The sequence below is a fragment of the Oncorhynchus masou genome, chromosome 3 (genome assembly GCF_036934945.1).
Source record: "Oncorhynchus masou masou isolate Uvic2021 chromosome 3, UVic_Omas_1.1, whole genome shotgun sequence".
NCBI classification, from domain to species: Eukaryota; Metazoa; Chordata; class Actinopteri; order Salmoniformes; family Salmonidae; genus Oncorhynchus; species Oncorhynchus masou.
The window spans coordinates 22629610-22750924 of NC_088214.1; the positions used below are offsets into that span (position 1 = coordinate 22629610).

Genomic DNA, 121315 nt, shown 5'->3' on the forward strand with positions numbered 1-121315 from the left:
ATTATCATGGAAATATCCAAGTAAATGCCAGTAAACTAGTCAAATTTAGCCAGTTAGCTTGGGTACTTGACTGCCATTGAGGTCAGAACGCTCGGATCAACCCAGTGGGCGCTCTGAACGCTCAGAGAGCGAAAATCTGACCACGCTCTGAATTGACGAACAACCCAGAGTGCACTCTCAGACACTGGAGGCAATTTAGGAACACACCCCATATCTTCTGATGGAAAAATGAAATTGTATGAATTGATTTAGAAAAATATGTAAAATGTTGGTAAGTTTTATAAAAGCAATAAGGCACACCAGGCAGTGCTGTATCATGAATACAGACACAGGTAAATGGGACTGTACTCATGATACAGCACTGCCTGGCGTGCTTTATTGCTTAAGTTTCCTCAATATCTCAATCCAACAGTGTTTGTATTCTGAAACTCAATTTGATTGTGCTACAGTTCCAGGGCATCACCATTCAAACACCTGGTCTTGATATGTTGGCCATCTGCTGTAGGCAGTGGTTGCTGAGCCAATAATATGTTCACATGGCAGTTCAGTTGACTACAGCATATTCATGAGGCCTATATAGCCCTAACCCATACCAGAACACACAGCAGTTCAATTTCCAACTTTCACAGCACTGCCAAGCAGATAGGACCACAGCTACCCACTGAGCTAGGCCACAACTCCGGATGGCCCCTAACTACATGGTTCGCTGTTGATGAAACATCCATCCACTCCCCATTTACACATTCATGTAGAAATGAAGATTAATGGAAAGAATAGAGGGAAGTCCACCAGCATCCTTCCATCTACTGATCACACGATCAATAAAAAGAGTGAACTGAACACACAATCAATGGCGATATAGAGGGAATGAGTGAGGCCTGGCTGAGTTAGCCTCCACACTGCAAAACTGACCGCTTGCAATTAGAGAAGACGTTATTAATATACATGAGCTGGAATCTTAAATGGCCAGATATTGACTCCAAGGCTGGCAGATAACATAGTAGCTGTAAAATATTTTCTCTGAAAATGAGGGCACTGTTTTGATATTGAACTTTAAAGCAGCCCAAGCACACAGTGTAGCTTGGAGTCAATGCAGGGTGTTCAGCAGTCACTTCTCTATAGGTATTACCTAAATAACAATATCTATCAGATGCTGTGGGCTGAATGTCTAACAGTTAGCATTCCCTTACTGGTGAATAATAAATGGGAGTAAAACAAAATAAACATTGCCAGAAAATTTCAGTTTCACTTTCTGAACAGAGGAGCCTTTTTCTAAACTGTGATCATTCATAAAAGTCCCTCTAATTGTAAACACACACAATCATAATGGAGAGCATACAGTACATTAAAGAGATCCCTTTGAAGTTTTGAAATGACTTGAACATTTTCCAAAGATACGTTGCGCAGAAAATAACATTAAGGCGTTGTTCCAAGCCTTGTAGATCTGAATAAGTGTTCAAAGCCAATGAGTCTTGTGAGTGAATGATGTTTGAAGCTGTTAACATTTAGGTAATTTCCAACCTTCCTCATGTCGACAGTGAAAGTGAAAACTAACTTTTCAGGGGATTTGCCGTGTTTATACTTGTCAATTCATTTTCAATCATTAGTTGCGATTCACTAAGCAGATTGTACAGGTGGTAAGTGGAATTTTTTTATATAAATATGGATTTAATGTTGAGGGGAAAAGACAATGTACTGCTTAAAATAATGCTTGCTTGTTTCTGTGAATGCGAGAGAGATAAGAGAGCCTTAGACTGGCATCACCATTTTAAAAGGTCTTTGTTATCTAAAATGTTTAAAGGTATATGCATGTGTGGTTTAGATGAAGTGCACTAGTACATTGTCATGCATAGCAATCTAGCAGTTTAGGTCTTCCTGACCCATAATTGTTTGCTATCAAGTTGGTTGGGCAGGTTTAAGCCAGGTGTGGTAAGTTAGCAAATTAATGTGTTGTTCACCCATACTTTGTCTCCCTATATAGTAGTTCTATTTGATGTAGCTCTGTCTTTTAAAGTAAAATGTACATGACTAAATATGAACAGTTGACAATGTGCTCAGTAGCAGTTTGTAGTGTACAGGCAGTTGATTTAGGCTGTTCTGGTAGACTCTCTTTAGTCCCAGTAAGGGGAGAGTTGGGCTCTGCTTAGAACTGGAAAAGCGGTAATCTGTATTTATATTTTGCATTTAGGCCCAGTCTTAGCTACAGTAGGGACACTATTGAGTGGCTGAGCTTTACACTCGCTGTCATTTTAGAGTTTTTCATATCCTGAACGTTGCTGCTATGAACAACTGTTTTCTAGACAAGCCATGTATCCTGAAATACTGCTTCTGTAATAAATTCAAGGATGGTTTTGTACAATCATGGGTCCTCCTCATTCTCACCTGTCACCTCCCTTGGCTTCTCTGGGTCAGCTATTCTATAAAGAGAGAGTGAACATTTTGCGGTCACATTCTAATGCATTATTACTTCAATGCTTCATGACACTACCATTATAATGCCTGGCACGTTTTGTATAAATACAGTACCAGTCAAAAGTTTGGATACCTACTCATTCAAGGGTTTTTCTTTATTTCCTACATTGTAGAATAATAGTGAAGACATCAAAACTATGAAAAAACACATATGGAATCATGTAGTAACCAAAAGTGTTAGACAAATCCAAATATATTTTATATTCTTCAAAGTTGCCAGCCTTTGCCTCTCAACCAGCTTAACCTGGAATGCTTTTCCAACAGTCTTGAAGGAGTTCCCACATATGCTGAGCACCTGTTGGCTGCTTTTCCTTCATTCTGCACTCCAACTCATCCCAAACCATCTCAATTGGGTTAAGGTCGGGTGATTGTGGTGGCCGGGTCATCTGATGCAGCACTCCATCACTCATCTTCTTGGTCAAATAGCCCTTACACAGCCTGGAGGTGTGTTGGGTCATTGTCCTGTTGAAAAAACAAATGATAGTGGGACTAAGGGCAAACCAGATGTGATGGCGTATCATTGCAGAATGCTGTGGTAGCTGTGCTGGTTAAGTGTGCCTTGAATTCTAAATAAATCACTGACAGTGTAACCAGCAAAGCACCATCACACCTCCTCCTATATGCTTCATGGTGGGAACCACACATGCAGAGATCATCCGTTCACCTACTCTGTGTCTCACAAAGACATGGCGGTTGGAACCAAATATCTCAAATTTGGACTCATCAGACCAAAGGACAGATTTCCACAGGTCTAATGTCCATTGCTTGTGTTTCTTGGCCCAAGCAAGTCTCTTCTTATTGGTGTCCTTTAGTAGTGGTTTCTTTGCAGCAATTTGACCATGAAGGCCTGATATGCAGTCTCCTCTGAACAGTTGATGTTGAGATGTCTCAGCATTTATTTGGGCTGCAATTTCTGAGGCTGGTAACTCTAATGAACTTATCCTCTGCAGAGAGAACTCTGGGTCTTTCTTTCCTGTGGCTGTCCTCATGAGAGCCAGTTTCACCATAGTGCTTGATGGTTTTTGCAACTGCACTTGAAGAAACTTTCAAAGGTCTTGACATTTTCTGGATTGACTGACTTTCATGTCTTAAAATGAATGATGGACTGTTGTTGAACTTTTAACAATGCACTCCTGTTAATTGAAATGCATTCCAGATTACTACCTCATGAAGCTTGGTTGAGAGAATGCCAAGAGTGTGCAAAGCTGTCATCCAGGCAAAGGGTGGCTACTTTGAGGAATCTCAAATATAAAATATATTTTGATTTGTTCAACACTGTTTGGTTACTACCTGATTCCATATGTGTTATTTCATAGCTGTGATATCTTCACTATTATTCTACAATGTAGAAAATAGTAAATTAAAGAAGAACCCTGGAATGAGTAGGTGTGCAAACTTTTGAGTGGTATTGTAGGTCTGACTGTCAGAGAAAGCATAATGACTAGGTACAGTGGGCCCAAAAAAGTATTTAGTCAGCCACCAATTGTGCAAATTCTCCCACTTAAAAAGATGAGGCCTGTAATTTTTATCATAGGTACACTTCAACTATGACAGACAAAAAGAGAAGGAAAAAAATCCAGAAAATCACATTGTAGGATTTTTTTATGAATGTATTTGCAAATTATGGTGGAAAATAAGCATTTGGTCAATAACAAAAGTTTCTCAATGCCATCCTGGTTGAGGACTTCCAGTAAAGTCTAATAGCATTCTGGTTGGGGTCATCCAGTAAACAGGTGGTGGTTTCCTCTTCATTCTCCTCACTCCAGGTTGGCAGAGTTGGGATGAATGGGAAGTGTGTGTTCTTCATCACTGGAGCCTGTGGGAGCTATGAATAATATCTGGGATGCTGCAGAGGGATCGTTGGACAGCTGCTCAGAGGAGGACTATGACTGTCCCATATGTCAGGATGTCCTGAAAACCCCCATCAGGACCAGGAACTGCAGACATGTGTAAATATACAAAACCATAGTCAGGCCAAGGCATAGCCAGAGTCAAATAACCAAATATTTGAGATCAAATAATCCACAAAATGGCTGGCTCATCTAGCTCAGTACTTTAGTTGCCAGATGTCTGTGATATTACCACAAAAAAAAAACTCATTAGGATATCCTATAGCCTACAATAAAATGCAACCTTTATTAAACAATAACCATCTCTGTCCTCCCAGGTTCTGTAAAAACTGCTTCCGCCTGGCTCTGAGGGCCCAGGGGCCACACTGTCCCCTGTGCAGGGGCCCCGTATCGGAGACTGAAAAGAGAGCAATAGATGTCCAGCAGCAGATGAGGGAGAGGAAAGGACAGTGCAGGGCCTGTGGTACTACGGTAGCAGACACTATTTATTACACTTTGTTTATAATGAGCTTAAATGTTTACACTTAAATGTTTTACCTGTGTGGAGTACAGAACATATACTCAGTATTTTGCAGTGTTACCTAAATACTGAGGAGGGCGTTGTTTTTCATTTTCTTCCAATGTTTCCCCTCCATTTACAGTCAAGCTAGGGGAATCCCATAGCTAGTACATGTAGTTCTTCCCCAAACCAACACTACAATCAGGTCACTGATCAAAGGGACAACACACAGGAGGAAAACTCTGGAGTCTACACAGTATGATAAATACACTCCCAAGTGTGCTTATGATTTTCACCCCCTTAAGTCTTCCCACTATATATGAAGTATACTTTTCACCCATAGGAATACCTTGAGGGGTTGAAATGTTAATAAACACACTTGGGACTATATTATCAGTGTGTGTGTTCCTTTTTTGATGATGAACATTTACTTTAATATCTAACACCTGCTCAAAGCCTTTGGATGTGTGTACAAGGTTATATTCCCTGATTATAGACTAATTGGATTTATTTATTTTATTTAACTAGGCAAGTCAGTTAAGAACAATTTCTCATTTACAATGACGGCCCGGACGACGCTGGGCCAGTTGTGCGCCATACTATGGGACTCCCAATCAAGAGCGGATGTGATACAGCCTGGATTTGAACCAGAGACTGTAGTGACGCCTCTTGCACTGAGATGCAGTGCCTTAGACCGCTGCGTCCATGTGTGTTAACTATTTAACTGTACTTGATTGCTTAAAAGGCCGCTAAAATTGTAAATATTGGTTATTGGTATCTTTTTTGGGGGGGGCATGGAAAATATTGGATATCGGTATCTGCCAAAAAATGTAATCGGTGCATCACTAAACACAACGCTACATAAAGAGAGACTGAAGACAACAACATAGCATGGCAGCAACGCATGACAACACAGCATGGTAACATGACAACAAAATGGTAGTAACACAAAACATGGAACAAACATTATTAGGCACAGACAGCACAAAGGGCAAGAAGGTAGAGACTACAATACATCACGCAAAGCAGCCTCAACTATCAGTAAGAGTCATGATTGAGTCTTTGAATTAAGAAATTGAGAGACCTGTCCAGTTTGAGTGTTTGTTGCAGCCCGTTCCAGTTGCTAGCTGCAGCAATCTGAAAAGACGAGCGACCCAGGGATGTGTGCTTTGGGGACCTTTAACAAAATGTGACTGGCAGAATGGGTGTTGTATGTGGAGTATGAGGGCTGCAGTAGATATCTCAGATAGGGGGGAGTGAGACCTAAGAGGGTTTATAAATAAGCATCAACCAGTGGGTCTTGCAACAGGTGTACAGAGATCACCAGTTTACAGAGGAGTATAGAGTGCAGTGATGTGTCCTATAAGGAGCATTGGTGGCAAATCTGATGGCCGAATGGTAAAGAACATCTAGCCGATCGAGAGCACCCTTACCTGCCGATCTATAAATTATGTCTCTGTAATCTAGCATGGGTAGGAAGGTCATCTGAATCAGGGTTCATTGGGCAGCTGGGGTGAAAAAGGAGTGATTACTATAGAGAATACCAAGTCTAGATTTAATTTTAGCCTGCAGCTATGATATGTGCTGAGAGAAGGACAGTGTACTGTCTAGCCATAATCCCAAGTAATTGTATGAGGTGACTACCTCAAGCTCTAAACCCTCAGAGGTAGTAATCGCACCTGTGGGGAGAGGGACATTCTTCTTACCAAACCACATGACCTTTGTTTGGAGATGTTCAGAACAAGGTTAAGGGTAGAGAAAGATGGTTGGACACTAAGAAAGCTTTGTTGTAGAGCATTTAACACAAAATCCAGGGAGGGGCCAGCTGAGTATAAGACTTTTATCTGCATATAAATGGATGAGAGCGCATACTACTGCCGGAGTTATGTTTATGTAAATTGAGAAGAGCGTGGGGCCTAGGATCATGCCTTGGTGACAGGCAGTGTCTTAGACAGCAGATGTTCTGACTTTATACACTGCACTCTTTGAGAGAGGACCCCTCGAGACACCAATACTCCTTAACTGGCCCACGAGAATGGAATGGTCTACCATATCAAAAGCTTTGGCCAAGTCAATAAAAATAGCAGTACAACATTGCTTAGAATCAAGGGAAATGGTGACATCATTGAGGACCTTTAAGATTGCAGTGACACATCCATAACCTGAGCGAAAACCAAGTTTTTCCAACACTTTTGATAAACAGGGCAAAATAGAAATAGGGCTATAACAGCATATCTCGTGGAGGTAGATTACACAACTCTTACTTTTAGATTCATGTCATCTATCTATATTAACATTTTGGAGAGCCCTGGGATAAAGTCCTGTAAATTCAAGCCAGTAGCATATACAGTGCCTTGCGAAAGTATTCGGCCCCCTTGAACTTTGCGACCTTTTGCCACATTTCAGGCTTCAAACATAAAGATATAAAACTGTATTTTTTTGTGAAGAATCAACAACAAGTGGGACACAATCATGAAGTGGAACGACATTTATTGGATATTTCAAACTTTTTTAACAAATCAAAAACTGAAAAATTGGGCGTGCAAAATTATTCAGCCCTCTTAAGTTAATACTTTGTAGCGCCACCTTTTGCTGCGATTACAGCTGTAAGTCACTTGGGGTGTGTCTCTATCAGTTTTGCACATCGAGAGACTAAATTGTTTTCCCATTCCTCCTTGCAAAACAGCTCGAGCTCAGTGAGGTTGGATGGAGAGCATTTGTGAACAGCAGTTTTCAGTTTTTTCCACAGATTCTCGATTGGATTCAGGTCTGGACTTTGACTTGGCCATTCCAACACCTGGATATGTTTATTTTTGAACCATTCCATTGTAGATTTTGCTTTATGTTTTGGATCATTGTCTTGTTGGAAGACAAATCTCTGTCCCAGTCTCAGGTCTTTTGCAGACTCCATCAGGTTTTCTTCCAGAATGGTCCTGTATTTGGCTCCATCCATCTTCCCATCAATTTTAACCATCTTCCCTGTCCCTGCTGAAGAAAAGCAGGCCCAAACCATGATGCTGCCACCACCATGTTTGACAGTGGGGATGGTGTGGTCAGGGTGATGAGCTGTGTTGCTTTTACGCCAAACATAACGTTTTGCATTGTTGCCAAAAAATTCAATTTTGGTTTCATTTGACCAGAGCACCTTCTTCCACATGTTTGGTGTGTCTCCCAGGTGGCTTGTGGCAAACTTTAAACGACACTTTTTCTGGATATCTTTAAGAAATGGCTTTCTTCTTGCCACTCTTCCATAAAGGCCAGATTTGTGCAATATACGACTGATTGTTGTCCTATGGACAGAGTCTCCCACCTCAGCTGTAGATCTCTGCAGTTCATCCAGAGTGATCATGGGCCTCTTGGCTGCATCTCTGATCAGTCTTCTACCCGTATGAGCTGAAAGTTTAGAGGGACGGCCAGGTCTTGGTAGATTTGCAGTGGTCTGATACTCCTTCCATTTCAATATTATCGCTTGCACAGTGCTCCTTGGGATGTTTAAAGCTTGGGAAATCTTTTTGTATCCAAATCCGGCTTTAAACTTCTTCACAACAGTATCTCGGACCTGCCTGGTGTGTTCCTTGTTCTTCATGATGCTCTCTGCGCTTTTAACGGACCTCTGAGACTATCACAGTGCAGGTGCATTTATACGGAGACTTGATTACACACAGGTGGATTGTATTTATCATCATTAGTCATTTAGGTCAACATTGGATCATTCAGAGATCCTCACTGAACTTCTGGAGAGAGTTTGCTGCACTGAAAGTAAAGGGGCTGAATAATTTTGCACGCCCAATTTTTCAGTTTTTGATTTGTTAAAAAAGTTTGAAATATCCAATAAATGTCGTTCCACTTCATGATTGTGTCCCACTTGTTGTTGATTCTTCACAAAAAAATACAGTTTTATATCTTTATGTTTGAAGCCTGAAATGTGGCAAAAGGTCGCAAAGTTCAAGGGGGCCGAATACTTTCGCAAGGCACTGTATGTGTAGCATAGCTCTGTCATTGAATCTGTTCCCGTGTTGCTGTTCTGTGTTGCCATGTTCGCGGTTATCCAGCCAAATTGGGCCACTTTGAAAATTATGTTGCGTGTGAAAATGTATTGGGCTATTTCTAAAGTACACTGCGGCCACCATGGCGTTTCTCTTTAAAAATATATATATTTCACTATGACCTGCTGCTGACTGTCAGGGAGTGAGGCAGGCTGTTGCTGAGTGAGTGGTTGGGAGGACTGGAGAAGTGTGTGTTGAGAGAGCACTATAGATATTGGCTGAGTCAGGGAGCGTGAGAAGAGCAGCAAGTGGGCACGTTGTGACAACTTTTTTTTACCAGTTGTAGGTAGGCTATTTAGATTGTCATTATGGAGACACAGATTTCCAAACCTTTTTCCATAAGACATTAATACGCTAGAACTGATGCACATCAAGAAATAATGCAGACAAAGTACTGGAAAATGACTTTTGGGCACACTAGAGAGCATTACATAAATCCGCTCAGAGGTGGTTTAAACTGCATTCTAATGTTGACTGCTTAAAGACAACGGTACCAAGCGAAGTGTTTTATGCATACTCCGTTCTTGGGTCTCTGGGGCTGCCAGAGTAGACATTTGAAATATAAGTTATGGAACTCCCTCACGTGGTTCTTTTTAATAGGGGAAAAGTCCTCAATGCAACTGACATTAGGCTAAATATGGAGAATTATACATTTGCCTCTGTTGGCCATCAAGTAGCCTATTCATGTATATGCCATTGCAGTATACCATTTGATACAATACAATAATGTTGAAATTATGATGTCACTGGAGACATTGCAAATCAATTCATGCCACTTGTGTAGCCTACCTGGAGCTGGCAAACCAATTGAATAAATAGCTTAACTTCAGTTTATTGCTGTTGTAGCCTTGTGTAATTAGGAACGCATTAGATTGACGGTAACAGTAGTCAGATTAGGCTGCAGGTAAAAATAAAAAATAAACACTGGCTGTCGTTGACAAGCATATCCAGTTCATAAACATATTATCAATATTTAATTCAGTAATTGAAATGACAAGATCCACAGTAACCTATTCCAGCAGACTTAGTGCGAAATCGCCTTGCTAATCATGTTGACTAAATTAAACTAAGCAAACTGCTAAATCGTTCAGTTTACATCTTGCCAACATCTTTGAGGCCCCTGTATATTATATTGAATTAGATGTAGGCCTATCAGGGGCCATCATCTGCCATTATCTAAGCAAACTTTGGCAATTTTTATTAGAATCATAAACCCAGAATTTAATCTGTAGCCTATGTCTATTGAAATGACAAGTCAATCTCGCAAATAGGCCATTTATAACAATTTGTAGTCTTAACATCTGGCACATAACAGCAGAATTGCAAGAAAATATTCTGACATAAGTTTTTTTTTATGTTCATCCAAGTGTTTTTTAGATCCTTTGTCATCACTCAAACACTCCTGTCGGATTTATCTATAGTTATGCACATGCACAAAGGGGATTTATTTTTAAACCTGGTTCGAGCCCTGAATGCTGATTGGCTGAAAGCTGTGGTATATTAGAACATATACCAGGGGTATGACAAAACGTGACTTTTTACTGTTCTAATTATATTGGTAACCATTTTATAATAGCAATAAGGCACCCCTGGGGTTTTTGGAATATGGCCAATATACCACGGCTTAGGTCTGTATCCAGGCACTCTGCGTTGTCACGCTTAAGAACAGACCTTTTTTTATTTGATTTTTATTTAACCTTTATTTAACTAGGCAAGTCAGTTAACCTTTTTCTTTAAACTTTCTCACCCCGGACATTTTATATGGACAAATTACAGACTCCTCTTTTAATCTGCGTATTTCTCCAAGACTCAGTTATCCTGAGTCTGCACAAATCAATGGAGACACTCAAGATTATCTCTTGACACATAGTCATGGCCTCTCAAATAGTCATGGCCTCTATAAACCTTCAAGCTGCGTACTGGACCCTATTCCAACTAAACTACTAAAAGAGCTATTTCCTGTGCTTGACCCTCCTATGTTGAAAATAATAAACGGCTCCCTATCCTCAGGATGTGTACCAAACTCCCTAAAAGTGACAGTAATAAAGCCAAACCATGACCCAGACAATGTAAAAAAAACTGTGCCTATATCAAATCTCCCATTCCTCAGATTTTATTTTGAAAAATCTGTTACGCAGCAACTCACTGCCTTCCTGAAGACAAATAATGTACACGAAATGCTTCAGTCTGGTTTTAGGTCCCATCATTGCATTGAGACTGTACTCGTGAAGGTGGTAAATTACCTTTTAATGGCGGCAGACCAAGGCTTTCCATCTGTCTTTGTGCTCCTAGACAACGTCTTGCCTGGTTTAGATCTTATCTGTTGGAAAGATACAGTATCAGTTAGTCTCTGTGGATGGTTTGTCCTTTTGAGTTTCAGTGTTCCTCAAGGTTCCGTTTTAGGATCACTATTGTTTTCAATATATATTCTACCTCTTGGCGATGTCATTCGGACACACAATGTCAACTTTCACTGCTATGTGGACAACACACAGCTGTACATTTCATTTAAATATGGTGAAGCCCAAAAATTCCCTACCTTGGAAGCTTGTGTTTCAGACAAAGAAGTGGATGGCGACAAAACAGAGATGTTAGTTCTAGGTCCCACGAAACAATTTTGACAATCTTTATGGTTGTACAGTTATCTCAAATAAAACTGAAGGACCTCAGGGTTGCTCTGGACCCTGCTCTCTATTTTGACGAACATATCAAGAATATTTCAAGGACAGATTTTTGTCAAAAAATGCAGAAAAGCTAATCAATGCTTTTGTCACTGTTAAATTAGACTACTGCAATGCTCTACTCTCCGGCTACCTGGATAAAGTACTAAATAAATTTCAGTTAGTGCTAACCACAGCTGCTAGAATTTTGACTAGAACCCAAAAGATGTGATCATATTACCCCAGTGCTCACCTCTCTCTACACTGGTTTCCTGTTAAGGCTAAGGCTAGGGCTGCTAACCTAAGAAATAATTACATGGGCTTCTTCCTACCTATCTATCTGATTTGGTCCTGCCGTACATACCTATACGTACACTACGGACACAAGACACAATTCTCCTTATTGTCCCTAGAATTTCTAAGCAAACCGCTGGAGGCTTTCTCCTATAGAGCTCAATTTTGATGGAATGGTGTGCCTACCCATGTGAGAGACACAGACTTGGTGTCAACCTTTAAGTCTTTACTAAAGACTCATCTCTTCAGTATGTCCTATGGTTAAATGTGTGGGGTGTGAAGGTGAACGACAAGGCACTGGTTTCACTGGCTCTCTCTAGGAACCAGTTGTACCCTCTTCAACCACTGTGGTTATTATTTGACCCTGCTGGTCATTATGAACATCTTGAATAACAATCTGGCCTTAATTGCCATGAACTCTTATAATCTCCACCCGGCACAGCCAGAAGAGGACTGGCCATCCCTCATAGCCTGGTTCCTCTCTAGATGTCTCTCTAGGTTCCTGCCTTTCCCAGAGAGTTTTTCCTAGCCACCATGCTTCTACATCTGCATTGCTTGCTGTTTGTGGTTTTAGGCTGGGTTTCTGTATAGCACTTTGACATCTGCTGATGTAAAAAGGGCTTTATAAATACATTTGATTAATTTATCAACACCACCGGTGGATTAGATAACTTTGTCAATTTAGCTAATTATGGTTGCTAATTGGTTGAAAACAAAAATGTTACTTCCACATCACCCATTTTATGTATAGACCTATGTGATTTCACTTTTCAGAAGTTTCTCAGCAAGATGAGAGTTCACTACAAAAGCTGCAGGAAGTACCTTGATGAGTATGGCACCCCTCTTGACGCACCACCCCCACCAGTCACTCCAACGACTCAGGAAGTCAGCCGTGTATCTGTGGATACGATCCACATGACTGGGCAAGTATACAGAAACTGAATCCACCGAATCATAGGTGACCAACCGTCTTGATTTGGTCTTATGTAGCAACATTTGAAATAGTTTTGGTATATATATATATATATCACACACTGCATTTAAGAAACAATGGGAAAGTAATTCTGCTTTGAAAGTTGATAGACTTGTAACCTCACTTGAGAAAATGGCCTTTGAATGTTTTGGTACCTACTAGAGAGCTCTTCTTTGTCTACACCCGTTCGGCATTGTTCACACCCTCAAACTTTAGCCCCACTCATCTTTTTAAGGGTTGATCCAACAGCAGTCAAGCACCCAAGCTAACTTGCTGACTATTTCCAGACACAAATGAGAGAACAGCTCACTGACCATTGCTTGCCCTATCAGAGATGGTTAGGCTGTTTTTATATTATCCAGACCGTTGCTGCTGGCAACAATTTACGTATATTCAACGGGTGTTGAGCATTTGTAAATTTGACAGTTATCCTGCGCTCTGTTTCACTCAGACGAAAGTGCTCTGAAATTGGAGTAGATAGCCAGAGCGAATTTACCAGCTACGTCTATCAACAGTTGTCGCAGTGACATTCTATTGAAGGGTGTGTTCGTAAATTCAATCCGGAGTGCCAGAGTACGCTTTGGGTGTTCATAAATTCAGAGTATTTCGCACTCGGAGCGCAAATTGGACGCTCTGGCAGATGAGTAGGGTTGATCCAAGCATTCTGACCACAATGGCAGTCAAGCACCCAAGCTAACTGGCAAACATTGGCTTGCTAGCTTCTTCCAGACACAAATGGGAGAACACCCGACTCTGACCATTTTACTCACCCTAGCAGAGCTGGTTAGGCTGTTTTTATGTTATCCAGAGCGTTAGTTACTGTAACTGTGCTGCTTGCAACAATTTAATCACGCTTTTTCCCCGATGTTTACTGACACCGGCCATATTCAACTGGTGTTGAGCGTTCGTAAAATAATCAATTATTCTGTACACTTGCACACTCAGACGAGAGTTCACCTGAAATCAGAGTAGCTGGCCAGACTGAATTTACGAACACACTGGTTACGTGCGTAGTGATGTATTTTGTTAAGACATGTAGCTAGCTAGGTAAACAATGAACCATAATCCCAACTCATGACGCTACTACCCTGCATGAATCTGCAGGTAGCTAACTAACCAGGTTCAATGTTAGATAGCTAACATTAGGCTATAACTAGCAAAGCAAATGGCTCTGAGATACAAATAATAAGATCATACACATAACGTTAGCTAGTGAGCCAGCCAGCTAACGTTTTAACTTGAAATGAAACCACTTTACATCAAAATTAGAAAAGTGTAATATCTGAAAATATAGCTAGCTAGACTATCTTACCCATGTGCATCATGGATCGACATGTCTACCTATCACAGATGCCATGGTTGCCCTTAGTTTGAAGATGTAATCCAGAGACCGGTGTCTTCTCCATCTCCATAGCTATCATACTCGAATTCAAATGATTTCAAAACTCAGTCCTCCAGAAAGTGGAGACCAACACTTATGCAGTTTTACTACACGAAGCATTTAAAAAAAGCCACGTTAGACAGGAATACCTACACATACTGACTGGCTCAAATAGACAGAAGCGTGCTATATGGCAGACCAACCCAAACTCATGGCTACGGGAAGGTTGCTGACTTTCTGTGGCTAAACCAACTGGGCTCTTCATTTAACAATTGTATTTGTATTTTTAGATGGCATACAAGTTTGTTATTAAGGCACATGAGTTCACATGTTCCAGAAGGCATTTGTCAAAAAACACATTTTGATTTAAAAAAAAAAGTTTACATTCAAACAGCTTTCATGTGAAGTAGTTACCTGCGACATACACCTAGTTTCCTGAAACGAGTCACAAGGATTAGTACTACTAGTAGTACTTTTAATAATGCTGTAGTAGCAGAAGTAGCCTACTAGAACTGTAAATACTAGTATTAGTACTGTAGTGTGGTACTACTAATAGTAGCAGAAGGAGTAGTAGTGCTTCTGGTTAGTACCTGACTATGGTGGAAGTGTTCTAGAGTCCATAGTGCTGTCACTATCCAGAACTTTTCATGGTCAGTGAAGGTGAATACATGGCCAGAGCTGAGACCAAATCAGTTCTCCATCATTAGGCATTACTTAAGATCCAAGCTTTTAAGTAAAATAAGGTAGCATCCTAGGAATATCAATAACCAGTCACATTGGACCGTAGCATCAGCAAGAGGACAAAAACGTTCTCATCTTAATGTCCTCTTGTAACGGCATTCCTCCTCCTCCTCTTCTGAAGAGGAGAAGCAAGAAGGATCGGAGGACCAAGATGCAGCGTGGATAGTGTTCATGACGATTTATTAAAAACAAACTGAACACTGAAATACAAAACAATAAACGATGTGATGAAAACCAAAACCGTACCGTGTGGCGACAAACACTCATACAGAAACAAACACCCACCAACCAACAGTGAAACCCAAGCTACCTAAGTATGATTCTCAATCAGATACAAAAAAACTAAACAGACTGCCCACCCCAACTCACGCCCTGACCATACTAAATAAAGACAAAGTAAATAAAGGTCTGAACGTGACACCTCTTTGATGATATATTGGCTATAGTGTATACATTTGTGAATAACTTGTGTGTTAAATAGGCACATATACTATATGTCACAGCCTATAAGCCACAGACTTCATTCTGATTTACAGTTATGGATGCATGACTTTAAATCAGCTCTCTTCCTCTTTCATTAGAGGTCATGGAGATTAATAAAACATTTGTTTGAGAGTTTCTTCTGATAGTTGAGATGAGATATTTTGATCATTGATCAAATAATTATACTCTCAAAGTGGTGTATATTTGACTATTCATTATGTTTTCATCTAGTATTCTACCAGGACAGCCCACACAAACACAGATATCTGAATTGGTTAGGTATGTATGATCTTACTGTCAAAATGGATCCATGTTGTGAAATTATTGTATTTTTGTGCATGTGTTAACAATAGTGACTTGTTTCTCAGGCCCAGAGTGTTGACGTTGGGCTTCCTGGGAGGAAGGGTGTATTCCTGCCCATACTGCCCCCTGCAGGGGCTCACAGACATGAGACTGGTCCAGCACTGTGTCGGCAGCCACACAGGAGAGAATGCTCCAGCTGTGAGTGAGCCTATTCTAACTTTCACCTAACTTTCAAACATGAACCTCAATAGCAAGAGCTGCAACATGTCTTGAATAGTAATTAATGCTAGATATTATATCTATACTGAACAAAAATATAAATGCAACATGTAAATTGTTAGTCTCATGTTTCATGAGCTGAAATAAAAGATCCCAGACATTTTTCATACTCACAAAAAGCGTATTTCTCTCAAATTCTGTGCACAAATTTGTTTACATCCCTGTTAGTGAGTATTTCTCCTTTGCCAAGATAATCCATCTACCTGACAGGTGTGGCATAACAATAAGTTGACTAAACAGCCGGATCGATACACAGGTGCACCTTGTGCTGGGAACAATAAAAGGCCACTCTAAAATGTGCAGTTTTGTCACAACATAATGTCACAGATGTCTCAAGTTGAGGGAGTGTGCAATTGGCATGCTGAGTGCAGGAATGTCCACCATAGCTGCTGCTAGAGAATTGAATGCTAATTTCTCTACTATGAGCCTTATCCAACATAATTTGAAAATTTGGCAGTATGTCCAACCGGCTTCACAACTGCAGACCATGTGTAACCACACCAGCTCAGGACCTGCACTTAGGCTTCTGCACCTGTAGGATCGTCTTAGACCAGACAGCTGAAGAAACTGTTTGCACAACCAAATAATTTCTGCACAAACTGTCAGGGAATCTCATCTGCATGGTCGTTGCCCCACCAGGGTCTTGACCTGACTGCCCTTCGGGGTAGTGACTGACTTCAGTGGGCAAATGCTCACTTTTAATGTCCACTGGTATACTGGAGAAGTATGCCCTTTACAGATGAATCCCTGTTTCAACTGTACCGAGGAGATGGCAGACAGCGTGTATGTCGTCGTGTGGGCAAGCGGAATGCTGATGTCAACGTTGTGAACAGAGAGCCCCATGGTGGCGGTGGGGTTATGGTATGGGCAGGCATAAGCTATGAATAACGAACACGATCACATTTTATCAATGGCAATTTGAATGCACAGAGATACCATGACGAGCTCCTTAGGACCATTGTCATGCCATACATCCACCGCTATCACCTCATGTTTCATCATGATAATGCATGGTCCCATGTCGCAAGGATCTGTACACATTTCCTCGAAGCTGAAAATGTCCCAGTTCTTCCATGGCCTGCATACTCACCAGACATGTCACCCATTGAGCATGTTTCAGTTCCTACGACAGCGTGTTTCAGTTCCTGACAATATCCAGCAACTTCTCACAGCCATTAAAGAGAAGTGGGACCACATTCCACAGGCCACAATCAACAGCCTGATCAACTCTATGCGAAGGAGATGTGTTGCACTGCATAAAGGCAAATGGTGGCCACACCAGATACTGACTGGTTTTCTGATCCACGCCTTACCTTTTTCTTTTAAGGTACCTGTTCTCTCAATTCTCTCATGATTGTAGACCAAGGTGAACCCAATTGACGCCTACAAGAGGAAGTTGACCTCCACAGCATATCTGTATTCCCAGTCATGTGAAATCCATATTTTAGGGCCTGTTAGTTTTTTACTCTGTCAGAGAACTAGTTAAAGCTCAAACCAAGTTTATTCACCAAATGGGTCAAACAGCTGAAAAGACAGACATGTTTCCACCAGCCCAAGTATTTATACCCTCCTTTAGGCGAAGTCTCCTCCTTGTACCTCTAAACGCTTACATCTTTGTTGCTAGACAGGAAGTTAAGTGATGTGTGTAATAAAACTGTTCCTTCTCCGTTCATCTAACCTGACCTGACCCCGGCCCACCTTCGCTGTTGCGCCTTCTTCCTCTTTGTCTGTGTGGGTGGACAATTTCAGTTTGTCAGTGGTGTACGCCAAGGAACTTAAACTTCCCACCTTCTCCACTGCTGTCCTGTCAATGTGTAATCACGAGCATTCTTACATACAGTGGCTTGCGAATGTATTCACCCCCTGGCATTTTTCCTATTTTGTTGCCTTACATCCTGGAATGAAAATATATATTTTTTTTATTTTTTTTATTGTGAAACAAGACAAAAAAAACAACTTGAGCGTGCATAACTATTCACCCCCCCCCCCCCCCCCAAAAAAAAGTCAATACTGTCATGACGTTGGCCTGGTGGTAGGTTTATGACAGTCATAAATACCTCTTTCCCCCTTTTTCCTCTCTACCCTACTGATGTTACATTTGCAAACCTCTTTGGTTAACATAGAGAGTCTGGGAACATCAGAAGGTGGGGGGAAATGAACTATATTCTGGTAATCCGACCAATTGAACATATGCGGTGGTACTTAATGAATATAATGTCAGTTCGGCTGTCATCTGAGACATTCTCATCAATGATAAGATGACAAACTCTACAGGTGAAAGTCTACACAGAGTTATCGGATTCCCATGGAATTGTTGTTCAATTTAAATGTCTGAATATGAAATTATTAGTGATGGGATGAAATGTGATTTTAAGCTTCTAAAATGTGAGATTTGGGTTTTCATAAGGTTAGGGCTCTGCTCAATCAGTGGCCCGCCCCTGTGAAGGCACATGGGCTATAAAACCTTTCAAACGCGCCTCCTCACCCTTCATATATAAAGCCTTGATGACAATGTAACCTCCTGTTCCGAGGATGTGAGGACGATGGTCCGATGTCAGAATGGTTCAGATAATAACTACAGAACGAAGCCAACATCAGCGTGAGCTTTGGTTGCGAATGGTATGAACTTTGAACTCTTATTCACTACAGAAGTGATACCTCCTAGCCGTTGAGTTAGCAACAGCCGCTGCAAATGAGGGTTAAGACGGAACAGACAGAGTATCCCGTCTACCACACAATGACATAACTACAACGTATCCAATTTACCAGCAGAGACATTCTTCAAAGGACTCTGTTGGGCAACACGGACTTCCATCTACCACCAACCTACTGAAGCGCAGCTCAGAGTAAATATTTATTGCATTTTCCTTTTCCAAATGCGCGGTAATCTAGAATGCATAAGAGACTGTATTTACGATAGCACAGCTTCGCCCTTTGTTCCTCAGTCTTCTCGCTCTTTCACTCTAACCCAGCCACTTTTCTTTTGTGTAACCAGCTGTCATCTGTTCCGCCCGCTAGGGACCTTTTCCTTTGACGTAATTTGCAATCAAGTCATGATTTAAATATGTGTATGTGTAATTAGTTAGGTATTTAGTAAATAAATAATTAAACCCAATTTTGTATTGCTGATTCAACTTGTTAGCCAGGGTTTGTGCAGATAACCAAGAATTTACAACTTTCAGATGAGACTGAATTAAGATGACGATTAATATTGACTGCTATTGATGTAAAATATTACTAGGTCTTTAAGAGTTTATTAGAAAGATAACAGCTCTATAAATATTATTTCGTGGTGCCCGACTCTCTAGTTAATTACATTTACATGATTAGCTCAGTCAGGTAATATTAATTACGGAGAAATTATTTTATAGAATAGCATGTCATATCACTTAATCCGGCATAGCCAAAGACACGACAATACTTTGTAGAGCAACCTTTTGCAGCAATTACAGCAGCAAGACTCTTGGGGTATGTCTCTATCAGCTTGGCACATCAAGCCACTTGGATTTTTGCCCATTCTTCAAGGCAAAACTGCTCCAGCTCCTTCAAGTTGGATGGGTTCTGCTGGTCTACAGCAATCTTTAAGTCATACCACAGATTCTCAATTGGATTGGGGTCTGGGCTTCGACTAGACCATTCCAAGTGATTTTTTTCCCCTTCAACCACCAACCAAGTGTTTCTTTAGCAGTATGCTTAGGGTCTCAGTCTCAAATCTCTGGGAGACTGAAACAGATTTCCCTCAATTTCCCTGTAGTCAGCGCCATCCACCATTCCTTCAATTCTGACCAGTTTCCCAGTCAGTTTTCTGCTCACTCTTCTGTAAAGCCCAGCTCTGTGGAGTGTACGGCTTAAAGTGGTCCTATGGACAGATACTCCAATCTCCGCTGTGGAGCTTTGCAGCTCCTTCAGGGTTATCTTTGGTCTCTTTGTTGCCTCTCTGATTAATGCCCTCCTTGCCTGGTCTGTGAGTTTTGGTGGGCGACCCTCTCTTGGCAGGTTTGTTGTGGTGCCATAATCGTTAAAACATTTTATAATGGATTTAATGGTGCTCTGTGGGATGTTCAAAGTTTCTGATTTTTTTTTAAACCCAACCCTGATCTGTACTTCTCCAGAACTTTGTTTCTGACCTTTTTGGAGAGCTCCTTGGTCTTGATGGTGCCGCTTGCTTGGTGGTGCCCCTTGCTTAGTGGTGTTTCAGACTTTGAGGCCTTTCAGAACAGGTGTGTATATATACTGAGATCATGTGACACCTAGATTGAACACAGGTGGAATTCACTTAACTAATTATGTGACTTCTGAAGGTAATTGGTTGCACCAGATCTTACTTAGTGGCTTCATAGCAAAGGGGGTGATACATATGCACGCACCACTTTAACTTTTTTTTTTTTTTTTTTCATTTCACCAATTTGGTCTATTTTGTGTATGGGGAAAAAGCAAAAACTCCAAAGGGGATGAATAATTTTGCAAGGCACTGTAGGCATTCCTCTTGTGCAGATGGGATAGGGCAGTGTGATGGCGATTGCATCGTCTGTGGACCTATTGGGGCAGTTAGCAAATTGAAGTGGGTATAGGGTGACAGGTAAGGATATGATCCTTGACTAGTTTCACGGATCCCTCTGGAACTTTCAATACGCACACCTGTTCCCTATTCCCACTGATTAGTACCTGTATAAGTGTGCCTTTTGGTTTCCATCGGGCTGTCCATTATTGTTACAATGTCCGTTGCTGCGTTTGAGTACCTGTGCTGTGTATTTTGGCTTTCGTGCCATTGTGGATTGCGCAGATGATTACGGGTCTCGTCCCGTGTGTTAATCAATGTGCGCGTGTGTTATTTATTCGAGGTACCCCTTGCTCTTTTGTTTTGGATTCCTACCCTGTGTGTTATGTGTTTGTTTGGTCTTCGTCCCCATGCCTTTTACATGGCCTTAATTTGGGCTTAATAAAAAACTTTAGGCGCAGGAATGTCCTTAGCAAGGGCGCTTCCTGTTTTAGTTTCTGCCTATAGGAAGGGAGGAGCAAAATGGAGTCTTGGTCAGATTTAACAAAAGGAGGGCAGGGGAGGGCCTTGTATGCATCCCGGAAATTATAAGAATAAAAATAAGAATGGTCCAGTGTTTTTCCAGCACCAGTGCTACAGTCAATATGCTGAAAGAATTTAGGTAGCCTTTTCCTCAATTTGCTTTGTTAAAATCCCCAGCTACAATAAATGCAGCCTCAAGATAAATGGTTTTCAGTTTGCATAAAGTCCAGTGAAGTTCCTTGAGGGATGTTGTGGTATCAGCTTGAGGGGGGATATACACGGCTGTGACAATAACCGAAGAGAATTCTCTTGGGAGATAATACATTCGGCATATGATTGCCAGGAATTCTAAGTCAGCTGAACAAAAGGACTTGAGTTCTTGTATGTTCTTACAATTACATAATGAGTCATTAACCATGAAGCATACACTCCCTGCCCTTCTTCTTCCCAGAGAGATATTTATTCCTGTCAGCGCGAAGCACTGAGAATGTAGGTGGCTGTACAGACTGACAGTATATCCCGAGAGAGCCATGTTTCCGTGAAACAGATTATTTTACAATCCCTGATGTCTCTCTGGAAAGCAGCCCTTGCCCCGATCTCATCAACTTTGTTATCTAGGTACTGGACATTAGCGAGTAATATAAGCGGTGGGTGGTGTGTGCACATCCTAAGTCTGACTAGAAGACCGCTTCGACTCCCTCTTCTCCGGCGATGTTGTTTTGGGTCGGCCTCTGGAATCAGTTCAAATGCCCTAGGTGGTGCAGACAAAGGATCCACTTCGGGAAAGTTGTATCCATGGTTGTAGTGTTGGTAAGTTGATGCCGCTCTGATATCCTATAATTCTTCCTGTCTGTGTGTAATAACACATAAGATTGGGTTGAGGTCAGCTAATCACTCTCCTTCTTGGTCAAATAGCCCATACACAGCTTGGAGGTGTTTTGGGTCATTGTCCTGTTGAAAAACAAATGATAGTCCCACTAAGCGCAAACCAAATGGGATAGCATAGCGCTGCAGAATGCTGTGGTAGCCATGCTGGTTAAGTGTAACTTGAATTCTAAATAAATCACTGACAGTGTCACCAGCAAAGCACCCCCACAGCATCACACCTCCTCTTCCATGCTTCATGGTGGGAACCACACATGCAGAGAACATCCGTTCACCTACTCTACGTCTCACAAAGACACGGTGGTTCGAACCAAAAATCTCAAATTTGGTCTCATCAGACCAAAAGACAGATTTCCACTGGTCTTAATGTTCATTGCTTGTGTTTCTCGGCCCAAGCATGTCTCTTCTTATTATTGGTGTCCTTTAGTAGTGATTTCTTTGCATCAGTTCGACCATGAAGGCCTGAACAGTTGATGTTGAGATGTGTCTGTTACTTGAACTCTGAAGCACTTATTTTGGCTGCAAGTTGAGGTGCAGTTAAATGTTGATTTCTGAGGCTGGTAACTCTAATGAACTTATCCTCTGCAGTAGTAGTAGATGTAACTCTGGATCTTCCTTTCCTGTGGTGGTCCTTATGAGACCCAGTTTCATCATAGCGCTTGATGATTTTTGCGACTGCGTTTAATCTTGCGACTAGCAAACCCATATCCGGGAGCATAATCATAGCCTCAAGCGCATTACCATTACCTATACATGAAAATCACAAATGAAATGAAATAAATATTCAAACACATGCTTAGCCTTTTGTTAACAACACTGTCATCTCAGATTTTCAAAATATGCGTTACAGCCAACGCTAGACAAGCATTTGTGTAAGTTTATCATGGCATAATGCTATGCTAGGCTCTGCTGGCAGCAGGCAACATTTTCACGAAAATAAGAAAAGCAACCAAATTAAATCATTTACCTTTGAAGAACTTCAGATGCTTTCACTCTGGAGACTCCCAGTTAGATAGCAAATGTTCCTTTTTTCCAAAAATAATATTTCTGTAGGCGAAAAAGCTTCCGTTTGTTCATCATGCTTGGCTGAGAAATCGACTTAAACTATAACGGCAAACTGTTTTCAAAATTTGAAATATCAACAGAAACACGGCAAACGTTGTTTAGGAACCATCCTCAAAGGTGTTTTTAACATATGTATTCAATAATTTATCCGTCGAGGCAATTGGTTTCTCATAAGAAAAGATTGGAAAAATGGCTACCTCAGTATTTTACGCAATATTTTCTCCGGGAGACACCATGTGACCACTCGCTATATATGGTCCCTTACAGCCATTCTCCAATGGAAATGCCTAAAAAGACGTTACAATGCTGTAGACACCTTGGGGAATGCGTGGAAAACGTAAGCTCATTCGTAGCTCATTCACAACCATATAAGGAGTCATTGGCATGAGGCGGTTTCAAAAAATGCAGCACTTCCTGATTGGATTTTTATCTGGGTTTCAGTTCTGTGGCACTCACAGACAATATCTTTGCAGTTTTGTAAACGTCAGAGTGTTTTCTTTCCAAAGCTGTCAATTATATGCATAGTCGAGCATCTTTGAGACAAAATATCTTGTTTAAAACGGGAACGTTTTCATCCAAAAATTTAAATAGCGCCCCCTATATCCAAGAGGTTAAAAGAAACTTTAAATTTTCCACATCGACTGAACTTCATGTCTTAAATGAATTATCAACTGTCGTTTCTCTTTGCTTATTTGAGCTGTTCTTGCCATAATATGGAGAAATACGGCTATTTTCTGTATAACACCCCTTCCTTGTCACAACACAGATGATTGGCTCACATGCATTGAAAAGGGAAGAGATTCCACAAATTAACTTTTTTTTAGTCATACCTGTTAATTTAAATGCATTTCAGGTGACTACCTCAAAGCTGGTTGAGAGAATACTCATATAAAATACACTGCTCAAAAAAACTAAGGGAACACTAAAATAACACATCCTAGATCTGAATGAATGAAATATTCTTATTAAATACGTTTTTCTTTACATAGTTGAATGTGCTGACAACAAAATCACACAAAAAATGATCAATAGAAATCAAATTTATCAACCCATGGAGGTCTGGATTTGGAGTCACACTCAAAATTAAAGTGGAAAACCACACTACAGGCTGATCCAACTTTGATGTAATGTCCTTAAAACAAGTCAAAATGAGGCTCAGTAGTGTGTGTGGCCTCCACGTGCCTGTATGACCTCGCTACATCGCCTGGGCATGCTCCTGGTGAGGTGGCGGATGGTCTCCTGAGGGATCTCCTCCCAGACCTGGACTAAAGCATCCGCCAACTCCTGGACAGTCTGTGGTGCAACGTGGCGTTGGTGGATGGAGCGAGACATGATGTCCCAGATGTGCTCAATTGGATTCAGGTCTGGGGAACGGGCGGGCCAGTCCATAGCATCAATGCCTTCCTCTTGCAGGAACTGCTGACACATTCCAGCCACATGAGGTCTAGCATTGTCTTGCATTAGGAGGAACCCATTGCCAACCGCACCAGCATATGGTCTCACAAGGGGTCTGAGGATCTCATCTCGGTACCTAATGGCAGTCAGGCTACCTCTGGCGAGCACATGGAGGGCTGGGCGGCACACCATGACTGACCCACTGCCAAACCGGTCATGCTGGAGGATGTTTCAGGCAGTAGAACGTTCTCCACAGCATCTCCAGACTGTCACATGTGCTCAGTGTGAACCTGCTTTCATCTGTGAAGAGCACAGGGCGCCAGTGGCGAATTTGCTAATCTTGGTGTTCTCTGGCAAATGCCAAACGTCCTACACGGTGTTGGGCTGTAAGCACAACCCCCACCTGTGGACGTCGGGCCCTCATTCCACCCTCATGAAGTCTGTCTGAACATGAAGTCTGTTTCTGACCATTTGAGCAGACACATGCACATTTGTGGTCTGCTGGAGGTCATTTTGCAGGGCTCTGCCAGTGCTCCTCCTGCTCCTCCTTGCACAAAGGCAGAGGTAGCGGTCCTGCTGCTGGGTTGTTGGCCTCCTCCACGTCTCCTGATGTACTGGCCTGTCTCCTGGTAGCGCCTCCATGCTCTGGACACTACGCTGACCGACACAGCAAACCTTCTTGCCACAGCTCGCATTGATGTGCCATACTGGATGACCTGAGCGACTTGTGTGGGTTGTAGACTCGGTCTCATGCTACCACTAGAGTGAAAGCACCGCCAGCATTCAAAGTGACCAAAACATCAGCCAGGAAGCATAGGCACTGAGAAGTGGTCTGTGGTCCCCACCTGCAGAACCACTCCTTTATTGGGGATGTCTTGCTAAATGCCTATAATTTCCACCTGTTGTCTATTCCATTTGCACAACAGCATGTGAAATTTGTCAATCAGTGTTGCTTCCTAAGTGGACAGTTTGATTTCACAGAAGTGTGATTGACTTGGAGTTACATTGTGTTGTTTAAGTGTTCCCTAGCAAGTGTTCCCTAGCAAGTATTTCAAACTAGAACCCAACAGGCCTCATTATGTATTTAAACTTTTATTCAACTAGGCAAGTCACCCTCCCCTAACCCGGGTGGCGCAGGGCCAAATGTGCTCCGCCCTATGGGACTCCTGATGATGGCCAGCTGTGATACAGGCTGGGATCGCACCAGGATCTGTAGTGACATCTCGAGCACTGAGATGCAGTGCCTTAGACTGCTGCGCCACTCGGGAGTCAATTGACTGATTTCCTTATATGAACTATACAGTAACTCGTGAAAATCTGAAATTGTCTGATGTTGCGTTTTATATTTTTGTTCAGTGTAAAAATAATTGGGATGTGCATTAGGATGTGCTGTTTGTTCTGTTTGGGAAGTCACCCCCTCTCTCCTCTAGGTGTGTCCCATCTGTGCTGCCACTGTTTGGGGCAATGCTAGTTACTGCAGCCGAAACCTCATCGGTCACCTGGCTATCAGGCATTATTTCAGCTGTGACACCTACATGGTGAGTGTCTCATAATCTCTCTGAAGTTATGCCAAGGAGTTCCATAGAAAAAAAATGTTTTACGATTTCCAAGAAATTATTCCTAGAAATACTTCAGAGGAAAACATTGTCCTGTTCTTGACAGCATTGTAAATCAATGCATTTTAAATTGCAACAGGCTGACTTTGCATTATTCTAACATACAGTACATACCATCATGTCTACTCTAGATGGTAGCCTAGAACACAATAGCTAATTTCCTTTCTAATTGTTGTGTCGTGTATTTTGTACATACCATAAACAAAGATGGTTCATGTTTGTTGATGTCCTACTTTTTACGGAATCCTCCTGTATGTTCCCAGAATATAGGGGAGGACGATTACACCCAACTCTGCCTTGCCATTCAGCAGTCACTGCGACAAGGCACCGGCATCAGAGTGACAACAAGACCCTAAGAGAGCTACACATTATGTTCCAACACAATACATACCTCTTCAACCGTTCCTTGCCACATCAATGATGTCTATGATGTTACTTATTGTGTGTGTATCCTGTTTCTTTTCTCTCCTTCTCCCCTCACAGGTGGCAATCATCATCATTCCCCAATCAGAAGACACACCTCCTCCTGTTTCCATTACCCAATCACATCCCCTTTCCCTTGGTTTAAAAACCCATTCAGTTGTTTCCTCTGTCTCTCTGTGTGTCTCTCTCTGGGTCTCTCTCTCTGGGTCTCTCTCTCTGGATTGAGCTCTCTTTTGTTTTTGCAACTACATGTCACTTTGTCCCCACCTGTGAGTTTTGTTATGGTGTTTGACTGTTTGTTTGATGGTGAGAAAAGGGGGTACCAAGACAAGTTGCCTTTGGGCCTACATTACCCGTAGGAATACTTTGTCTAAATACCCTAGTTCAAACTGGGCGGACCACCCGCTGTATTTTTGGTTAGTTAGTTAGCTGTATTGAAGTAGGCTAGTCTAGCTTAGGGGTGTTTTGGATATTTCTTTCTTTCTTTGGGTCCAGCTCAGCCCCTTTTCCTGCCCCCCTTTGCTGTGTGTTTAAAAATAAACCCTGAGTGTTTGACGGTAATTTAGTTGTCTGTGGTTTTTCGTTCTCACTGTTACTTTGTCACTATTATACTTTGCATGAGTTATGTTACGGGTCTCGTTACACCACCCCCCCCTCCCCAGACTGCCGGGCCAAAGGGATTCGTAACAGTGTCGTATGTTCCTGGAAAGCAATTGCATATCCCTTCTGCGAGTTATTTCTCTGTATTCCATTTTCATTCCACTTTCACACAATGTGTCCATTACAGTAGGTCTCGTCCTTGGTGGGTTCTTCGAGTTAAAGTGTACAATAGAGTATGTGATTATTTAGTTAGTCAGGCAGATCTATGTAAAGGTTCTACTCATGAAATCATGTTCACAGACAAGTTTTGCTGTGGGGCATCCAATGCTCATAGAACATGGATCTGTACCGAGTGGACAAAACATTAGGGACACTTCTTTCCATGACCTGGACTGACCAGGTGAGTACAGGTGAAAGCTATGATCCCTTATTTCACCTGTTATATCCACTTCAATCCATGTAGATGATTTGATTAGGATCTCTTGTAGTTATAATTTGGACTAATCTTCCAAGAGTCCTTAAACATTAAAATACAATTTATAATATGATCTCATTTTCACATATAAAACACTGTTACAAACAACAGACAAAATACACTGACATACTGACCAGATAAATACTCTAATAGAATGATTCCTTCATCTACCATAGTATTACACAACCTTGCGGTTTATTGTAATTAAATGGTTTTAAAGTATTGAGAGGAGGAAGGGGAGTGCTTACCAAGGTACACAATAGTACATTTTGGTAGACGGAAGGTGCTATTTGGTAAAAGGGGTGAATTGGTCATCAAAAAGAAAGGACCAAGGACTCTTCATATAATTAATTAAAATGCCTTTATTTGTATGGCATGTTCAATAGAAACAACGTTTTACAAATCTGACGTGTTTTGGCTGCATGGCCTTCGTCAGGGAGTACAACGAAATAATACAATGTCCTCTTTTTTGAACAGCTTTTCCAATTAGCCCTAATTTGAAGAGGGACTGGTTACAAAATTGATTGGACACACCTAGTAAGCAATACTATACACATAAAGTGAAATACTGTATCTATGTTATCAAAAAATTCAACTCCAAGCTGGAAGTATCAGAATGCCTAGAAAGGTAGTTTTAAATTTATATGACTGGGAGAAGTGTCAAGAACAAGAGAGCAATATATTCCATAGTACACTAGAACACATCAAACACAAACAACAACAGTCTAAACATAGCTGAGGGAAATTGAGCAAAATGTCCACTAGATGACAGCAAATGGACCTATCACTACCCTCCAGGAAGGGTGAGTAATCCCTATCTTCATTTAAACCAGGGTACTTAGTGGCCTGTAGGTTGTAAATCCATATCTTCATTTAAACCAGGGTACTTAGTGGCCTGTAGTTTGTAAATCCCTATCTTCATTTAAACCAGGGTATTTAGTGGCCTGTAGTTTGTAAATCCATATCTCCATTTAAACCAGGGTACTTAGTGGCCTGTAGTTGGTAAATCCATATCTTCATTTAAACCAGGGTATTTAGTGGCCTGTAGTTTGTAAATCCATGTCTTCATTTAAACCAGGGTATTTAGTGGCCTGTAGTTTGTAAATCCATATCTTCATTTAAACCAGGGTACTTAGTGGCCTGTAGTTGGTAAATCCATATCTTCATTTAAACCAGGGTATTTAGTGGCCTGTAGTTTGTAAATCCATGTCTTCATTTAAACCAGGGTACTTAGTGGCCTGTAGTTGGTAAATCTAAAAACTTTCCTTTTTGGTTTAACTGTTTAAGACGGTCCCCTTTTCTAATAGAGTCCGGAACATGATCAATACCCATAGCTTGTAGGGGGCAGGGTTGCCATGGTGTAGGGACTTGTAGTGCCTTGCCATGGGGTAGTCTTCATTGCCTACCCGTATGGCGTACTTGTGTTCTGCTAAGCGGTCTTGAAGGCGTCTCTTTGTCCGTCCAATGTAGAAAACCTTGCACTGTGGACATTCCAATCTATAGATGACATGGGTGGTTTTGCAGTTAATGAGATGCTTGACGTAATACACCATTTTATAAGTTGTGTCAACAGAATACTTTTTCTGTGAAATATTTCTGCAATGGTTACATTTAAAAGAGCCCTTGGGTTTGTGGTCAAGCCAAGTTTTGTTTGAGTCACCAGGAAGATAACTGTGGACTAATTTGTCATTTAGTGTAGGACATCTCTTAAAGCTTATGACTGGTGGCTCTGGGAAGACTTGGCGTAGAAGCATATCACTTTGGATGATTCCCCAATTATTTGTAATTATTATTATGTTCTCTGCTTCAGTGCTGTATTTTGTAACAAAATACACTCTCTCTGATGTATCACAAGGCACTCTCCTTGGCAACAAGTTCTCTCTGTCAGGTATTCCAACTCTTATACCTGCATCTTTCAGGACCTAAACATGCCATACAAATTTAATTTATTACATGAAGAGTGCCTTGGTCCTCCTTTCTTTTTGCGTTTTAAAGTATTGTTTGAATTTATATATTGAACGTTTTATTGGTTTGTTCAGACAAATTATTAAATTCATTATTGCTCTGAATCAAAATGTTATTCTGCCAATTTATCTTTTCTGCTGTGATAACACATGGGTGGTGGACAATCTATTCTTAGTATTGACTTAATGTCTGTCTCTTACCAACTGAATACTGTTGTGAATGGAGTTTGGTTGTTTTAAAATATGTACATTGTGAAATAAAATAAGCATGTTTTTTTCAATTATCTTATAGATTAATGACCAAGCAAAAGCACTGTGCATGACAACAACAGAATAATAATTTCTCCACCTTAAAACAATCCTTGCTGCTTTGTTCTGTTCAATCTGCAGCCTCCTAATTTCACCTGCTGATGCATTTCCAGAGACAATAGAACAGTAGTTCATCTGACTCCCAATTAATGCTTGGGATGTTTGCTTAAGAATATTTCCCAGTAAATATTTAGGTATCCTTCTGATCATGCATACAGTTAATAAAAAAAATAAAAAAAAGTTTAGTTATTTGAGACGACCGTGATAAGCAGTTGTCTAGCTGCACCCCTAGTAGTTTGGTTTCTGACACTTCCTGAATTTGTACTCCCCAATTTGCGATAAGCATGCTGATTGGCTGTGATCAGATCATTCTTTTTCCATAATTCCACCCATATTTGGGATGGCAGGTAGCCTAGTGGTCAGTGTTGGGCAAGTAACAAAAGGTTGCTAGATCAAATCCCAGAGCTGATAAGGTACAAATCTGTCATTCTGCCCCTGAACGTTCTGCCCCACTGTTCCTAGGCTGTCATTGTAAATAAGAATTTGTTCTTAACTGACTTGCCTAGTTAAATGAAGGTTAAATAACCCTACATTTTCATATCGTCTTGTCACAGTCAGTATAAGTATTGTTAATTGCAATGTAGGTTGTGACTGTTCATAACGATCTGACACTTTTTAATGACAAGACATGATTAAACACAACTAAATGTTTCCCTGTTTGAGCTTTGTGAACAATAATGCAGCAGTGTGATTTCAATTGTGATTGTTCAAGTGTATTTTGATAATTTTGCATTAAACACTTACTTCCCTCAAACTGTTTTCTTAAATAGTCTCAAGTGTCTTCACCGATATCATCTGCATATATAGTAAGGTCAAAAATTATTGTCCCTCTTAATAAAGATGAGCAAGAAAGACTGTATAAAATAAATAATACAAATATTGAGCTATATTGTGTGCTGGAACAAATGTGTAAATTATATTTCATACTAATAAAAAAAGCAAAGCAAAAAAAAAAAAAATGTCCAAATAACTTCACAGATCAAGTGAAAAGGTTTTAAACACTGTTTCCCATGCTTGTTCAATTAACCATAAACAATTAATGAACATGCACCTGTGGAATGGTCATTAAGACACTAACAGCTTACAGACGGTAGGCAATTAAGGTCACAGTTACAAAAACTTAGGACACTAAAGAGGCCTTTCTACTGACTCTGGAAAAACACCAAAAGAAAGATGCCCAGGGTCCCTGCTCATCTGCGTGAATGTGCCTTAGGCATGCTGCAAGGAGGCATGAGTACTGTAGATGTGGCCAGGGAAATAAATTGCAATGTCCGTACTGTGTGACGCCTAAGACAGCGCTACAGGATGGACAGCTGAACGTCCTCACAAAGGCAGACCACGTGTAACAACACCTGCACAGAATCGGTACACCCGAACATCACAACTGCGGGACAGGTACAGGATGGCAACAACAACTGCCCGAGTTACACCAGGAACACACAATTCCTCCATCAGTGCTCAGACTGGCTAGGCTGAGAGAGGCTGGACTGAGGGCTTGTAGGCCTGTTGTAAGGCAGGTCCTCACCAGACATCACCGGCAGCAACGTCGCCTGTGGGCACAAACCCATCGTCGCTGGACCAGACAGGCCTGGTAAAAAGTGTTCTTCACTGATGAGTCGCGGTTTTGTCTCACCAGGATTGATGGTCGGATTCATGTTTATCGTCGAAGGAATGAGCATTACAGTGAGGCCTGTAATCTGGAGCGGGATCGTTTTGGAGGTGGAGGGTCCGTCATGGTCTGGGGCGGTGTGTCACAGCATCATCGGACTGAGCTTGTTGTCATTGAAGGCAATCTCAATGCTGTGTGTAACAGGGAAGCCATCCCTCTCCCTCATGTTGTACCCTTCCTGCAGGCTCATCCTGACATGACCCACCAGCATGACAATGCCACCAGCCATACTGCTCGTTCTGTGTGTGATTTCCTGCAAGACAGGAATGTCAGTGTTCTGCCATGGCCAGCGAAGAGCCCGGATTTCAAACCCATTGAGTACGACTGGGACCTGTTGGATCGGAGGGTGAGGGCTAGGGCCATTCCCCCCAGAAATGCCACACCAGATACTGACTGTTACTTTTGATTTTGACCCCCCCCCTTTGTTCAGCGACATATTATTCCATTTCTTTTAGTCACATGTCTGTGGAGACATAAAATGTATGTCTCAGTTGATGAATCTTGTTATGTTCATACAAATATTTACACGTGAAGTTTGCTGAAAATAAATGTTGACAGTGAGAGGATGTTTATTTTTTGCTGAGTATACAAGTTTAAAAAAAGATAGGGCTCAATTATTTTCAATAGCTTTCAATACCTCAACTTACGAGGACAACGGCACTGAGCCTTTTCATCAAATATTTTATGAGAATAGAGGTTTTGGCATCGAAAAATGAGAACAAATGCATAAAAGTACTTCATACCTACTGGATCTTTGATGTTATGGAGCTATTTTGCTTCCACTGACCCTGGGGCCTTTAAGGTCAACGGCATCATGAACTATACTCAGTACCAGGACATTTTAACTAAAAACCTGGTTGTCTCTGCCAGGAGTGGATCTCCCAGTGAGACAATAACCCAAAACATACAGTACCTGTCAAAAGTTTGGACACACCTACTCATTCAAGGGTCTTCTTTATTTTGACTATTTTCTACATTGTATAATAATAGTGAAGACATCAAAACTATGAAGTAACACATATGGAATCATGTAGTAGCCAAACAAGTGTTAAACAAATCAAAAATATATTTAATTTCTGAGATTCTTCCAAGTAGCCACCCTTTGCCTTGATAACAGCTTTGCACACTCTTGGCATTCTCTAAACCAGCTTTATGAGGTAGTCACCTGGAATGCAATTCAAATAGCAGGTGTGCCTTGTTAAAATTTAATTTGTGGAATATATTTCCTTCTTAATGCGTTTGAGCTAATCAGTTGTTGTGACAAGGTATTTTTTTTTTAAATGTAACAAGTTCTTAATTCCAAACCCTAACTCGGACGACTCTGGCACAATTGTGTGCCACCCTATGGATCTCCCAATCACGGCCGGTTGCAATACAGCCTGGAATCTCCACCCAGCACAGCCAGAAGAGGACTGCCCACCCATCAGAGCCTGGTTCCTCTCTAGGTTTCTTCCTGGGTTCCTGACTTTCTAGAGAGTTTTTCCAAGCCACTGTGCTTCTACCATCTGCATTGCTTGCTGTTTGGGGTTTTAGGCTGGGTTTCTGTACTAGGGCCTGTAATTACGCCTAGCACTAATATGCAGTGCCGTAGACTGCTACGCCACTCGGGAGCCACAGGTAGGGGTGGTATACAGAAGATACAGCAAAAACCATCAAGCGCTATGATGAAACTGGCTCTCATGAGGACAGCCACAGGAAAGGAAGACCCAGTGTTACCTCTGCTGCAGAGGATAAGTTCATTAGACTTACCGGCCTCAGAAATCGGCATTTAACTGCAGCCAAAATAAATTCTTCACAGAGTTCAAGTAACAGACACATCTCAACATCAACTTTTCAGAGGAGACTGCGTGAATCAGGCCTTCATGGTCGAATTGATGCAAAGAAACCACTACTAAATGGCATCAATAAGAAGAAGAAGACTTGCTTGGGCCGAGAAACACGAGCGATGGAAATTAGACTGGTGGAAATCTGTCCTTTGGTCCGATTAATCAAAATTTGAGTTTTTTGGTTCCAACCGCCTTGTCTTTGGGATCTTTGCATGTGTGGTTCCCACCATGAAGCATGGAGGAGGAAGGGTGATGGTGTGCAGGTGCCCTGCTGGTAAGGAACACATAACCAGCATGGCTACCACAGCATTCTGCAGGGATACGCCATCCCATCTGGTTTGCCCTTAGTGGGACTATAATTAGTTTTTCAACATGGTAATGACCCAAACCACACCTCCAGGCTGTGTAAGGGCTATTTGACCAAGAAGGAGAGTGATGGAATGCTGCATCAGATGACCTGGCCTCCACAATCACTCGACCTCAACCCAATTGAAATGGTTTGGGATGAGTTGGTGCGCAGAGTGAAGGAAAAGCAGCCAACAAGTGCTCAGCAGATGTGGAAACTCCTTCAAGACTGTTGGAAAAGCATTCCAGGTTAAGTGACTACCTCATGAAGCTGGTTGAGAGAATGCCAAGAGTGTGCAAAGCTGTAAATGTTTTATTTTACCTTTATTTAACAAGGTAGGCCATTTGAGAAGTTCTCATTTACAAGTGCGACCTGGCCCAGATAAAGCAAAGCAGTGCAACAAAATCAACAACACACAGTTCCACATGGGATAAACAAACGTACAGTCAATAAAACAATAGAAAATCTGTATACAGTGTGTGCAAGTGAAGTAAGGAGTTAAGGCAATAAATAGGCCATAGTGGTGAAATAATTACAATTTTGCAATTAACACTGGAGTAATAGATGTGCAGGTGAAGATGTGCAAGTAGAAATACTGGTGTGTAAAAGAGAAGAAAAAACTTAAACAAATATGGGGATGAGGTAGGGAGTTGGATGGTCCATTTACAGATGGGCTGTGAACAGCTGCTCTGTAAGCTGCTCTGACAGCCGATGCTTGAAGTTAGTGAGGGAGATATAAGTCTCCAACTTCAGTGATTTTTGCAATTCGTTCCAGTCATTGGCAGCAGAGAACTAGAAGGAAAGGCGGCCAAGGAGGTGTTGGCTTTGGGGAAGACCAGTGAAATATACCTGCTGGAGCGTGTGCTACAGGTGGGTGTTGCTATGGTGACCAGTGAGCTGAGATAAGGCAGAGATTTACCTAGCAAAGACTTATAGATGACCTGGAGCCAGTGGGTTTGGCGAGAGCATACAGGTCGCAATGGTGGGTAGTATATGGGGCTTTGGTGACAGAACATATGGCACTGTGATAGACTGCATCCAATTTGCTGAGTAGAGTGTTGGAGGCTAATTTGTAAATGACATCGCCGAAGTGAAGGATCGGCAGGAGATTCAGTTGTACAAGGGTATGTTTGGCAGCATGAGTGAAGGATGCTTTGTTGCGAAATAGGAAGCCGATTCTAGATTTTTTTTAAATGATTGGAGATGCTTAATATGAGTCTGGAAGGAGAGTTTACAGTCTAGCCAGACACCTAGGGTATTTGTAGTTGTCCACATATTCTAAGTCAGAACCGTCCAGAGTAGTGATGCTAGTTGGGCGGGCGGGTGAGGGCAGCGATTGGTTGAAGAGCATGCATTTAGTTTTACTAGCATTTAAGAGCAGTTGGAGGCCACGGAAGGAGTGTTGTATGGCATTGAAGCTTGTTTGGAGGTTTATTAACACAGTGTCCAAAAAAGGGCCAGATGTATACAGAATGGTGTCGTCTGCATAGAGGTGGATCAAGGAATCACCCGCAAGAAGAGCGACATCATTGATATATACAGAGAAAAGAGTCGGCCCGAGATTTGAACCCTGTGGAGACTGACAGAGGTCCGGACAACAGGCCCTCCGATTTGACACACTGAACTCTATCTGAGAAGTAGTTAGTGAACCAGGTGAGGCAGTCATTAGAGAAACCAAGGCTATTGAGTCTGCCGATAAGAATACGGTGATTGACAGAGTCGAAAGCCTTGGCCAGGTCGATGAAGAAGGCTGCACAGTACTGTCTTTTATCGATGGCGGTTATGCTATCGTTCATCAAGGCAAAGGGTGGCTACTTTGAAGAATCTCAAATATAAAATGTTTTTTTTATTCATTTTTTGCTAACTACATGATTCCGTAGGTGTTATTTCATAGTTTTGATGTCTTCACTATTTTCAACAATGTAGAAAATAGTACAAACAAAGAAAAACCCTTGAATGAGTAGGTGTGTCTAAACTTTTGACTGATACTGTACATCAAAATCCACAAATAAATGGTTAATTGACTACAAAATCAACATTTTGCAATGGCCATCCCAGTCTCTGGACGTAAATCCCATTGAAAATTTGTGGTTTGAATTGAAGAGTACCATAAGCGCAGACAATGGAAAGATCCAGAAAGATTCTGTATGGAGGAATGGTATAAGATCCCTCCCAATGTGTTCTCCAATCTAATAAACCATTTTATAAAAACGGTCAGTGCCATTATCCTTGCAAGGTGAGGTATTGAAAACAGGGGTGGCAATACTTTTTACCCATATCTTTTGAGAAGAAAAATACTATTTGTTAAACAAATATATACAGTGGGGCAAAAAAGTATTTAGTCAGCCACCAATTGTGAAGGTTATCCCACTTAAAAAGATGAGAGAGGCCTGTAATTTTCATCATAGGTACACTTCAACTATGACAGACAAAATGAGAAAACAAAATCCAGAAAATCACATTGTAGGATTTTTAATTAATTTATTTGCAAATTATGGTGGAAAATAAGTATTTGGTTAACAACAAAAGTTTATCTCAATACTTTGTTATATACACTTTGTTGGCAATGACAGAGGTCAAACGTTTTCTGTAAGTCTTCACAAGATTTTCACACACTGTTGCTGGTATTTTGGCCTATTCCTCCATGCAGATCTCCTCTAGAGCAGTGATGTTTTGGGGCTGTTGCTGGGCAACAGGGACTTTCAACTCCCTCCAAATATTTTCTATGGGGTTGAGATCTGGAGACTGGCTAGGCCACTCCAGGACCTTGAAATGCTTTTTACGAAGCCATTCTGCGTTGCCCGGGCGGTGTGTTTGGGATCATTGTCATGCTGAAAGACCCAGCCACGTTTCATCTTCAATGCCCTTGCTGATGGAAGGATACATGGCCCTATTCATTCTTTCCTTTAAATGGATCAGTCGTCCTGGTCCCTTTGCAGAAAAACAGCCCCAAAGCATGCTGTTTCCACCCCCATGCTTCACAGTAGGTATGGTGTTCATTTGGATGCAACTCAGCATTCTTTGTCCTCCAAACACGACGAGTTGAGTTTTTACCAAAAAGTTATATTTTGGTTTGATCTGACCATATGACATTCTCCCAATCTTCTTCTGGATCATCCAAATGCTCTCTAGCAAACTTCAGACGGGCCTGGACATGTACTGGCTTAAGCAGGGGGACACGTCTGGCACTGCAGGATTTGAGTCCCTGGTGGCGTAGTGTGTTACTGATGGTAGGCTTTGTTACTTTGGTCCCAGCTCTCTGCAGGTCATTCACTAGGTCCCCCTGTGTGGTTCTGGGATTTTTACTCACCGTTCTTGTGATCATTTTGACCCCACGGGGTGAGATCTTGCGTGGAGCCCCAGATCGAGGGAGATTATTAGTGGTCTTCTATGTCTTCCATTTCCTAATAATTGCTCCCACAGTTGATTTCTTCAAACCAAGCTGCTTATCTATTGCAGATTCAGTCTTCCCAGCCTGGTGCAGGTCTACAATTTTGTTTCTGGTGTCCTTTGACAGCTCTTTGGTCTTGGCCATAGTGGAGTTTGGAGTGTGACTGTTTGAGGTTGTGGACAGGTGTATTTAATACTGATAACAAGTTCTGACTAGTGGCTGACTAAATACGTTTTTGCCCCACTATATGTATATATATAAGTATACCATTTTCATTTGTATTTGAGCGTACAATATAGCTCCGTATTTGTATGAAGTATTATATACTATTTTTTTGATAATCTTTATCAAGGGGGACAATCATTCTGGACCTGACTGTACATGTGTGTATGTAGAGGTGTGTGTTTATGTGTGTGTGTGAAAAGGTGTGTGGACAAGTCATCTGTCGACTGTAGGTGAATTATGACACTTTGTTTCTTGCTCTGTCAATTATTGATCTTGCCATCACATGTACTTTTATCTGGTCCATCGGACGAGCTTAGCACCTTTTACAAGTCTGTCTGAGAGGCCAAGGCTACTAATTCTTAGTGTTCCATACTAAGGGATTCTTTGACTAGGGAGTAAACATGGGGAGGAGAACTACATATTTAGTCATCCTTCATATTTCATGGATCTTATGTGAAAATGTCTTATCTCTGGTAAGGTTATGTTGCATTTATCTGTTTATTTATATATTGGTGAAAATGAGATACATGTCTCAAAGAAACATCAATATAGATTTAGTACTGGTATTGAATGGTTTTCTTTGTTATTAAGATACTGTAATATGATTTATGTTGACCTAATTTGCATTTTCATTTTAAATTAGTATAATGCCTCATTTGCATTGTTACAATGGTCACTTACTTTCTCTAAACAATGGTACGTTTTCCCTCTGTTGCTTGTCAGCCTACACCAAGAGTTTTAGGTAAGTGGATTTTCTTATTTTCTTTTCAATATTTCAAATAGAATGTCACCTATTCAAAGCTGTCATTTACTGTATGTCCTTTACATTTATTCTACAGAATATGATGTGGATGGTGGAAGGGACATGGACATCTTTGATATCAATGAAGGTTTGTCAGTTAGGATGTTACTTAATCTTGTTTCTAATAACTTAATGGGAGTTTCATAGCAATGTGCTGTGTGTGTGTGTGTGTGTGTGTGTGTGTGTGTGTGTGTGTGTGTGTGTGTGTGTGTGTGTGTGTGTGTGTGTGTGTGTGTGTGTGTGTGTGTGTGTGTGTGTGTGTGTGTGTGTGTGTGTGTGTGTGTGTGTGTGTGTGTGTGTGTGTGTGTGTGTGTGTGTGTGTGTGTGTGTGTGTGTGTGTGTGTGTGCTTGGTCCTAACAGAGGCTGGGTTAAACCTGGTGGAGGGGGATATTGAGCTTGATGAGGTGAGTTAATAAGTACTTCTGCTGGTCTTCACTTTAACAATGACATGTTATATCAAGCATAGAAATAGAAAGACAATAATGGGGAAGTTCCATTGATTGCAGACCACAGCAATTTAATTGGGCAATTATATTTCTATGATATCAGCTCACTGCCCAGGCTTAACAGAACTAAATGATTTATTATTTCTTTTTTTGTCAAATGTAATCTACGGCTGACTCAGAAACAAGGCCGGAATTCTATAATAGGGGATCAATACAGATGGCCAAAGACTGTTCCCTACTACTTTGAGGATGACTTGGGTAAGACCATATATGTAGATACAATATAATACATACAGTGCATTCGGAAAGTATTCAGACCCCTTGACGTTACAACCTTATTCTAAAATTAATTAATAGATTGAATTACTTATTTTCCTCATCAATCTACACACAATAACCCATGATGACAAAACATGTTCTTAAATTTTTTTGCAAATGTATAAAAACTTACAAAACAGAAATACCTTATTTACATAAGTATTCAGACCCTTTGCTACGAGACACAATATTGAGCACAGGTACATCCTGTTTCCATTGATCATCCTTGAGATGTTTCTACAGCTTTATTGGAGTCCACCTGTGGTAAATTCAAATGATTGGACATGATTTGGATAGACACACACTTGTCTATATAAGGTCCCACAGTTGACAGTGAAAGTCAGAGCAAAAACCAAGCCATGAGGTCAAAGGAATTATCCGTAGAGTGCAGAGACAGGATTGTTTCGAGGCACAGGGGTACCAACATTTTTTCGCAGCATTGAAGTTCCCCAAGAGCACAGTGGCATCCATCATTCTTAAATGATAGAAGTTTGGAACCACCAAGAACTCTTCCTAGAGCTGGCTGCCCAGCCAAACTGAGCAATCAGGAGAGAAGGGCCTTGGTCAGGGAGGTGACCAAGAACCCGATGGTCACTCTGACAGAGCTCCAGAGTTCCTCTGTGGAGTTAGGAGAACCTTCCAGATGGACAACAAACTCTGCAGCACTCCACTCCAGGCCTTTATGGTAGAGTGGCCAGACGGAAGCCTCTCCTCAATAAAAGGTACATGACAGCCTGCTTGGAGTTTGCCAAAAGGCACCTAAAGGACTCTCAGACCATGAAAAACAAGATTCTCTGGTCTGATGAAACCAAGATTGAACTCTTTGCCCTGAATGCCAAGCGTCACGTTTGGAGGAAATCTGGCACCATCCCTACGGTGCAGCATGGTGGTGGCAGCATTATGCTGTGGGGATGTTTGTCAGCGGCAGGGACTGGGAGACTAGTCAGGATCAAGCAAAAGATGAAATAAGCAAAGTACAGAGAGAGATCCTTGATGAAAACCTTCTCCAGAGTACTCAGGACTTCAGACTGGGGCAAAGGTTCACCTTCCAACAGGACAACAACCCTAAGCACACAGTCAAGACAATGCAGGAATGGCTTCGGAACAAGTCTCTGAATGTCCTTGAGTGGCCCAGCCAGAGCCTGGACTTGAACCCGATCTAACATCTCTGGAGAGACCTGAAAATAGCTGTGTAGTGATGCTCCCCTTCCAAGCTGACAGAGCTTGAGAGGATCTGCAAAGAAGAATGGGAGAAACTCCCCAAATACAGGTGTGCCAAGCTTGTAGTATCATACCCAAGGAGACTCAAGGCTGTAATCACTGCTAAAGGTGTTTTAATCAAGTACTGAGTAAAAGGTCTGCATACTTATGTAAATGTGACATTTCAGATTTACATTTGTAATATATTTGCAATTTAAAAAAAAATAAAGAACTGTTTTTGCTTTGTCATTATGGGGTATTGTGTGTAGCTTGATAAGGCGGAAAAAGCGATTTAAACAATTTTAGAATAAGGCTGTAACGTAGGGGTCTGAATACTTTCTGAATGCAGTGTACATCTACACTGAACAGAAATATAAACACATAATTTAAAGTGTTGCTTCCATATTTCATGAGCTGAAATAAAAGATCCCAGAAATGTTGCATACGCATAAAAAGCTTATTTCTCTCAAGTTTTGTGCACAAATTTGTTTAAATCAAATCAAATGTATTTATATAGCCCTTCGTACATCAGCTGATATCTCAAAGTGCTGTACAGAAACCCAGCCTAAAACCCCAAACAGCAAGCAATGCAGGTGTAGAAGCACGGTGGCTAGGACAAACTCCCAAGAAAGGCCAAAACCTAGGAAGAAACCTAGAGAGGAACCAGGCTATGAGGGGTGGCCAGTACTCTTCTGGCTGTGCCGGGTGGAGATTATACAGAACATGGCCAAGATGTTCAAATGTTCATAAATGACCAGCATGGTCAAATAATAATAATCACAGTAGTTGTCGAGGGTGCAGCAAGTCAGCACCTCAGGAGTAAATGTCAGTTGGCTTTTCATAGCCGATCATTAAGAGCATCTCTACCACTCCTACTGTCTCTAGAGAGTTGAAAACAGCAGGTCTGGGACAGGTAGCACGTTCGGTGAGCACATCCCTGTTAGTGAGCATTTCTCCTTTGCCAAGATAATCTATACACCTGACAGGTGTGGCATATCAAGAAGCTGATTAAACAGCCTGATCATCACACAAGTGCACCTCGTGCTGGAGTCAACAAAAGGTCACTCTAAAATGTGCTGTTTTATCCTACATGGCAATGCCACAGATTACTCAAATTTTGAGGGAGCGTGCAATTGGCATGCTGACTGTAGGAATGTCCACCAGAGCTGTTGCCAGAGAATTCAATTTTAATTTCTTTACCATAAGCCGCCTCCAACGTTGTTTTGGAGAACTTGGCAGTACGCCCAACCAGCCTCACAACCACAGACCACTTGTATGGCGTTGTGTGGGCGAGCGGTTTGCTGATATCAAATGTTGTGAACAGAGTGTCCCATGGTGGTGGGGTTAAGATATAGGCATTTATTAGCTACAGACAACAAACACAATTGCATTTTATCAATGGCAATACGTATGCACAGGGATACCGTGATGAGATCCTGAGGGGCAATTGTTATGCCATTCATCCGCCGCTATCATGTTTCAGCATGATAATGCACGGCTCCATGTGGCAAGGATCTGTACACAATTCCTGGAAACTGAAAATATCTTCTCAGTCATGTGAAATCCATAGATTAATAAATGTTTTCAATTGACTGATTTCTTTATATGAACTGTAACTCAGTAAAGTCTTTGAGATTGCTGCGTTTATATTTTTGCTTAGTATAATACACATTCACTTTGAGACATGTTTTTGGTTCTAAAGGTTGACTATTTAAGAGGGGCAATACATGAATTTACGCAATGATACTATTTTATGGTCCATTGCTCGAAATAGGTCATGTGGCATAGTCTTCAATTGAATGTGTAATTTCATGGTTACAAGACATATCTTCTATTCACAACACAGAGATAAATGCAAAAGGTGTTATCCTGAAGGCCTTTGAACAGTACCGACTGAAGACCTGTATCGACTTCAACCCTTGGGAGGGAGAGCAGAACTACATTTCCATTTTCAAAGGAAGCGGGTACTGTACGCTGTTATGGACTGCTCTGTTTTTATGTTGATTTATAATGTTTCTACATTGTGCTTTCAAGATACTGAACATACATGACTGCATAAAATGTATATACAGTACTAGTCAAAAGCATTACAAGTGAAGCAAAGCTGTCATCAAGGCAAAGGGTGGCTACTTTGAAGAATCTCAAATATAAAATATATTTTGAATTGTTTAACACATTTTTGGTTACTACATGATTCCATATGTGTTATTTCATAGTTTTGATGTCTTCACTGTTATTCTACAATGTAGAAAATATTTAAAATAAAGAAGACCCTTGAATGAGTAGGTGTGTCCAAACTTTTGACAGGTACTGTATGTTTGGGGTTATTGTCTCACTAGGAGATCCACTCCTGGCAGTACACTACCGTTCAAAAGTTTGGGGTCACTTAGAAATGTCCTTGTTTTTCAAAGAAATACATTTTTTGTCCATTGAAATAACATAAATTTGATCAGAAATACAGTGTAGACATTGTTAATGTTGTAAATGACTATGACTGAGAAACAGACGCCTCACAAGTCCTCAACTGGCAGCTTCATTAAATAGTACCTGCAAAACACCAGTCTCAACGTCAACAGTGAAGACGCGACTCCGGGATGCTGGCCTTCTACTCCGGGATGCTGTCTGTGTTCTTTTGCCCATTAATCTTTTATTTTTATTGGCCAGTCTGAGAGATGGCTTTTTCTTTGAAACTCTGCCTAGAATGCCAGCATCCCGGAGTTGCCTCTTCACTGTTGACGTTGAGACTGGTGTTTTGCGGGAACTATTTAAAGAAGCTGCCAGTTGAGGACTTGTGAGGCGTCTGTTTCTCAAACTAGACGCACTAATGTACTTGTCCTCTTGCTCTGTTGTGCACCGGGGCTTCCCACTCCTCGTTCCATTATGGTTAGAGCCAGTGCTGTTCTGTGAAGTGAGTAGTACACAGCGTTGTACAAGATTTTCAGTTTCTTGGAAATTTCTGGCATGGAATAGCCTTAATTTCTCAGAACAAGAATAGACTGATGAGTTTCAGGAGAAAGGGCTTTGTTTCTGGCCAGTTTGTGCCTGTAGTCGAACCCACAAATGCTGATGCTCCAGATACTCAACTAGACTAAAGAAGGCCAGTCCAATTGCTTCTTTAATAAGAACAATAGTTTTCAGCTTTGCTAACATAATTGCAAAAGGGTTTTCTAATGATCAATTAGCCTTTTAAAATGATAAACTTGGATTAGCTAACACAATGTGCCATTGGAACACAGGAGTGATGGTTGCTGATAATGGGCCTCTGTATGCCTATATACATATTCCGGCCACAATGGTCATTTACAACATTAACAATATCTACACTGTATTTCTGATCAATTGTATGTTATTTTAATGGACTAAAAAATTATATTTTTTTCCAGAACAAGGACATTTCTAAGTGATCCCAAACTTTTGAACGGTAGAGTATATATTTTATTTTGGAAGGATGTGCCCATGGAAAAAAAGGTTAGGCTGTAGTATAGCCTTTGAGTTTGTATTATATTAATAACGCTCAACAATGTTTTATGGTTGTCTCTCTTTCAGTTGTTTCTCCTCTGTGGGTAACCAACATGTGGGGAAACAGAGGTTGTCCATCGGGACCAATTGTGACCGCATTGCGACCATCGAACACGAATTCCTCCATGCACTGGGTTTCTGGCATGAGCAGTCACGGTCGGACCGCGATGACTACGTCACCATCCTGTGGGACCACATCTCTGAGGGTACTGAACCTCTAAACCTATGGTAACCCTAACCATAATGCTTACCCCTAACCCTCTGACCCCAAAATGTAGGGGTTAAGGTTATGGCTAAGTTTAGGGTTGTACCAGGTAAGAGATGTCAAATACACAAGCAGCTCCCGGCATTATACCTAAAGCAGACATTGCCATTGCCAGAACGAGAAAGAAAAAATTACATTCAAATCGAAAAACATTTAACTAAACCTTGATTGTTTAGTTAAATGTTTTTCAATTTGAATGTATTTTTTTCTTTCTCGTTCTGATCTTCTGACGCGAGTGGGACGAGTGTAGCTTCGTGACAATAACCACACGGAGCAGACACTCTAATTTGACAGCTCTAACACAGTTACACCAGCTAAGCAAGTGTCGGATATCGCCGATTAACGCTTGATCTGATTGAATCTAGGCTATTCCCACTGGGTAAAAATGGGTTTAATCAACATTGTTTCCACGTCAAGATGTTGAATCAACGTGGAAAACTGATTGAATTTGTAAAAAGTCATCAACATAAATAGATTTTTTTTAACTAAATTTTTTACCTAAATCCAATGACATGGTGATTTCACGTTAGTTGAAAATTCAACCGAATGTAAATCAAAATTTAGAAGTTGAGCTGAGGTCTGTTCCCAGTGGGGTGTTTCTTACTGTGCATGCCTGCATGTATTTGTCATCAGAAACATGGTGATTGGATTTCTCGGAATAACTTATCATCTGGACAAACAGTAATCTGTTTTCTTCCCACAAGCATATTACAATATGTCAACATGACAACATAAAGTCAGATTAGTGTTAGCCTGACCAAACAGGCCCACCCACAGTGTACACTACTTGTTCATTAATCTTGACCTTTCCCAAGAGCTATAAACTATGTGATCAGGACAAACAAATGTCTTCTTGTGCTGATCGACTGCCTAATCCTCTCAGACAAACAGGCAAAGGGCACCATATAAGCATCAATGGAAATTTAAAGTGAAATTTGAGATTAGTGCATGGTCTAAGTCATTAATATTAAGTCATTAATTTTGTGTAATTGAAGGTGAAAGAGCAGCGACATGATTCTTAAGATTCCAGTCAGCATCTTGTCATCCACATGAAGCCCTGACCCTACAGATCTGCCATTGGAGACGTTCTTTGTCTCGCTAACATTTTGGGGTTGAAGGCTTATTACAGTACATGTCAATTCAGGAGACGAATTGAAATTCCAAGGCTAGATTTGAAGAAGTGAGTAAACTGGCTGATTTGACCCCTCCAACCCACCTGAACTCTCCCCTCCCTCTACCCCCTCCCTCCCCCAATCAATCTCCAGGTAAGGAACACAACTTCAACACGTACAATGACACCATGTCCAGTTCTCTGGGTGTCCCCTACGACTACGGTTCCATGATGCACTACAGTAAGACTGCGTTCAGGAACGGTACCGAGCCTACAATCGTCACCAAGATCCCCGCCTTCGCTGATGTCATCGGTCAGCGCATGGAGTTCAGTGATAATGACTTGCTCAAGCTACGGCGCCTCTACAACTGCAGTAAGACACAGGCACATTAGGCTGTACAACTGCAGTAAGACACAAGCACATTAGGCTGTACAACTGCAGTAAGGCCCAGTCACTTTAGGCCTCTACAACTGCAGTAAGACACAGGCACATTAGGCTGTACAACTGCAGTAAGGCCCAGTCACTTTAGGCCTCTACAACTGCAGTACGACTCAGACACTTTAGGCCTCTACAACTGCAGTAAGGCCCAGTCACTTTAGGCCTCTAAAACTGCAGTACGACTCAGACACTTTAGGCCTCTACAACTGCAGTAAGGCCCAGTCACTTTAGGCCTCTACAACTGCAGTACGACTCAGTCACTTTAGGCCTCTACAACTGCAGTACGTCTCAGACACTTTAGGCCTCTACAACTGCAGTAAGGCCCAGTCACTTTAGGCCTCTACAACTGCAGTAAGGCCCAGTCACTTTAGGCCTCTACAACTGCAGTAAGACACAGGCACATTAGGCTGTACAACTGCAGTACGACTCAGACACTTTAGGCCTCTACAACTGCAGTAAGGCCCAGTCACTTTAGGCATCTACAACTGCAGTAAGGCCCAGTCACTTTAGGCCTCTACAACTGCAGTAAGGCCCAGTCACTTTAGGCATCTACAACTGCAGTAAGGCCCAGTCACTTTAGGCATCTACAACTGCAGTACGACTCAGACACTTTAGGCATCTACAACTGCAGTAAGGCCCAGTCACTTTAGGCCTCTACAACTGCAGTAAGGCCCAGTCACTTTAGGCATCTACAACTGCAGTAAGGCCCAGTCACTTTAGGCATCTACAACTGCAGTACGACTCAGACACTTTAGGCCTCTACAACTGCAGTAAGGCTCAGTCACTTTAGGCATCTACAACTGCAGTAAGGCCCAGTCACTTTAGGCCTCTACAACTGCAGTAAGGCCCAGTCACTTTAGGCCTCTACAACTGCAGTAAGACACAGGCACATTAGGCTGTACAACTGCAGTACGACTCAGACACTTTAGGCCTCTACAACTGCAGTAAGGCCCAGTCACTTTAGGCATCTACAACTGCAGTAAGGCCCAGTCACTTTAGGCCTCTACAACTGCAGTAAGGCCCAGTCACTTTAGGCATCTACAACTGCAGTAAGGCCCAGTCACTTTAGGCCTCTAAAACTGCAGTACGACTCAGACACTTTAGGCCTCTACAACTGCAGTAAGGCCCAGTCACTTTAGGCCTCTACAACTGCAGTACGACTCAGTCACTTTAGGCATCTACAACTGCAGTACGTCTCAGACACTTTAGGCCTCTACAACTGCAGTAAGGCCCAGTCACTTTAGGCCTCTACAACTGCAGTAAGGCCCAGTCACTTTAGGCCTCTACAACTGCAGTAAGACACAGGCACATTAGGCTGTACAACTGCAGTACGACTCAGACACTTTAGGCCTCTACAACTACAGTAAGGCCCAGTCACTTTAGGCATCTACAACTGCAGTAAGGCCCAGTCACTTTAGGCCTCTACAACTGCAGTAAGGCCCAGTCACTTTAGGCATCTACAACTGCAGTAAGGCCCAGTCACTTTAGGCATCTACAACTGCAGTACGACTCAGACACTTTAGGCATCTACAACTGCAGTAAGGCCCAGTCACTTTAGGCCTCTACAACTGCAGTAAGGCCCAGTCACTTTAGGCCTCTACAACTGCAGTAAGGCTCAGTCACTTTAGGCATCTACAACTGCAGTAAGGCTCAGTCACTTTAGGCATCTACAACTGCAGTAAGGCTCAGTCACTTTAGGCATCTACAACTGCAGTAAGGCTCAGCCACTTTAGGCCTCTACAACTGCAGTAAGGCTCAGCCACTTTAGGCCTCGACAGCTGCTGTAAAGCTCAGTCACTTTAGGCCTCTGCAGCTGCTGTAAAGCTCAGTCACTTTAGGCCTCTACAACTGTCGTAAGGCATAGGAACAATGGGCTGTATAACTGCAGTAAGACTCAGGCCATGTTCAAGAGCATCCGTCTGCTCAGTCAGTGATCAACGACTGTCTGAACAGACTGACTGATCTACCAAGTAAGTAGTAAGACATACTCACATTGACCTGCTGATCTACTGATTTATTTGATGGAGACTGTAATTTAGTCAAACCCACAGTGCAGGAGACTTCCTTTGCTGGAATGTCACATTTCTGCTATAAAACTTTAATTACAGTGATTAGTTAGGCGATATGTTCAAAGCAAAACTCAGGATCTTTCTGCAGTGTATATTTGATTGAGAACCCTAGTGGATTATCAAACGTGGTTGGGTACATGGTACTGCATAGGTATATGGTAAACCTAGATAAAAACGTTTACAGCTGGTCAAAGTTTTCCTATGATTGCTGTTCAGCTGATGGTGATTGCATATACGTGTCCTTTGATCCAGCACGCTCCTCCACTTTCCTGGACACCTGCGACTTTGAGAGGGAGAACATCTGTGGTATGATCCAGGGGCCGGGGGACCAGGCAGAATGGACAAGGGTGACCCAGGCACCTGGCGGGCCCAACACGGACTACTCCAACATGGGCAAATGCACGGGTGAGCACCCCCTCAGTACACACCAACCACAAAACAACCTCCCATCCTCAGTACCTGACAGGGCAGATCACTATCAGCTCTCTTCTTATCTTACAGTCTAAAGGGTGATCAAAGGTCCAGTTATAAATAACACCTAGAGATTTCCCTGACGGTTACCTGGTTAGTAAAACTCTGAGCTCTAGTTATAGGCTAAAGTTATAGGCTGACCCTACTTAACAATCCAATGGCAAATGTATACTGATGTCCATTGTTCACAGGCTCAGGCTACTTCATGCACTTGAGCACTGCCACAGGCAGACCAGCAGACACAGCCAGGCTGGAGAGCAGACTGCTCTACCCCAAGAGAAGCTACCAGTGCCTGCAGTTTTTCCTCTACAATGGTGGTGGCGCCAACGATCAGCTGGTGATCCTTGTCCGAGAGTACGATAAAGCCCACCCCAACGGAACCCTGCGTGTTATTCAGCCCATAGTTGGTAACATCTCTAACATATTGTCTCTAACATAGCTAACATCTCTAACATATGGTCTCTAACATAGCTAACATCTCTAACATATGGTCTCTAACATAGCTAACATCTCTAACATATTGTCTCTAACATAGCTAACATCTCTAACATATGGTCTCTAACATAGCTAACATCTCTAACATATGGTCTCTAATATAGCTAACATCTCTAACATATTGTCTCTATCATAGCTAACATCTCTAACATATGGTCTCTAACATAGCTAACATCTCTAACATATGGTCTCTAACATAGCTGTTACATCAACCTATAGACATTCAAATAATCTGTTATTAGTTTACACCCATCATATTGGGTGTATAACCTGTATAATGCGTATAACATATGATATACTGTAAATTCTACACAACAATATTCTTTGTACTGTATTTATAAACTTAATGGTTTCCTCTTTCTCCCAGCACCACCTCAAGACCTATGGCACCTGCACCATGTGAGCCTGAACGTGGTCAAGAAGTTCCGGGTGGTGTTCGAGGGCATCAAGGGCGACGCCCCCTCCACAGGTGGTCTCTCCCTGGACGACATCAACCTCTCTGAGACTACCTGCCCCGACCACGTGTGGCGGGTGAAGAACTTCAGCCACATCATGGAGACCACTCCTAACGACAAACCCATCTACAGCCCCCCGTTCAAGTCCAGAGAGGGCTACACCTTCCAGATGGGGCTCTACCCTAGTGGGAAGGAGGGCTATGCGGGGGAGCTTTCTGCCTACGCCCACCTGGTGACCATGACCGGTGACACAGAAGTGCGGAAGTGGCCGTGTCCGTGGAAACAGATGACCATGATGCTGTTCGATCAGAACCCAGACATCATGAGGCGTATGAACAACCAGCGCAGTGTCACCACCGATCCTACTAAGAAACTCAGTGGTCAGTCCAGGTCCAGTATTCATTAAGCATCTTAGACTGGGAGTGTTGATCTAGGATCAGGTTCCCTCTCTCCATGTAATTTTTTTCATTATTATCTGAAAGGCTAAACTGATCCTAGGTCAATGCCCTTCTGAAATGCCTAATTAATATAGACCAAGACAAGTGCAGAACAATTTGAAACCCAGGGATTTACTTTAACATATGGAGTTAAATTCCATTTTCAAATTAATGGAATTACCATTTTTTTCTGAGATGTTCCAGCTGGTTTTGCATGGACTTAAAGTATGAGTCTTCCTATTTCATAGATGAAGTCATGTAGAGTATATTGAGAAAGATCCGTGTTTTTACCTTTCAGAGACTTCAGAACTGTTCTTCTGGGATGACCCTCGTAAGGTGGGCGTTGAAGTGTCAGCGGCGGACGGGACCAAATATTTCCGTGGGCCGGGTGCCGGGACAACCGCGTACCTCACCCATGGCAGGGCCAAGAGCAGGGACTTCATCAAGGGGGGAGACGCCATCTTCCTGCTTACCATGGAGGGTAAGAAGTTCTGAAACATTCCCCTGGTCCCAGATTTGTTTGTGCTGTATTGCCAACTCCTATGGTTAGCCATGACAAAAGTTAGCCTGGTTCCAGATCTGTTCGTGCTGTATTGCCAACTCCTATGGTCAGTCCTGACAAAAGTTAGCCTGGTTCCAGATCTGTTCGTGCTGTATTGCCAACTCCTATGGTCAGTCCTGACAAAAGTTAGCCTGGTCCCAGATCTGTTTGGTCATTGTCAGTGGTGTAAGTAAAAATACTTGAAAGTAATACTTAAGTATTTTTGGTGGGTATCTGTACAACTTTGACTTTTACTTCACCACAATCCTAAAGACAATTGTACTTTTTACACCATACATTTTCCCTGGCAGACAAAAGTACTCGTTAAATTGTGAATGATTAACAGGACAGGAAAACTGTCTAATTTAAACACTTATCAAGAGAACATCCCTTCTGCCTCTGATCTGGTGGACTCACTCAACACATTGTTTGTAAATGATGTCTGAGTGTTAGAGCATGACCCTGGCTATCCGTTAAAAAAAAACAAGGAAAATGATGCTGTCTGGTTTGCATTTATATAAGGAATTTTATATTATTTCTACTTTTACTTTTGATGCTTAAGTATATTTTAGTAATTACATTTACTTTTGACACATAAATATATTTAAAACCAAGTACTTTTAGACTTTTACTTAAGTAGTATTTTACTGGGTGACTCACTTTTACTTGAGTCATTTTCTATTAAGGTATCTTTACTTTTACTCAAGTATGTCAATTGGGTACTTTTTCCACCAATGGTCATTGCTGCGTTTGACACGATCACACAAACAGATCTGGGACCAGGCTACTGAAAATACCTTTTTTATCAAAAACATGCCAAAAGCATTCTCTACATTCTCTGAAATGATGATACATTGTCTCTCTGTTTTGTATAATCATGTTCAAATATACTCATCATATGATCCCACCAATGGAAGCTGCTGAGGGGAGAACGGCTCATAATAATGGCTGGAACGGAGCGGCATCAAACCATGTGTTTGATACAATTCCACTCATTCCTCTACAGCCATAACCACAAGCATGTCCTCCCCAATTAAGATGCCACCAACCTCCTGTGGATCCACCATCATATCCCATTAAGGCCTAGATTCAACCAGATCAAGTTTTAACACCCGCAAGTTGCCGTTTCGGCGGTGTCAGAAGTGTTACTGCGCTAGAGCTGCTGCTCGTGTGGTCATTGTCACAAAGCCACACTTGTCCCACTCGGGTTAGAAGTTCTGCATAAGTTAGTGTAGGCTATATAGAAATAATGACACTCAAGTTGAAAATCATTAAACAAAATAAAGAGGATTTCTATCAGCCTAATCAAGGTTGAAATAACATCTCACATTCTATTGCAAACTTGTAAATAAGGCTGCATGGGATTTCTGTTAATGCGACTGTGCAGCCAATTGCAATGTCCACTTTAGGTGTGATGCCAGGAGCCAGAGGTCCACAGCAGTTCCACCTCCGACACCGCCAAAACAACCGCTATGCAGTGGGTCAGCTAGCCCTTACCCTGCCTTGTTGATTATCATCACACTTATTCAAATCAAATCATGGGTTGTGGTTTTCCATCTATTTAAAATGCAAAAATAATGGCTTTAAACTACAATGGATCAATCCACCATCATACCAGGGAATTTAATGCTTAAACCCTCAAAAATATGAATAAGATATTTGGCTACAGAAGTGCCATTCTTACCAACCTCTACAGCTTCCATCCAAAAACAAATCCTTTGAAATGACGTCAACACATACTGGAGGAGTTACTGGCTAGCTAACTATGCTGGTCACAGTGCGCATGACCAGAATGACACATCGACAAACCACCAAAGGAACACTTTATTTCTGTTTGAAAATTGAGAAAGGGGCGGAGGTGGATTGTTTTTCGTGGCCAAAGTCGACTGTGATGTCCACATCACGTGATTCATTACCAATTCACGCCCATTCGCCATTTCTATAATCAATCATGCTACCCAATCCCATCCCAGTATCTGTAGGCCAACATTCATTTCTATGTTAGTACTATGTGTACTGTACCTCATTCTCATTACATACATGCCCCCTCCCCCCAATCTCTGTCTTCAGATGTGTCACATCTCACGGTGACCCAGCCCGTACCCTCCTCCACATTGCCACCAGTCACCACGGTTACCACCGCCATATTGCCACCTACTGACCCCTGCACTAAGGTCACATGTGGGAATGAGGGCGTCTGTGTGGTGGATGCTGGAAATGCTGTCTGCAGGTGAGGACACTTTATTATGGAGGCTTGTCGCTTACACAATACAATGGTCTGAAAGGCAATCATCCATACTGAATTCTATTTCTCTCTTTCGCTCTGTTCTTCTCTCTGCGTTGATAACCACAGCTTGATTCTTTCCTTTTATTATCTTGCACCAGCTGTGCAGATACAAATTATTCCCTCTGTTTCCTCAGTCTTACCCTTCACACATACACAGCCCAGCAGGCAAAACTGGTTGTATAATGACATCATTACAACCAGTGTTGCCTGTTTATTGACTCCCACTTTCTTCCCCTCTGTATAGGTGAACCGTGTTAGAGCTATATTTCTCTCTCCCTATCCAGATGTGCAGTGGATAGATAGGTGACTCTCTCTCGGTCCCTATCCAGATGTGCAGTGGATAGATAGGTGACCCTCTCTCGGTCCCTATCCAGATGTGCAGTGGATAGATTAGGTGACTCTCTCTCTCTCGGTCTCTCTCTAGGTGTGCAGTTGGTGACGACTGGTGGTACTACGGAGAGAGTTGTCAGTATCAGGGTTCCACCCAGGACACGATGACCACAGCGCTTATAGCCTCTTTCTCTGTGCTGGGTGGCATGTTGGTGGTGACTGCAGTCAGTGTGGTGTGTGTGAAGAGGAAAAACAAGAACAGTGGAGGTGGAGGGGACCGGGGCATCACCATGTCCAATGTCACCATCACAGGAATGTAATGTTTTCCCCTGCCAGAACCAAATCTATTCATGGCCAGCATTAAGTAGATGAAGAAGTTAACTGCAAAAGCTACAACTCCTTCAAATATAAAATTACAAAAGATCTACTGGAAATACCACTTAAATGTCTCATCCCAATAATTATCTGCCTATCAGCCATGTATTTTGATCAGCCTGTTAATTTGACATGATTTGTAGTTTCTTTGTGTATGTAAATCTCCAACTATTTTCTTGTGCTAAATTTTTGAAGTGTATGTACAGTATTGTTCAGGGCATACGCTACATTAGTGTTGCTGTCATGGCATTTTCATATCAGACTCTTAATAGTTTTAAATTGAGATAATTATATCTGAAATGTTGATGTTGTAGTCATGGAAGGGAAGGCATTAGGGGTATAAATATAATAAGTGGTTCTAGAGTTAGTCTGATTTTGAAATGAATGAGATGCTAATATAAACATTTGACAATATTGACCTCTTCTGGTCATAAGGTGCACATACATCTGATTTTCAAATTAGGACTCTATTCAATAAGTAGCACTGAAGTTCTGTGTTGTAGCCAGATTGACATTTAGAGGCAATGTTTCCGCGTTAGTAGACACGACATTCACGGTAAACGCTACATGTCAGCTCAATTGGAAATTCCCTCTAAATTTCAAGCGTGCTATAGAGCCAAACTTCAGCTATAGAGATTGAATAGAGCCCAAACTAGAGCTATAGTATGACACATGTGCAACAAGAGATTATCCTGCATTTCTGGATAACAGTAATGTAAAAATGGTACATTTGAAATTGTATTGTAAAGTCTAATTGAAAGCTATCAGCTATACTTTATGGCTGTTTTCGGGTTTATAGGAACTTAAAATTGTATGACCTTAATCTGCAAAATACAAGTGGGTCATACATTGGAAAAGGGGAGGAATACTGAGAGAAATGATTGTCTAAGTTTACACGTGTCAAACGCACACAGAGAGAATTTAAAATGTAACTGCAAAATATAAAAATACCACTCGAACAACAAAGCTTACAAATGGAAGATTTATTATACCAAAGACAGGAACGTTTTGTGTGGTTTACTTTCCATGTGGATAATATAGCATTTGTTTGCATTACTGAACTGGACACAGTCATGCCGGTGATAGCAGTGGGACAGAATACCGTGTGTGTGTGTGTGTGTGTTGTGAGCACATTAGAGGGAGTGCTGACTAACCAAGATGTAAGTATCAACAGAACTGAATGAAAAGAACCATAGTGAATTGTGTGCTCTTGTACTGTATAACAGGGTGGGTGTACTGTGTATGCACGTATCTGTGTGTGTATTGAACATGTCTCTGAGTGTATGTGTCTACGAGAAAAAGGTGAGATCGGCGAAATTAGGTCTGACCCACACCCCCTCTACACCACTAAATCCATCCACAAACATACAGGTACACAGTTCCTTTAAAAGCATCAGTATTTCTCTTATTTACAATTCATTGGGGGAAACAAATCACAATTTCTCTCAGAGAAGATTAGTAAAAGTGACTAGGTCACCATAAAGAGTATGCAACTCCTAAGAGTTAGTCTTTCAAATTTCTACAAAAATGTCTATGCCTTTTGTACAGGCCAAGAGCCATGATTTACTGAAGAAATAGAGTTTTATCAAGTGCCCCATCTACAACAGTTAAGCGTGGTATTATTGGTGTGCACCATTCAAATGTATTTCATTGATAATAAAAAAGATTGTTCTCCATGTTTCATTTAACAAGGTTTTTTCAGCAACTTAATTTTCTTTACATTAAAAGATATGGTAAGTAAAAAAACAACGGCATCATGTCCATTACTGTGTGTTGTGATAGGCTAACCCTTTTGCAGAGAGACTAGTGTTGATTACATAGGTACTCATTGGTTCGTTGTCTAATGTAAAAACAACGTTCCGCACAGTCTGTCTGTGAGTAGTAGTGGAACTACTTTGGACCATAAAAGGTGTGTCCATAAGTAGGATACCCAATAGGGTTGGGTTATCTTAAAGGGCTCATTTGCATGTCCTATTCTATAGGTCACTTTGGGGAAAGGGTTGGAGCCGGTTACAGTGCTTGGTACTCCAGTGCTGTGGTCTCAGGAGAAAGGGGTTGAGTGATTGTAGTCTGTAGACATCTCAGCAAGGTGCTGTTTTTCAGATACATAGGTTACTCAGCTAGTCCGAAGACTGTAGCGATTCTCCACTGTAGGGATTTTGGGGTGTGTCCTAATTCCCTGCAGTCCTAGTAGTCTGCAGGCTGGTCGGGGCTAGGTGTTTTCTGTTGCTTCTGCTGATGCTGCTTCATGATCTCCTTGACCTCCTCCACCAGCTCTGGAGGGATGATGAACTGGTCGTCCGGGTCGGGCTGGGCGGGTGCCGTGAAGTATCCCCCTCCCTTCTTAGATGGGGCGTCTGCTGCCACCTCGATCAGGTTGTGGCTCTTCTCCTGGGGGGCCACAGAGCCGTTCCCCCTCCTCTTCCCCATGGCCTTCCCATCATCACCCGGTCTGCCGCAGCCCACTGACCAGCCCTCTTCTCTATCCTCCCTCATATCCGCCTCCCCCAGGGTCAGCTCCACCCCTTCCTCGAGTGGTTCCGGGGTGCAGGGTGGAGGAGGGGGAGGAGGGGCCAGCAAGCGTTCCGGTCCTGATGATGATAAAGAGGCCTCAACCCTAAGGCAGTGGATGTCGGCCTCCACCTCCACTCTGCTCCCGTTGGAGAAGACCCCGGCGATGGGCTCCTCATCCTCACTGTCCAGCCCGTTGTCAGATAGTGCGCTGGAGAAGGTGGCGCTGGACAGCTGCCTCTGGAAGGATCCGGTCAGACAGGCAGGGTGGAGAGCACAGCAGCCCCGGGCAGGGAGCTCCGAGCCTGGGTGAGGGTAAGGGCAGGGCTGGGCAGCGTGCTGGGCCTGCAGGGAGAGCTGGTTGGCCTGGTGGTGCAGGTGGTGGTGGGGTTGTTCATGCAGCAGCCCCAGGGAACTCTGAGGAGGCTCGTCAGAGGAGGCCGTGGATCCCACCTCGCTGCTCATCTCACTAGTACTGATCTCACTGCTGATCTCACTGCAGGAGGACGGGGGGACAGGGAGGGAGCCATCCCCTGTGGGTCGCTCCTTTATCGACGAACCCCCCGAAGAGGGGTAGCCGCCCAATACAGGGCTGGGGTGCGGCTGGTGATGGTCTCTGAAGCAGCAGCAGTCCTCACTCACAGAGAGCTGCACCACCACGGCACAGAGACTGTCGGTGCAGCCGTAGCCCTGGGCCAGCGTACACAGCTTCTTGGCTGCAGCCAGGCCGTCTGGGACATTACGCACCGCCTCCACCGCCTCCGACGGTGACACGGCATCCCACAAGCCACGGCTTCCCAGGATGAAGAACTCGTCCTGCGGGGTGAGGGTTACCGTGCAGACGTAGGGCCGTGGGATCACTGCCGGGTACAGGAAGGAATATCCCATGATACGGGTGGAGTCTGTCACTCCATTCACTTTGTTGTCCTAATGGAGTAGAAGGAGAAGCCTACTTAAATGTCCAACAGAAACCGGTATTCTGCCGTATCCCAACCCCTCGCAGAAACACACAGTATGTTTAGAGTGGGAGCTGTTTTAACACATTCCCCAATCCTCACACATACAGATTAAAGCCCAGGCCAAAATTGTATTAAAAGAGTCATTAAGTGTGGTATCAATGATGAACTTGACTTCAAAATCCCATACCCTTTGGGGTTATAGAATTGAACATGAAATGGAATTGAAGTGCATCACAAGCATTTGGAGCAGTACTTTAAATGAACACCCTCATATACCCCACCCACAAGCAGAATAAACTCCTAACCCCTCCTCCCCCTCCATACACACGCACAAACACACTTGTTCTTCTATCCTCTTGGGGTCCTATTTATTTCCATTCAAAATCCTATTTTCCCTAACCCTTATGCCTAACCCTAATTTTCCCTAACCCCTAAGCTCAAAATAGTGTTTGTCCTTGTGGGGATGTGGTAAATGTCCCCACAAGGGAAAATGTTCCTTGTTTTACTATCCTTGTGGGGACTTTTCGGGATTTCAGGTGCCCACAAGGATAGAAGAACTAGGCCACACACACACACACACACCCCTCCCTATGTACCTCAGTGATGATGGCGTTGTGTTGTCTGATGCGTCGGTACTCTTCCTCCAAGCCTACGTTGTGCAGGAGGGAGAGGGGCAGTGGCTTGCCGTCTCGACACAGGATGGCCTGGCACTTGCCCACGTTAGCAGCGGTGAGGGTGAAGCAGCCGCCCGGGTCGGTGGGGTCGTGTCTGATGTGGCACAGGGCCGCCGAGCCACCCAGCTTCTGCCCTGCCGTACCCAGCTTCCTGTGGCACAGAGAGAAGGTTGAATTTCTGATACTGTCTAAATAAGAAGTTGTGTGTGTCCATACTAACCTCTGCATGACGAGGAAGGTGTTTGTCATGTAGTCTTCTTCACTCTTGGTCTTGTGCAGCTCCTCGGCCAGCACATCGTTCATGGTACACTGCAGCAGATAGGGCACTTCCACGTTCCTATCTCCATCAAACACCCCATAGAGGGCCTCACGACTCCCACCGAAACTGTTCACCGACAGGGCAGCCACACACAGCCTGGGAGAGAGATAGGAATACACGTGCAAAACGTTAATAATATTCCCTTGAGGTTGTTGAGAGTTTAAGACTTACTGTAGCTCCACGGCATTCGCATCCCTCTCACATCTGTCACACACACAAATGCATGGACGTGTGCATGCACCCACATCCCCAGCCTCTTGTTTCACACACTAACTCTACTGCCCCCACATTGACCTCACCGACTGACGCGTTAGTCTTAGTCGCCATGGTAACCTTGCTTATTTTTCACATATGAAAGCTCTCCCATGGTGACCCATCTGGTTCACACATGATGTGTATGTATCATGTGTATGTTACTCACTTGTTCTTGACACCCGAGGCTTCTGTGTAACCATGACTCCACACAGCCGGCCCACCTGACGCCTCATTGGTTGAGAAGGTCGGGGGCGGGTCGATGTGGAAACAGCGGATGTTACTGCAACAAGGAGGAGAGAGGATACTTAATAAAAAGATCACAGTGCAGGAACAGGTACACAGGCAAACAAAATAATTAAATTAATCTTTACTCACAATTTGTCTACACTAATAGAAGACTTACTTGAGTTGTTCCAGAGTTTTGTGGTCCAGGTTGAGGCGAGGGTTGCCACTCAGGTCCAGCTCCTGGAGTTTAGGAGGCAGGATCTCAGGCAGGCTGATCTCACTCAGCTCATTACAGCTCAGATCTACACACTGGAGAGAGGAGAGGGTTAAAACACACAGAAATATACAACCATCCTCACACGCACACATGAATATACATGCATTCACACACACGCGTGCGCACGTCCTGCCTGCCTGACTGTCCTACCTTCATCTCCATAAGCTGCATGACCTCAGGGAAGACTTCTATGGTGTTGGAGTGGGCGATGAGTGTGTGCATGCGTCTGCAGTTCATGATGGTGGTGGGCACCGTCTTGAGCCTGTTCCCACTCAGGTCCACCTCCTCCAGCTCTTCCAACTTTGCCATTTTACTACAGAGGAGGAAAAGTCAGTGAATATGTACCTAGAAGAGACAGTATATTGTAAGTGTGGTAGAAAAAGAAAAATGAGAGTGACAACAGTTATTTTATGTGTGTGTGTGTGTGCGTGTGTGTGTGTATACAGTATGTAGCCTACATCTATCCACTCACCTGGCAGGGAAGGTGTGCAGGTAGTTGTAGGCCATGTGTAGTACTCGGAGGTGTGTGTGTCCCGTCAGTAAGGAAACACACTTATCAGTCAGTCGGTTGTTGGTGAGGTACAGTTCCTGGAGGATGCTGTTGCTCTCCTCTGATAGGCTGGAGGGAGGCAGGTGCTCGAGCTTATTTGCCGAGGCATTCAGGCACCGCAAACTGAAACAGGAAGTGAACCCAGGTGTCAGTCTTTCAACCATTGCACATATTCTGCCGGTGTAATAAATTGTCACAGTTAGAATTAACATGTTTAGTCAATAACTGGGTAATAATTGACCTCTTGTCATCATGCTCTATTGAAACAAACACAGGTCATATTTTCTCTCATCAATGCCAGCATGCCCTGACTAATTGAGGCTGTTCTGATGGCAAAAGGGAGTGCAACTCAATATTAGGAAGGTGTTCCTAATGTTTTGTACACTGTGTATGTCTATAATATTGTGTTACCTGTCAGATTTGAGGAAGAGGTTGCAGGGCAGCTCTGCTAGCTGGTTGTGTTGTACGTCTAACACCTCCAGTAGTGGGCGCTCTACTCTCTCAGGCAGCTTCTGCAGGTGGTTGTGTCCTGCACTCAGCTTCCTCAGACTGCTGCTACACAGCAACCTGCCAGTAGGGGGGAGTGGAGAGACATCAGTATCACATTCAGTAACAGTGTCACTGTAACAATGGGCTGCATCTCAATAGCCTAAAAGTGGCTTCCTCTTCTCCTTTCTGCCATCTGCACTAATAAAAAAAGTTAAGACCAGGAAAGGTGAAATAACAGAGGAGGGTAGTGCTTTTATTTCCTGGGTTCACATTCACAAATTTGCAGGTTTTACTAAAAATGTCTTCCATTGTAACCATATGTCCTCATCTGCTTGCATGCACCTCCCCTATATCAAGGTGTTTGAGGTTCCATTATGCACTGCACTTCTCCACATACTAACTATACCACAGGCCAATATAGTCCACCAGTCTAGCTGTCTATCCTGCCCTCTATCCACCTTTCATAGTGACAATAGTAGTAGGTGGATAGTTTGTCCAGATCTGCAATATGCTAACTTGCAATCCTACAAAGCTGCACAAATGTTCAATATAAGTGTAGAGACCAGGTGCGTCATTGCGCATGAAAGAACAGTGAAGACATGAGACACGCAGCTCAAACAGCTTCCCTATTGATCTTGTTTAGGGACGATACAATTATCTTACCTAGACTTGCCTAGAACACATTGCAATTTAGAATTGCATTATTATTATCAAGCAAGTACAGAATTCTACTCTAGGCTGTAAGCGGCAGTGAATATGTTATTTGAATAAAGGGGCAAAAGCCCTGTGATTTTAATTTGGATCAGTTGTTAGTCTACTCTCAACAGTTTATAATGGTCTCGAATGGCAGTGTAGAAGGTCAGTCTGGCAGTGTTTTCAGTTCTGATACTGAGAAATGTGCTGTTGCATCATTATTTTCCTAAATCGTCCTATAATAATCTGGCCACATACGCTCCCAGCAGGCCCAGTTATTCAGGAAAGCTTAAAGTAAAGATTCACCCATTTTGAATGTTATATTGTTTTTGGTGCATCTCTGAGCAATGTTATATTGATTCTCTGGGTCAATTCATGTTTCCATGTGTATTTGAGATATTACCGTTCAAGGAGAAAGACATTTGGCCGGTACCACGTAGCATTGAGATAAAGTCGCTCTCACTAAACTGGAAGTGAATATCGAACACGACTTTTAGACCACAAAAACGTCTATCATACATGTCAAATTTTGAAGACTTTGTCTTCTCTCGAATGAGCCATTGATCATATTTTAGCGATTTTCCTACCCCGAGAAATTAGCGATTTAACAGAGGGTATAACACATTTCTCATATTTGTCTGCCTCTTCAGTCCAGGGTGCATTGCATGGTGCCGTTGTGAATGTCAGACTCCACTCTGAGGCACATCGATCTGCAGGTTGAACAATGTGAGATTGTAGACTCCTAAATTGGAATTGCAGTTTGTTTAGGAGATTTTACAACTAATTAGCATCATGCTGATATTGACTTTGGTATTATTGTGTGTAGATACGTTTGCTAGCTAGCTCGCTACCTAGCTGGCTAGCCAGCCAGCCCATAGAGAGAGCATTGCATTGTGGGTTTTATAGTCGACTTGAGCTGCAACAGATTTACACAATGATTTTCACATGTTGCTACCAACCTTATTATAACGACAATAGGAAACATTTGTTCACAAAAAATATTGTTCTCACATAGTGTTATTTAACACTGTAATTAATAGGAATGATGTTTTCAGTGGATTTTGTTCTTTAACGTGCTCTGCCTCTCCAATCCGAGTGGCTATCCCTGGTGCACCTACTGTAGAACCCGTAACGCTTCAATATTGTCAAAATATTTGTCATTTAACTTTGAAAATGTATTACATTTCATGTGTGGCATAAACACAGCCAGTCACAATCTTTTAAGCTGATTAGGCCACTTAAAAAGTCTCCTGTAGGCTACCTGCGTACATTCGTCCCAAATATAATTAAGCATCCAAACTTTGCAGATTGTGGTGTTGAAAACACAAACCATGATGTTGAAGCAGCCGAAGTTGGTATGCTTTGCTTATTGGTTATGGTCCCATTGGCACAGATGCCTGTTGTTGGAAAATTTGTTGAATTTGTGGAACCTTTTAATATAATTATAAATATAGCAGAAGAATTTGTGATGGGGGAAGAAATTACTACAGTTACGCATCTGGATATTATTTTTAACGATATATAGTATTGACAATATCGCAATATTATTTTGGCACTAGTTGCCTGTACCTGCACCAAAACTCCTTCAGCCTGTTCTCCGTCTTCTTTTTAAATAGGGAGCCCATGTGTTTTCAGCACGTTCATTTCCATGGCTGATCAAAACTCATTTCCTTGTCCCTCTGTAGCAAACATATGGTGAGCAATATGTTTGTAACACCGAATCGCAATACATATAGAACCATGAGAATAGCAATACATACTGTATCATATCGCCTAGGTATCGTGATAATATTGTACCGTGAGGTCCCTGGCTATTCGCCGCCCTAATAAAAATGTTGAAATCTGATTTCCACCGAACTGATCATTCTCTGCAGCAGGCTCTGATTGTAGTGTGCAGTGCCTTCGGAAAGTATTCAGACCCTTTCTCCACATTTTGTTATGTTACAGGCTTATTCTAAAATGGATTAAACAGGCAAAACCTCAAGCTTCTGGCCCGTAGCCCCGCACAGCATCGACGGCGCCACAAAAGCATGCTGAAGTGGCAAAGTCAATATCCACATTTAGAAACACAGAGCCGCTACAGTTATTGTTACTTGTCGACGCAAACATAATTTTTAATTCATTATATGAGGGGGAAGGGTGTGCACATATATATATATATATTTTTATACAAAAGGGGAGAGTCATTTGAAACTATTTTAAATGTTGGGGGGGGTCCCTCCAGTTGGACCAGCCCTCCCCAGTAAATGTTTAACTGTCCCTAAAGACAAAAGAGTGGGGACATGGAAAGTACGCTTGTAAGAGATGCACTGTACAGTTGTATTTTCTACTCCGGAAGTGTCAGAATGAATTTCAGCTGCAGGCTCTACTAGAGGTACTGTTCATTTCTGTTTCCACGTCAACATCCCTGCCCCACCCCCATCATGCCTTCTATTCCCACCCAGTTTAGGCAAACACGCATGCAGTGTCACAGTACAGCTGGTCTAATGGGGGCGGTGTGTGTGAGTGTGTGTCTAAAATTTGATTTGAACTGTGTATAGAGAGGGAAAGGTAGAGAGAGAAGGAAGGACCATCTGAAGCAGAGATGGGCAACTCGTAGCCCGCGGGGCCCCCCTTTTGAAGCCCCTAGGATCAACCCCCCCCCCCCCAATATTTATTTTTACATTTGACATTTTTGGGGAATTCAGTCGGGGTTCTCAACTTACTGTTGCGAGATAGAAAAGTACAATATCTAAATTTGGTTGTGCAGCAGCAGTTTTTACATTGCTAAGCTAGAGGCCAGCTATCTAAACTTGTTGTCATGGTTGAATTACCGGCCGGGGGGCCCCCATTGATTTTGTTAGTTAATCTCAGTCAGAAAACTGCAAACATTTCTCTCCACCCTATGGCAAAATTGCAAGAAATAAGCTAGCGAATTACATGAAATTAGTTATAAAATTGCTAAATCTTCTGTCTACCCCATGGCTAAATGTGCAGAATTGCATAAAATTAACTCTAAAATGTGAAAAAATGGTCTCCGCTGTGAAGAGAGGGCACTAAGATGTTTTTCCTCACAATGTGGGGAGGGGGGGATAGAAAAAGAGAGTTAGAGAGAATGGGATGGTTGTGACTATCAGGTTGATCTACTGTGCTTGGTGAGGGACAGTAGACTGTCCATGAGCAGGGCACAGATATGCAATATTCCATTTACTTTCATTGTTCTATACACAATGCCATGTGGCTGGAGGAGTCAATGAGACCACTGGCTGTGTCTGAACAGTTTGAACGAACATCCTTGTTTCCTTTCCTTGTGTCCTTCCCTCCATGATAACTGATCTGGCAGGACATGAGAGGTTGAATCAACATGGTGGAATACCCGTCCAGTGCTTTGACATTAGTGATTTGAATGGAAGCAGACAAGCTGTTTAAGATAACTGAGACAAAGCCATTGGGAGAATAGAAAGATAGATTTGACAGTAGTGAGACATTGGGAGCAGGGAACATGGAGAGAAACTGACGATGGTGTGAGAGAGAATGTGAGTGAAAGAGAGATATAATGGGAGAGGGTGATAGAGAGACCGACCGTGCAGGGAGCTCAGTAACAAGGTTGTGGCTGAGGTCCAGAACTTCTAGTTTCTTTATCTCACACAGCCACTCTGGGACAGCCTCCATACGATTCCTACAGAAAGAGAGAGGGGTCAGGTTTGAGGAGACTTTGTGAGAATGTTGGGTTTAACCTCTCACAGTTGCTGCTTCATATGCAATATGTGACTAGAATGGTGTTATAAACAACAGTCAACTTTCAGAGACATAAACATGTCTTATATCATCAGAAAGGTTAAATGATTGTTAATCTAACTGCAGTTTCCAATTTACAGTAGCTATTACAGCGAAAAAAAACGACCATGCTATTGTTTGAGGATAGTGCACAACAACAAAACACTTTTATCACTGCAACTGGTTTAATAAATTCACCTCTGACGGTAAATAAGGTACTTACATTCAGTAATCTTGCTCTGATTTGTCACCCTGAGGGTCCCAGATATAAAATATAGGATAGTTTTGTTTGATAAAATACATTTTTATAACCTAACACGATCCATGTTGTTGGTCCAATGTCCACCAATCATTTTGAAACATAGCTATCTAGATAGCCAATGAGCTGGACATTCCAGCAGTATGTGAACACCCTTTGTATGACAAACAGCCATCATGCTAGAGCTGTGCACAACAGTGTTCATTCTAAGGGTGAAAGCAAACAGGACGCATGGTAGTTTAAATTACGCAGCGGTTCGTTCGCTTCCACAAGTGTTTTTGGAAGGAAAATATCCACTTTTAGATAGTAAAATACATTTTTGCTTCTCATGCTAATGCAGTTGTTCAAATGGTTGCATATTCATATAGATATATATACATACACACACACACACACACTTTAAGTCAGAAGTTTACATACACTTAGGTAGGAGTCACTTAAACTCGTTTTTCAACCACTCCACAAATTTCTTGTTAACAAACTATAGTTTTGGCAAGTCGGTTAGGACATCTACTTGGTGCATGACACAAGTCATTTTTCAAACCAATTGTTTACAAACAGATTATTTCACTTAATCACAATTCCAGTGGGCCAGAATATTACATACACTAAATTGACTGTGCCTTTAAACAGCTTGGAACATTCCCGAAAATGATGTCATGGCTTTAGAAGCTTCTGATAGGCTAATTGTCATAATTTGAGTCAATTGGAGGTGTACCTGTGGATGTATTTCAAGGCAATTTCCAAATGCCTGAAGGTACCACGTTCATCTGTACAAACAATAGTTCACAAGTATAAACGCCATGGGACCATGCAGCCGTCATACCGCTCAGGAAGAAGACGCGTTCTGTCTCTTAGAGATGAACGTACTTTGGTGCGAAAAGTGCAAATCAATCCCAGAACAGCAAAGGACCTTGTGAAGATGCTGGAGGAAACCGGTACAAAAGTACCTATATCCACAGTAAAACGAGTCCTATATCGACATAACCTGAAAGGCTGCTCAGTAAGGAAGAAGCCACTGCTCCAAAACCAACATAAAAAAGCCTGACTACGGTTTGCAACTGCACATGGGGACAAAGATGGAACTTTTTGTAGAAATGTCCTCTGGTCTGTTGAAACAAAAATAGAACTATTGGCCATAATGACCATCGTTATGTTTGGAGGACAAAGGGGGAGGCTTGCAAGCCGAAGAACACCATCCCAACCGTGAAACACTGGGGTGGCAGCATCAAGTTGTGGGGGTGCTTTGCTGCAGGAGGGACCGGTGCACTTCACAAAATAGATGGCACCATGAGGAAGAACAATTATGTGGATATATTGAAGCAACATCAAGACATCAGTCAGGGAGTTAAAGCTTGGTAGCAAAAGGACAATGACCCCAAGCATACTTCCAAAGTTGTGGCAAAATGGCTTAAGGACAACAAAGTCAAGGTATTGGAATGGCCATAACAAAGCCCTGACCTCAATCCTATAGAACATTTGCAGGGAGAACTGAAAAAGCGTGTGCGAGCAAGGAGGCCTACAAACCTAACTCAGTTACACCAGCTCTGTCAGGAGGAATGGGACAAAATTCACCCAACTTATTGTAGGGAGTTTGTGGAAGGCTACCCAAAATGTTTGACCCAAGTTAAACAATTTAAAGGCAATGATACCAAATACTAATTGAGTGTATGTAAACTTCTGACCCACTGGGAATGTGATGAAAGAAATAAAAGCTGAAATAAATCATTCTCTTTAGTATTATTCTGACATTTCCTGTTCTTAAAATAAGGTGGTGATCCTAACTGACCTAAGACAGGGATTTTTTTACTAGGATTAAATGTCAGGAATTGTGAAAAACTGATTAAATGTATGTAAACTTCTGACTTCAACTGTATATGTTTTTAGATATGTGTTGTGTATTTGATGTTTGATGCAGGGCTCATCCGTAAAAGTATTTAATGCCGGGCTCACCCCCTGTTAAAATAAAGGTTCAATAAAATAAGTAATAATAAACTTGAATTCTAGTGGCAGCATTTTTTTATGTTCTCTACAGCTATGTACTAGAAAATGTATCAATTGACCAATTTGGGCAAACTCGTGAGGGACACCTGAGAAACTTCATACTAAATATTATGTAGCTCTCTCATTCTTGAATGTATGTTGTGGGCAACTTCTAAAGTATCCTTCCCATCTCAATGTATGGCCTTTCCTTTGCATTTCAGAGATGACGCAACAAATAGAAGACACTTTGTTTTTACCAGATCTATTGTGTTACATTAATGTCACGTCTCCACAAACGTCAAAGTGTTTCCTTTCTAATAGTATCAAGAATATGCATTTCCTTGCTTCGGGTCCAGAGCTTCATGCAGTTAGATTTGGGTATGTCATTTTAGGCAGAAACTGAGATGAAGGGTCCTATCCAGAGGAGGTTTTAAGAGAGTTTGTGTATTTTCAGCAATGCTGAGTGTGTTTATATGAGGGCATTGACCTCACCTGGAGATGTCCATGTAGGTGAGGTTGGATGGCACTGGACTGACATCTAGCTCCTGTAGATCTGTAGAAGACAACAAGAGCACTAAACCACCAGCATGTGTGACATGACAAATGGAACCAGATACTGTAGCTAGGTAGTGACAGAGAAATGCAGTGACGGAGATTGAGAATGACACAGCCTATTTACAGATCTAGGATCAGTTTCAACTCCCCCAATCCTAACTGTAATTGTTGGTGTGGAAAATGCTAAACTGACCCAAGATCAGTGTCTAGGGCCAACTTCAACCTACACTATTACAAGTACAGCAGGCATAGATGGACTCTAACTGGGGACTCACCGTTGTTCTGTGCGTAGACAGCCTTGAGCATAGAGCCCTTGGCCTTGAGGGTGACAATGTGGTTCCTCTCACAGTGGAGGACCTCCAGGTGGGGAAACAGGGAGGCATCCAGCTCCTCCAGCCCGTTGTCACGCACATCCAGCTGGGTCACGTGTCTCAGCAGGTCTGGCTCGTCTGGAACCACCACCCGGATCTTATTCAGCCTGATGGCACAGAGGTCAGAGCTCTAACATAACTGTACATTAGGCCTTATGGTCCGTAGCATAATTAACCCTCCGGACACAGACGTCAGATCAAAATCAATGTCTGTATGGATGGATACTTGATCGAGTTATCAACTGAAGGGAATTCGATTTGAAATCGACTTTGATGACCGGTTGTCATTTTGTGGTTGACACCTGAGTTTCATTGAAATTAACACATTAAGTATATTGAATCAATATTCAATAGATGGTCTGATATTTCATATAGGATGTGTGACTTAAAGGTAGTGAGGTCTCCTCTCCTATACTTCAGGTTTAAGGTCTGACCTCAACAGCCCTATCAGTGTATTCACCATCAGGGTTACTCATTAACTGACCTGACACTTGGCACATTTCTACGTTTTTTTTGTACAAGACTGGAAAAAGCTGCACCCACCGACAAAAATAACAGAACAGACCACATCACACCATCATCATCTCTATCTACACTCATGTGTGATCTTTGGTCCTGAGCTCGAGAACATGATCTAGAGAAAATACACATTATCTCCTAACACTGCGAGGAGTGATGTATTAACTAGACAAATAATGTTAAGTCACTCAAGGCCTGCTCTTTGCCAAGCAGGAGGGAGAACACCGCTCTAGTAATAATTACGAGACTTTCCGAACTGACTCTGTTTAGCCTGTTTCCAAGCTAACGGGCTGTTTAGCCTGGTTCTTTTCCAAGCGAATTGTCCGTTTTAGGGTGGTTCTGTTCCATACTGACTGTTTGTTTAGCCTGATTCTGTGAGATCATCTGATCCTAGATCTGTGGTGAAAGGCAACATGTACCTTGACCTCTGTGTCTTTGCCCGTTTAGTCTGGTTCTGTCCCATACCGATTGTCTGTTTAGCCTGGTTCTGTTTCATAGTGACTGTCTGTCTGGTTTTCGACTCATACAGTATAGCTTCCTCTCAGTTTGAGTTTTGCAATAGAAAGATGCAGTAACTCCAGTCAAACGTGTCTACACATGGATGGGATTATAAGCATTGTGTGATTGGATTGTGACCAAAATCAGTGAGATGAAATGCTTCCCACCAGGTGTTTAGACGTGATTCCGGCTAGGTATACATTGTGATCAGATCACAAGACGCTTGGCGTTCATCTTGTGACCAAGTCTCCATGCATCTGCCATTTCTGTACATGCAATGGGGGGAAAAAAATGGGACACCAGATGGTTTGGGCTGGGTGCAAAGCCTGTTATCTGCTTGTTATGAAGATACACTGTGATTGGAGATAGGATCTGAATAAAGAGTGCAAGAGTGTCTCTGCCTGCTTGCCTGTCTATCTATCTATCCGCATACCGTAGGTCGACATGCTTGAACCGGAGCAGTCTGAAGCTCTGCAGCACCAGTGTGTCCAGGCTGTTTCCAGCCATACACAGTCTCTCCACGGAGGTCAGCCACTCCAGCACCTGGGGCACGTGGGTAAACTGGTTGAAGGACAGGCCCAGGTAGCCCAGTCTCTGGAGAGAGCCCAGCTCACTGGGTAACTCACTCAGACAGTTACCGTCCAGGAGAAACGTCTGCAGACTGGAGGGAGAGAGAGAGAGACGGAAGGGAGAGCATGGTGTGAGTAGATAGCACTTTAACTTCATGTGAAAAACTTCTAATGCATCAGAATGGGTGACTCTGCACATAGAAGAAGCATTATATTAGTTCAGAGAGGGTGCGGGTGCCCCCAGCTTTAAAAAGTTAAGAGCACAACAAAACATTTACGGAGCACCAGAAAATAATAATAAATGTTTTATATGATTGCATATACCCTCTATTAGGCTTATACTGTATGAATTAAAGCTACTTTTGAAGTACACGTTGTACCCTAGAATCATATATGTAACCCTGTAAAGACATTTTTATACAAAAACCTGTCATTGAAGTTACAAAATTAATTGGTGGAATATTAGGTTTCTACATCGTGTACAAGCAATATTTATATATTGATGCATTACATTGAAAATTGAACACTGTCTCTTTAAGAAAGTCAAGTTTGTGAGTGACAATATCCAAGAGATCTGTCATTCATTAATTTCCTATGACAGAGGGTTTACTCTGCCCAAAATCTATTCATGAAAACATGTAATCTCTAATTTTCTACGTGAACCCTATTTGATCGAATATAAGTTTTATAATGGTTAGGTTGTTGCAAATGCACTGAATTAAGGGGACGCACGTGGCTTTCAGAAACGTCATATCCGAGTTGTGCTGATTGTTCACACGCATATTTTTCCATAAAGACACATCCAATGTGAGTTTCAATCAAAGTTTCAATCAAATCAAGTATATGCACTGAGCTTGTCTGATGCTTTAAGCGCACCGACCGCAATTGATTTGATTGTGCTGGGCCGCGCTCAGACTTGCTGCACTGTGTTTATAAAAAAAATGACAGCGAGTGACTGTTACTAGCACGGGTTGCCTCTCTCCTCCATGCTGCAGCAACCACCACATAACAGCAACGTCACACTGTCCGTGTTGCTGAAGCTGCAACATAATTACACCCTTTTCTGACTAAAACTATCTGTTGCTGAAATCCCTAATTTGAGAGAACACACAATTTTGTGATTCAAAATACATAAAAAATAAAAATAAAATCATCCAAGATCCACAAAAAAAGGACCTTGTGCATGTTAAGTAAAATAACAACACAATATTTATATTCCAGGTCAAATTAGCTGGCAACAGCAATCTAGCTACATGTCTATGAATGGTTCATATGTGTTTCGACCTGTCTCCAAATGAATATAGTTGGTTCAGAGTTCGTTTTGATATTTCAACTTCAACCTACGTGTCCTGATCACGTCTGGTGTGGATGGACAAAATCAACGTGTGAATGGGGTCAGCCATATGACAATCAGACCCGATTGCGTTTTTCTGCGCATGAGCTTAGCTAGCCAATGTCGCCATGACATCGCCTACAAGCATAATTGGGAATTTCTATTGAAGAAGCAGTTTCTGCCCATCTTTATACTGTTCTGTCTTTGCTATCACTTTTTATTTCTGTGCCCCACATATTTGGATGTACTGGTAATGTAACCAGGTTGTTAACTAAGAAGCTAAAGAAGTAACATGACTGAACAAGGTGTCAAATAATGCCCAGTAGCAGTTTTAGAACGGCCCGCAACATGGTTAATGAATGTAAAACATTGCGCTGGTATATGGGTCATATCTTTTGAAATGTTTGCGCTAGAAACAAACTTTTCTTTTTGGTAATGGTGCAGTCTTCACAGTAACACCTTTCCTCTAGGGCACTCTGGAACAACGGTTCAGCCTAACCATTACAACAATTATTATATGGGTAAAATGTTCTCGCACGGGTGCTCCCAAAATATCAGGCAGCACAGCAAAATATATAGGATTATATACGACCAAAATAGTCGCACTTTAGAGCCCCGAGTACAAATCAGTTCAGATTTTTCTGACATTTTTCTTGTTCTTTCAGGAATCCCTGTCCAATGCATGGTGATCAAGTACAAATCAAAAGAGCTTCATTAAACTGTTAAGTCCCTTTTGAACACCGTTGTTCACCATTCTGATACTAAGGTCAACCTTGCTACAGCCAGTAGGTGGCAGCATTAGCATGGAGGCCGAGAGGGCTTATTGGGGAAGCCATAGGCTGTTTTCCAGATCCTTCCATCATATGAGAGGAGAGGTGCTCAGCTATGCTGCTGCTGAGAGGAAGCACACATCACCTTATCACAACCTCTCTCTCCTGTCCTAGATTAATGCCCCACTCTGAAGTATTATCCCTTTTCCCCTGTCAGATCAGACAATAACCTCTTAAATATTTATTGTATTTCATATATTCATAACATTTCAGAGAACCTCCTGACGGTGTCTGGAGTAGATGGAAACTGCCCCTAACCACTGATACAGGGTCAAATATGTCTTCTTTAGGAGGTTAGGGGTGAGGTCATCTGATCCTAGAACTGTGGTTCAGGGTGACATCTACCTCGACATCTATGTATATTCCCTCTGACCCCTTGTATATGTGTCCCAAATATCACCCCATGAAGTTAACTCCGCAGGCTCTGGTCTGAAGCATCACACACTATGGTAAATAGGGTGCCATGGGAAGGAGCCTGTGTCTCTGTATATGCACCCTGACCCCTAGACACTTCTGGAATCTTACTTGGTCATGGATCCCACAGCTTGGTCCACATTGGTCAGGTAGTTACAGCTGAGGTTGACCTCGGTGAGGGTGGAGATGTCACAGATGGCCATGGGGAACTGATCCAGCTGGTTATTAGACAGGTTGAGGCTCCGCAAACGAGAGAACCTGTCAGAGAGATATAGAAGAGAGGGGTGGTGGTGAGAGGAGAGCGAAAAGAGATGTGGGTAGAGAGAAAGAAGTCAGCGGTCTGACAGCGCTCTGACTCCATGTCAGCGGTCTGACTCCATGTCAGCGGTCTGACAGCGGTCTGACTCCATGTCAGCGGTCTGACTCCATGTCAGCGGTCTGACTCCATGTCAGCGGTCTGACCGCAGTCTGACTCCATGTCAGCGGTCTGACTCCATGTCAGCGGTCTGACTCCATGTCAGCGGTCTGACTCCATGTCAGCGGTCTGACTCCATGTCAGCGGTATGACAGCGGTCTGACTCCATGTCAGCGGTCTGACTCCATGTCAGCGGTCTGACTCCATGTCAGCGGTCTGACTCCATGTCAGCGGTCTGACAGCGGTCTGACTCCATGTCAGCGGTCTGACAGCAGTCTGACTCCATGTCAGCGGTCTGACTCCATGTCAGCGGTCTGACTCCATGTCAGCGGTCTGACAGCAGTCTGACTCCATGTCAGCGGTCTGACTCCATGTCAGCGGTCTGACTCCATGTCAGCGGTCTGACTCCATGTCAGCGGTATGACAGCGGTCTGACTCCATGTCAGCGGTCTGACTCCATGTCAGCGGTCTGACTCCATGTCAGCGGTCTGACAGCGGTCTGACTCCATGTCAGCGGTCTGACTCCATGTCAGCGGTCTGACTCCATGTCAGCGGTCTGACAGCGGTATGACTCCATGTCAGCGGTATGACAGCGGTCTGACTCCATGTCAGCGGTCTGACTCAACAGTTGAAAAGAAAATAGAAACAGAACCTTCAGCACATCATAGTGGAAACCTTCACATTGCAGAGCGTGTTGTCAGTAGCAACATCAGAGGCAAGTGGCATTTGGCTTAATGTCCTATAGTAGATCAGTGACCTTCAGTCAAGTCATCCCTAGGGGACGGGAGGATGCATAACCCACCCCTCATGGGCCGTTTGCCATGTTAGCATCAAAGCTGATAACCTCACAGACAAGTCTGCTGCCTTTTAGTCTGGTAATGCATTCAATTGCACACACACACACCCACATGCTCGCAGACACACATGTGCACACATACACACACACACACACGCTCGCAGGCAGGCACGCACACACACGTGCACACACACACACATGCTCCCAGGCAGGCACGCACACACACACACACACATGCTCGCAGGCAGACACACCCTTCATCATTTGTTAGGAGGAAAAGGGAAGCTAGATGACAGGGGTACTGATTTGCATGGCCATTTAATTCCATCTAAGTGAGGGAAGCCAGGAGGCTGGGACAGAGAGGGAGAGAGAGAGAAAAGACACTACCTGTGTAGTCATCATCTCACACCATCTTTTTTCATTACTACCATTCCTCTCGCTCTCCACTATTGTATATACCATACTCATTAGTACAAACCTGTCTGTGTCTGACTAGCAGGGATGCTCTGTAGCAATTAAACTCTCATACATAAACAACCACATCTTTTAGGCACCAAACTAGCAGCTTTTCATCTGTCATGTCTGTCTTTTAAATGGTAATTATCCCCAGAATATGAAACAGCAAATCATTATATGCCATGCCAGAGCCCCATTTCATCTTGAACCAGTCGGTCCTGGCACATACAGATGTTCTCTCATCATTTGATCAGTCTGTTGTTGTAACAGGAAATGCAAACTTGTAGTATATTAAAGGCTTCTAAAGTTTCTAATTTCCACTTAATTGTCAGACTTGATTTGCCCTAACAAAAAATGTATCAACCCCTACAAAAATGTCCATGAGTTATTATCCACATAATATTTCACATTTCCTGTTGCTGAAAGATTATTTCCTGCTGTGAGAAGCTGGTCAAATGAAGAGAGCAAATGTGTATTCAGAGTCAGAAGGGCAAATTCACACACTACTCTAATCTGCAGTGATCATACAGGAACCCACTGTTTCAGGATTCTCCAGGCCCCAGTCCTGCAGCCTTCAACCACATACAACCCAATATACTCTCTCACACACATACAATTCCCCACTCTGCTCTTCTCTCAGAGTACAAGGACACGCACGTGCAGTTAAATGACAAATCATTTTCTGGCTAGTATCCTAAAATGGGCTGTGACTGGTGTGCAAGCACACACACACACACACACACACACTGTACAGTACGTCTTGGCTGTATGCTTTAATCTGGGGCTAGCCACTGCAGAGTCTGTTCCGGTATTCAGGGAAAATGGAAAGAGAGCCTGGACGTGACACAGGCTTTTAGACGTTAACAAGGTGACACTCCATTTTAACTCCTCCTTCACATTTACTGGATTGGTTGGACAGTGCAGGACTTTCCCAGACATGTTTTTCTTCAGGTCAAGACCAGTATGTGGGGGATCTACTTTCAGGCATTTCTTTTACACCTGCTATGTTAGGTTAATCTGGGGCCAGATGGTGCCCTCTGAGGAGTACTGAGAGGGAGAGTGAAGGAGGGAGGCAGGACATATGAAAAGCCTCCCTGCAGAGGCAGACAGGTCTGGGCTACTCTAGTAGCCAAACCAACCCAACTAGGCCCTGTCCTGACCAACCCAGCTCAGGCCAGCCTTACCCTGCCCAGCTCTACTCGGCCTTGTCCTAAGCCAACTGACTGATACTACCCTATTCATTCATCTTAAGCCCAGCACTATTCTGACAATTCCACTCCAATTTAGGCTAGTCCAGTCTAGTCGAGCACAGTCTAGCTCCAGCCCTACCTTAATGTGGTCCAGCCAAACCATGCTATACCCAGATCCGTCAAGGCAGTGCAACCTTAACAGGCCAAGCCTAGTACCAGGCCATCAAACCCATCTCATAATTACAGCCCAGACCTTTCCCCTGGATGGTACCACCTACCTCTGTAGCTGGTGTAGACGGTGGTCTGTGGGGAGGAAGTTGTGTTTGAGGTTGAGGTGGGTGAGGTCCTGGCTGTAGAAGAGGTTGGGAGGCAGCTGCTCCAGACTGCAGCAGGACAAGTCCACAGAGTTGATCCTCTGGGACACCATCTGACCCACCGGGGGAGGGGAGGGAAAGAAAGGGAAACCTGGTGTCAAACATGATTATCTCGACTGCTGGGATGTGTGTGTGTCAAGCTTTTTAAAATGAGAAAGTCAGGATGTCAACCGTGAGTGAGACAGGACCAAACAGGCCACATACTATCTACTGCACATCTACTGCTGTCTGTCATAGTGGCCCATCCTACTGCATACTTAATCCAGTTCCGCAATACTCGCCTTACCTCCGTACTCTACAATACTCCCCACACTAGCTACTCTACAGTCTGATTTGTGCTTGTACCACTCCTCCTCCTAGTTCCAGGTTCTATTCTGAGTGTTCCCCTGGGCTTCCATGACATGGCTCGTCCCTGATAATATTTAGAAAATAGGTTCTGGCTTTGGCCTACATCACTTTGGATGAGGAAGAGGAGAGATCATGAGAGAGTGAGCATATATGTGTTACACCTCTGGAAGCTATTGTGGATCTCATATTGTGCCACTCAGAGCTGTACTCCTCTGCACACTGTGTGAATGTACCTTGGCTGCGTGTCTATGCCAGCGCAGGTGTTCAGTGAAGCTGTCAAAGCTGACATAGTAGGTCTGGCTCTGGGGCCCTGCTGAGCTGAATGCCAGGGAGTGGCTGTGCTTCTTCACCTCCTCCACCTGCACACACACCATTAGGGCAAGAGAAAACACACACACCTTCAGGGTAAGACATACAGCTGAATTCGGAAGTTTACATACACTTAGGTTGGAGTCATTAAAACTTGTTTTTCAACCACTCCAAATGGGTCCAAATGGATAGTGTCCCCAAGCATCCATCCAAAGTTGTGGCAAAATGGCTTAAGGAAACAAAGTCAAGGTATTGGAGTGGCCATCACAAAGCCCTGACCTCAATCCTATAGATGTGTGGGCAGAACTGGAAAAGTGTGCATGAGCAAGGAGGCCTACAAACCTGACTCTGTTACACCAGCTCTGTCAGGAGGAATGGGCCAAAATTCACCCAACTTATTGTGGGAAGCTTATGGAATGCTACCCAAAACATTTGACCCAAGTTAAACAATTAAAAGGCAATGCTACCAAATACTAATTGAGTGTATGTAAACCTCTGACTCAATGGGAATGTGATGAAAGAAAAATAAATCAGTCTACTATTATTCTGACATTTCACATTCTTAAAATAAAGTGGTGATCCTAACTGACCTAAGACAGGGAATTTTTACTAGGATAAGATGTCAGGAATTGTGAAAAACTGAGTTTAAATGTATTTGGCTAAGGTGTATGTACACTTCTGACTTCAACTGTACACTCAATGTAAGATAAATAGAAGATGAACAGACATTTGTATAACCATTGGCTGAAAACAAATAGAGTTGAGACAAGACATAAGACAACATACACACCTTTTAGGTTTAGACACACAAGCTAAACATCTTTAGGGCCAATGACTGAACAAAGAACACACACACAGACGCCCACACTTTGAGGGAGAGATCATTTGTGTGACTGTTCTTGTCTCAGTGTACCAGTGTATTGTTATTTGTCATGTTTTATTTGTGGACCCAAGGAAGAGTAAATGCTGTTTCGGCAAAAGCTAATGGGGATCCGAATAAACCAATAATAACGCAGGGACTTTCAGTAGACCAGACGATCCCTATTTGTGAATCTCTTCTATTTAACAGATCATGGCTCTGTTTAGTGACATCAGCAGCAGAGATTAAGATGTTCATATTAAATGGCCTTAGTCTGCAATTTTCCGTCAAGCGTAAATATAGACGCACACGAACATGTATGCACATGCAGATAGGATTATAATTGCATACGCAAACACACACATACGGTACATGCACTCATGCACACACACTGTGGAGATGAATGGTGATCTAGAGGTTGTGTCTTGTGCATGACATGATGTTTGAGCTGTGGATGTGGTGGGATGTGGACAGTTCTTTGTATAGCTAGCTACAGTGTGAGGCAGGGTGATCGAAAGCCTCTTTCAGGAGGGCCCTTAGGGCTGATTCAATGGGCCGGTCTATCCTTCCCTGCTGCTGATCCACAGCCATAAAGCCATAAAGGGATAACAGTCATTAACCAACGACTACCTCCCTAATTCCCCTTTTGGAATGAGAAATGCCAAGCCAGAAAATATATTTATAGGGATCCAGCCTAAACTAGGCAGAACCACGATAAGACTTAAATTGGAAGACAAGGTAAATAGGCTGAGAATTCATTGAGGGTATAGAGTACTTCATCATGTGGGGAAAACAGATAAGAAATAAGATGTTGGAAGAGTTAACATTGATTTGCAATGCTGGCTTATTGGCCCTTCACCAGGATTCTGTCCCTGAGTTGATTAAAGACTGTTGATGTATCTCTATGATTACACACCGATGATACAAGAATGAAGACAACATGGAAAAGGAATAGGAAAGTTGTTGATGACACAGTAAAGGGAGGTTTGTTGAAACTTTGTGATTCTACTGAATGGGTATGTCTATTCTAGTCATTCTATTTCTATGGTGTCAGTAACAGCCGTCCGTGTCTTACTGTACCTTTCCTCCGATGAGGGGCAGGATGTGCATCTTGCCCGTGTGGCTGTCTTTGACGGAGGAGACGATGAGGCAGGTGCCACACAGGATGACCTGGCGTCTGGTCCACCGGTTTACTGGTAGCAGGAGTTTCCCTTTGCGGACGTTATAGGTCCCCGACAGCTGCACGCGCTCCGAGCTCTCAATGCTGTGGGGCTTCCCTGGAACATACACAAGAAGAAGGAGTTAGCATAGTTAGCATCCAGCTAACATAAAACACAGGTGAGGGGGATACAGTTAGCATCCAGCTAACTCAAAACCAGGGCCAGTAGCACAGAGACCTGAGTGCTGCCTCATTACTTAAAGTGTCTATTAGCCTGATGCTAATAAAAGTGACATAGTAATAATGTATTACTATAAAGAAAAATAATAATAATTTTGTATGTACATACAGTACATATAATATACACTGAGTGTACAAACATTAAGGACACCTGCTCTTCCAATGTCATAGACTGACAAGGTGAATCCAGGTGAAAGCTATGATTCCTTATTGATATCACCTGTTAAATCCACTTCAATCAGTGTAGATGAAGGGGAGGAGACAGGTTAAAGAAGGATTTTTAAGCCTTGAGACATGGCTGTTGTATGTGTGCCATTCAGAGGTTGAATGGGCATGACAAAATACACCGCTCAAAAAAATAAAGGGAACACTTAAACAACACAATGTAACTCCAAATCAATCACACTTCTGTGAAATCAAACTGTTCACTTAGGAAGCAACAATGATTGACAATACATTTCACATGCTGTTGTGCAAATGGAATAGACAACATGTGGAAATTATAGGCAATTAGCAAGACACCCCCAATAAAGGAGTGGTTCTGCAGGTGGGGACCACAGACCACTTCTCAGTTCCTATGCTTCCTGGCTGATGTTTTGGTCACTTTGAATGCTGGCGGTGCTTTCACTCTAGTGGTAGCATGAGACGGAGTCTACAACCCACACAAGTGGCTCAGGTTGTGCAGCTCATCCAGGATGGCACATCAATGCGAGATGTGGCAAGAAGGTTTTCTGTGTCTGTCAGCGTAGTGTCCCGAGCATGGAGGTGCTACCAGGAGACAGGCCAGTACATCAGGAGATGTGTAGGAGGCCAACAACCCAGCAGCAACGCCCCCTCTGCCTTTGTGCAAGGAGGAGCAGGAGGAGCACTGCCAGAGCCCTGTAAAATGACCTCCAGCAGGCCACAAATGTGCATGTGTCTGCTCAAATGGTCAGAAACAGACTCCATGAGGGTGGTATGAGGGCCCGACGTCCACAGGTGGGGGTTGTGCTTACAGCCCAACAACGTGCAGGACGTTTTTCATTTGCCAGAGAACACCAAGATTGGCAAATTCGCCACTAGCGCCCTGTGTTCTTCACAGATGAAAGCAGGTTCACACTGAGCACATGTGACAGACGTGACAGTCTGGAGAACGTTCTGCTGCCTGCAACATCCTCCAGCATGACCGGTTTGGCGGTGGGTCAGTCATGGTGTGGGGTGGCATTTCTTTGGGGTGCCGCCATGTGCTTGCCAGAGGTAGCCTGACTGCCATTAGGTACCGAGATGAGATCCTCAGACCCCTTGTGAGACCATATGCTGGTGCGGTTGGCAATGGGTTCCTCCTAATGCAAGACATTGCTAGACCTCATGTGGCTGGAATGTGTCAGCAGTTCCTGCAAGAGGAAGGCATTGATGCTATGGACTGGCCCGCTCGTTCCCCAGACCTGAATCCAATTGAGCACATCTGGGACATCATGTCTCGCTCCATCCACCAACGCCACGTTACGTTACACCAGAGACTGTCCAGGAGTTGGCGGATGCTTTAGTCCAGGTCTGGGAGGAGATCCCTCAGGAGACCATCCACCACCTCATCAGGAGCATGCCCAGGCATTGTAGGGAGGTCATACAGGCACGTGGATGCCACACACACTACTTAGCCTCATTTTGACTTGTTTTAAGGACATTACATCAAAGTTGGATCAGCTTGTAGTGTGGTTTTCCACTTTAATTTTGAGTGTGACTCCAAATCCAGACCTCCATGGGTTGATAAATTTGATTTCCATTGATCATTTTTGTGTGATTTTGTTGTCAGCACATTCAAATATGTAAAGAAAAAAGTATTTAATAAGAATATTTCATTCATTCAGGTCTAGGATGTATTATTTTAGTGTTCCCTTTATTTTTTTGAGCAGTGTATTTAAGTGCCTTTGAACGGAGTATGGTAGTAGGTGCCACTGGTGTGTCTCAAGAACTGCAACGCTGCTGGGTTTTTCACACTCAACAGTTCCCATGTGTATCAAGATGGTCCACCACCTTAAGGACATCTAGCCAACTTGTCACAACTGTGGGAAGCATTGGAGTCAACATGGACCAGCATCCCTGTGGAACGCTTGACACCTTGTGGAGTCCCATGCCCCGACTAATTGAGGCTGTAAAAAGGGTATGCAACTCAACATTAGCAAGGTGTCCTTAATGTTTTGTACACTCAGTATATATTCTCACTCAGTGTTTTTACTCTGTATTTACTCTGCACTCTCTAAGCACAGTCAACACTGAGATAGAATAGTTTAATAGTGTAGCAGCCTACAACTCAGCACAGTCAACACAACGCTGGGTTAGCATAAGCAGTTAGCAGCATGAAGACTGTCTGAGGCCACCTCTGTTAGCATTTGGCGCTGAATAGCTTTTTTCCCCTAACAGTGATAGTCAGATTATAGATCGGATGATGACAGGTGCTCTCCTCTACTTCAACACTAATTTATTCCATCAGTCTTTGAGCTGTCTTTATTCCTTTCATAAATCCATCCATCTGTTCATTTCCCTTCTGTGACTCTCTCGCTATCATAGAACCCTTTATACAAAACCCTTTTTTCCTAAGAGGGAAAGGGCTAGAGAGAGACGGCAGTGTCATACTACGAGGTAAGTACTAACTAAGTACCAGGACAGGCTCTTACAGCATTGAATAATTAACTCCGGTCTCTTACATGCAGACTAACACAGGAGGCCTGCTGTACAGACTAACACAGGAGGCTTGCTGTACAGACTAACACAGGAGGCCTGCTGTACAGACTAACACAGGAGGCCTGCTGTACAGACTACATGTACAGACTAACACAGGACTGTACAGACTAACACAGGAGGCCTGCTGTACAGACTAACACAGGAGGCCTGCTGTACAGACTAACACAGGAGGCCTGCTGTACAGACTAACACAGGAGGCCTGCTGTACAGACTAACACAGGAGGCTTGCTGTACAGACTAACACAGGAGGCTTGCTGTACAGACTAACACAGGAGGCTTGCTGTACAGACTAATAATGTGTTGTATTGTCGTGGTAGAGTAGTGTGTAATAATGTGGTATGTGTTGTATGTTATTGTGATTGGACCCCAGGATCTGAAGTAGCCTTGATATTGTCAGAGATCAAGGGGGACATTAAAGGCATTAGAATATTCAAACTAAGGTTGAAAAATGCATTCACCGAGGAAGACCTCATGTTCTGAAAAACAAACTGAGAAAAGGGCAAAATAGTTTGAATAATGAGCTACTGTGATGAGCATGTTTTACCTCTGCATCATTACTATTCAGTGACCTTAACTATTTTTTTTATTTTTAAAAATCTCATTTTCAGGCTGAAATCAAATCAATAACCTACTTTGCAAATGGACATCTGCCTGGTAAAATACTGAGCGTGTGGTAAACTACAGTACAGAGGTAGTGTTCTAGTAACTCACTAGCTGGGGTTTACAGATCAGAAGGGAGATGCAGTGATGCACCTCACCTCTTTACAGTGCAACCCAGTTCATTTTCATTCTTGAGCTTTCGAGTGGGAGGAGACATTGTTGGAATAAACAAATGATTTATCAGCTTTAGACTCAATATGTCACATGGTCAATCTCACTGTACTTAGGGCCTTACTGGAACACTTTCTCTTGCACATACGCATGTGTGAAAACACACACAAACAACCCAAACCTCACACACACACACCCTATACACTCATGCTTAACACACACAAAAACACAGAGTCCCCACCCACCGACGCAAGCACTCACTCACTCTGACAGTGGTAAACCGTCTCCATGTGCATCAGAGCTGTGTGGGTCTGTCTGTTTGTAGACCAGACCACTACTCTGGCCGTGTGTGGACCAGACCACTACTCTGTCCGTGTGTAGACCAGACCACTACTCTGGCCGTGTGTAGACCAGACCACTACTCTGGCCGTGTGTAGACCAGACCACTACTCTGGCCGTGTGTGGACCAGACCACTACTCTGGCCGTGTGTAGACCAGACCACTACTCTGGCCGTGTGTGGACCAGACCACTACTCTGGCCGTGTGTAGACCAGACCACTACTCTGTCCGTGTGTAGACCAGACCACTACTCTGGCCAGACCACCACTCTGTCCGTGTGTGGACCAGACCACTACTCTGGCCGTGTGTACTCTGGCCGTGTGTGGACCAGACCACTACTCTGGCCGTGTGTGGACCAGACCACTACTCTGGCCGTGTGTAGACCAGACCACTACTCTGTCCGTGAGTAGACCAGACCATTACTCTGGCCGTGTGTAGACCAGACCACTACTCTGGCTGTGTGTAGACCAGACTACTACTCTGGCTGTGTGTAGACCAGACCACTACTCTGGCTGTGTGGGGCTCCCATGTGAGCATGGTGTTTACACGGGGTCCAGGGGTGGAAACCTCTTGACATCACCATTGGCGGAGAACAATATGCTAATTCAGTGGTCGCATTTCGTCTCATGCTGGAATCAAACCCACAACTCTGGTGGTGAAAGAACCAGGCTCTAACCAACCGAGCCCTCGGAGCAAGGACAACTGCATGTGTTGTCCTAGGCCAGGTGTATATTCAACTGAAAGGTAGACCTTGGTGATGGAAGCAATGCAAGGCCTTAGGTCAAAAGGACACAAAGGCCTTGGTTTTGTGCGTGTGGGGGGTTCTAGGGTTCTGTTGAAGTGCTTTGGGACACGTGTGCGAGTAGGGAGGGGTGTGTGTTTGGGGTGTTTGTTGCCGGTTTCTCAGGACGGCTTCCTTCACCTTCCACCAAGCTCAGGAAAGGCCTTCGTTTCCCCTTTCCACCCCAACACACACTAACTTCAAGACACATGGCCAAATCCAGACACATATTCATGCCTTGTATGGCACAAAGAATAGTAATGCATGGAGGTTTAAGATAATCCCAGATCTTACCCGGGAACAACTTCTCATATTTAAGTGTGTAAGCCCCTCCCCTGTGTGATAACCAGGCCACTTCCCTTACCACCGGTCCTCCTCACTACACACGTATAATCAGGCTGACCTGCTAATGAAACAAGACACTGCAGCACAGACACCTCCACCACTGGGCCTGGGCATGCTGTACTACAGGGCTCTGACCCATATTACACACCACACACCTGGCTGGGAATGACAACAAGCCCCACTTACTTACAATGAATGCTATGGTGCCGTGGACCGGGACAGATGAGAAATGTATTGGTAAAGTAGTGTAAAGGAGGGTTTGTGTTCAGTCTACAACCATCTCCTGCTGCCGGGTCTTGGCTGCCTCTTACAGTAGTGTGCATACCAAATGGCACCCTATTCCCTATATAGTGCCCTGGTCAAAAGTAGTGCACTATTGTGGGAATAGTTTGCCATTTGTGACGCATCCTCTGTCCTCCTGTATGAGATTGATATGATCTGAGGTGTTTTATCAAGGCCTTTCTCACTGCTGAGGAGCGGGAGAGACGAATCACTGTCGAAGAGTGTTCAAAATAATACAGCTACTGTAGTACATCCTTCAGAGGCTTTTTATTATCATCACATTATGTTTGATGACTGTTGTTTTCCACCACTGACAGTGAAAAGGAGTAATGAGATTTTGAAGAAGGTAAGAAAGAGAGGAAGTGAGTAACAGCCAACATATGAGGGAGAGTGAAAAAGAGATTGAGGCATCAAAGCCAAAGGAACTGAATAACATTAAGAAATGCTATAGATGCAAGTAAAGTAGTATGGCAACCTACCAAAAAACAATTGGGCAACCACAAATTCAATCCCTTTTAGACAACTTTCTGATCAAAACATTTCACTGTAATAGTAAACTAATACACTTGGCAGTAGAAAACCTAAACAGTATATTTGACCTCTCAGCTTCCCTATCAAATCTAAGAATTTCAAACAGAACAACGGCAAAAATGTATAACAATGACAAATGGTTTGATGAAGACTGCAAAAACCTAAAGAAATGAGCAAACCTATCCAACCAAAAACATAGAGACCCCGAGCCTACGCCTTCACTATGGTGAATCACAAACAAAACAGAAATACAGTACGGAAAATGAAGGAACAGCACATCAGAAATCAGCTCAATGTAATTGAAGAATCCATCGACTCTAACCACTTCTGGAAAACAGTAATAAAACAACATCCCTCTCTCCCGGCACTATCAACATACAGCTAGCTGGCAGGTTATATGCTGCACCGGCAGGAAAGAACAGGGGCGCCTGATAAGACAAGGGGCGGTGGACTATATATTTTGGTAAATAACAGCTGGTGCACACTTTCATCACATTCCCAGTGGGTCAGAAGTTTACATACACTCAATTAGAATTTGAATTAGAATTTGTCCCCATGTGCAGTTGCAAACCGTAGCCTAGCTTTTTTATGGTGGTTTTGGAGCAGTGGTTTCTTCCTTGCTGAGCGGCCTTTCAGGTTATGTCAATATAGGACTCGTTTTACTGTGGATATAGATACTTTTGTACCGGTTCCCTCCAGCATCTTCACAAGGTCCTTTGTTGTTGTTCTGGGATTTATTTGCACTTTTCGCACCAAAGTATGTTCATCTCTAGGTGACAGAACAGGTCTCCTTCCTGAGCAGCATGACAGCTGCGTCGTCCCATGGTGTTTATACTTGCGTACTGTTGTTTGTACAGATGAACGTGGTACCTTCAGGTGGCAAAAATGAAATCAGGAAGCACCAGTGACTCGGCCTAAAAAGTGGCCAGATGAAGCAGATGCTAAGCTACAGGACTGTTTTGCTATCACAGACTGGAATATGTTCTGGGATTCCTTCAATGGCATTGAGGAGTACACCACACCAGTCATTGGCTTCATCAATAAGTGCATTGATGAAGTTGTCCCCACAGTGACCGTACGTACATACCCCAACTAGAAGCCATGGATTACAGGAAACACCGGCACTGAGCTAAAGGCTCGATCTACAGCTTTCAAGGAGCGGGACTCTAACCCGGAAGCTAATAAGATATCCCGCTATGCCCTCTGACGAACCATCAAACAGGCAAAGCGTCAATTGACTACAAAAGGAAGCACAGCCGAGAGCTGCCCAGTGACACGAGCTAAACTACTTCTACGGTCGCTTCGAGGCAAATAACACTGAAACATGCATGAGAGCACCAGCTGTTCTGGAAGACTGATTATGCTCTCCGCAGCCGATGTAAGACCTTAAAACAGGTCAACATTCACAAGGCCGCAGGGCCAGATGGATTACCAGGACGTGTACTGCAAGCAAGTGGCTTCACTGACATTTTCAACCGGTCTCTGTCCGAGTTTGTAATTACAACATGTTTTAAGCAGACCACCATAGTGCTTGTGCCCAAGAGCACTAAGGTAACCAGCCTAAATGACTAGCACTCACGTCTGTAGCCATGAAGTGCTTTGAAAGGCTGGTCATGGCTCACATCAACACATCATTATCCCAGAAACTCTAGACCCACTCCAATTTGCATACCGCCCAAACAGATCCACATATGATGCAATCTCTATTGCACTCCACACTGCCCTTTCCCACCTGGACAAAAGGAATGCCTATGTGAGAATGCTATTCATTGATTACAGCTCTGCGTTCAACACCATTGTGCCCTCAAAGCTCATCAATAAGCTAAGGACCCTGAGACTAAACACCTCCCTCTGCAACTGGATCACCCTCAGATGGTAAGGGTAGGTAACAACACATCCGCCACGCTGATCCTCAACACAGGGGCCCCTCGGGTGCGTGCTCAGTCCCTTCCTGTACTCTCTATTCACTCATGACTGCACGGCCAGGCACGACTCCAACACCATCATTAAGTTTGATGATGACAACAGTGCCTGATCACCGACAACAATGAGACAGCCTATAGGGAGGTGGTCAGAGACCTGGCTGTGTGGTGCCAGGAAAACAACCACTCCATGAACACCTAACCAAAAGGCTACCCAGACTATTTGCATTGCCCCCCTCTTTTACACCACTGCTTCTCTCGGTTGTAATCATCTGTGTATAGTCACTTTAATAACTCTACCTTCATGTACATATTACCTCAACTAACCGGTGTCAAATTGGCTTTTTACCAAATTACCGTATGACAGAGCAAGTATTTACCCTGCACACCCTAATTGACAAACAAACAAACCAAAACGAAGGCAAAGTCTTCACATGATTTGTTGATTTTAAAAAAACAACTCAATTTCGTATGAGGGTCTACTATGCACATTGATGTAAAGTGTTGTTGGGGGGAAAACATGCCACATTATAAAATCCATGTACACAAACAACAAGTGTGTGGTTAAAATTATTTAAAAAACACATTTATTTCCACAGGCCATGGGGTAGACAGGGATGCAGCTTAAGCCCCACCTTCTTCAACATGTATATCAACGAATTGGCAAGGGCACTCGAACAGTGCAGACAAGGCAAGAAAGGCCTTCTATGCTATCAAAAAGAACATTACATTCAACATACCAATTAGGATCTGGCAAAAAATACTTGAATCAGTTATCGAAACCATTGCCCTCTATGGTTGTGAGGTCTGGGGCCCACTCACCGACCAATAATTCACAAAATGGGACAAACACCCAATTGAGACTCTGTATGCAGAATTGTGCAAAAATATACTTAATGTACAACGCAAACCGCAAACAATGTATGCAGAGCAGAATGAGGACTATACCCACTAGTTCTCAACATCCAGAATATTGCTGTTCAATTCTACAACCACCTAAAAGGAAGTGACGCCCACACATTCCACCACAAAGCCCTCACCTACAGAGAGATTAATGTAGAGAAGAGTCCCCTCAGCCAGCTGGTTCTGGGGATCAGTTCACAAACACAAACAGACCACACAGAGCCCCAGGACAGAAACACATTTCGACCCAACCAAATTTTGAGAAAGCAAAAAGTGAACTATTTGACACACTGGAAATAATCAAAACATAGCAAATTGGAATGCTATCTGGCCCTAAACAGAGAGTACACAGAATACCTGACCACTGTGACGGAGCCTAAATTAAGAAAATCCTTGCCTATTTACAGACTCAGTGAGCATAGCCTTGCTATTGAGAGACGCCGCCATAGCCTGCCTCCTCTTGAAAACCAGGTCTGCCTACGTCCCCATGCCTGCCCACAAAATGAGGTGGATACTCAGATACAAATCCTATCCTGCCAAATGTATGACCATATTCGAGACACATATTTCCCTCAAACAATTCAAAAACAAATCCAATTTTGATAGGAGTTTTATCTATTGGGTAAAATACCACAGTGTGCCATCACAGCACCTGTTGCCAAAAGAAAAGGGCAACAAGTGAAGAACAAACACCATTGAAAATACAACCTATTTGCAGATCATTACAACACTGTATATAGCCATTATATGACATTTGAAATGTCTTGATTCCTTTGGAACTTTTGTAAGTGTAATGTTTCCTGTTCATTTTTTAAATTGTTTATTTCACTTGCTTTATCAATGTAAACATTTTCCTATGCCAATAAAGCCCTTTGAATTGAGAGAGCGATGGACAGAGGGAGCAGGGCAGAGACTGAGGGGCCTCCCTCTCTGAAGAACCGTTGTCAGTGCTGGGTGTGCGCTCAGGTAGGACACACACACACACGCACACGTAGCTGTAGCGGTGGTGAAGACCATACAAGGTGACAGGCTGCTAGGGACAATTAGCGTGTGGGCCAAGGTAGCGCTATTATACTCACCTCCTCCCATCTGCCAGCCTGTTGGGCTGGTGCAACATCTTACAAGCTTCCCACAACCGTGGGACAACCTTCAGGACTATCTAGCATACTGTGTGTGTGTGCGTGTGTGTGTGTGCAGTACTTAGTACATAGCTAAGTAGGCAACCGTTAGGGAGACACTATTGCTTTGAGGGAGTGACTCCACACTTTCATAGCTTCGAAAAGCCCTAATCCTTCATTAGTAGCTTCTTAATCCCCTAGACATCCTCTTTAAAAGTTCCCAGATGTTCTCGCACAAAGAGTCTGTACAGAAGATTTACAGGGGGTTGCCTATAATGCTAGTGTGTGTGTGTTTGCACGCGTGCATTTATTTTCTTTGGGAGAGCATTGACAACTGCCCCAGTCTCTCTAGGCTAGGCTGAGTGACATTTGGTTTAGTGCTCTGACAGCTCCCGTCTCCTGTCACACAGACAGAACAGCATTACAGCCAGGGAGCATCACTGTCAGCTCAGAGCGTCTCTAGACATGTTCTAGATGCCATCCAAAAGACCTTCCTCTCCTCCTGTTTCCCCTTCATTTCCTCTCCTCTCCCCTGCTCCTCCCCTACAACCCCAGTATTCTCCTCTCCTCTTCCTTCTCCGCTCCCCTTTTCCCTCTCCCCTCTCCGCTCCCCTTTTCCCTCTCCCTCTCCGCTCCCCTTTTCCCTCTCCCCTCCCCTTTTTCCTCTCCTCTCCCCTGCTCCTCCCCTTCAACCCCAGTATTCTCCTCTCCTCTCTTCCCTCTGCTCTCCTCTTCCTTCTCCCATCCCCGCTTCCCTACTCTCTGCTCCCCTCCCCTTTTTCCTCTCCACTCTTCCGCTCCCCTCTCTCCTTTTCCTCTCCACTCCCGTCTCCCCTCTCCTCTTTCGCTCCCTTTTTCCGCTCCCCCCTCCTCTTCCTCCACTCTCCTCCCCTTTGCTCCCCTCTCCGCCACTCTCCTCTACTCTCCTCCCCTCTCCGCCACTCTCCTCTACTCTCCTCCCCTCTCCGCTCCCCTTTTCCCTCTCCGCTCCCCTTTTCCCTCTCCTCTCTTCCACTCCCCTTTCCTCATTTCCCTCTCCTCCCCTCTCCCCTCTCCTCTCTTCCCTCCCTCCCTCTGCTCTCTTCTCCCCTCCCCTCCCTTTGCTCTGCTGTGCTCCCCTCCCTCTGCTTTCCTCTCCTCTCCTCTGCTCTTCCCTCCCTCCCTCCCCCCACTCTCTACTCTCCCCACTCTTCCCCCTCCCCTCCCTCCCCCTGCTCTCGCCTCCCCACTATCTACTCTCCCCTCCTCTTCTTCCCTTTCCTCTCTCTCTTACCACAGGAGCAGGGGACAATCTGCCATGGCGCAGGTGACCATGAAACCTCCATGTCTAATCAAGAGGACAGAGGAGGATGATTAATGATTTGATGGATGTCATGGAGGAATCCTGGTGACTCAACTCAGATCCAGCGTTTGATGAGGAAGACACACATATGCGCACACACACGCTAAACAAATATATTTACTAGAATTCAGTACAAAGAAACAATAGATAAGCAATATACAGAAAGCTAACTTTGAAACTGTTCAAATGACATCCAGATCAACAGAACATTCACAATCAAAACATTACCCTTACATACTGACCAGACCGGGCACGTCTGTGAGCATCGCAAAATAAATGTAGAAATCCATGTTATTCAATTATTGCACCCACACTGCTCGCGTGCGCTAACGTGTGTCTGCGACGCTAAGGGCTAAAATAGAACTCCTTTCTATTTCTGACGCAGATCGCGCTGAAAGTCCTGCCTCTCCTATCTCATCATTGGTTTATAGAAGCAGCTACCCACGTGCCATCTCCTCATTGGTTATACCCACGTGGGTGATTGAAAGACAAACTGTTTTGCCAGTCTTTGTGGTAATACTATGGAAGTTCAGATGTGATCACCATATAAGTTCAAAGATGAAAAAGCCTGGAAGGAGAAGAGATGACTAGAAATGATTTGGTTGGCTTTAGTTTTATGTGTGGATTAAATGTCAGAGTAGAGGACCTTGTGCATTTCAGGTAAAATAACAACTCAATGTTTACGTCCCAGGACAAATTAGCTAGCAACAGCAAGCTAACTCGCTAAATTGCCATACATGTTTAATGCTTTTGACCTGTCCCCAAATTAATGCCATTGGTTTAGAGTTTGTTTTGATATTTTAACCTGCGTGTCGTGATCGCGTTTGGTGTAGGGGGACAAAATAAATGTATGCATGATGGCGCAGCTGGTTTGAGTTCCATATTAGAGCACAGAACAGACTCCTGTTATTCCAGTGGAGGTGTTTTCCCAGCAGGTCAGTGCAGTGCCACTAGGGGGCAGAATGGGGGTGAGTTCCTGCCCGGGAGACGACATGGAAGCCAGAGTGTTGTGTAGCGCTGAATAATCTTTGTTCGACTCCAGCCTTTGGCCCACTTTCACGTTTACAGATTATTTTGTGGGTTTATTTAACAGCAATGACTTACGTGGATATCTACCACACACACACACACACACTTGGCCTCCCTGACCTAGTATGTATCTATGTCCATTTAGAAGAAGTAGGCAGAGAAAAGGGATGTCATGCTACAGACTTCCACTTGAATCATGGCTGACTAGTGGGACTGGAGAATATACATAATTCTATTCTAGTTCTATTCCATCCAGAGGAAGAGGGGAAACATTTAAATGCCATCAGAATCAAATATAGTAGTAGTCCGTCTATAGTGCATAGTCTCTTCACCCCTACCTACATATACAAATGACCTCGGCTAACCTGAACTCCCAATCATTGACTCGGCACCGGTACCCCATGTTGCTTTGCTATTTTGTGTTACTTCTTATTATTTTTTACTTTAGTTTATTTGGTCAATATTTTCAGAACTCTTCTTGAACTGCACTGTCGGTTAAGGGCTTGTAAGTAAGCATTTCACGGTAAGGTGAACACTTGTTGTATTCGGCGCATGTGACAAATCAAGTTGTCAGGGAGGCACCTTTCAGTCCCTTCCAGCCCTATTTAGAATTCAAATACTGTACAAAAACGTCAGATCAACCAGCTCCTTTATATACCTAATGTCTATTCTTCAGAATATTCCTGAGGGTGAAGGGAACCTTTTCAGTGACCATCAATCTAGATCAAGTAAAATAGTCCGATTAGGAGTGCCTGAACTGACACGGTAGTGTATTAGGTGTGTACTGATCGAGATTTTCTGAGATACTGAAACAGTCATTCCCTGAACAGTGTTCTGAATCCCAATTTGAGCGTGCGAACATGAGAGATAATCTGGTTGCTATGACATCATTACAGCTGTTTACTGTGACATCATTACAACTGGTTGAAATGTGGTTGTAAAAGAGGATTTTCCTCAGTGATTCCCTCCAATGAAAGAGAGAGGATTTTCCTCAGTGATTCCCTCCAATGAAAGAGAGAGAGGATTTTCCTCAGTGATTCCCTCCAATGAAAGAGAGAGAGGATTTTCCTCAGTGATTCCCTCCAATGAAAAGAGAGAGGATTTTCCTCAGTGATTCCCTCCAATGAAAGAGAGAGAGGATTTTCCTCAGTGATTCCCTCCAATGAAAGAGAGAGAGGATTTTCCTCAGTGATTCCCTCCAATGAAAGAGAGAGAGGATTTTCCTCAGTGATTCCCTCCAATGAAAGAGAGAGAGGATTTTCCTCAGTGATTACCTCCAATGAAAGTGTGGGAGGTTGATGTGATGTGCGTGTGTGTGCTCCCCTCTCCTGACTCCCACTGTTATGCAATGAGCATGTTATGAAACCTTACATTTGAAATACAAGCCCTTTGAACACACACACACACACACACACCTCTCAGCATAGTCTTCAGTGACAGAGGCCTGTGTGTTTGTGTGTGTAATCTGTGTGTGCTTGTTTGTGCATGTGTAAGGGCTATTTGACCAAGAAGGAGAGTGATGGAGTGCTGCATCAGATGACCTGGCCTCCACAATCACCCGACATCAACCACATTGAGATGGTTTGGGATGAGTTGGATCTCAGAGTGAAGGAAAAGCAGCCAACAAGTGCTCAGCATAAGTGAGAACTCCTTCAAGGCTGTTGGAAAAGCATTCCAGATGAAGCTGGTTGAGAGAATGCCAAGAGTGTGCAAAGCTGTCATCAAGGCAAAGGGTAGGTACTTTGAAGAATCTAAAATCTAACAAATATTTTGATTTGTCTAACACTTTTTTGGTTACTACATGATTCCATGTGTTATTTCATAGTTTTGATGTCTTCACTATTATTCTACAATGTAGAAAATAAAGAAAAACCCTTGAAATTAGTAAGTGTGTCTAAACTTTTGAATGGTACTGTATATATTCTTTACAAATTGATACTTGGAGTCAAAGTATTGATTTAATATCATCTAACATAACATTGTGATATGTAACTGTATCGAAAGTCTATTTGATGGAAACATCTCTGGTGGGAAAATGTGCATTTTGTTTTATGCAGGTTTTAGAATATTTGTATGAAATTCTGCCATAAATTGAGTGAAAACCTAGCCAGTGACAAACATTTTCTTCCAACTTTGACTCCTACAAGTTCTGTCTGTTCGTCTCATAGGGCAGTTGAGTAGCTCAACTCTTGTTTATGTAGCATTAGACAGCTTCCTCTCCAACACTGCATAATGAATATAATAGTGAGAGAACATTGAGGGTAGGATATAGTGTGCAGGCCACTTTCACACAGCATATAGAACCAGGTATAGGTTATATAGGCCACTTTCACACAGCATATAGAACCAGGTATAGGTTATATAGGCCACTTTCACACAGCATATAGAACCAGGTATAGGTTATATAGGCCACTTTCACACAGCAAATAGAACCAGGTATAGGTTATATAGGCCACTTTCACACAGCATATAGAACCAGGTATAGGTTATATAGGCCACTTTCACACAGCATATAGAACCAGGTATAGGTTATATAGGCCACTTTCACACAGCATATAGAATGAGGTATAGGTTATATAGGCCACTTCATAACATTAGATGGAGACAGAAATGCAACATGCCAGATGGATCATTCAGCATCACGATCTAGTTAGCAGTGTCACTATGTCACCTCACCACCCACATTGCCACTCAACATGCTCATTAGCTAGTCATTAGTTAGCTCAACAACCCAGTGCCATATCACCTCTTCAAGGTCTTGTGGGTGTACTGTTTTGTGGGTTATTTACAGAGCTTCAGAGAGAGAGAGAGAGAGCTTCAGAGAGAGAGAGCTTGAGAGAGAGAGAGAGAGAGAGGGGTAACGCTTGTTGTTGTTGTCTTGAGATAGGATACAATAGCCCCCCCACAGAGTGCCGTTTTGGTTTACCCTGGTGGCATCGGACCCCCAAGGGAGTGCACCATGGGAGGGTGTAGCGTGAGAGCAGAGGGGTGAGGGGTGAGGCCGGGCCAGACTTCTCTCTCTAATCCCTATATAAGATGATCTCAGACTGTCGTTCCTTCTCTCCAACTTCCTGTGTGTATGGTATGTGTGTGTGCATGTGTGTGTGTGGGTGCTTGTCGGTGTCCTTGCGTCTGTATGTGTGCACGTCTGTCCATGAGCGTGTATGTGTGCACGTCTGGACATGAGTCTGTATGTGTGCACGTCTGTCCATGAGTGTGTATGTGTCCACGTCTCTCCATGAGTCTGTATGTGTGCACGTCTGGCCATGAGTCTGTATGTGTGCACGTCTGTCCATGAGTCTGTATGTGTGCACGTCTGTCCATGAGTCTGTATGTGTGCACGTCTGGCCATGAGTCTGTATGTGTGCACGTCTGTCCATGAGCGTGTGTGTGTGCACGTCTGTCCATGAGCGTGTGTGTGTGCACGTCTGTCCATGAGCGTGTGTGTGTGCACGTCTGTCCATGAGCGTGTGTGTGTGCACGTCTGTCCATGAGCCTGTATGTGTGCACGTCTGTCCATGAGCCAGTATGTGTGCACGTCTGTCCATGAGTCTGTATGTGTGCACGTCTGTCCATGAGCCTGTATGTGTGCACGTCTGTCCATGAGCCTGTATGTGTGCACGTCTGTCCATGAGCCTGTATGTGTACACGTCTGTCCATGAGCCTGTATGTGTGCACGTCTGTCCATGAGCCTGTATGTGTGCACGTCTGTCCATGAGTCTGTATGTGTGCACGTCTGTCCATGAGTCTGTATGTGTGCACGTCTGTCCATGAGCCTGTATGTGTGCACGTCTGTCCATGAGTCTATGTGTGCACGTCTGTCCATGAGTCTATGTGTGCACGTCTGTCCATGAGCCTGTATGTGTGCACGTCTGTCCATGAGCCTGTATGTGTGCACGTCTGTCCATGAGTCTGTATGTGTGCACGTCTGTCCATGAGCCTGTATGTGTGCACGTCTGTCCATGAGTCTATGTGTGCACGTCTGTCCATGAGCCTGTATGTGTGCACGTCCCTCCATCCTTGCGTATGTATTCAGTGATTAGTTACCTGGCGCTGGGTGACTCCTGCCTGTCTGTAGCTGTTATATGGTCCTGGGTTTCCCTTTTCAGTTGCAGTGCTGCATTAATAATAGCTGCTGGTGGCTGACAGAAACAGAGCGGAGACATTTCACATTCAGACGCTGGACTGCTGCTTCTCTTGCTGTCTTTCTTCGTCTCTGTCCTCAACCCCTCACTCCCTTTCTCCCTGGTCATCTTTGTCTTAATATCTTTCACTTTCCCACTGTCTCCCTTTGTATGCCATCTTCTCTCTCTTTCTATTTCACTAAAACGTTGCAGGGAAAGGAAGTCTGCCAAGTCTTCTGCGAGTCTGCAATCATTGCAGAGCTGTAGGTTCATGTAACCTATTACCTACCTACTGGATGTAATGCTGTAACGTTGTCATGTGTTACTTTAACATTATGGGTCAAAGACCTGTCCATGTACAACACTTCCAGCAGCAACAGCTTTAAATGTTCTTTGCCCGGGGGCCGTCATTGTAAATAAGAATTTGTTCTTAACTGACTTGCCTAGTTAAATAAAGGTTAAATATAGATTTTTTTTTTATTTTTATACAAAAATGTTAAACCAGGCAAGTCAATTAAGGACAAATTGACAAAAGACCTTCTGTGGGGCTGGGGGCTAGGATAACTAAAGAAAAATGTAGGACAAAATGCACATCACGACAAGATGGTAGCAAATACACCATGAAAACACCACATGAAAGTAACACAACATGGTAGCCACACAACATGACAGCAAGACAAAATGACAACACGACATGGCAGCAACACAACACGGTAGCCACACAACATGACAGCACGACATGGCAGCAACACGAAATGACAACACAACATGACAGCAACACAACAGCAACACAGCATGGTAGCAACACAACAAGACAAAAACAACATGACAGAAATAAAACATAACAGCAACACAACAGTAAAAAAACAACACAGCATGGCAGCAAAACATAACACAACATGGTAGCAACACAACATGGTAGCAAAAACATGACAACACAACATGGTAGAAAACACATGACAAAATGATATCAACGCATAACAATGGCACAACATGGGAGCAACACAACAACACGGAAGCAACAACATCAACACAACATGGTATTAGCACAACATGGTAGTAGGACAAACATGGTACAAACAATGTTAGGCACAGATAACAGCACAAAGGACAAAATGGTCGAGACAAAACACATCACGCGAAGCAGTTTCAGGGCAGTATGTCTCTCACTCACATACACACACACACCACTGTATTTACGTAACTCAGACAAGGCAAGTGGGAGGAGATACAGTGAATTATAACTGAAATAACTGTATCACAATTCCAGTGGGTCAGAAGTTTACATACACTAAGTTGACTGTGCCTTTAAACAGCTTGGAACATTCCTGAAAATGGTGTCATGGCTTTAGAAGCTTCTGATAGGCTAATTGACATCATTTGAGTCAATTAGAGGTGTACCCGTGGATGTATTTCAAGGCCTACCTTCAAACTCACTGCCTCTTTGCTTGACATCATGGGAAAATCAAAAGAAATCAGATCAGAAAAAAAAGACCTCAGAAAGAAATTGTGGACCTCCACAAGACTGGTTCATCCTTGGGAGCAATTTCCAAACGTCTAAAGATACCACGTTCATCTGTACAAACAATAGTACGCAAGTATAAACACCACGGGACCATGCAGCCGTCATACCACTCAGGAAGGAGACGCGTTCTGTCTCCTAGAGATTAACGTACTTCGGTGCGAAAAGTGCAAATCAATCCCAGTACAACATCAAAGGACCTATCTATATCCACAGTAAAACGAGACCTATATCGACATAACCTGAAAGACCGCTCAGCAAGGAAGAAGCCACTGCTCCAAAACGGCTCCAAAAACAGCTAGGCTACGGTTTGCAACTGCACATGGGGATAAAAATTGTACTTTTTGGAGAAATGTCCTCTGTTCAAAAATAGAACTGTTTGGCCATAACGACCATCGTTATGTTTGGAGGAAAAAGGGGTGGCAGCATCATGTTGTGAGTGTGCTTTGCTGCAGGAGGGACTGGTGCACTTAACAAAATAGATGGCACTATGAGAGAGGAAAAATAAGTGGATATATTGAAGCAACGTCTCAAGACATCAGTCAGGAAGTTAAAGCTTGGTCGCAAATGGGTCTTCCAAATGCACAATGATCCCAAGCATACTTCCAAAGTTGTGGCAAAATGGCTTAAGGACAACAAAGTCAAGGTATTGGAGTGGCCATCACAAAGCCCTGACCTCAGTCCTATAGAAAATTTGTGGGCAGAACTGAAAAAGCGTGTGCGAGCAAGGAGGCCAACAATCCTGACTCGGTTCCACCAGCTCTGTCAGGAGGAATGGGCCAAAATACATCACATTTTTTGTGAGAAGCTTGTGGAAGGCTACCTGAAAAGTCTGACCCAAGTTAAACAATTTTAAAGGCAATGCTACCAAACACTATTGGAGTATATGTAAACTTCTGACACACTGGGAATGTGATGAAAGAAATAAAAGCTGAAATAAATCATTCTCTCTACTGTTATTCTGATATTTCACATTCTTAAAATAAAGTGGTGATCCTAACTGACCTAAGACAGGGAATTTTTACTTGGATTAAATGTCAGGAATTGTGAAAAACTGAGTTTAAATGTATTTGGCTAAGGTGCATATAAACGTCCAACTGTAGGAGGACGGGCTCATTTTAATTGCTGGAATGGAATCAATGGAAAGGTACGAAACACATGGAAACAACGCATTTGACTCTATTCCAGCCATGCAATGAGCCCGTCCTCCTATAGCTCCTCCCACCCGCCTGCTGACGTAACTACTGTCTGAACTCTCTGCCCCTGGAACTGTCGTCTGTTCTCGCAACCCATTCAATCTCTAGTGTGTGTGTGTGTGTGTGTGTGTGTGTGTGTGTGTGTGTGTGTGTGTGTGTGTCAGAGAGACCAGCGGCACTGAGGGCCTGAGAAGTGAGTTCGGTCACATATCCAAAGGTTAACAAAGCCATTGAAACTATCTGTATCTGTCTCTGTGTCTGCGGTTTCAGGAGAGGCAGTAGAATACACTGCATAGCCTACACCTGTCGCACTTACACTATAAACACAGCACAATCCCTACTAAACGTGTGCTTTTATATTGTTTTGGTGTAGTGTCACAAACCCACTGACCCAATCAACAGCGATCCCAAACCATTATTCACACCTGATCAATGTGCCTCTATGAGATTAAGAGAGGTTAAGATTACTTTATTGGTCAATTGCAAACTGAATCCAACTGAAATTCCCCTTCCTCTTTTAACCCGCCCCTCCGATAGGGCTGGGCAGTATACATTATTTTACGATATAACAGTATTGATGCACGGACCAGTTTGGGATATTACTTTACCTTCTGTAACTGTATTTGAATGTTTGGTTTGTTAACAGACCATTTACATTTTTCTACAGCCTCATTCTAAAATAGGTTAAAAAAAGAATCCCTCATCAATCTACAGATAATACCTCAGTGACCAAGCAACATTTTTTTTTGCAAATGTATGTATATATACACACACGACCATTCAAAGGTTTGGGGTAACTTGGAAATGTCATAGTTTTTGAAAAAAAAAAAAATGTCCATTCAAATAACATTTATCAGATATACAGTGTAGACATTGTTAATGTTGTAAATGACTACTGTAGCTGGAAACAGGTGATTTTTTTAAGGAATATCTACATATGTGCACAGAGGCCCATTATCAGCAACCATCACTCCTGTGTTCCAATGGCACTTTGTGCTAGCTAATTCAAGTTTATCATTTTAAAAGGCTAATTGATCATTAGAAAACCATTTTGCAGGTTTTGTTAGCACAGCTGAAAACCGCTGCTCTGATTAAATAAGCAATAACACTGGCCTTCTTTAGACTATTTGAGTATCTGGAGCATCAGCATTTGTGGGTTCGATTACAGCCTCAAAATGGCCAGAAACAAAGAACTTTCTTCGAAACTCGTCAGTCTATTCTTGTTCTGAGAAATGAAGGCTATTCCATGCGGGAAATTGCCAAGAAATGGAATATCTCGTACAACGCTGTGTACTACACTTCCTTCACAGAACAGAGCAAACTGGCTCTAACCAGAATAGAAAGAGGAGTGGGATGCCCCTGTGCACAACTGAGCAAGAGGACAAGTACATTTGTGTGTCTAGTTTGAGAAACAGACGCCTCACAAGTCCTCAACTGGCAGATTCATTAAATAGTACCCGCAAGCACCTTTATAAACGTCAACAGTGAAGATGCAATTCCGGGATGCTGGCCTGAGGTAGAGTTGCAAAGAAAAAGCCATCTCTCAGACTGGCCAATAAAAATAAAAGATTAAGATGGGCAAAAGAACACAGACACAGGACAGAGGAACTCTGCCAAGAACGGCAGCATCCAATCAGGTAGTAGAAACATATCAAGGATGATCAATGGAAAAGGATGCACCTAAGATCAATTTCGAGCCCTTTAGCAAAGCACCCCAACACAATCACACCTCCTCCTCCATGCTTCATGGTGGGAACCACACATGCGGAGATCATCCGTTCACCTACTCTGCGTCTCATGAAGACATGGCGGTTTGAACCAAATCTCTCAAATTTGGTCTCGACAAACCAAAAAGGACAGATTTCCACCATTCTAATGTTCATTGCTCGGGTTTCTTGGCACAAGCAAGTCTCTTCTTCTTAATGGTGTCCTTTAGTAATGGTTTCTTTGCAGCAATTCGACCATGAAGGCAGTTCTCCTCTGAACAGTTGATGTTGAGATGTGTCTGTTACTTGAACTCTGTGAAGCATTTATTTGGGCAGCAATTTCTGAGGCTGGTAACTCTAATGAACTTATCCTCTGCAGAGAGAACTCTGGGTCTTCCTTCCATGTGGCGGTACTAATGAGAGTCAGTTTCATCATTGCGCTTGATGGTTTCTGCGACTGAACTTGAAGAAACTTTCAAAGTTCATGAAACTTTCCAGATTGACTGACCTTTATATCCTTGTCACAACACAACTGATTGGCTCAAACGCATTAAGAAGGAAAGAAATTCCACAAATTAACTTTTAACAAGGCATACCATATGCTAGCCCCAATTCTGACTTGTGCTCTCATATCTGCTTCACTGATTTCTGCTCTCGTAAAAGCCTGGGTTTTCTGCATGTTAACACTAGAAGCTTATTTCCTAAAACGGATCAATTTAAAGTGTGGGTTCACAGCTCCAATCCCGATGTGTTGGTCATTACTGAGATGTGGTTAAGGAAGAGTGTTTTGAATACTGATGTTAACCTTTCTGGTTATAACCTTTTTCGGTAAGACAGATCTTCCAAAGGTGGGAGAGTGGAAATCTTTACCAAGGTTCACTCCACCAAGTCTGTCCCCAAACAATTTGATTTGCTGGTTTTAAGCATTCAACTTTCAAATAGCTCTTTGTTGACTGTTGCTGGGTGCTATCGTCCTCCATCATCACCGGCCTGTACCCTACCTGCCCTAAGCTTTCTCCTGGCCCCTTACACTAAGTCTGAATTTGTCCTGCTAGGTGACCTAAACTGGGACAAGCTTAAACCACCTGACCAAGTCTTAAAGCAATGGGACTCCTTAAATCTTTCTCAGATTATTACCAATCCCACAAGGTATGACTCCAAACACCCAGAAAAGGCTACTCTCCTCGATGTTATCCTTACAAACAATCCTAATTGGTCAGTACAGAAAACACCAGACTGATATCTTAGTGATCACTGTTTTACAGCCTGTGTTCGTAATGGCTGCTCAGTGAAATGTCCTGTCCTGATTAGTCACAGACCCTTGCTAAAAAACTTTAATGAGCAAGCCTTTCTTCATGAACTGACCTCTGTAAAATGGTATAGAATCAGCTTGATCCCCTCTGTTGAAGACACTTGGACCTTGTTTTTTAATATTTTCAGTGGTATTGTTAACAAACATGCCCCAATAAAGAAAATGAGAATTAAAAACAGGTTCAGCCCCTGGTTCGACTGTGATCTTACAGAGTTACTCCACCTCAAGAATTGCATTTGGCAAACGGCTAGGCACTCGCATATTCAGGCTGACTGGCTCTCGTTCAGGCAAATTAGAAATAAGTGGCCTCAGGCTATACGAAAGGCCAAAGTTACTTTAGGGAGCAGTTCTCTCTCTGTAGGTCTATCCCCAAGACGTTCTGGAAAACAGTTAAAGACCTGGAGAATAAACTCTTCTCACAGCTGCCCATGTCCCTTAATGTTGAGGATGTGGTTGTTACTGACAAGAAGCACATATCTATCTATCTATATATATAGTAAAAATAAATCAAAAATATAATATAATATATATATATATATATATATATATATATATATATATATATATATAGTAAAAATAAATAAATAAAATATATATATATTTTAAGTAATGTCGATGATTGTATTTTCACAACGGTCTTCAGCCATAAGCGTCTGTGCCAGCCCTACTCTAGATGTCGCAGTGAGACCTTCCGAACCCGAGTGACCAGAGGACAGGAGAAGAGGAGTGAATGAATGAATGGGATTGTAATGCTTTTGAACATTCCCTGGCTCCACGTGCTTCTGGTGGCTTGCGCTCTCTTCTTCTCTCACCTTGCCTTCTTTCCTTGTTTTGTTTAAAATTTAATGAGGCCTGGTTGAAACGGCTGAACGGCAGGCAAAGAGGGAGGCTGAGGCAACTGCAGGCATGGCATCCGGGGTGTTCTGGCTCAGCGCCCTGTCACATGCTGGGGCCATGTGAATGCAGTGGCACTGACAGAGGGAGGGAGGGGGGAAGGAGGGATAGCAAGGGAGAGTGATAAAGAAAATAACCAGAGGGGAAGTCTAACCAGAGGGGAACAGGCAGAGAGAGAGAGAATGAAAGAGTGGTAAAGAGAGAAAGAGCTACACAGAGGAGAGAAATAGTGTGAGAGAGGTGGAGGAAGAGTGTGAAATAGAGATTGAAAGAGCTACACAGAGGAGAGAACTAGTGTGAGGGAGGTGGAGGAAGAGTGTGAAATAGAGATTGAAAGAGCTACACAGAGGAGAGAACTAGTGTGAGGGAGGTGGAGGAAGAGTGTGAAATAGAGATTGAAAGAGCTACACGGAGGAGAGAACTAGTGTAAGGGAGGTGGAGGAAGAGTGTGAAATAGAGATTGAAAGAGATACACAGAGAGATCTTCAGATAGAGAACAACATGGAAGAGAGAGACAACCAGAGAGGAAGGGGAAGCTAGAGAGAGAAAGAGAGAGGGATCTCCTCGGCCGGCCGGCGCAGTGGGTGACAGCTCCTCCTTTCCCATGGCCTGGGTCATTATAAGAGACCACAGCTGAGAACAATTAAGCCTGCAGCGCTGTAATGATTAAGTCTGGCTGCACACTGGGCTTGGCCCTATCCCTGGGACTCCACTGTGGAGAGAGGAGAGGGGAGGCAGACGGGCCATCAGGGACCACTGGCCCTTTAACTTTGAAATGCTTCAGCAGCACAACAAAGAGCTGTCCTTTCTCAGTACCAAACCAATGACCAGAGCTAAGACCACAAACAGTGTAGAACCATGTGTGCAGAGCCGTACTGGTACAAAATCACTGCCAGGGCACAGCTGAACTGGTATGCAACCACTAGCAGTATTAGGGATGGGCACATTTATTCGAATATTAGAATATCCGAAAGGATATTAGTATTTGATTACTTAGGAGAGTATTATTAGATTATTTTTTTTTAAGACGTTTTAAAAAAAGCCTATTTTAACAAAGAAAAGGCTTTGTCTAAAAGTAAATCAAATGATCTATATGACACTGCTACATAGTCCACTGCTACATAGTCTATAAGGATAGAACATTTTTTTAGAACATTTCTTTATGAGTGCGCCCCATAAAAAAGACACACTGGTTGCCTACACACTTTTCACATCCGTAGTTTGTTGTTATTGTCAGTCAATTTCAAATACCCATCCCTAAGCAGTATGTTTATTTTTTCCACTTACGGTACAGGTAACCTGTGTATTCAACAAACTTTGCTGCAGTGTCATGTGGGACAACACCACACATTCTTGTTTGATCCTACTTCCTGGTAGTACCAGTGCTACCAAAGGCATTTTAAATGAGGTCCGTTGGTATCAGCCACTACGTTTACACAGGCAGCACAATTCTGATATTTTGCCCAATTATTAGCAAAGAGTTGATCTGATTGGTCAAAAGACCAACTAGTGGGGGAAAAAAATCTGAATGGACTGCCTGTGTAAACTTAGCCTTAGTTTGTGTAAACTTAGCCTCCCACCAGCGAGACAGACGTTTATAAACTTTACATAGCTCCACCCAAACACACCTTATTTATCTTTGTCTGGACCACACCAACATAGTTGTTGTAACCGTTTACATTCCGACCACAGCCATTTTATCTGTCTAAATCACATGCCAAACCTCCATAAGGTAAAGTGGCTAACTAGCCAAACAACATTTTCCCAGATGAGATCTAGGCCTAATGAATGACAACATCCAATTGATGTTCATCTAATGAATATTTAATGATCTCACTGGAGACTTGAGGCAGAGCGAATCGATTAAACAACATTTGAGATGGAATTTAAGGACCCCCAACTAATCAGAGTGTTTTGGGTTTGGGGCTGCTTTTTTGGTCTGTTTTGCTGAGAGTTGCAGATGCTGGCTGGCATTAGGCTAGGCTGCTGTTGATCAAAGCTGGGGAGAGAGGGAAGAGTGAGCCCCTGCTGACCTGAACCTAATCCCCCCTGCATGGGCCTGAGGAGCTCAGGGGACTAGGTCTGGGGAGAGGGAGGAGGACTGAGGAGGAGGCTGAAAGAGGGGACTAGGTCTGGGGAGAGGGAGGATGGGACTGAGGAGGAGGCTGAAAGAGGGGACTGGGGCTGGGGAGAGGGAGGGATGGGACTGAGGAGGAGGCTGAAAGAGCAGACTGGGGCTAGGGGGAGGGAGGGATGGGACTGAGGAGGAGGCTGAAAGAGCAGACTGGGGCTGGGGAGAGGGAGAATGACTGGGGAGGAGGCTTGAATAGGGAACTGGGGAGAGAGAGGAGGACTGGGGTGGAGACTGAAAGAAGGGACTGGGGCGAGGGAAGAGGACTGGGAAGAAGGCTGAAAGAGGGGAATGGGGAGAGGGAAGAGGACTGGGAAGATGGCTGAAAGAGGGGAATGGGGAGAGGGAAGAGGACTGGGAAGAAGGCTGAAAGAGGGGAATGGGGCGAGGGAAGAGGACTGGGAAGAAGGCTGAAAGAGGGGAATGGGGAGAGGGAAGAGGACTGGGAAGAAGGCTGAAGGAGGGGAATGGGGCGAGGGAAGAGGACTGGGAAGAAGGCTGAAAGAGGGGAATGGGGAGAGGGAGGACTGGAGAGGAAGCTGAAAGAGAAGACTTTGAAAGTGTAGAACGTGTAGAGATACCCATGGGTGTCTGCGAGCAGGAGTTGTGGCAAGGCGAGTCTTCACTTTTGCACAGATATGGGAAATACATTTGGAAATTAAAATATACTACATGGCCACAAGTATGTGGACACCTGCTCGTCGAACAGGTGTACGGTGTTTCCTCCAACACATTGGTGCGGTTAGCTTCCGGGTTAAGCGGGCGTTGTGTCAAGAAGCAGTCTGGCTTGGCTGGGTTGTGTTTCGGAGGACGCACGGCTCTCGGCCTTTGCCTCTCCCGAGTCCATACGAGAGTTGCAGCGATGGGACAGGACAAGGGTTGCAAAGAGTTAACTATTTATCTGTACATAGAATTGTATTTGGGGTTCTAATCTTTACAGGAAAATGCCACAGGCACTATCTGATGTGCGGAGAGTTTTCACTGCAGCTAATGTAGATGGAAAAGATGTGTACATTTGCAAATACTGTGCTAAATCATATGTGAATAATGCAACAAAGATACAGAATCATCTGGCAAAGTGCATAAAGTTCCCTCAGAGCTTACAACAAGCAACCTCTGACAAAAATCACTCTACTTCTATTCCAGGTGAATATGATGAACCAGATACCTTATCGACAGCAACAGCTCATGGTCTTTCTGGAATCAGAAGTTTATTTTGACACCATGGAGGAACGTAGTCAGAGAAATGCTCTTGCTCGAGCTGTGTATGCAACTGGTTCATCTCTGATGCTCACAGGCATTGTGTATTGGAAGAGATTTCTGAATGTTCTTTGCCCGGCATACACCCCTCCAACCAGACATGCTTTATCTAATAATTTGCTGGATGCAGAGTTTAGAGTTCAAGTGTAGGTCTCGCAGACGAGAAGGTAAACCACTACTACCCTCTGTATTATTGGCCAACATGCAATCAATGGAAAACAAACTGGACAATCTACGATTAAGACTATCCTACCAACGGGTCATTAAACACTATGATATCTTATGTTTCACCGAGATGTGGTTAAACGAAGACATGGATGATACAGAGCTGGCTGGCTTCTCTGTGCATCGGCAGGACAGAGCAGCTACATCTTGTAAGACGAGGGGCGGGGGGGGTGTCTGTTTGTCAATAACTGCAGGTGCGCAATGTGTAAAATTAAAGAAGTCTCAAGGTATTGCTCGCCTGAGGTAGAATACCTCATGATTAACTGGAGACCACACTATCAACCAAGAGTTCTCATCTATATTATTTGTAGCCATCTATTTACCACAACAAACCGATGCTGGCAGTAAGACCACACTCAACGATCTATATAAGGCCATAAGCTAACAAGAAAATGCTCACCCAGAAGCGGCCCTCCTAGTGGCTGGGGACTTTAATGCAGGCCAACTTAAATCCGTTTTACCTCATTTCTACCAGCATGTCACACGTGCAACCAGAGGAGAGAGAGGGAAAAAAGGACAAAAAAAACAACCTCTAAGCCACTCCAAACACAGACACATACAAAGCCATGTGACAAATCTGACCATAATTCTATCCTCCTGATTCCGGCTTACAAGCAAAAATTAAAGCAGTGACTCGCTCAATACGGAAGTGGTAAGATGACACGGATGCTATGCTACAGGGCTATTTTGCTAGCACAGGCTGGAATATGTTCCGGGATTAATCCAATGGCATTGAGGAGTATACCACCTGTCACCGGCCTCATCAATAAGTGCATCGACAACATCGTCCCCACAGTGACCGTACGTACATACCCCAACCAGAAGCCATGGATTAAAGGCAACAGCCGCACTGAGCTAAAGGCTAGAGCTACCGATTTCAATGAGCGGGACACAAATCCAGACGATTATAAGAAATCTCGCTATGCCCTCAGACGAACCATCAAACAGGCAAAGCGTCAATATAGGATTAAGATTGAATCCTACTACACCGGCTGACGCTCCTCGAATGTGGCAGGGCTTGAAAACTATTACGGACTACAAAGGGAAACCCAGCCTCGAGCTGTCCAGTGATGCGAGTCTACCAGACGAGCTAAATACCTTTTTATGCTTGCTTCGAGGCAAGCAACACTGAAGCATGCATGAGAGTACCAGCTGTTCCGGATGACTGATAACGCTCTCCATAGCCAATGTAAGGAAGACCTTTAAACTGGTCAACTTTCACAAAGCTGCAGGGCCAGACGGATTACCAGGACGTGTACTCAAAGCATGCGCGGACCAACATGTTTCAAACAGACCACCATAGACCGTGCGCCCAAGAAAGCAAAGGTAACCTGCCCAAATGATTACTGCCCGTAGCGCTCACGTTGGTAGCCATGAAGTGCTTTGAAAGACTGGCATGATGGTGTTGTTAGCCATGACCAGAGACCCTAGACCCACTCAAATTCACGTATTGCCCCAACAGTTCCACAGATGACCCAATACGAAATCACACTGCCCATTCCCACCTGGACAAAAGGAACATGAGAATGCTGTTTATTGACTACAGCTCAGCATTCAACACCATAGTACCCACAAAGCTCATGACTAAACTAAGGACCCTGGGACTAAACACCTCCCTCTGCAACTAGATCCTGGATTTCCTGACGGGTCGCCCCCAGGTGGTAAGGGTAGGCAACAACACATCTGTTCCTCAACACAATACGCTGATCCTCAACACTGGGACCCCTCAGGGGTGTGTGCTTAGTCCCCTCCTGCATTCCCTCTTTATTCATGACTGCGTAGCCAAGCACGACTCATTCATAAAGTTTGCAGACGACACAATGTTGGTAGTCCTGATCACCGACAATGATGAGACAGCCTATAGGGAGGTCAGAGACCTGGCAGTGTGGTGCCAGGACAACAACCTCTTCCTCAATGTGAGCAAGACAAAGGAGCTGATCGTGGACTATAGAAACATTTTTTTACTTCTTTTGTGTGTGTATACAGTACCAGTCAAAAGTTTTGATATACAGTATATAATCATTCCAGGGTTTTTCTTTATATTTACTATTTTTTACATTGTAGAATAACATTGAAGACATCAAAACTATGAAACTATGAAATAACACATGGATTCAGGAAGTAACCAAACAAGTGTTAAACAAATCAAAAATATATTTGAGATTCTTCAAAGTAGCCACCCTTTGCCTTGATGACAGTGTCGTGTCTTTGCTATGGTTTGAGTGATATATGACATGCTTTTTTATTATCAAATCTATTCTCTGTAATTAATATTACCTGATTAAATTAAACATGTAAATGTAATTAACTAGGAAGTCGGACACCACGTTAGAATGTTTATAGAGCGGTTGTCTTCCGAATAAACTCTAAAAGTCCTGTAAATCTTTCATATCAAGAGCAGTCACTTATAATAGCAGTCAATCATCACCTTATTCAGTCTCATCTGAACAACGTAACATTCTTGGTTATCTTCACTAGAGGTCAACCGATTTATGATTTTTCAACGCAGATACCGATTATTGGAGGACCAAATAAAGCCAATACCGATTAATCGGACAATTTTTTTTACATTTATTTATTTATAAGTAATAATGACAATTACAACAACACTGAATGAACACGTTTATTTTAACTTAATATAATACATTAATAAACTCAATTTAGCCTCAAATAAATAATGAAAAAATGTTCAATTTGGTTTAAATAATGCAAAAACAGTGTTGGAGAAGAAAGTAAAAGTGCAATATGTGCAGTGTAAAGAAAAAGCTAACTTTTAAGTTCCTTGCTCAGAACATGAGAACATATGAAAGCTGGTGGTTCCTTTTAACATAAGTCTTCAATATTCCCAGGTAAGAAGTTTTAGGTTGTAGTTATTATTATAGGACTATTTCTCTCTATACCATTTGTATTTCATATACCTTTGACTATTGGATGTTCTTATAGGCACTTTAGTATTGCCAGTGTAACAGTATAGCTTCCATCCCTCTCATCGCCCCTACCTGGGCTCGAACCAGGACCACATCGACAACAGCCACCCTCGAAGCATCGTTACCCATCACTCCACAAAAGCCGCGACACTTGCTGAGCAAGGGGAACAACTACTTCAAGGTCTCAGAGCGAGTGAAGTCACCGATTGAAACGCTATTAGCATGCACCCACTAACTAGCTAGCCATTTCACATTGGTTACACCAGCCTAATCTCAGGAGTTAATAGGCTTGTAGTCATAAACAGCTCAATGCTTGAAGCCCAGCAAAGAGCTGCTGGCAAACGCACGAAAGTGCTGTTTGAATGAATGCTTACGAGCCTGCTGCTGCCTACCACCGCTCAGTCAGAATGCTCTATCAAATATCAAATCATACACTTAATTATAACATAATAACACACAGAAATATGAGCCCGGGGTCATTAATATGGTGAAATCCGGAAACTATAATTTCGAAAACAAAACGTTTATTAATTCAATGAAATACAGAACCGGTGGCATCCATAAGTCTAAATATTCTTGTTACATTGCACAACCTTCAATGTTATGTCATAATTACGTACAATTCTGGCAAATTAGTTCGCAACGAGCCAGGCGGCCCAAACTGTTGCATATACCCTGACTCTTCGTGCAATGAACGCAAGAGAAGTGACACAATTTCCCTAGTTTAATATTGCCTGCTAACCTAGATTTCTTTTAACTAAAAATGCAGGCTTAAAAAAATATACTTCTGTGTATTGGTTTTAAGAAAGGCATTGGTGTTTATGGTTAGGTACATTCGTGCAACGATTGTGCTTTTTTCCCACAAATGTGCTTTTGTTAAATCATCCCCAGTTTGGCGAAGTTGGCTGTCTTTGTTAGGAAGAAATAGTCTTCGCGCAGTTCGCAACGAGCCAGGCGGCCCAAAATGCTGCATGTAACTATAACGTTTCCCTGACTCTGTGACAAGTGAAATAGAAATTCATGTTAGCAGGCAATATTAACTAAATATGCAGGTTTAAAAATCTATACGTGTGTATTTATTTTAAGAAAGGAGTTTATGTTTATGGTTAGGTACACATTGGTTTTGACTTCTCGCTGACGTATATTTTCCCACTGTGCTGTAATGTTCCACAAAAGTTCTGAACCTTACTATTCTCTTAGTTTCTACAGCTTGTAAATTAAAGATTCATTTTTTTTGCTAAGAGTATTATTACATTATTGCTCAATTTGACTGACTTTTCAGATCAGCCAGCAGTGCTATTTGCAGAGTTAGCTCCAATGTTGCAATTCTTCAGCCATTCCTGGACCTGCGACCCAAAACAAGCTGATTCTGTGTCTTCACAGCAAAATCTGCAGAGCTGGGATGGTTGTACCCCACATATATATTACATACTATTAGTTGAAAGAATTGTGTATAGTTTAAGTTGAATCCGGTGTTCCGTTTTGTGTATCAGTTCTTAAACCATGTGCCATGGAGTCGGTACATCGAAAATCTCCCAAATATTTTTCCCTTGTCATTTGTTGGGTCCTTAAATTAAACTGGTATACTTTTTATTTTACACAATTTTATTTAGCCAATTTTGGTCTTCAATGCAGGGCCAACAAGTCCCTTACAGTTTCCCATTTCCACTTGCCTCCATTTTGCAGTAATGCTGCAATCAGTTGGTTGTAATTTTGGATAGAGCTGACATTTCAATATATTTTTGTTAAATGCATGTGTGACAACTCCACCAGTCCTAATTATGATATAATTTACAAAGATTTTACTTTTTTCCCCCAAATATTTATTCTGTCTTTTCTGGTGGATTAAACTGAAATTGCAAGCAGCTTTCTATGGCTTTCTTATTTTTTTTATTTTTGTGCGTTATTTTGGAGATTATTTCATTTTGAAATAACCTAAAGTGAGTGGTTGTAATCTGAATGAAGTGGAAAAAGGCCTTTCTTGAACGCGGGGTGAGCAATTCTTACTAATCTGCTAGAGAACCTTTTCTATTTAGTTATACACTGCTCAAAAAAATAAAGGGAACACTTAAACAACACAATGTAACTCCAAGTCAATCACACTTCTGTGAAATCAAACTGTCCACTTAGGAAGCAACACTGATTGACAATAAATTTCACATGCTGTTGTGCAAATGGAATAGACAACAGGTGGAAATTATAGGCAATTATCAAGACACCCCCAATAAAGGAGTGGTTCTGCAGGTGGTGACCGGTGGTGACCACAGACCACTTCTGGCTGGCTAACAGGTGTTGTCCTTTCCATGGTAGCAAAATCTTATCAAATTTGGCAAACTGTCTATAAACATGTATTATAGTGAGAATTTATATCCACTTCACCGTCCACTTCCACTTCACCGTCTGACCATTTTATTGGTAAACTACACGGTAATGTAAACATTTCATTTTTTTAGAGATCCAATTTGTAATATGGAATTACAATTTAGCATAATTTGGTTATAATCCAGAGAGGTTTGAAAACTATTTGAGGCTGTGCAGAGATCCAAATTGTGCATTTAAAGAACATGAACCATAACCATACAATGACACCTTTGTTTTTAAGTTCTGGTTTTCTAGCCCATTGATATTATTGTTGATTCTAATTTTAATAGCTAACATTTCATTGGCCATAATAAATAGATATGCCGATAGTGGACAACCTTGTTTTACTCCTCTTGACAATTTAACACTTTTGAGAATTAGACATAATTTACCATTTTACACCTAGGGTTACAAAACATAACTTAAACCCACTGTATAAGAGATTCTCCTAAATTAAAATAGTCCAAACATTTATATATAAATTCCAGTTGTACTTTATCAAAGGCATTTGAAGCTTGAGCTGACATTACCCTAAATATCAAACTCCCTGTTTAAGAGACATTGAGTGAGAAAGAACAAGGCACAACCCATCTCAGACCCCCCTATGGTGGAATGGCAACAAATGGAGTTGATCAGGGCCAGGGATGAGGGTGGCAGAGAGAGAGAGGGGGGCGATGGACAGTTGGGGGTGGAGGGAGGATAAAAATGCTGGTCTTGTTAGGGAGAGAAAGATATGGAGAGATAAATGCTATCTGTCAGATGGTCTGAGGGAGGAGGAGATGTGAGAAACGATAGCGAGAGGAGAACGATGAGGACAGATTGAGGGAAGAAATTGAGAGAGCTAGAGATGGAGGGAGGGGGAGAGAGGGATCTACTGTATATTAGAATGAAAACAGAAATACTCCTATGGCTCTGCAGGCTGACACCACTATCCTAAAAGCATCTCACCACACACACCCTCCCTACGCCCACACACCTCTTATGTAATAGTGAGTTTCTTCCATGAGGAGACAACACATTCTTTAAGTTCCCCCTTACCCCTTTCCTCCTCTCCTTGGGTGCACACACACACACTACACATTCCATTCAAGCCATGGAACGTGCAATATCCGATTAGAAAATGACATGACTCACCAATGGACTGTTTATGAGCACACCATTAGCTGCCAGCCAGGAGAGGAGATGAGGGTAGACAACCACCATTAGGGGACTTGTTTTCACTATTGGTTGGCATTAATTTTGAAGCAACTTTCCATCTCCTTGACTACTAGAGAAACCTTGAGGACCTTGAATCTGATCAAGGTAATTCCCATTTAGGCATGACACTATCAAAATAATTACATTCAGTTGACCTCAGATTGCACCTAGAGACAATGCACTGGAATTATAATTTTAATTTAGTTAAATTCCCTAACTACTACTGCATTCATCAAATATGGAGAGCTTCTAAAATTGTTGCCAAGAAGACCAGTGAGCTCATTTCATGACAGACTGACCAGGTGAATCCAGGTGAAACCTATGATCCCTTATTCATGTTACCTGTTTGAGTGTGAAGAACTGTAATGCTGGTGGGTTTTTCATGCTCAACATTTTCCCATGTTTATCAAGAATGGTGCACTACCCAAAGGACATGCAGCTAACTTGGCAACTGTGGGAAGTATTGGCGTCAACATGGGCCAGCATCTCTGTGGAATGCTTACGACCCGTTGTAGTCCCTGCACCAACAAATTAAGGCTGTTCTGAGGACAAAAGGGGGTGCAACTCAATATTAGGAAGGTGTCCCTAATGCTATGTACACTCAGAGTACATACAAAAAAAGTGCCAGAAAGTGTTCTTCTGCCATAATGTAAAATATTTGGAGAAGATTGATGTGCAAATTTGGGACCAATCTGGGACGTGGAGTGAGAGACAAGAGGCTAAGTCAACTATGTGCTTAATGGCTGTCATCAGCACTGCTTCAGAGAACTTCAAGCTTCATTAATCCTTTAAACCCCTAGCTAGCTGCAGAGTTCTGAGTCACTACATCACCACCATAATCCTGCTCACTATCCAGCTATGTGACAATGGGGCAACCAGACGTGACATTATATATTGTATTTTACTTAAATGTGTGTGGACTGTGAACAAACTAATCAAACTAACTATTGTAAGGTAAAGAGACATAAAATGGCCAGGTATAAGCAAACAGCATTTCCTATTTATCTCCTGAAAGCATCCACTCTCCTTTCTCACTGTGCTTTGTGTGTACAGGAACGCTTGGATTAGGATGCTAGATATCTCCGTTGTCATAAATCCCGCATGAGCAATGTATTCCCATTCTGCACCTGTCCGTCACGCCAAAGTACACCTCATGACACATGGTGCCTCAAACACGTGTGACGCAGTAACATTGCAAAACCTTACCAAACTCTTTACCTGAAGGAAGGGGAAAACTCAACTCTGTCCTCTCTTACCGGACTGTCTAGCTCACCTGTTGTAACCTACTCTCTGACGTGGAGACAGCACAGCCGTAGCCTAAAAGTATGATAAGCATGACAAGCAATGCATTGTGTGACACAGTAGTTCTTTTGAATAGGTCTACCCAACAACATAATAACAATGAACCTGTTCACTCATGACTGCGTGACCATGCACACCTCCAACTCAATCATCAAGTTTGCAGACGACACGACAGTGGTGGGCTTGATTCCCAACAACGACGAGACAGGCTGTGTCACAGCCTGGCATGGCAACTGCACTGCCCTCAACCGCAAGGCTCTCCAGAAGGTAGTGCGATGTGCACAATGCATCACCGGGGGCAACTACCTGCCACCTACCACCTACAGCACCCGATGTCACAGGAAGGCCAAAAAGATCATCAAGGACATCAACCACCCGAGCCACGGCTTGTTCACCCCGCTATCATCCAGAAGGCGAGGTCAGTACAGGTGGATCAAAGCTGGGACCAAGAGACTGAAAAACAGCTTCTATCTCAAGGCCATCAGACTGTTAAACAACCATCACTAACATAGAGGCTGCTGCCAACATACAGACTCAAATCTCTCGCCACTTAAATAAATGGATTTAATAAATGTATCACTAGTCACTTTAAATAATGCCACTTTAATAATGTTTCCATATCCTACATTACTCATCTCATATGTATATACTGTACTCTATACCATCTACTGCATCTTAACTATGCCGCACGGCCATCGCTCATCCATATATTTATATGTACATATTCTTATTCCATCCCCTTACATTGTGTGTGTATAAGGTAATAATTGTGAATTTGTTAGATTACTTGTTAGATATTACTGCACCGTCGGACTAGAAGCACAAGCATTTCGCTACACTCGCATTAACATCCGCTAACCATGTGTTTGTGACCAATAACATTTGATTTGATCCTCAATTAAAATAACAGAGCAATGCTCACTGTCAACTAAGCTCATATTTGGACTCATTGAGCTAAAACACTGCAGTTTGTGGAAGTAATAAGTTTGACAGACTGAAAGAAATCTTAGAAAATCATGACCGCTGGGTGTTAATGAAGTCCTAACTGGTCCTAAATGTGGGATGTTTGCTAAACGAAGCTAGCTGGTAGGCTAATGACAGCACTCTGGCTCTCACACACACACCTCTGAGTATGTTAGTGGGGAAACAGTTGCATCTGCCTGGCAAGGGAGAGCTTCATTAGGATATTCTCCTGGGAAGACTCTGGGCTGATCCTATTTCAGCGTATCCACAGAGGGACACTGAAATCCCAGAGCTAAGAGCTGATCCTAGTTCAGTGTTGGTTCCATATTTCATGAGCTGAAATAAAAAAATCCCAGAATTGTTCCAATCGCACAAAATACTTATTTCTCACAAATGTGTTTACATCCCCGTTAATGAGCATTTCTCCTTCGCCAAGATAATCCATCCACCTGACAGGTGTGGCAACTGATTAAACAGCATGATTATTGCACTGGTGCACTTTGTGCTTGGGACAATAGAAGGCCAATCTAAAATGTGCAGTTTTGTCACACAACACAATGCCACAGATGTCTCAAGTTGAGGGAGTGTGCAATTGGCATGTTGACTGCAGGAATGTCCACCAGAGCTGCCGCCAGAGAATTTAAATTAATTTGTAAGGGGCAGATGGCAGACAGTATGTATGGCGTCGTGTGGGCGAGCGGTTTGCTGATGTCAACGTTGTGAACAGTTTTCCATGGTGGCGGTGGGGTTATGGTATGGGCAGGCATAAGCTATGGACAATGAACACAATTGCATTTTATTGATGGCAATTTGAATGCACAGAAATACCGTGATAAGATCCTGAGGCCCATTGTTTCAGCATGATAATGCACGGCCCCATATCCCAAGGATCTCTACACAATTCCCGGAAGCTGAAAATGTCCCAGTTGTTTCATGGCCTGCATACTCAAAACATGTCACCCATTGAGCATGTTGGGGATGCTCTGGATAGACATGTACGACAGCGTGGGACCTTGTCACGATATCTCTATGCATTCAAATTGCCATCGATAAAATGCAATTGTGTTCAGGCAACAAACAACACCCTGATCAACTCTATGCGAAGGAGATGTGTCGCGCTGCATAAGGCACATGGTGGTCACACCAGATACTGACTGCTTTTCTGATCCAAGCCCAAGGTATCCAATGTATCTGTGACCAATAGATGCATATCTGTATTCCCGGTCATGTGAAATCCATAGATTAAGGTAGGGCGATATGGCCAAAATATAATAGCACTATTTATTTATTTTTATGATCGTATGGCGTATTTGGCATTTAATAATTGCTTTATGAGTAGTGTGTGACTCTAGGGTGGCCACACATACATTCTAAGTGATTTCAATGGGTCTTTCTCCATTCAGATTGTTTTTTTTACAACTGAAGTTGACTTCAACCCCAAATAATTTTCAGCATTTTCATCAATTTCTGCATTTCCTGGACTTATTTGAGATCATTTCCACATAGGGCTGCACAATATGGGCAAGCAATCTAGGCCTCATTTGATTTGACATGTGATTTAGAGCATACACTTGGGTGAACTGTTGGAATTATGGAAATAGAATGATTATTCTAATTCTATAGTTGGAATATAATAGTGGGCACTTTTTAATAGTGTTGTTTGACATGACAGCAAATGACAATGCCAGGGAGGAGTTATTGTGACAGGGTAGGAACCAAAGTGTTTCCTAGGGGAACCTATAATCTTTGGCTACATTGAATGTTCTCTTAGCTCCTTCATTTAGCTGACGTAGTTATGCTTCACATATTCCTCTTTCATTTTGAAGATCCTGTTACACAAACATGCTGATTTGGGTCTATACCATCACTGGTATTATCAGGGTGTATAGCTAATTACGTTTGCTCTGCTCTGACTCACTACATTTATTAGCCAGCTAACTAGCATTAGCGACGAACAATATTTAGGTTCAACATGCTAAGAAATGTCAAACTAGTTGTTTACAGATGTAAGAAACACAAACAAAGTAATTGTAGAACGCTAGTGGATTTTTATTAAGAAGCAAAGCGAACAGCATTTTTGTCATCGACATTTTTGCATGTGCTGCATTGACCATGTAGACTAGCCAAGTGTCTCGTGGTCGAGGAACAACAAATGCGCTCCTTGAGTGACAGGGCGAGTGGCTAGGTCTGTGTGGAAAGCGGTATGGAGAGAGATGACTCAAGTAGCGAAGAAACTATAAAAATGTACGTTACACATGGCGTATCACATTTAACAAACATTCAAAGACTGTTAATGAAAGTAAACTTAAAACCCAAATCAGTCTGCGCTTCAATTCCGGTATATTGTAAAATGGGGTATACTGCTCAGCCCTAGATTAGGGCCTAATTTATTTATTTCAATTGACTGATTTCCTTATATGAACTGTAACTCAGTCAAATATTTTAAATTGTTTCTTGTTGTGTTTATATTTTTGTTCAGTGTAGTATCTTCGTAGCGCAGACCCATTTTTCTACCCCTCGGTAATCTCGCTGTATTTGCTAGGCTTTCAGGCCTATTCCTCCAACAGATATATTTCACAACAGGTGTTGTTGAATGTACAAACATGAGACTGTTGTGCACAGGCCTAAAGAGCCATTACTGCAGAACTACAGAGATTAGATTGTGAGGCCTCTTACAGGAAGTCCAGTAGACTCCACACACACACACCACACCCCCTCTTATCTTCACCATCTGAGAGGAACGGTCACTCAGTCAGTCAGTTGAATAAGTGACAGGAGCAGTATGGTGAGGTAGTATCCCCCTCCAACCCCTCCCTCCTCCCCTTTCACTTCCTCCCCAGTAGACGTGCCTGACATTCTAGAGGAGCCAGTGTACATTCCTCACATGCCTCCACCATATCAGAGAGGGGGCGTGGTGAGAGTGCCTCACACAAGGGCATATGGGCGGTTCGGTTTTAACTTCCTTGTTGAATGCTGTTGCTGCTGTGTGACAGACAGGGACCTGCGTGTTGGGCAGTGAACCAAGGGGGTGAGAAGAGGGTCAGACAGGGCCTGAGGAGGCCCGAGGAGGGCTCAGGTGACCAGAGTTAAGCCGGCTCATGTGGGACAGGGAGAGTAAATGGAAAGGAGACCGGGAGAGGACATGGAGGGAGGTTTTAGATGTCTGGCCCGGCCCCTGGAGGTGGAGGATCAAAGCTACCGTACTGTAATGGCTGTCACTGCTGGTTGGTTGAATGGCTGGCTTGACTGCACATGTATGCCACACTGGTAGGCTGCAGGTCGATTGTTAACCACAAATATCACACACACACATTCAGCCCATCATATAAAACCATCTAAATTAACTAGTATCCACTCAAGACACTGTGGCCCTTTGAAACAGACAAAATAATTATGGGCCTGGCACATGTGACCGTGAATGGGACAGCAACAACCACGTGGCCATTTTCAGTTTCACATCGACATCTGCAACAATAGGCTCTCTCAGTCAGAGCAGGACAGGCGTTTGGGGAGAGTGTGTTTCGGCCTCTGCTCACGTACATTACCAAGACCTTCATGACCCTGGAGAACATTGTAGAAACTTCTCTCTCCCCCCAGCTAAAGCAGAAGCGGTGGTGGTGGGGTATCAGCAGTGGAAGAGTGAATGGAAAGAGCTTCCTGCTCTCTGATGGAACTGAGGCAGAGGCACAGAAACCCAGCTTGGAAGGCAGTTAGTGTGACAGTCCAGAAGACAGGGTGCCTGGAGGACAGGGCCCGTGCAGCATCTAAATGACCACAAATCACTGAATTCTTCCACATAGCTGGGGTTTTACGCCCCCCCCCCTTCTCAACCCATCCATCCCCCTATCCCTCAGTCTCTCCCTCCCTCCATCCACCCACCCACGCATTCAAGCCTTTCATTACGGTGATAATGGGCCAAAAGCCGGAACAGGGCCCATGTCTGGGTGCCATAAGTTCAGCGCTGGCTTTGTGGCCATGTCATGCGTGTCCATGGGAGCGGAGCGTGCTGCCATGGTTTAACAAAGACGGAAGGAGAGGAGGGGAAAAAAACAACAACACTAAAAATCCTACTGCCTTCAGCAGGGCAACTTTGACCAAAGCGTAACTTTCAAACAACCTTATGCCAGGATACACACAGTCAGGCCTGGTCTGCAAGCCTGGACACCATAGGGGACAGGTGTTCAAAATGTGTGTGAGCTATACACACTATGATGATATTGGATAGGCAGTTATTGTGTGGTATAAATATTCAGGTCCCACTTACCTTGCCAATACTTGTGCCCAGGAGCCTTATCTCAGCCCATCTATACCCTCCTGCATTAAGTATGGACTGTTATACTCACTCACCTTGCCTGTCAAAGTTCACAGCTAATGACAACAGGAAGGAGTGGGCCTGTAATTCCACCTGCATGGCATTATTACAGAGGAAATGTAAATGTTTCTACCAATGGTGTATATACACACTGGATTTATTATATGTAATGGCCAACACTTTGATGCCACTGGTCAGCCATATTGGCATTCCCCAGAAGAAGCAGTCCTCCACAGGAATGAATGGAATTTCAATTCAATATTTTAAGGAATTTATGTTTAGCTCACAATATGACTTAAAAGTATGTATTAAGGAGTCTAACAGAATAAATGAATGTAGACATGAATAAATGCATTTCTTTAGCTTCCAAAATATGTTTTACAATGGTAGGGGAGTGCCAAGGGGGAGGCATGGAAGTGTTTGGTTAATGATCTATCCCTTAGGCAAGGGTTGTCATGTTTTACTGTTATTACAATGATATGGCATATATACCATGTAGGCTAATGCCAATTCCCCAATACAAATAGAGTTGGTAGGCTTAGGAATGGCATGTAGGGTGGTCTACACCAATACAAATAGAGTTGGTAGGCTTAGGAATGGCATGTAGGGTGGTCTACACCAATACAAATAGAGTTGGTAGGCTTAGGAATGGCATGTAGGGTGGTCTACACCAATACAAATAGAGTTGGTAGGCTTAGGAATGGCATGTAGGGTGGTCTACACCAATACAAAGTATGTATTAAGGAGTCTAACAGAATAAATGAATGTAGACATGAATAAATGCATTTCTTTAGCTTCCAAAATATGTTTTACAATGGTAGGGGAGTGCCAAGGGGGAGGCATGGAAGTGTTTGGTTAATGATCTATCCCTTAGGCAAGGGTTGTCATGTTTTACTGTTATTACAATGATATGGCATATATACCATGTAGGCTAATGCCAATTCCCCAATACAAATAGAGTTGGTAGGCTTAGGAATGGCATGTAGGGTGGTCTACACCAATACAAATAGAGTTGGTAGGCTTAGGAATGGCATGTAGGGTGGTCTACACCAATACAAATAGAGTTGGTAGGCTTAGGAATGGCATGAAGGGTGGTCTACACCAATACAAATAGAGTTGGTAGGCTTAGGAATGGCATGAAGGGTGGTCTACACCAATACAAATAGAGTTGGTAGGCTAAAGGAATGGCATGTAGGGTGGTCTACACCAATACAAATAGAGTTGGTAGGCTTAGGAATGGCATGTAGGGTGGTCTACACCAATACAAATAGAGTTGGTAGGCTTAGGAATGGCATGTAGGGTGGTCTACACCAATACAAATAGAGTTGGTAGGCTAAAGGAATGGCATGTAGGGTGGTCTACACCAATACAAATAGAGTTGGTAGGCTTAGGAATGGCATGTAGGGTGGTCTACACCAATACAAATAGAGTTGGTAGGCTTAGGAATGGCATGTAGGGTGGTCTACACCAATACAAATAGAGTTGGTAGGCTTAGGAATGGCATGAAGGGTGGTCTACACCAATACAAATAGAGTTGGTAGGCTTAGGAATGGCATGAAGGGTGGTCTACACCAATACAAATAGAGTTGGTAGGCTAAAGGAATGGCATGAAGGGTGGTCTACACCAATACAAATAGAGTTGGTAGGCTAAAGGAATGGCATGTAGGGTGGTCTACACCAATACAAAAGGGTAGGAGAAACAGTTCACCTCAAATGCATTTCCATTCAACCACCAAATGGCGCAAAACGTACATATGCATGATATAGCAAATCCCGCTCAATGATAAACAAGATACATTGTTTATCATTCTTACCAACTTCAAGAGTAGCTTGGGCCTATTCATCCATCTGACAGTATGTCAACATCAGGTCTGTTGTAATAACATTCAAACATATTGCACACCTCAACAGTAATGTAACAAGTGGCTTTTTACCTGCGTAAAACCGTAACAGGGAGCCAATCTCGGTGTTCATCCCTTCCTCCTGCACGCGCCACGGATCCTTAAATCCCAGTTTAAAGAGAAAGTCATTCTGGATCTGGAGAGGCCTCTCGTCTTGCCCGAGCCTCCTGACAGCGTCACCGTGGAGCTGAACGTAAAGTGTGGGACTCGTGTCACCTGCTGCTTCTCTATCCTCATCAGCCTCTGCCGAACCTGTTTTCAAAGCACGCTGGCGATTGTCAGGGTCTTGGATGTCGGGCCTATGACCTGTCGAACAGGCCCGGGACAATGAGCTACCGCTACTACTGGGTGGCAGCCTGCTTAGACCGAGTCTGTTACCTGCTCCCGTATCCTCTGTCAAGTCGTTTAAATGCCCACCGTTGCTAAACGTGTAGTTGGCAGAGACTGTGTTGCCATTCGGGAGAATATGGTCAATGCTTGTGGTAGGACAGTCGAGCTCCAGTTCGTCTGAAGAGCTGCCATAGGTGTCGTGGCCCTCCGTGGCGCTGTCAAAACTAGGGCTCAGGATGGATGCGTCTGTGCCCAGGATCATGTCGTCGCTGAGGGAGTCCCGGTGCTCACTGAGCCGAGCCCCCGAGATGCTGAGGTCATCGAATGCGCTGCTGCTCTCCACGTCCGAACCAGAATTGAGCCCGTAGTTGTCCACTCCGTTCAGCCGCTGTTCTGGATCATCCTCGTTTGGAGTATCCAGGTTAGAATTCGAATTTTGATCCGACAACGAGTGAGTTATATTATCTTTTGAATCTGAGTCCGGACTCAAAAGTTTTTCATCCTGTTGCTTTTGCAACTCATCGGCGTTCTCCATAAGCAGTAATCTCAACCGGTCACTTGCCTTCTCTGATAGGCCGCCCCTGAATTCTGGGGATCCCGAGTGGTTGCACTTAACATTAACGTTACCGTCTTCAATACGTTTGCACTGACTGTCATATAGATACTTCACGTTACAGTTTCCGTTTTGATCCGTCTTTAGGTTGTCTTTACAAAATATACGCAATACAGAGCTCGACTTACTGAGTTTGCTCATACGGAGCGCCATGTCGCCAGCGGTGGTATCGATCGTGCACAGCACCGGCCTAGGATATGACGGCGTGGTGAGTTTGTCGTGGACATGTATGGATCCCCTGTTAAGATCCACTCGCACCCACTCTCTATCTGAAGGCTGCAGTTGCATGTTCTGCCGATGCCTCAGCAACGTCTTCCTATCCAGACTCCGAGTATGCAGAGACGCAGAGGAGAGGGTCGAGTTCATCTTGGCGCCGCAGGCGGCAGTGACAGCCGATGTGGTTGCAGCTGAGAGGTTCCTCTTCAGCCTCCTCCGTCTCAACAGGAGCGAGTTGGAGTTACTGGATAAACTCCGGACATTCGTAGATGTGCTTCCATTACTTTTATTCGAAGCACTAGAACCCACTGCAGCCTGAGAGGGATTGTTCCCATTTCTAATATCTAAACGAGAGGCCGTCAAATGTACACCACCATCATCCACTGGCGTCCACTGGGCGACAGACAGTCCGCTAGGCTTCTTAAACTTAGTTGCAGTTCTATCTGCCAAGTCTTCGTCAACGACAGCCCGCGCACTTTCCATTTTACCAAATGAAAAGTACACTAGATATCTGTGCGTACGTGGCTTAACATCAGCCTTCTACATTAAAAAAGCGCGACAATAGGAACACAATACAATAAATGTCCGCCGGTTGGGTGGTGTACTTATCCCACTATTCATTCCCTTCTTTGCCTCCGCGCTCCAGTTGAAATCTCCCCTGCGTTCCCGAAAACATTTCAGAGGAAATCCGCTAAAAACAGGTCGGACTCGAAGTGAGAGATCGGTACAAGGGCGGAGACGTGACTGTGTCTCATTTAGACCAAAATACTATGGCAGAATATGAAATTAATGTCGGCCGACCTCTTACGCAAATATTGTACGATACATATTCATGAGGTGACAAGATGTGAGAACAACCTTGTATTGCCTTGTGGGAAATGTATGTCAATGTAAGGACATCTACAATCTTTCATGTTGAAATACTAAAGTAAAAACTACATTTCCCAAATAAAGGGCATACCCACAGCAGACAGAAGGGGGCAAGGTTCAGAATGATGTAAATAGATATTTAACACAGAAATACAACTCCCTGTTATTTGGTAGAGAGCCTTATCAGTTCTATGCACATAGATACATTTCTATATGGAACGACCTTTACGCACCGCCCACGTTTTATGCTCTGCCCCTTCTGAGGAATATCCCTTTCGTTGCCTAGTTTTGATAAGTGGGATTCAACCTTCTGACTACGCAGGCAAATTACTGTACCTGTGAAATATGCTTGATGCGACTGACAGGTTTAAAACTATTCTAAATCAAAATGGGAGACAGAACATGTTTTCCCCCACAACATTAATATTAAATACCCCACTTATTTGTCAGCTGTTTTAAGCCAATGTATTCTATGATATGTGCGTGCTTGCATTAAATAGCATGTGGAAATAAAGTTCCAGTCTACTCGACCAGTAACGACGAGGTGAAATAACTTGAGTGGAGCACCATCTCATCAGGACGCCATTTCACAAGGCCACGCTGACTGGCCGACTTTCTGTCCTCAGTGATATTCTATTGTCCTCTTCCACCACCTAGTGGTGTTCCAGCTCTAATTAGTGACAACCCTGGTCATGGGGACAGACGGGGCGTGCAGGTTTTTGCTCCATCCCAGTACTAGAACTCTCATTATATTGATGTCATTGAATGTCTCATTTCGCCCACTGTACAGTCGACAGTGTGTAATGGTAATCCATAACCCATCCCCACTGTGTAAGTAGGCGACAGTGTTAAAACTAGGCTAATAAAAAAATC

At 43.1% G+C, this 121315-nt stretch overlaps 3 protein-coding genes across 4 annotated transcripts; 2 read left to right on the forward strand and 1 right to left on the reverse strand.

Annotated features, from left to right (window-relative positions):
• The first annotated feature begins 1513 nt into the window (after positions 1 to 1513).
• On the forward strand, positions 1514 to 26946 carry LOC135512934 (E3 ubiquitin-protein ligase RNF138-like). Its single transcript, XM_064935470.1, has 8 exons — positions 1514 to 1637; positions 4239 to 4421; positions 4640 to 4793; positions 12596 to 12744; positions 15631 to 15678; positions 15768 to 15900; positions 25777 to 25884; positions 26226 to 26946. Exons 2-8 carry the CDS (start codon positions 4258 to 4260, stop codon positions 26316 to 26318), a joined length of 849 nt encoding a protein of 282 aa, XP_064791542.1. The 5' UTR covers positions 1514 to 1637; positions 4239 to 4257; the 3' UTR covers positions 26319 to 26946.
• A 10614-nt stretch (positions 26947 to 37560) lies between these two features.
• Positions 37561 to 54489, forward strand: mep1bb (meprin A subunit beta b). The gene is made up of 14 exons (XM_064935503.1): positions 37561 to 37723; positions 37974 to 37992; positions 38090 to 38140; positions 38414 to 38457; positions 38679 to 38757; positions 41864 to 41981; positions 43564 to 43742; positions 45067 to 45285; positions 47673 to 47825; positions 48083 to 48298; positions 48754 to 49221; positions 49577 to 49759; positions 51890 to 52049; positions 52531 to 54489. The coding sequence occupies exons 1-14, from the start codon at positions 37652 to 37654 to the stop codon at positions 52754 to 52756; spliced, it is 2187 nt and encodes a 728-aa protein (XP_064791575.1). The 5' UTR covers positions 37561 to 37651; the 3' UTR covers positions 52757 to 54489.
• Positions 53780 to 120385, reverse strand: LOC135512943 (PH domain leucine-rich repeat protein phosphatase 1-like). 2 transcript variants are annotated; one of them, XM_064935491.1, is made up of 17 exons: positions 118447 to 120385; positions 76678 to 76874; positions 74663 to 74788; positions 73986 to 74134; positions 70962 to 71108; positions 68138 to 68365; positions 66592 to 66794; positions 66254 to 66314; positions 63326 to 63421; positions 58993 to 59148; positions 58504 to 58704; positions 58182 to 58344; positions 57933 to 58063; positions 57696 to 57809; positions 57176 to 57370; positions 56878 to 57106; positions 53780 to 56249 (listed from the first exon to the last, which is right to left on the reverse strand). In XM_064935491.1, the coding sequence occupies exons 1-17, from the start codon at positions 120053 to 120055 to the stop codon at positions 54999 to 55001; spliced, it is 5256 nt and encodes a 1751-aa protein (XP_064791563.1). In that variant the 5' UTR covers positions 120056 to 120385; the 3' UTR covers positions 53780 to 54998. The 2 variants fall into 2 exon arrangements, with proteins under 2 accessions (XP_064791563.1, XP_064791554.1); XM_064935482.1 differs by having other exon boundaries at positions 56878 to 57370.
• Between the last annotated feature and the right edge of the window lie 930 nt (positions 120386 to 121315).

Bases quoted from the DNA above. Each gene is read 5' to 3' on its own strand.
- LOC135512934 (XM_064935470.1), top strand. From the start codon at position 4,258: ATGGGAAGTGTGTGTTCTTCATCACTGGAGCCTGTGGGAGCTATGAAT. The intron at 4,422-4,639 runs GTAAATATACAA...CTGTCCTCCCAG, and splicing joins ACCAGGAACTGCAGACATGT to GTTCTGTAAAAACTGCTTCC. The intron at 12,745-15,630 runs GCAAGTATACAG...GTTTTCATCTAG, and splicing joins GATACGATCCACATGACTGG to TATTCTACCAGGACAGCCCA.
- mep1bb (XM_064935503.1), top strand. From the start codon at position 37,652: ATGGGGAGGAGAACTACATATTTAGTCATCCTTCATATTTCATGGATC. The intron at 38,758-41,863 runs GTAAGACCATAT...TTCACAACACAG, and splicing joins CTACTTTGAGGATGACTTGG to AGATAAATGCAAAAGGTGTT. The intron at 48,299-48,753 runs GTAACATCTCTA...TCTTTCTCCCAG, and splicing joins TGTTATTCAGCCCATAGTTG to CACCACCTCAAGACCTATGG.
- LOC135512943 (XM_064935482.1), bottom strand. From the start codon at position 120,055: ATGGAAAGTGCGCGGGCTGTCGTTGACGAAGACTTGGCAGATAGAACT. The intron at 74,135-74,662 runs GTACATTCACAC...CCGGTGGGTCAG, and splicing joins GGCATAGACACGCAGCCAAG to ATGGTGTCCCAGAGGATCAA. The intron at 57,371-57,695 runs GTGAGTAACATA...TCTCTCTCCCAG, and splicing joins GCCTCGGGTGTCAAGAACAA to GCTGTGTGTGGCTGCCCTGT.